Source organism: Phalacrocorax carbo, chromosome 1 (assembly GCF_963921805.1).
Source record: "Phalacrocorax carbo chromosome 1, bPhaCar2.1, whole genome shotgun sequence".
NCBI lineage: Eukaryota > Metazoa > Chordata > Aves > Suliformes > Phalacrocoracidae > Phalacrocorax > Phalacrocorax carbo.
In genome coordinates this window covers 215,404,970-215,547,467 of record NC_087513.1, presented here as the reverse complement: position 1 = coordinate 215,547,467, position 142,498 = coordinate 215,404,970, and the positions used below count along the sequence as shown (strand labels likewise).

The 142,498-nt window shown below is 45.1% G+C and overlaps 2 protein-coding genes across 3 annotated transcripts in view; both read left to right on the top strand.

Annotated features, from left to right (window-relative positions):
* Positions 1–14,810, top strand: part of DGAT2 (diacylglycerol O-acyltransferase 2) — a 23,991-nt gene extending 9,181 nt beyond the window's left edge. Inside the window, exons 3-8 of the mRNA XM_064441538.1 lie at positions 222–329; positions 1,176–1,246; positions 8,276–8,480; positions 11,598–11,772; positions 12,355–12,557; positions 13,379–14,810. Coding sequence (XP_064297608.1) covers positions 222–329; positions 1,176–1,246; positions 8,276–8,480; positions 11,598–11,772; positions 12,355–12,557; positions 13,379–13,533 — 917 coding nt within the window. The 3' untranslated portion in view covers positions 13,534–14,810. The remainder of the gene's footprint in view (positions 1–221; positions 330–1,175; positions 1,247–8,275; positions 8,481–11,597; positions 11,773–12,354; positions 12,558–13,378) is intronic.
* A 15,250-nt stretch (positions 14,811–30,060) lies between these two features.
* UVRAG (UV radiation resistance associated) lies at positions 30,061–131,944 on the top strand. Of its 2 annotated transcripts, XM_064441536.1 has the most exons (15): positions 30,062–30,323; positions 47,768–47,885; positions 49,320–49,354; positions 51,676–51,837; positions 54,487–54,561; positions 61,466–61,551; positions 76,236–76,341; positions 78,379–78,505; positions 79,453–79,537; positions 80,013–80,100; positions 80,688–80,748; positions 82,870–83,035; positions 100,082–100,160; positions 118,926–119,017; positions 131,000–131,944. In XM_064441536.1, the coding sequence occupies exons 1-15, from the start codon at positions 30,243–30,245 to the stop codon at positions 131,700–131,702; spliced, it is 2,064 nt and encodes a 687-aa protein (XP_064297606.1). In that variant the 5' UTR covers positions 30,062–30,242; the 3' UTR covers positions 131,703–131,944. The 2 variants fall into 2 exon arrangements, with proteins under 2 accessions (XP_064297607.1, XP_064297606.1); XM_064441537.1 differs by lacking the exon at positions 118,926–119,017 and having other exon boundaries at positions 30,061–30,323; positions 131,000–131,128.
* Positions 131,945–142,498: the final 10,554 nt, after the last annotated feature.

The window sequence follows — 142,498 nt, the reverse complement described above, 5'->3', positions numbered from 1 at the left end:
AGGTTGAGGTACTTCAAAGCAGGTAGCTTTAGAGGAAGCTGTCTCAGTCCTACATAAGGGGTTTTTAGTTAAATCCGATTTGACCGAGGATTAATGACATCAGATTGAGACTAAGACTTCAGTATAGAAGGGTCAAAAGGCAAGGGGCTCTTAATGCAAGTGTAAATGCAGACCAAAACCTGATGCAACCTTGTTTTCTTCTCTTTCCTGGACCTACCCAGGTGTTGCTTGTACTTTAATCCTCATGTACATACTGTGCACAGATTGCTGGGCGATTGCTGCTCTGTATTTAGCCTGGCTGGTATTTGACTGGAATACACCAAAGAAAGGTAAATATTGCAGAATAGATCCTTGCTGTTTAAGTGTCCCTGCCCTCATATTTGGGCAAAGAAGCACTTCCTTATAACGGGCAACTTCCCTTCTTAGTGGGACTTGGCTGAATCACTGACCAAAGGCATTATTCAGTGAAGCAAATGCCAGCCCTTGGCATTAGCAGTAACTGCAGGTTTCATTGATGCTGACAGCAATATAAAATAACATTCCCTAATATCATGCCGTAGCTGGCTTTTAGCAACCTATTTATAAGGCTTAGTTTCTTTCTGTAGGCCAGAAAGGTCTATGTGAAGATTCAAGATCTTGCTGTCCTCTCCAGCTCTTGCAAGGTTCTCATTCTGGTGTGGCTCCCTTATAGGATCAGTGCTGCTGCAAATAAAGCAGAAAACTTTATTTCAGAGAACACCCTGTAGAAACCAGCTCTGAAAACCCACTACAGCAGGGGCAGCAAGCTTTGATGGCAGCTCCTTTCATAGCCCAATTAGCACAATTGCTTCAAGACCACTGAAATAACCCAGGGTCTTGGCCTTTCCCAAAGGATGAGTCTGAGGTTAACACTGAGGTGTTTCTAACTTGAGTTGTCCATTGCCCAGCTACAATGGATTATCAAGCCAGATCCTACCCTGAACTCGTAATCAGGCCTTAATTATCTTGAAGTACCCTGAAGTCCTGAGCATGGATGGTTTCACCTGATTTTAGTGAAAGATGCAGGTGGCCCATGTAGAGGAATGAAATTGTTGGTTTCTCTACTGAGACAGAAAACTATCTGGAGTCCTCTAGGCTTCTTGGTGGGCACTTGTGTGGAAAGACCTTTGAAAACATGATTTTCCTTTTCTCTTCAGGTGGAAGAAGATCCCAGTGGGTGAGAAACTGGGCTATATGGAGGTACTTCAGGGATTATTTTCCAATTAGAGTAAGTAACAGTTTAACTCTGTGCACTGGGCTTAACAGTTTTAGACTGACTTGTAATGACCCCAGTGGAGATGATGTTCTACCTACACCAATTTATCCATGACACTGAACTGCAAGCCGGACATGGCCATACCGTTGCCATACTACTGCCTGGAGCAGCTGTGGTTATAAAAATCTGAAATGCATCACCAGTGATGGTATCACGATTTGCAGAAGCTGCTGTTCCTGATGGTCTTATCACCAGATGACTTGAGGCAACCTGCTTTGGAGCAGTAAGGCTCCCCGTTCATCTCTCCAACTTCTCTTCTGTGCTGCAGCAGTCCAGTGTCGTGCCTAGCCCTACCTCTGTTTCTTCTTGCAAATCTAGCTCAGTTTTGGTCTGTTTTCCAGTTACATCCTAAGGCAGCAGTGTATTGGGTAATAATTCCCTGCTAGTTCAGGCACAGAGGACGGGGCTGCCAGTCTGCTCTGGGGACTGCAGAATTAGCTGAAGGACTTGGAAGGGAGCAGGGGCCAAATTCAGCTAGGAGGGAACTCGATCCTCTTTGGAAGGACACACAGCTGAAAGGACTATTATGTAAGAGTGTTGGCAAGTTTCATTCAGCCTAAGTAAAAGGGAGGGACCTTGCCGTGGCTTTTGATGAACCACCCTGCCCTACCCTCAGAAGGCAGTAGGGAATCTAATTGCAGTAGGAAGCCAAAGTGGCATAGACTGGATTCCTCCTTTGCAAAGTCACTTGAACTCTCAGGGTGCCCGAACGTGCTGCTGGTGGACACTCCGGCTACATTCTTGCTGCTATTAACAGGTAATTCTTGGCACATGCAGGTACATGGAAGAATGCCCTACAGCTGCACAGGCTGCAAGTGGCTGGTCAAGCCAGGTTTCAGAGCTAATGGGGAGCAGAACATGCTCTGGTATTAGGGTCTCCGGTGTGTTGTCCTCTAAAACCAAGTCCTCAGTACTGCAACAAACCCCACCTTCTCGATATTGCTGAAGGTTAAAATGGGTTAGTTTCTTCTGGGGACTTGATTCAAGAAGGTCACAAGTAATGGCCAGTTCCCCTTCAGCTCTCCTTTGAGGGCATATTTAGCTCCCATCTTCACAAAAACATGCTCCACACCAGCCATGCGGGTCAGATCCAACGTAGATATTAGAAGCTTGTCAGACAGGTGGGTTGTTCAAGTAGGTTTAGAGGCGAGATTGGGTAGATAAACTGAACTCTGCTGCTCTGAGTAAATACTTGCTAGTTCCTGCTAAGTCCATGTGCAAGAACGCCTTATGGCTGTAATTCCTTTTGTCGCTGCGGGTGTAGGGTTGTGCAGGGTTTACAGAGCCCATTGGTAAGTGGTATGCAAAGGGCAGCACATGAGAATTGACACTGGGATAACTCCTGCACCTGCTATGGGGGAAATACCAGTTGGCTGTGTGTCTGTTAAAACCTGCTACAAGAATCGTGGGGCTGTGAAGTGGTAGAGGCAGTTGTCTGCAATTATGGGCATGAATATTACCTCTTATAAGGAGTGGTACCAACCACCAGAACAGCTTGGGCTTGAACTTGCTAAGAGCATGGCAACCCCTTGGACAAACTATTTAGCTAGACTGGTCTAGAGGTGGCCACTTGTTTGCATCCTCTGCCTGCAAAATCCACCTTGACTGGATCCTGAACTGTCTGTGCAATGGCTTAGCAGAGCTTGGTTTGTCTCCCTGGCTTATGGTTTGTTGGGGTGTCATCTCCTGCACCTCATCCTGTGCCATGAGCCCACTGAGCACCGTAAGGGCAGGTCACACCAGTGACAATCTCACCAGCAGCACTTGTAATGCTAAACTCAGCTTTTGCAAGCTGTGCACAGAAGCTATGCAGGCTGCATCCATATCACACAGGTACCACCTGCATTAGGATATTAGCTCAGATTTGACTCCTATTCCAGGAAATAAATAGGAAGCAGTTTTGCAGATTTTTCCCAAAACCCTAGGATACCTCCCCAGGAATGGGGACCCAACTCCCAGAGCACTAAAAACTTGTGAAGGGGGAGGCCTTTTAGTATAACATCCTCAGTGGCTGCAGATCTGAAGGCCAGGGTTTCCTGGCTGGTGTGCTCAGTCTTGAGGATGCAGGCTGGATCTGGCCAGACTGAAAAGCCACCAGTACCTACCTCTGACAAAGCTGTATGCTAGAACTTGTGGCTAAGTCTGCTGCATCCCTCCACAGCTCTGCCTGCCGGCATCAGGCTTCCTTTCTCAGAGCAGCAGCACGAGAGGCAGGCTCTGCTCTGATATTTATGCTGATGAGGCTTGGTCTCCACCTGAGTCAGCAGTGCCTCCCATCCTGAAACACCAGTAGGACTATTGTACCTGTACCTGGAGATACCAGGTCATGTTTTGTAATACCAGGTGGATTTGGGAACCAGCCTGGATCTGGTTCAATTTCTCAGCATGAGCAGAGGTTGCTTGCATTCATATGCAGCTGCTCTGACAGTAATAAGCTATTTTAGGGCACTAGAAGCTTAAGTTTGTCTGCTGCTTAGTGACTGGCCTTGCCAGTAGTGCTTTAAGCTAAGCAGTGCATGAAGCAGCTGAGGAAGCTTCCAGTGAGTTAAATCCTGGTGCTGAACTGCCAAGTAAGGCCTGAGCTTTTGCAGGTGTGAGCATGGTGATGTGTGCCTGGCTGGACTCAACCCTGCTGCTGCAGAGGCAGGCAAGGTCCCAGCAGCCTTCTGAGCACATCCTGCTGATCTGAGGCTGTCCTGAGGAGGTTTAGATGGGATATTAGGAAAATGCCTTCCCTGCCAGAGTGGTCAGGCCCTGGCACAGGCTGCCCAGAGAGGTGGGGGAGTCACTGTCCCTGGGGGGGTTCAACCACCGTGTAGCCGTGGGACTTGGGGCCACGGTTTAGGAGGCCTGGGGGTGTTGTGTCGGGGGTTGGACTTGATGATCCAAGAGGTCTTTTCCAATCTTAATGATTCTGTGATTCTATGTGGGGTGTACCAGAATCTAAGGAAGCCATCACCTGAGCATGTGAGCACAGCTACTGCTTACCTCCATAGGTAATAGCACTCTAGAGAGCAAGGACTGCAGACATTTGGCTCACCCTTGTCAAGCAGCGAACATTTCTGATGTGTGCAGTGAGACCTTCTCAGTCTCCTGCTGTGATGGGAGGGTCAGCAGTGTGCCAGAGCTGGGGCTGTTACAAGACAGTGACCTTTTATTGCAGCATTTGTCTTGCACTCTGTGGCTTGGCTGGCTTCCTGGTAAAGTCTCTCCTTAGCTGCTGTTGTTGTAGATGATTTACAGAATGGAAATGGTGGCTTTTTCCCATGTGTGATGTAGTGTAGTGGTAATACTGAGAGCCTGCAGGGGTCTTCAGGTCCTGGCCTGCATTGCTGGGAAGGTGAGAGAACTTCTTCCACAGTGCTGCTGGGCATGATGTGGCTAATTGCAATTGTTCAGTTGTTTTGCAGGCTTACGTGCTCACTACGGCTGCTTGGCTCTTGCAGGATGAGCTCTAATTTTCTGCTTGCTGCATGCTTCCGTGGTTGCTGTGCTGCTCAGCTTGCAGGTAGGCTGAGCAGCCGCCTAGACCCCTCACTTTCATCCTGCTCTCTGCTGGCTCCTGGTGCTGAGCAGCAGTGTCTCTGCAGTCCCATTTCTCCACACTTGAATGTGCTACTTACTCATCCTGTTACTACAAATAAAATTGGCTATACCGTTCTTTGGACGTATCTGGCACTCAAATATTAACACTAGGTTTTACTGTAATCGCGCTGCTTTACTGCTTCTGTAGGCAGGCTTAGATCTGTTTAAAGAAATGTCTCTTATTACTAGAGCAGATGGATGGACCTTTGCTCCGGCTGAAACAAGTTTGGTCTCAGACAGCAGCTAGGAACAGGCATGTTAGTGCAGTGGGGTGAAGGTCCAGCTTCAGTCCCAGCACTGTAATCATCCAGCTGGGATGAGGCAAGGACATGCTGCCCCTTTCTCATCATGGGAGCACTGAGGCTTCGGGGAGCTGAGGGCTGTGTGGGACTAGAAAAGACCTTGAAGGCAAAAGGAAAAACCTGCTGGAGGTTCAGAAGGTTTGGTTGTTCAGGAGGTTCAGTTGTAAAAGTGTTGTCAAATGACAGCTACAGCAATTCCTTAAACCAAACTGATAAGGCAGCGCAGCACAGTGTTTGCTTGTCAGGGGAAAAGGTGTAAGAAAACACGTAGTGAGTGATCAGCCTCCTAAGGAAAGCTTCAGCCTTGCTTGAGACTAGAAATAAGTGATCACAGCACTTGGAAAAAGTCCTGCTTCTAGATTAAATTTGTAGCAAGGTGACTCTTCTCCCAAGTCCCCAGTGACAGGGTGAGAGGAACTGGCCTCAAGCTGCGTCAGGGGAGGTTTAGGTTGGATGTGAGGGAAAATGCCTTCCCTGCCAGAGGGGTCAGGCCCTGGCACAGGCTGCCCAGAGAGGTGGGGGAGTCCCCGTCCCTGGGGGGGTTCAACCACCGTGTAGCCGTGGGACTTGGGGCCATGGTTTAGGAGGCCTGGGGGTGTTGGGTTGTGGGTTGGACTTGGTGATCCGAGAGGTCTTTTCCAACCTTAATGAATCTATGATTCTATGATTTTAAATTTAGGCAGATGTGAAGGCTCTGCCTTTGGTGTTGGCAGATCAGCCCCCAGGCTGAGTTTATGCATTAGCAGGTCTAAGACCTGCACCGCTTGCAGATAAGTGCACCAACCTGTCTGATGGCTGGTGGTCTTTGGGTGCCCTGGCTTGACTTGGGTGGAGGGAGACATGTTCACCTTCTGTGAGCCCATATGTTGTAGGACAACATGTCAAGGGCAGTGGCAGCCTGCACGGGCAAACTGGGGAAAAGCACATATATGTGAATGGCCAGGCTGACTCTCAGGCCTGTAAATCCCTGTTGTGAGCATTTGATTCTCACTGAGTCTCCAGTGCTGCTCAGATATCCCCCGTCCTGCCTTGCCATGGGTGGGGTGTGCAGGTGAGTTGGTTCCCCGCATACCCCTTGCATTGTTCCTGCGCTACTTGTGCAATGGTGTGGGAGAGCGTGGTGGGTATCACCAACCTCATGCCTCCGTAACAGGAGGTCTTGGTAAGCAAACATAGAGCGATAAGGTGGCGGCTTGGCTGGGGCTCATACAAGGTATGCAAGTAATGGGCTCCACTGGGAACGGGGTGTCCTTGCACATGGTGGAGGGGCTGGAACAGGGTGCTTGCCATGCTTGGCAGCAGCAGAACAGCATGTCTTCTGAATGAGAGCAGATTTGTGGCTCTGCCAAGCTCAGCTCACAAATGCCTTGTGTTCCAGAGTAACAAGGACGGGCTCTTTCAGCTGGCAAACTTTTAAAGCAGCTGTGCTTTGTGCAGGTGAAGGATGAGACTTGGAGCCTGGAGACCACCACCCTGCTCTGACAAGAGCTCTAAGGAGGAGTGTTTGCCACCGGTCCAACCAAGCCAAGTGTGTCTGTAGCCACCAGGCCTTGAGTCTCTCCTACAACTGAGCAAGTGCTGACAGATGGAGGGGTTGCTTACCATGTCACTGCTTATTTAATTTTTTTTTTCCCCCTCCAGTCTTTCCTGGAGAGTGGTTTCCAGTCTTTCCTGGAGACCTACATGACCTCAGAGCTAGAGGAAAGTGTGGAGATGGGTAGTCAACATGCTTAACCTGCTACTGTGTCATGCCTGTATTGCAGCTGCTGTCTGAAATAGCTCAAGAGCTGTCGCCTCATCTAGGGACAGCGGTGGGAACGTGGGGAGGAGGGAATCAAATTTCTGGATGCGCTGCTTCAGTGTGTCGCAATGGCACTTCAGCTCCCAGTAGCGTGATTCAACAAAACGGGCTGGCTTGCTTGCTGCCAAAGAACGCTCCTTGGCCAGGACAGCAGGGTATGTAGTGCTGATGTGACGTCTTGGAAATCTGCATTTTTTCCTATAGGAGCTGATACAGAGTGACCTTTGCAAATACAATTTGAAGGACAGGGTGCAGTTGTTTAGCACCTCATGCTCAAGGTGGAACTTGGGCTTGTAGATCCTGTCCTGGTCTAAGAACCGCTGGGGTGTTGCAGGCAGCAAAAACTGGCACCATTGCAGCCTGAAAAGAATTACATTTGATCCCTGCTTCTGTAGGGGGATGCGGCAGTCCTGTTGTATGCTTACGCAGACCACTGGTGTATTGCCAGGGGAAGATGTTCTGGTGCACAGGATGCTGCTCTTACTCAGAGTATCAAAAAACTCCTTTGGCAGTAGCGGTACCAGAGCGTTGTTTGTGCTGTGCATGGCTAAGACAGCTTTGGAGTGTCCATGCTGTGCAAACAGATAAGTAAATGGACAGGAACATTGCACAACCCCAAACCAATATGATCACTGCCCCTGGAGCATGTCCTGCAGAAATTGGAGCGCTGCTGTGGATGGCTTGAGGTGTTTTGTTGGCCCTTTGGCGTGTAGGACAGAGCAAAACCTTTGAAAAGGAGGGATAGTTTCCAGTGGTAAGCCACCTTTCTGCACATCTTCCCTCTTGGAGGGTGGCCAGCAGGCATATTAAGTGGTTGGGTCTTTTTTTCAAGTATTAAGCAAACTTGCTTCTGTTATGGGACATTGATTTTTATTTTTCTTCCGCCCCTCATACTGGGATGTGAGCCACTAATGTGTTGAGAAAGGGCCTGGAAGGAGGCGTAGCTGTGGCTACAGGGCCATGAAGAACCGGGTTGGTTTGGGCAAGAGGCTTGCAAGAATGCCTTTGGGAGGAGTAGAGAAACAAAGGGCACAGGCTACTGCAACCCACACCTATTCCTGCTTGGATGACACTCTTCTTGTGTACAAGACCAGATTGTCTATTCTGCTTCCTCTGCTTGGGGAACTGAAGTCTAAGTGACTGCTCTTAATCCAGGACAGCCCATACCCTGGCTCATAGGCTGCTCTCCCTGGTGGGAAGAGACAAAAGCTGGGGACTTAGAATTTTTCTCCATTTTTCCCTTATTGCCTGAAAATATCTGTCTTCATGTGAACTCACTCTTTTCTTTCCTAGCTGGTTAAAACCCACAATCTGCTGACCACCAGGAATTACATTTTTGGGTACCATCCACATGGCATCATGGGCTTAGGTGCCTTTTGCAACTTCAGCACAGAAGCCACAGGTGTCAGCCAGAAATTCCCTGGGATCCGACCATACCTTGCTACCCTGGCTGGGAACTTCAGGATGCCCATTTTGAGGGACTACTTAATGTCTGGCGGTAAGTGGAAGAGCACTTTGTTCCTCCTACTCATGCCCTTGCCTCTGAGCTGTCTTCTCCTCTTTCAAGTGAAAAGCTGTGGCAGAAGCTCATGTAACCACTTCTCTCTGGTAGCATCACACAAACATTGCTTTTGTATAGTTGTCTGGGAGGAAGCTGTGAATAAATGTGAGTAACTTGGGCTGTGGGGACTGCTGCTCCTCTGCATTCATCCTTACCTCAAGGATACTCTTGTTCAAAGGCACAGTAAAGATATCTGGCATCTGTAGTTGTGGGTGAGGAAGATGGAGACACGGGAACAAGTTGTCCTTGCTGTCATTAGGAGGTACTGGTAGACAGGGAAGTCACACTAGCTGAAAGCATAGTGTTCATTAGGCTTCAAAATGTGAATACTATGGCTAGCTCTGCCCCTGAGCTCATCACTGCATGAGCTGTCACACATCTAGGTCTTCAGGTGCCCTCTTCACCCAACCACACTTTTAGACACCTGCCAGGAGTGAAGAGCCTGGGGTATTGGATAGTTTCAGCTGTTCAGAAGAGCCCCTTCCCTGAAAAGATGGGTCACAGGGAGTAGGCAGTGATATGACACTAGTAGGTCTGTCCTAACGGATTCCAGTATTTTAACACTGGAGGGCTTGCAGGTTATGGCTGGGCAGAGGAAGCAGTGGCAGCCTCAAAGTGTTCTTGCAAGGTCTGAGTTTCCTTTTCAGAGTAAGGATGCCTGTTGATTAGGTAGATATTACTCCCTCATCTCTAAAGACCACGAACGGAACAGTCCAGTACCCTCTTTGCTGTTCCTGGAACAATTCACCAGTGAATGACTTCAAAGCAAGTATCTTACTATAGTATTTTGGCTGAATTGACTCATGGCTGGAGAGAGAATAGGAGTAGCTGTTCTTGGCTCTGACTTGCTAGGTTTGACTGCTTCCAAGATTACTGCCTTAATTTGGTAAGGAAGGGAGAAGAAAACTAAGTGGATCTGGTGCAGAAAAGGTGTTTGTCCCTGCCTACGAAGGGCATTATCTCAAGCTGGTTTCTATCTTCCTGCACCAGATGGAAGTTACTGTGTGAAGTCCATAATTGCCATAATTTGGGAATTCCACAAAACAGCAGTGCATGAGAAGTTGGGATCTGCTTTCTAGTCTATCATGTCTGTAAACTTAGTTCATGTGCTGCTTAAGCTTCCACACAGCATAAGCATTTCTATACTTAAAAAAAAAACCCAACCCAAACACATTCAATCTGCTCAAGATGACTGGTAGACAAATCTCGTGGCCAGCCAGAGCTGCTTCCCTCCTTTTTGGAAGGAAGGTGGGAGTAGACATTAGCAACATCATTGCGGCAGGGCTGGCTTGCCTATCCCTGAGCATTACAGCTAAATCAGTGGGAAATTCTGCTTCCCTATACTTCGGATTTAAGCAAGACTGTTGGTGTTACCTCTTGGAGAAAGTTAGCTTTCTAAAAGCCGTAATTTGTCTTTGCTTTCCTATACTGTCGCTACAAAGGCTCTAATGTCACTTGGGAAGTGCTGATAGTTCCCTCCGTCCTTTTGTTTTGTGGATGAACCACTTCAGATGGAATCAGAACAAATAGCACTGTACCAATACACGTACTTAGTTGGTTTACAACAAACTGTTGCATATTACAATGTGTTTATAGCCAGCTAGAGATAAGATCTACAGCAGGGATCCTCTAAGGTGTGAGGAGATGGCCAGAAAATCCTAAATGCTGTGTAAATGTGCTAAAGAGCGCAATTCAGCAATTGCCACTTGTTTGCAAGTCTCATCGTGTTTTCTGGAGGAAGGATTTCAGTGCTGAGCAGTGTGAGCAATGGTAATCTCCTGCTAACAAGTATGAAGTGGCTGAACATAAAGCCCTGTTAGCCAGGGCTATCTAGTCAGAGTGAGCCTTAGTGTGGAGAATGGGAGAAGTATGAAGGCTTCTGGCTGTCCTATGGAGCAGTGAGGATAGCCTGAGCCTTTCAAAGGAAATGTGGTCAGAGAGCTGTGCTGAAAGAAATAAATTTTTCATCTTCAAATCCATCTGATCTGCCTCAAGTGGGGTCTGTTCCTCTGGTCTGGAGCTGGGATTAGGTGGTGACCTTGATACAGAGCAAGTCTGAAAGCTTGTGTGTGTATAATCCCACAGACCCGTTCATCATTTAGTTCTTGGTTTAAGTGATGACTACTGTGAGATGTGCTGAATCAGCTTCTAAAATTAAATTGTGTAATATTGCCCTTCCTAGTGCAGTGACCTTAAGTACTCTACACAGCTCAGGCGTGTGTGGATGGGAATGTAAATGATGGCATCTCACATCTCCTTGGCTTATCCTGGCCAAAAATGTGAGGCATGAGCAAGCTCTGACAATAACTGTACAATAAAACCTTTAGTTTCAGGAGTATAGTGTCAAACTTCTTATCATTTTCAGAGCAATAGAGTCGAAATGAAAAGGTCCCTCTTTCCTTGAGCTGAATAGTAAGGTCCCTGGCTTGGGCCCCGATGCTTTAGGGCAGGGATTGCTTTGTAAAGCTGGTGTGCTAGGACTGGTAGTACAGTCCTGTCCCTTTTTTTTTAACTAATCCATAAGAGATCTTCCTCTGGAAGTCTTGCCTATTTATTCTTTTTGTATCACTAAACCATCATCCTAGAGGAAGGCCTATTTCAATACTTAGTTTCGCTGAGGAACTGGTCAAATTCACTCTCATGCATCAAAATAACACAATTGCTTTGCTTCCCCTCAAAGGATAAAGCAGCTCCTCCTGCAACCTTTAACTGGAGGGAGGATGTCTTAAACTATTGCCTTTGGCATCACTAAGAGCAGAAGAAAATCCTTGCTGAAGTTTTTTGTGTTAAGGCACCTTTTTGAGAGCTAGTGTTAGTGCAGTTTGTCTATGACCAAGTTTAGAGCTGTCCAGGTCTATTAACTGCTTTTTTAGTTGAGAAACAAGTTGCCTGATAATATATATACAACCCTCTATGACCACAGGGAAGTTGGACAACTCAACTTGTAATTAAGGCATGAACTTCTTGCCATGACTGTGGTTGGTGTCTGCAGGACCATCCAGGCTATTCTTAATCTTGCAGCCTGACCCTTATGTCTGTCTCTTGGAAATGCAGGTATATGTCCTGTGAACCGTGACAGCATAGACTACATCTTGTCCAAGAATGGCAGTGGCAATGCCATCATCATCGTGGTCGGAGGGGCAGCCGAGTCCCTGAACTGCACCCCAGGGAAAAACTCGGTGACGCTGAAAAACCGAAAAGGATTTGTGAAACTGGCTTTACGGCATGGGTAAGAGGCAACCTCAACACTAGAGCAGTACTGCTAGCATATAAAAGGTGCTTTCATCCCCTGAAGCAGCTGATGGCTTGGATGGATTCTCCTTCCTGTAGTCCTGTTGTGTGGATGTATACCCAGAGCATCAGATACATGAGCCTGTTCTCTGTCCCTGAGCAGAGGACTGGGTAAGAAGTTGCTTAAGGCAGCTGGAGGTTTCCAGGCAAAGGAGAAGCAGGTGCCAGTAACCTGCATGGGGCATCACCTATGCTGCCCCTGTGATCTCAAGCGATCCTGTGTATCTGAAATGGGATGTCCATCAAAAATCAGAGATGAAAGTGGAAGTATATTCAGTGCCTGGCTGTGTTTCACAGGCTCATTGCCAGTACAAGTCTCTTCTTGCATGCCTTAAAAGTGTCTCTACTATATCATGTCAAGTCTGGCTGACTTAGGTCAGTACCTCATGCTGCAAATAAAGCTCCGGCCAGTAAAATCTGCAAATATGCAGCCTGAAAGTGTACACAGCAATGAGTGTGGTGCTGTAGTATTAGTTGCAGATCAGAGGTGTGAGGTCCTAACACCTTTCCTTCTTTCTAGTGCGGACTTGGTTCCTGTCTATTCCTTTGGCGAGAATGAAGTGTATAAGCAGGTGATCTTTGAGGAGGGTTCCTGGGGAAGATGGGTTCAGAAGAAGTTTCAGAAGCACATTGGCTTTGCTCCGTGCATCTTTCATGGCCGTGGTCTCTTCTCCTCCAACACCTGGGGGTTGTTACCTTACCCCAAGCCCATCACTACTGTTGGTAAGGTCTTGGTATAAATATGCTATGTGCTTCTCTAGGTAGTAGCATGCCTGAGTCTGTGCCATACCCCCACTCTAGCTTGGTCTTGGAGTCTTGACTATAAAACTCTTTTCCCTTCTATATAAAACATTCCAGCACAACTGGGAATGAGCTGGAGGCTGCAAGCCTCCCATCATGCTCTACTTCCAGCTAGTTTTGCAAGTAAGCTCTTTTTTTGGGAGAAAAAAAATAATACGCTGTAGCTGCTGCCTTCTCTGGTATTGGATGACTAAAATCAGAAGCAGCCTGTCCCCTATACTCCTAGGACTGGCAGTGTGATGCTGTCTGATAGCTCTCTTAAAGCCAACCCTAAAATTTGCCTTTGAGTCTTCCAACCCAAAGCAGTAAGGCTTTGAGGGAGAGAAAAAAGTGCTGCTTTGCTTTTGTGGTATGTACAGGGGAATACATGAGCAGTGCAGGTTTTAGTCTTGTTTCCTGTTAATTGAGGAAGCATTTATCATTCTGCTGTAAACAGAAGCAAGTGGGACTTGCCAGCCACCTTATGCCAGCAGTGCAGAGCCTCTACTGCACTTGTGTAGCTAAAAATGCTACACTTGCCCTGGGTATTGCCACAAATGTGATGAGGGTCCTGGTAGTGGGGCAATTGTGCTTTGGAGCCTAGCAAAACTGGGAGGAGTTGGGCAAACCTCTGCTCTAATGGTGAGCTGTGCTGTGCCAGGGTGGATGTGCTGAAATACCATAGCTGTGGTCATAGAGGACAAATCTCCAGGCTGTGCAGGAGCATTCAACCTAACATGTGGCTCTTCCCTTCTTTTTGTCAGTTGGGGAGCCCATCACCATCCCCAAAATTGATAATCCATCCCAGAGGGAAGTGGACTTCTACCACAGCATATATGTGGACTCCCTGATTAAACTCTTTGACAAATACAAGAGCAAATTTGGCCTGCCAGAGGCTGAGGTCTTGGAAGTCAACTGAAAGGACTGGCTCAGCAGCACCTCCTTCTCTCAGAATCAACGCATCTTCTCCAGGAGTCCAAGCTGTCATCGTGTACTTGAAAGCATGTGTGGGTGTATGTGTCTTTCAAAGAAAATGTTTAAAGTATTGCTAGACCACTCTGAAAATAATAAAAAAAAAGCCTTTACTTTGGATAAATCCCATAACAAACATCTTTCTCTCCAAAAAATGTCACAACTCCCTGTTGCTGTGAGGATTTGGATGGGGGAAATGGTTGCCTTTGTAATCTGCTATATAATGCTGTTGGATTGCCAGCAATGGATTAAAAGCATTCCTACAGCTACTGTACCCACTAGCACAAGCTATTCTGGGAGTGTCGGATCCTTCTGGTTTTCAGTCAAAAAGCAGCAGGTTGATTTGACTGGGATGGCAGTATTACAGGTGTGTTTTACCAGAGCCATGTTGAGACATGCTTACATAGCACTAGGGTATTCCTGCTTTGGAAAAGCCCCTTCCACAAGCACAAGCAGGCTGCCAAACCCTCTGGTGTGGCACCTACTGTGGATGGTGCAGGAAACCAAAGGGTGTGAGTCTGGTGGACCTTAATCCATACAAGGTGATGGATACTTCGGTGGTTGTAATTTTACTGCTTGTATTTTTGAATGTCTGTTTAGAAGCAGGTCTGTCCCAGGTGCTGCTTGCACAGAGGCATGCAGCTGGAAATACGGGACTTCTTCATAGCCACAAAACTCCAAGGACAAGTTCTAGGAACAGTGGGATGATGCAATCTTGTGGCCCCAGTGTTGCAGACCCTTAGAGCAGCCTGTAGGGGTAAGTGCAGTGGGACTATTCATAGAAGTGTTTTGGATCCCAAAAGCATTTGGGGAAAGCTAGGAGTAACTTCTGCCCAAAGATGGCTTTTAAATATTCTGTCCAGTGAATGTAAAGGAGTAGCCTTTTCATGGGTAGGATCTAAAGTGAGAGACTTAAAAGTGTTTATAAAATGTTTACGTGGATGTTAACACTGCTTGTAGTGAGATTTCTTCAGAGTACAAGTGTTTATGTATAAACGTGAAACTTTGCACTACTTGCATGTCTGACCTGCCTTTTCAACAGTTCAGTTGAGTGTATTTTGAGCTCCAAAATGTGCCTTTCTTCCATGCAAGAGGACAGTACTTCACATTCCTGGAATCTTGCCTCTATGAAATATGACAGATGAACATTTGTCTTTAGACTATTGTATTACAGAGTATCAATTTTTTTGTACAAATTTCTAGAAATAAACTTGGGCAAAAATAGTGGGCTGCTCTGGTCTCTTTGGTGTTGCAGTGGTATGTCGCTGGGTTCATGTTACAGCAATTATTTGTGCGATTGCAGCTGTGCCTTGGCTGTTATGGGGAGGAAACTGGTCTGGCTGTCCAAAAGCAGACCCACGCTAGTCTGTGTTGTCCCTGCATGGGACATCCAGGATAGGCTGAGCAAATCTTTGTGGTTTTAGGGTGGGTTTCTCCCTGTCAGTGTACAAGGAGCTAAAGCAACCTACCTCTATGGACCTCCTTTGCTGAGCAGATACAGAAAGTTCATGCTCCTTTCAGCAACTCTGGGTTTTGTTGCTCCCTAGCACACAGAGCTGGATTGCATCCCTGGTCCTCAGCTGAGGAAATCCTTCCAGCTCCTATCAGAGCCCCCTAGTCTTCCACTACTGGAGGTGCAAAGTGCTCCAGAAATAGCACACGTTGCTGTAAAGTTCACTTGGACTCTTTTTTAGCAACACCTAGGGGGTTAACATGTTGTCTGGGCTGGGGCTGGCCTATGAGCTATGGAAGTGGTCCATCAATGCTGGCTGACTTTCACAGGCTGACACTGCTGCTCTTCAAGGTGAAAGCTAAGCTTATTCTTTGGCCTTGTCAGGCCTGGGCAATGGACTTCGGAAGCCTCCTGCTCCAGAAAATAAACCTGGTGTGTTGTTAACCTCCCCTTCTCCCTCCTAGTAAAACTGGTTTGGTCCTCTACGTTTTCTACCAGCAAACATTGAGGCTGGGTTTCTGGTGACTTTGCTGGAAATGCATGTCAGGGAAAGCCATGAATGCTCTGTTCTAAGCTCTTGGTACAAACTGGAGGAGGTCAGTTCTTGTAGAGCTTTTCCAAGCAATGCATTCAATTATCAAGGTTGGACTAGATGATCCCTGAGGTCCCTTCCAACCTGTGATTCTGTGATATCAAAGCACAGCTGCTGCTTGCAAATCTCCCTGAAGCAGAGGAGCAAGAGATCTGTTCCAATTAAGTATCCATTCCTGGAAAGGGCTGCACTAATGAATGTTCTGTAATTGTTTGTAATGCAAGGCAGGACCAGCTCTGCCTAATAAGCAGTCCTGGTTAGCAGGGGAGGTCCCAGACAACTGGAGGCTTGCTGATGTGATGTCCATCTCCAAGAAGGGCTGGAAGGAGGATCCAGGGAACTACAGGCCTGTCAGCCTGACCTTGGTACAGGGGAAGGTTATGGAACAGATAATATTCAGTGTGTTCACCAAACCTGTGCAGGACAATGAGGGGATCAGGCCCAGCCAGCATGGCTTCATGAAAGGCAGGTCCTGCCTGACCAACCTGAACTCCTTCTAAGACATGGTGACCTACCTGGTGGGCAAGAGAAAAGTTGTGGATGTTGTCTATCTGGAATTTAGCAAAGCCTTTGACACTGTTTCCCACAGCATCCTCCTAGAGAAGATGGTGGCTGACGGCTTGGATGGGTGTACCCTTTGCTGGGTAAAAACTGGCTGGCTGGCTGAGCCCAGAGGGTTGTGGTGAACGGAGCTGAATCCAGCTGGCGGCCTGTCACGAGCAGGGCTCCCCAGGGCTCAGTGTTGGGGATGGTCTTGTTTAATGTCTTTATCAATGATCTGGATGAGGGGATCGGGTGCATCCTCAGTCAGTTTGCAGGTGACACCAAGTTGGGCAGGAGTGTTGATCTGCTGGAGGGCAGGAAGGCTCTGCAGAGGGACCTGGACAGGCTGGATCCATGGGCCGAGGCCAGTTGTGTGAGGTTTAACAAGGCCAAGGGCCGGGTCCTGCCCTTGGGTCACACCAACCCCAGGCATCACCCCAGGCCTGGGGCAGAGGGGCTGGGAAGTGCCCGGCGGAGAAGGCCCTGGGGGTGCTGGCTGACAGCCGGCTGGGCATGAGCCAGCAGTGCCCAGGTGGCCAAGGAGGCCACCAGCCCCCGGGCTTGTGTCAGCACTGGTGTGGCCAGCAGGGGCCGGGCAGGGATGGGGCCCCTGTGCTCGGCCCTGGGGAGGCCCCACCTCGAGTGCTGGGCTCAGGTTTGGGCCCCTCGGGACAAGAAGGGCCTGGAGGGGCTGGAGCGTGTCCAGAGAAGGGCAGCGGGGCTGGGGCAGGGTCTGGAGCACAAGTGTGCTGGGGGGCGGCTGGGGGAGCTGGGGGGGTTTAGCCTGGAGAAGAGGGGGCTGAGGGGAGCCCTTCTCGCTCTCTGCAGCTGCCTGAGAGGGGCTGGAGTGAGGGGGGGGCTGGTCTCTGCTCCCAAGTCACCAGTGACAGGGCGAGAGGGAACGGCCTCAGGCTGCGTCAGGGGAGGTTTAGGTTGGATGTGAGGGAAAATGCCTTCCCTGCCAGAGCGGTCAGGCCCTGGCACAGGCTGCCCAGAGAGGTGGGGGAGTCACCGTCCCTGGGGGGGTTCAACCACCGTGTAGCCGTGGGATTTGGGGCCATGGTTTAGGAGGCCTGGGGGTGTTGGGTTGATGGTTGGACTTGATGATCCTGGAGGTCTTTTCCAACCTTAATGATTCTATGATTCTATGAACTCTTGGCTGTGCTGGAAGCCTCCTTAATTGAGGTCTAACATAAGAATGGCACTGAATATTGTCTTTTCTATCCACTTACCAGCAGCCTATAAAAGTGGAATTTTCCTTTGATCTCACCTTGTGTCCAAAGTACCAGCCCAGGACATGCTAGCCTCATACCTTCCCCTGCACCTAGATTTTCCTACTTATGCCCTTGCCCAAGTAACACAGAGACTTCATGGGAAAGGGCTGCCTTTGACATACACAGCATGAAAAGAGGTTGTGCTGTAAAATAACCTAAATATTAATAGAAGTTAAAGTTCTCATCTCTGACTCAGTGGTGACCACACTACAGGTTGCTGGGGCAGTGTCAGGATGGTATCGCTATATTCTTGCCTTCTTGCTGTCCGGGCATCTTTCTTTGGCCATAACAAGATGTAGGCTCCTGCGCATGATAGACCAGCCCTGATAAAGCTGTTCTTACAGGGTATTTTTTTGAAATTGGCATCTTTGCTTTCCCATGGGCCTGTCTTGTCTTTAGCTCAGCATCCTTCCCTCCCTCTGCTCTTGTTTAGCTTGACCTTAAAGTGCAATTGTACTTCTTTAGTGCTTTAAGACCTCCCTGCCCTCCTCACGTACTTCATTATACCTGCAAGAGTCCTGATAACCCTGTCCCTTTCTCCGCACGGGGCTCTATCTGGTTTCAGTCTTATTGCCCTCTTATACTTGACCCTTCCTGACAGATGCATCTCTCTCTCGCTGGGAGTGGCCTCACAAACATGCCTGTTAAAAAAGGGAAGGAAAGTAGCTGGGGGGTTTTCAACATGGTTTTTGTGCCTGTTAGTGCCTCCTTACAGGCTGGGAGAGAGGACTTTCCTCTGTCACCTCTTCTCCCTCATGCATTTACATAGTTTATGCCCTATTTTAACCCCTTTGCCTCAAATCAGAGCTGTCCCCCTGGCAAACAGAACTGGAGCAAAAAGGTAAATGACTAAATTCTGCAGGAAGCCTGGCAGCTGGGTGCAGGCCACCCTCAGTGATTTATTCCTTCCTGGACTGCCAGTCACAGGGCATCCTGAGCATGTTACATGGGTTTACGTAGCTGCTTTTTTCCCTATCTGCAAAGCAGGGCAGCAATAATTTCTGTAGCGCCATCGTGTCATGAAGTGGGATGTCACCAGCTTGCTTCGAGACCCTCGTTAATTCAAGTAGCATAAGCAGAATAGTGTCATTCGTAGTGCGTACACACTACTTTTTTTGATTCAGTCTAGAACCAGAGGAGGGTCTAATGAAAGAGGTGGAAAAAAGAAAAAGAGAGGACATGCTGCCCTCATGAGGTGCCTGTCAGTAACTCCATGATAAGGAAGAAAAACATTTTGGGGAAATGCCAAGTAGCAATGCCGAGAAACCACTAATCCAGACTGGAATGGCCTTGTATGAGGAGAAGGCACATAGCAGAAATGGATGCATTACCCTCTGGATAAATATTTCGCCAATTTAGCCCAAGCACAGTACCACGTGGAATAACAGATGAATTTCGACATTGCAAATCCTTCTAAGCTTCATGCTGTAAAAACATCCTTGGGGAAAATGTGCTATTTGGCAAAAGCTCAGTTAAATGAGGTTTTTCCCTCTAAAGGAAAATCCAGACTGTCACAAAAATGGGCAATTTCTTGCCTACTTCTGCCAGGGTTTCAAGGGGCCACCTTTTGCAGGTGAAAGGGCAGGAAGAAAAAAGCCAATGCAGACTTTTCTCTACTCCGCTTTGTGGTTATCTTTTCTTCTGGCCTGGGGGGCTTGGGGGTGAGGACGTTTTCACAGGCTATGAAGGGCTATAAGAGAAGCCTGGTGGGAATTTGAACTCCATCCATGGTCTGATCATATACTGGTTCCCTGGTTTCTCCCAGATCTATTCCACCCTTGGTAGCTGATCACACATCAGTTTTTTCCCAAAATAGTCACTGGCTTTGCTCTGCTCTATCTGTTGTGCTTTGATCAAGGTTACACAGTGCGGGATGGCCATCTTGTCATGTTTGACCAAGTCAAATATTAGCCTCTGTGCCAAGATCTCATATTCCCATTGCGTGGCATCCCAAAAACACTCTTATTGTGGATTCCTTAATACAAACATTGCTGTTTAATAACCTTCTCCAAGTCAGGCATCAGAAAGAACTGGACTGACATTTATTTCTGTTCTCCCACACTGAGACTGTGAGTTTTGGGGAAACTTGCTCAGTTCTCCAAACATTAAGTTCCCTGACTAGGGTTTGCCTCAGACACCAATAGGTGCCATCGAGCTGTTGCCCATTTTCTCTACTGTCAGATGAGCTTTTCCACCACAAGGCTGTAATGCCAACCGAGCCTGAAGAGCCATCGACCTCCATCCTGACGACAGGTTTATCCTTGATCAAGTGACCGGGCTGCTGAATGTCTTAAACCATGTCTTGTTCAATAAAGTAACAGGAGGGTTAGGAAGAAGGATATAGCTCTCCTGTACGACTGGTTGGAGGTAGTGGATGGCAGATAGCTTATCCAAACAGGTTGTACAGCAGCAGCAATCATACTACCCATCCATTCTCCCTCCTTGTCACATCAAAGGGCCTGGATGCCCCTTCCAACAAATCCTTTCTAAATGGATGTACAGGTTTCATTGGTGAAGAGTTAGTCAAGACGTTATGACGTACAAATGATACCAAATAAGTCAAAGATTATGAAAGTCTTGATAGTTTGGTATAATGGCACTATATCGTCCTAGAGGTGCTAATAGCCAATGAGAGTACAAGGTTTTGGTAAAAATGCTGTCCTGGGCAAGCTTCACAGCCAGTGGGCTCCCAGCCAATGTGTATATTGATTTTTTTCTCCTTACATATGCTTAGCTTTCATACTCATTAACGGATCATCCTGCACAGGCTTTCCATATGAAGGGCCTTAAAGAGCTCTATAAATATTCCACAGAAGGATTTACTTTGCCCATTGGTGAAATGCCACCGCTTTTGGGTGGAAAGCACAAACATTACACATGAGATTAAGTGAGGAAATCACAATACCACCTCTGCAAGATGAAAATGCAGATGCAGTAAAGGGAGGGACTTCAATTCAAGCAGAATTCAGAGATGAATTTTCTTCAGGGACTTCTGACAATGTGGCAGGGGATATTTCATGACCATGCCTATACAGGACCTTAGGATTTTTGCACCCTGCTTGGAAGATGGCCCCTCCAGCAACTTGCAGACCCAGTGTTATTCAATGATGAACCCCCAGCCTTTGGCAGCGATATACAGTCCACTCAAATCAGAAAGTGTCTTCTGGTTGTTATACATGGGCTTTCAATGTAGCCTCCAGTGAGAGTGTGTGACTGGTGACGACTGCTTTGAGGTAGGTGGGTGTGATGGACCCCATGTGCTAAAAGATCACTGAGCTGCTTTGGTGTGGGTGGACCTGGGTTGCATCAAAAAGGGCATCGCCAGCAGAGAGAAAGAAGTCATCATCCCACTCTACTCAGGCCACACCTGGAGTCCTGTGTACAGTTCTGGTCCCTGCTGTACAAAAAGGATGTGGCCAGGCTGGAAGGGGCCCAGAGAAGGGCCACCAGGATGATCAGAGGACTGGGAAGCTGCCGTACGAGGATAGGCTGGGAGAGCTGGGTTTGTTCAGCCTTGAGAAAAGGAGGCTCAGAGGGGATCTCATCACCATGTACCAGTACTTAAGGGGTAGCTACAAAGAAGATGGAGACTCCCTTTTTACACGGAGTCCCATGGAGAGGACAAGGGGGGATGGACACAAGTTGCCCTTGGGGAGATTCCGATTGGACACCAGAGGGAAATTATTCACAGTGAAGACAGTCACCACTGGAATAATCTCCCCAGGGAAGGGGTTGGCTCGGCCACGTTGGACACCTTCAAGAGTCATCTAGACAGGGTGCTGGGCCATCTTGTCTAGGCTGGGCTCTTCCTAGAAAGGTTGGACTAGATGATCCCTGAGGTCCCTTCCAACCTGGCATTCTGTGACCTGTGCAGAGTCAGTGTCTTGTGAGCAAACAGAAAGCTGTAACTGATTTAATTTCTCTGACATAAAAGATGCTTTAGCGGCTGATCTGAGGTTGTAGAATTACTTTCAGAGCAAAGAAGTTGCTTGTTGTCAGTTCCTTCTCCAAAGCAATCGCTTGTCTTCCTTTGAAGTTAGATACACTGAAACTTTCTATTAAAGAATGATGATCCCAAAGGAAAATAGCATTTGAGCTATTTTTGTGCCAGGCACTTAAGCTATCGGAGGATACTACTTCAGCTCAATATATTATCCTATAAGAGTTTTTCTAATTTCTTTTTCAAGTCCTATAATTTAGAAAATACCCAAGCCACAGAAGACACAGACATATTTCCATCAGTCCAAGAAGCATCATCAACAGCGGACAAAGCATGTGTGTTAGAACAGGGAGTTTCAGAGGTAGCCTACTTTCATCAGCACACCCCTAGGACAGTCCCCAGAATTATCAACACTGCAGTGCATAAGCTAAATCCTGTAACATTTATATCTGGTGTAATCCCAAAGCAGTGAGGACTGATATAACCGCCTTTGACAACCAACTGAAAACTCTGGGAAAAAAACCTTGGAAAATATGATTCCCTATCCCAGACTGATTAATCCTCCTTTTTTTTTTTTTTTTCCTGCTCTGCCGTTTATTTCATGATGTTAAGTGTCTCTATGGTTAAATAAATCTGCTCAGCTGCCTCTCTTCACTTACCAAGCACATTCAGTAATCATGTATATTTGTACAGCATCTTCCACCCTGGAGCATGTTTAATGACCTGGAGTTCTGGTTTTATATCTGATCCAAAATAACATTTTCCCATCTATGCTGTAACAGCAATTCAGAAGGTAAAACAGCAACTTTCCAAGCCTTGATTAAGCAGGATTCAAGCTCTCCCTCACTCGAAGCTCATATATAGTCCCCAGAAAGCCAAAAGCTCCTGTTTTAAATGCAGACGCGTCCCTGAGTAAGCACACTGCAGGCTCATGGCTTGAATCCCAAGGGCCATTTGCAGGAGGCCTTTTAAAACATCCTCATCCCAAACTATCTTGGCCTGATTTTCCCTCGCTTGTGAAACCTGGGAAGATCACAGCATGACTTTGCATGGCAAGTCTCTTTTACCACGCTCAAAGCATAACACATCAAGAAACGGCTCATGTTGTTACCAAACCGAGCAGCTTTTTGTGAGGTTCTTTGAACATTTATTGAACTTGTTAAACTTTTTCTGGTAAAAGCTTTTCTTTATGGCCACAGCGATAAGGTCATAACATCCTTCTGAAGGCAATTTTTACAATCCCCTGCCACTTGGCCCCCCTCCAGCTTTTTTGGACAATAAGCTTTTGTTTAGCTTTTCCAACAAGCTAATTTGAACAACTTCTAAACTAATTGGCATGCCTCTGGCACGAATAAATGCACTGAGATATCTTTTCCAAAGAAACAAATTCAGGTTCATGTACTCACTATAACTGGTGGGTGAGATTCTTCTAGCAAAACTGAGTGCAAAGTTTGCCAGTATCTCAGATCCATGTGTCCGGCATGAAAATAAGGCAAACGACAACAGATTTTAAAGGCAGCAGGAAAAGATATTTGGATTTACTATTAAAAAAAAGCTTTCTAGGATAGTTAAGAAGGTTGGAACAGACTGAATCCAACACAGGTTGGTGAGAAAAGGTTGGAAAAAAGTGTGTCAGGGCTAATTTAGGTACAAGTACCGCTGTGGAATTCATCGCTGAGCTGAGTTGCATCGTGATGTCTTGGACACTTGGTGAACATCATCCCAAGCCAGCATGACTTCATGAGGGTTTTTTTTTTTTTTTCAAAACCTCACCATCAACTTGATCAAAAAGCCACCAAAAATGCTTAAATTTAATCTGTTGGCTTCAGTGGATTTGAGATCAGCCTACCTTGGCCGGATGACTTCAGTCTACCCACACGTTTCTCAAGCTACCCAGAAAAAACAGCAAAACAAACAACACCCTTTCCCCCAAACCACACTGCTTTAGTATATTGAAGGCTTCAAAGAAATAATACACACATGGTTTTAAAGCAATAAGTGTTTCCCAGAAATTAGGTTTGTTTTATGAGCTGTTGCTCCATATTTTGCAATTGTGCTCTGAAGACTCTGACAAGGGAAGAGCCCAGGTGTCAAACGCTAAAGTCCACATAGCAAAACAACACCCAGTGCCTAAAGAAATTACCAGAATTACCAATTACTTCTTGTACAACCAAATCAGCATGGGAATAAAGGCTGAGGTGGGCAACACCTTGTTCTGAGATAGTGCTGCTGTTCTTCATTACTCTGTCTCATTTAAAATATATATCTGAGTCTGAGAAGGAAGTTTTTCCATTAAAATAATAGCTCTTCTAAGCACCAGGATAGTAATAGATATTCTAAACATCATTTGCACTCCAGAGCACCAGGAATCCCCTTCCATGTCCTCCATGGAAATTGTCTCTAATGGTTGTGAGCTGACCTGAAGATGTCTTCTGCTGAGCAGGGATCTCCTCTGTGCACATAACGTGACCAGAACATCTTGATGACATGTCAAGAATACAATGAAGTCTCTCTATCTGTTGCAGGGTTTATCTATATCGGGCCAATCAGGAAACTTATGATAAATTAATGAAAGCAATTGACAAAACCATTTATGCAGCTGACAGCGATGGTGAAGTGCAAAGAGTGGCCAATTTACTTGCAAATTAATAAAGCAAAGCCCCACCTTGGAATTTAATGAGCTATAACTTGAGCACACGTTTTCAGCATTTTTCTGAACATCTTAGCCTGCAACTAGAAATACAGAAACACACTACTCCACCCCAGTGAGGCCACACCTGCAGGGCTGCGGCCAGTTCTGGGCCCCCCAGTTCAAGAAGGGCAGGGAACTGCTGGAGCAAGGCCAGCGCAGAGCTGCCAAGGGGATCAGGGGCTGGAGCATCTCCCTTGGGAGGAAAGGCTGAGAGACCTGGGCTTGTTCAGCCTGGAGGAGAGAAGGCTGAGGGGGGTCTCATCAATGCTTATCAATATCTGAAGGGTGGGTGTCAGGAGGATGGGGCCGGGCTCTTTTCAGCGGTGCCCAACGCCAGGCCAAGGGGCCACGGGCACAAGCTGGAACACGGGAAGCTCCCCCTGAACATGAGGACAAACCCCTTTGCTGTGCGGGTGCCAGAGCAGGGGCACAGGCTGCCCAGAGAGGCTGTGGGGTCCCTTCCCTGGAGACATTCACCCCCCCGCCTGGACGCGGCCCTGTGCCCCTGCTCTGGGTGTGCCTGCTCCAGCAGGGGTGGGACGGGGACATCTCCAGAGGGCCCTTCCAACCCCCACCACTCTGGGATTCTGTGATTCTGTGAAATACTTTGGACATAAAAGGGTCCAGGGTTTAGTGCCTACAGACCTGGTCTCTTACATTAGTCTCTGCTGCTTGAGCTTGATGTCTCCAAAGGCAAAGCTAAAAAAGCTCATTTAACCACACATATGTGGCTTTACATTACATTATTTAAAAGTTTTTCAGTGGCAAAGCCAAGCTTTTTCCTCTTCTTTAAACAGCTCACAAACTTGAAGTATTTTGCTCTGCACTTGGAATCCTCTCATCCATCACTGAAGCATGGTTGCTCATTTGAGTGATTTTGCAATGATCTCATACCCCAATAAAAAGCATATTTGACCCCATCTACGGCAGAAATAGGAATTACCCTTAGTCACAAGGTCATTGCTTCCTTTCCCAAAGCTTCTAGCATGCCAAAACTTGCAATAAAGTCTATTCAATAATCTCCATAATGGCCTGCAGGCAGTATTTCTCAACCACGTGTCATTCGAAAGGACACTAGCCTGTGTGTCTCAGATTCAGCACCACCAAGCAAAAAGAGCACTGATATAGAGGTGCTTCAAGAAATGGCACTTCAGTATTCAAAGGGCATTTCTGACAATTCCTGAGTGGTATTTCATCTAGTTTTCTCCAGAGAGGTTTTGAAAATATGCTTTATTATGCAGGAATGTTTACCCTATTTTGTTAAAATTTCTTTCTCAAATTCTCTTAAAAATAATTTTAATTATTTTCTGGCTTTGCTTTCCACAAAAAAATGTCCAGAAGACTTACCATAAGGTCAGGCGAGGAGCTGCTGGTGTGAGTTTAGACCACATTTGAACAGAAGACATGCTCCGTAATCAGATGACATTTTTGAAAACTCCTTTAATTTCCTGTTTTCCTGTTGGGTTCACCTGAAGAAAACTGAAGATCATAGAATCATAGAATCACGAAAGGGACAGCAATGACAGAATGGTTTGGGTTGGAAGGGACCTTAAAGATCATCTAGTCCAACCCCCTGCCATGTGCAGGGACACCTTCCCCTAGACCAGGTTCCTCAAACCCCCTTCCAACCTGGCCTTGAACACTTCCAGGGATGGGGCATCGACCACCTCTCGGGGCAACCTGGGCCAGTGTCTCACCACCCTCAGCATAAAACCTTTCTTCACAATATCTAATGTAAATCTACGCCCTTTCAGTTTAAAACCATTAGACCTCATCCTGTCACTACAGTTCCTGATAAAGAGTCCTTCGCCTTTCCTACAGCCCCCCTTTAAGCCCTGGGGGGCCGCAATAAGGTCTCCCCGCAGCCTTCTCTTCCCCAGGCTGAACCACCCCAGCTCTCCCAGCCCAGCCTCGCAGCAGAGGGGCTCCAGCCCTCGGAGCATTTCTGTGCCCCCTCTGGCCCCGCTCCAACAGCCCCGTGTCTGTCCCGTGCTGAGGAGCCCCGAGCTGGAGGCGGTGCTGCAGGGGGGTCTCCCAGAGCGGGGCAGGGGGGCAGCACCCCCTCCCTCGCCCTGCTGCCCGCGCTGCTGGGGATGCAGCCCCGGGCACGGGTGGGGGTCTGGGCTGCGAGCGCACGTTGCCGGCTCGTGTCCAGCTTTTCACCCCCAGCACCCCCAGGCCCTTCTCGGCAGGGCTGCCCTCCATCCCCCATCCCCCAGCCTGTGTGGGTACCGGGGTGGCCCCGGCCCAGGGGCAGGACCTTGCGCTTGGCCTTGTTGACCCTCATGAGGTTCACATGGGCCCCCCTCTCCAGCCTGCCCAGGCCTCTGTGGATGGCATCCCATCCCTCGAGAGTATCAGCCACACCACTGCGCTTGGGCAGACGGGCAGGTCACGGAGGTGGGAGCGCTGCGTGCATTCGCGCACTTGCTGCAGCTGCAGGAATTTAATCTTTTATGATAATCAGCTGCAGGAACATCCACTGGGATGTAATAAAGGTCATGCTGTGATCTTCAAATCGATGCAGACAGGCAACACCGGCCTTTTTATGTGGTTAACAAATTCAAATGTCAATTTCCTAGGGCGTCATTAATTACATAGGGTTCTACGTAATGCCACGTATACGGCTGAGAGTGGCAGTGCTGCTCCTGCATCACTGCTCTGAGTGACTGCTCATAATCCAGGGATAAAAGAAGCCACAATCCTCCCCGGCTGCAGCTTGCAAATGCTCTGGTTAAAATAATCCATGAATCCGTATTAATTAACTAATTATTTTAAGCCCAAAAGAGGTGATTGTTCTGTTCGAATTCAGGCACAACCCGGGTATTTAAATGGCTGTCATCGTGTTGAATGGTCACTGTAGTGAACTATGCAAGGGATGGACTTATCCTCTCAAAGCTGATGGAAATCAAACGCAGAACCGAAACCTTATCCCTAGAAACTCCCCAATACTACCATGGGATGGTATCGGGTACAATGAGCATTTTATAATGCCCTTGCAAACAGCTCCTTGTCACGCTATGAGACCAAAAAACAAAGATAAATGTGAAATTTTTAGCATATGAGGTCAAAACCTTAGCTAGCATCAGCCGGAAATCTGCAGAGACTTTTTCAGAACTATATCAGTTCTACTGTTACAAAAATCATTAATAAATCAACATGGGATTTGGGCTCATATTTGCATTTTCCTCTGGGGAAAAATTTTGCTTTTTAGTCCCTGAATTATGGGTTAGAGCTCTTAGTCTACATTAAGCAGCAAATTAAATGCAATCTCCATATACAGGGCATGTGAGCTGCTATGTTAAGTAACTCGTTTGACTTTTCTAAGCATCAGTATTGTAAGAAAGTGCTGAGGTAGTCATCTGCTCCTGTGGAAATGAAGAAAAATAGGAAAATCCTGCTACAGTAGTGTCTTATGGACTTTAAATTCACCAAATCAGCATAAATTAGTCACAGAAAAGTCACGCACCATCTGAGGATTGATTTGTTTTTTAAATTCTTTGATGTTTTGGGCAAACAAGCAGTGGCATCTCCACTCTGTTTCCATTAAGTGATTTATCTCAGGAGAGATTTATCTCAGGAATAACTACTCTTACAACTGTCATCCTCTCTGATTTTATATATAATTCTGAGCTAGAATTAGTTTTGCTCACTGGAGGAAGCATATCTAGAGTTTCAAATTCATCAAGCTTCCCTAAATCTCTAGAGTTTATGATCATTTTTGTCATTCCAAGTACATTTTTCACACCTTCAGCAAAAAAAACCAACCCTAAACTTTATGTTAAAAAGCAAGTTTTGATCCTCCAAGGTGATGATGGAAAGTTCAAAGGGAAGGAGCACGTGCATTGTAATGAACCAGACACCAGGAGGTGAGTCAAGCTGATACAACAGGTCCAAAATTACTATGTTTAAACCTCCTGATCTCCACAATGTGGCTCGGGATTCTAAATCCTTGAAAACAGAGCACTTTACTGTTGAAAATACTGAAATACTAGGGGTTTTTTAATCAGAAGAAAAAAAGGGAGACTGGTTCCCAGAAGACCTTCCAAAAAAAGGTCACTGTGTTGAGATAACTCCTAATCAGAGACAGCAACACTCAGAACTCAAGCACAACTCCAGGCCCGCGATGCCTGAAACGTAAGCTTGAGGTATCGAATTTATTGGGCTCCCACACGTCAAATCACACAGTTTTGTAAAAAAAAAGTCCACACCGACGTGTCACTCTGTGATGACATGGGGAATTACCAAGGGGAAAAGTTTGGCAGGTCCCTTTTCAACTCCTAGGAAGTACTTTGGGGAAAGGCAGGCCATGGCAAGTGGCTGCAAGGGAGTGTGAAGGTGGAAGAAGATGACTTCTGCAAGGATGGCCATTAAACTCGGCTTGGTGGGCTTCCAGTGGGGAAGGTCACCCTGGTGTGGGAGCTGCACAGGGCTGAGGAGAAGAGGACAGGAGGAAAAGAGGAGAGGAGGACAGGACTTTCCGGCACTGCATGCCACGCTCAACCCTTCCAGAGCTGCCCGGCCCGGTGGGAACAGGCATTTCCAGTGCGGCGGCGCACGCCGGGGACAGGCGTTCCCAGTGCCGCTGCCGGGGCGGTGGGACGAGCGTTCCTGGCAGTGTGGGGACGGGTGTTTCGGCACAACCCGTACCGGTCCCTGGCAGTGCGATGGGGATGAGTGTCTCCAGCTCAGCCGCCTATGCCGGGCAGGCACTGCAGGGCACCGTGGGGACGGGTGGCCCCAGTGGGGCGCGGGGACAGGACTGGCGGTCCCAGTGCTGTGTGGTATGTGGGGATGGTGCCGCCCCAGTGGGGATGGACCTTCTGGCCAGGATGGATGTTGGCTGGCTGGGGTGGGATGGAGGTGGGCACTGGAGGGATGGTTGTCTTGGGTCTCGGTGTGTGTTGGCATCAGGCTCAGCCTGATGTGGGGTGGGTTGGCACAATGTGGGGTGAGTTGGGGTGAGGTGGGGTGGCTTGGCGTGATGTGGGAGGGGTGAACATTATTTGGGGTGGGTCAGTGTAGTGTGCTATGGGTTGGCTTGATGTGGGGTGGGTTGGCCTGACGTTGGGTGGGTTGACATGGTGTTGAGTTTGTTGGCATGATGTGGGATGGGTTGGTCTGTTGTGGGGCAGGTTGGGGTGATGTGGGATGGGTTGGTCTGTTGTGGGATGGGTTCTGTTGTGGGGCAGGTAGACGTGCTGTGGGGCATGTTGGGGTATTGTGGGGCAGGTTGGGGTGATTCAAGGCAGGTTGGGGTGCTGTGGGGCAGGTGGATGTGCTGTGGGGCAGGTTAGGGTGCTGTGGGGCATGTTGGGGTGATGCAAGGCAGGTTGGGGTGCTGTGGGGCAGGTGGATGTGCTGTGGGGCAGGTTAGGGTGCTGTGGGGCATGTTGGGGTGATGCAAGGCAGGTTGGGGTGCTGTGGGGCAGGTGGATGTGCTGTGGGGCAGGTTAGGGTGCTGTGGGGCATGTTGGGGTGATGCAAGGCAGGTTGGGGTGCTGTGGGGCAGGTGTATGTGCTGTGGGGCAGGTTGGGGTGGTGCAAGGCAGGTTGGGGTGCTGTGGGGCAGGTTAGGGTGCTGTGGGGCCGGCTGGGGTGCCATGAGGGCCCAGTCGAGGGGCCGCCCCCTCTCGGGGACCCCGGCCCGGCCCCCTCAGGCGCCATCGACCGTTGCCATGGCGACAGCGCCCCTCCACCCCCCCCCCAGCAAAATATTTTCGTCCCACCACGTGATAAAAACATCTCCCCACGCACGTGACGGGGACCAGCGATGTCAATCAAACCCTGTTTCCTCCAATCATCCTCCTCCAGGCGTCGTCCCGCCTTCCGGAAGTCGACCCTCCAATCGACTCCCGGCTCCCGTTCCAAACGGTTTGACAGGGGCGGTGGAGAGGAGCGTTGACTGACGTTCCTTTTAACCAGTAACGTCTCAAGGACGCGGCTGGGGTCTCGCCTCGGTGGGGCGCGGGCCAATGAGGGCGCGGGACGCCCCTTCCCGGCACTGCGGTAATATGGCTCCGTAGCGAGCAGCCCGGGCCGGTGCTGCTGCCGCCATTAACCCCTGGGTGTCCGGCGGTGGCGGCGGCGGGGAGCGGAGCGGCCCGCGGGGCTCATGTCCAGGCCCTGCAGCCGTTGCCCGGCCGTTGCCCTGCCGTGAGGATGAGCTCGGCTGCCGGCCCCGCCGCTTTACCCCCGGGCTCCGCCACCCGGGCCTTGCATGTGGAGCTGCCCTCGCAGCAGGTACGGCCGGTCCCGGGCGGGGGGATGCGCTCTCTGAGGCGTGGGGGGTGCCTTGAGGGGTAGCGAAGTGCTCCCTGAGGTGATGGGGGTGCCCTGAGGTAAAGGGGGGGTGCTCCTGAGGTGAGGGTGCTCTCAGGTAAAGGGGGGGGGGTGCTCCCTGAGGTGTGGAGTGCCCTGAGGTGATGGGGGGGCTCCCGGAGGTGTGGCGTGCTTTGAAGTGAAGGGGGGGCTGCTTCTGAGGTGTGTGGGGGTGCCCTTAGGGGTGGGATAGTGTGAGTTGATGGGGCGCTACCTGAAGCGAAGGGAGGGTGCTTCTGAGGGGTGGGGTGCTCCCTGAAGTGAAGTGGGGTGCCCTGAGGTGTGGGGTGCTCCCTGAGGTGAAGGGAAGGGGTGCTAACTAAGGTGTGGGGGTACCCTAAGGGGTGGGGGCACGCTCCTGAAGTGTGGGGTGCTCTGAAGTGAAGGGAGGGTGCTCCCTAAGGCGAAGGGGGATGCTCCATGAAGTATGGGGTGCTCCCTGAGGTGAAGAGGGGGGTGCTCCTGGGGTGTGCGGTGCTGTGAGGTGAGGAGAGGGGGGATGCTCCCTGAGGTGTGGGGTACCCTGAGTGGTAGTGGGGGAGCTCCCTGAGGTGGGGGGTCCTCTGAAGTGAGGGGGAGTTCTCCCTGAGGTGTGGCATGCCCTGACATGAAGGGGGGGATGCTCCCTAAGGTGAAGGGTGACCTGAGGTGAAGATGGGGGTGCTCTCTGAGGTGGTGGTGGTGTGCTCTGAGGTAAAGGAGGGGTACCCTGAGCAGTGGGGGGGGGGGCTTCCTTGAGGTGAAAGGGGGTGCTCTGAAGTGTGGGGTGATGGTGTGTAGAGGTACCCTCTGAGGTGTAAGGGAGCTTCCCTGAGGTATGGGGATGCCTGAGGCAGAGACCTTGAGCTGATAGAGGGAGGGTCCCCGAGGTAGTGGGGACTGAGCACCCTTCTGTTGGGCCGGTAGGGAGGTGAGGGGGTGAAGTCCCCTCTGCACGGGGACAGGGGTCTGTGCCCCTCTCCTGGCAGTACTGGTGTGTCAGTGGGGGGGGGGTTCCCTCTCCCTGAGCGGCTGCGGCTTTGCCCATAGAGGTGCTGGGTGCAAACTAAAGCTGGGCTTGCAGCATCGATAACACCCAAATAAGCTGGCTTTAAGTTCGGGTACCCGATGAGGCGGGAGCAGCTGGGTGCCCTCTCTTCTCCTGCTGCATCTGGCAACAGGGTGGGGGGGTGAGCATGGATAAAGCATACAGTGTATTCTGAAAAGTGGTGAAATGTTCCCTCCTCATCACATCCTTCCTTCAGCTAACTCTGTTTTTCCTGTTTGCTGGTAGTTGGCTTTCGGTTTACTGGGCAACCAGCCCACTTTTTAATTTTGGAGAGCATTAGGAGCAAGGTTAAGTGAGGGAGTCTAGGCTCTGCATGAGGGTTTAGCAATCCGTATCAAACTAAGTCTGTGCCCTTTCGCCTCTTGCACGCAGTGACTTTTATTGAACGGGAGCTTAAGCAGTAGCAGTGGAGGAGGGAATAATTACTTAGCAAAGCGTGCTTTTCTTTAGAAATGCTGCAAGATGTGAGACTGCACTTGACGTTTTGGTTCATTGCCTCGGTGCAGTCAATGTTATTAAGAAGCAGACACACTGTCTGAGTTACTTGAGCTATGTGTTACCAGGTGTGAAAATGAAGAGTTACTAGAGAAAAATCAACTGAAGATATAACTGCTCCTCGGCTAAACGTGATTTACCAGACATCCACTTAGGGGCGAGGGTGGGGAATGGAGATGGCCCTTGGCCACCGGCACTGTGCAAGTGTTGACCCTAATTTGAGAGCAAGTACTTATTGTAAAATATGGTCTTGTTCTATGTTAATGAACCTAAATGTGAGCACTGCTTTGGATGAACTTCACAGGGAGCAGTGGATCCTTCAGGAGATCAAGCGTGGCCTTCTCCCTGCTGAATTTTTGGATTTATTCTTTCCCAGGCTTGTGCAAGAACCAAGTGAATGCTGCAGGGAGAAGCCTTAGTTATTAGTCACTAGGCTTCATTTGTGAAAGTGAGACCAAAACACAGGCTTTTTTCTAGGAGCAGAAACTTTTGTAGGAGTTTGTAGGAGCAGAAACTGAATCATCAATTACAGGACATTCCAGTCGAGTAAATATTTAGTTTAAGCCATGTAGGATGCCTGTATGGGTGCTGAAGAAATGTTAATTGGAGGAAGTGTAAGGCTGTGACAAAGTCTGAGGTATTGTTTTGCTGTCTGCTCTGCAAATATAAGGACCATGTGCGGAGGTATCTGCATGCTGTGTCAGTGCTTGCAATCAAATCAAGAAGCTCTGAAACTACAGTTGTATATGCTGATAACAAATCATCCTCTTTCATAGTGTTATCTGAGCTTAAAAGTCTGTTACTGAACTGCAAAGTTACCTTACCTTGAGGGGCTATCACTCTGGAGATATTTTTCTGCAGAATCATGGAAAAGTCATTCCAGTCTGTTGTACCACTTCTGTAACACAGAAATCTGTCTGATCCTTTAACACTAGGTAACTGTTTTCTCCCTGCCAGCACAGAAATCAACCTGGTGGTTTGTTTTAGTAGGCAGTTTGCTCTAGAACACCCAGTGCTGTGCTTTTGGACTGTAAGGATGAGAGTAAGACGGTCTGAGTCATGGCTTTAAATCTCTCTAAGGAACAAATTCTCAAATGTGAACTTAAGGTGAGTGCTTTTAGTGACTGAAGTGACTTTTTAATGACCGAAGTGTTGAAGGTGTGATTTGGGTTTAGTCTAGATATAATTGTGCCAGTGAAATTTGCATTGACTAGAAAATAAAACTACTTCCACTGACGCATTTGCAGGAGTGAAGTTGTGTCCAAAACCTTTTGCTAGCATGCCCACACTTGTGTCAGGCTATTCTTTAATTTGTTGGCTGGTGGCGGGATGACCTGGCCCAAGAATGCCATTTGCTGTTGTATTCCACATTTTACGTGGGAGAAATGGAGGATGTAGCTGTAAAGAAATGCAACTGGTTAAGCATAGAATTCCAATTTGTATCCCTAAATAATTGTGCCAGGATGTTGTTTTTCTTTTGCTGGAAGACTGAGTCTAACAGAACCAAAAATGTGTCGTCAAATAATTACCCTTTAAAAGCAGAGATTTGTTAGCATTATCTCTTCCTAGTTGCTCAGTACCAGAAAGCCAGGAGTGTCATGATAACTTACTGATTTCTAAATCCTCAAAACGGACTTTTCAGTCCTGTAATTGTAAGCAGTTCAAAGTAATGGGGGGTGGGGGACCCAAACCTTTCATGTTCTTTTATTCTAGATGGAAGGGACTGGACAAAAAAAAAGCAGTCTTAACATAGAGAGCCAGTCATGCTGCAGTCAAATGATTTGTTGAATATTACTGTGCTAAGTGCTGACCAAACCAGATGTCATGTGTGGTTGTCTAGAGATGGGAAGGTGCATCTTTGTGAGCTCCAGAACCTCCAGCACTTCAAACTTTTCCTTCATGCTGACATTGATAAGCTTTTGCTATTGATTCCAACACTGGAGAGACAGAAGCTTTTAATGAACTGTGAGAGAGTGTTTGAAGACCCGCAAGCTTGAACTTGAACTGCATTTGCTGTTGTACAAGCAGCTCTACCGACATACAGTTTTTAGTGAGTGATTAGGGAATTGTAAAGAAGAAAAAGAACCCATACTTTTTTAAACAAATATTCATTTGTTTAAAGCCAGTCTGTGGTTCAGGCATTCACTCGGATCCGTGTCCATAGACTGAAACATCCCTCTTGTCTGGATGGCTAACCAGGGCATGAATAAACGATAGGTATAATTGGGTTTGGTTTTGGGAGGATCAGAGGAAGATCCTTTGGAAATAATGGCTAGAACCATTTTAGAAAATGACAAAAATATCCCCTAGTACTTTACCATCATAAAAATAGGCGACAAGAAAAAAAGTGAACAAAACCCAATGTGGATTCCAGTGAGGTAGGTGAGTACTCAGTGATATGCGTAACAGCTTAGTGCTTCTGTGACTGGGCTGGTTGTAAAGTGGTATTTCAGCAGCTCGTTCCCAGGTGGTTTGACTGTACATCAACCGCAGAGAAAATGCACACGAGCCAGTTGCCCCTCTGCCACCAGCACTTGCCAGCTGCAAGCTAAAAAATTGGTGTGCTTGTGTTGCTGACTTCCACTGGCCTGACTGATGATCAACTGTAAGAATATCTTCGATGTCTTTCAGTTCATAGACGTATCTTGTCAGGTAGTGAAAGTTTCTGTGCAAAGCAGCAGCATTGAGCTTTCAGCTGCAGATGTCAGAAGCAGGTGTTTAGGGCAGAGCAAACATTTAGTGAAACTTCCCAAGGATACTCTGTAGCCTCCATTTGCTTTCAGACTGGGATTCGTAAAGAACCAGTTGGAATCTGAAGGATTTCTAGGAGCCCAATAGCAAGGCTTAGCAAACACGGCTTCCCTGGCTTCTGTACCAGCTTAACTCTGGGAGCAGTTTAGCTCATAAGTGTGGCACAGAGGTTTGAGATGATAAGGGCAAGGGGCCTGAACTGGTTCTGTGATGAGCCGTGCGAGGCTTCCTTGTGCTCTGAACTTCAGCAACCTGCAGAGCATCATACTTGTTTATATTCAGTACTGATACAGACTTGTCAGACTAGATCCATGTGGGCTTCATGAAATGCATGCTGGCATTTCCAGTAGCCAGGTAAAACTCTCATGTGGCATGGGGAGGTGTTCTCCCATCCTGCCACTGCTCAAAGAATGGGTTATCCCCATCCTAAACCTGTTTGGCAGGGAAGGGTCCTTTGTTCTGAATACTGAAGATGAAAATCTTATTTAGGAATTGAAAAATTTCTTTAAGCCAAACAAAGTTCTGGAGCAGACCCCTAATTGGTAGGAAGAAAATCCCCCCAAATCTACTTCGAACATGAAACCACACTGTAATATTTACCTTCCATGAACTGGGTGACTGTAATAAAGGGACTGAATTTGAAGACTGTGAATGTCCTTTTCAGGTTTATACTCTTATTCCATGATCCTTCCTATAAAGAAATGGGAAGTTGATGTCAAGATCTGAAAATCTCACTGATGACCATAGAAGTGAAGACTATCCATTCTGTAAATTTTTTTTTCTACAAGAAATCGTCCCATTGAGCTACATTTAGATGTTTAGTATATATAATTTCTTTAACAGTCTTTGAGCTTTTGGAATTTTAGTAGTTGCGCTTACATTGTTGTCCTGTTTGAACCCAGGATGCAAAGGAATGGAAGTCATGAGTGAAGTGAACCTTAAAGCAAAAGATTTTAAAATTTTTTTTTTCTTTTGAAAGTGCTTCTGGAAATAACTTCCCAGGGGTAAAAAGGTACTTCTGGATTGCAGTAATAAATAAAACCACGTTTTCAACAGTTGGACATGACAATCCAGTGATCCAGTACCTCGGGTATATGTAGGTGATCCAAGTGAGCAGAGGTAAAGCAAGATGAGAAGAATATGGGTGAATTAGAAAAAGGTTAAATTTTCATAGTTGCTTTCTTTGAAGATGCATGCAACAACTTGAGTAACGTGGCAGAAACGCATGGTTCAGAGTGCACAGGCAAATGCGTTTGAGGGGTCCCGTATGTGGGAGAAATGAAGAAAGCTGCTGTATGGACTCAGGGCTGGACCTGAACTAGTTTTTCAACTAAAACAGTTCAAAAAGAGCATCTTTTCTTTGAAATAGTTTTATATAGGTATTGTTATATATTCCTCCGAGTAATATGAAAACAAAGACTGACACTCTAATACTTCCTCTTTCCTAGTAAAAATGCTGGGGGAAATCAGAACAGTGGATGGAAACTGTCCTATTTGAATATTGCTTTCACTTCTCTGTCACATGCACAGTCTTCAAATGCCGAGTGGGGAGGGAAGTGCTGCTGCAGTGAAACACCACAGTGTGTGTGTTGACCCAGAGAACTTAGAGTTGTATCCGTGTCCAGCTGTGTCAATGTCTAGAGTTTGTCAGAGATAATTCAGAGGAGGTACTACTGTTTTGGTTTTTTTTTTTCTAAGCAACGCAGGTGTATTGCAGACTGGTTCAACTGTCGATAAGTTGTAGAGAGATTTGTCTGTCAGAAAGCTGTAGTCAATCAGTTTTGATGCTCTGCTCGGGAGATATGTGGGGAGGGTTAGGGAATCAGAGAATCATAGACTGGTGGGGGTTGGGAGGGCCCTCTGGAGATCATCCCGTCCCACCCCCTGCTGGAGCAGGCACCCCCAGAGCAGGGGCACAGGGCCGCGTCCAGGCGGGGGGTGAATGTCTCCAGGGAAGGGACCCCACAGCCTCTCTGGGCAGCCTGTGCCCCTGCTCTGGCACCCGCACAGCAAAGGGGTTTGTCCTCATGTTCAGGGGGAACTTCCCGTGTTCCAGCTTGTGCCCGTGGCCCCTTGGCCTGGCGTTGGGCACCTCTGAAAAGAGCCCGGCCCCATCCTCCTGACACCCACCCTTCAGATATTGATAAGCATTGATGAGACCCCCCCTCAGCCTTCTCTTCTCCAGGCTGAACAAGCCAAGGTCTCTCAGCCTTTCCTCACCAGGGAGATGCTCCAGCCCCTGATCCCCTTGGCAGCTCTGCGCTGGCCTTGCTCCAGCAGCTCCCTGCCCTTCTTGAACTGGGGGGCCCAGAACTGGCCGCAGCCCTGCAGACGTGGCCTCACTGGGGCAGAGCAGAGGGGGAGGAGAACCTCCCTCGCCCTGCTGGCCACATGCCTTTCCATGCACCCCAGGACACCGCTGGCCCCCTTGGCCCCAAGGGCCCGGTGCTGGCTCAGGGTCACCTCGCTGCCCCCCAGCACCCCCAGGGCCTTCTCAGCAGAGCCGCTCTCCAGCAGGTCCCCCCCAGCCTGTGCTGGTGCGGGGGGCTGTTCCTCCCCAGGGGCAGGACCTTGCACTGGCTCTTGCTGAATTCCCTGAGGTTCCCCTGGGCCCAGCTCTCCCGCCTGTCCAGGACTCGCTGGATGGCAGCACAGCCTGCTGGTGCATCAGCCGCTCCTCCCAGCTTGGGACCATCAGCAAACTTGCCGAGGTTATGCTCTGTCCCATCATCCAGGTCACTGATGAATGTGTTGACCAGGACTGGACCCAGCACAGACCCCTGGGGAACACCACCAGTGACAGGCCTCCAGCCAGGCTCTGCCCCGTTGATCACAACCCTCTCAGTTCTGTTGTTGAGCCAGTTCTGTGTCCACCTCACTGTCCACTCACCCAACCCACACTGACTTAGCTTGCCTGTGAGGAGGCTATGGGAGACGGTGTCGAATGCCTTACTGAAGTCAAGATAGACAACATCCACTGCTCTCCCTTCATCGACCCAGGCAGTCACGCCATTGTAGAAGGCTGTCAGGTTGGTCAGGCATGATCTTCCCTTGGTGAATCCATGTTGACTGTTTCTGATAACCTTCTTTTATTCTTAATCGAGCAAAGGAAAGGTCTTGGTAGCTGGTAACTAAAGACTCATTCCTTATGAAGAGAGCCTTACTGGTCTGCCCTTGGTTTGTCGTCCATTAACATGATAAACATTAATATGCTTCAGGTTATTAATCAGCACATGCTGTTTGCTTGTGGAGCTTGGTGCATACTTAAAATCAAGTGGTTCTTTAAGGTCAAAAGTGCCTTTGCTTTGATTTTCTTGATGCTTTATTCCATAAGGCTCTGTTTACTTTGTGGGTCTTTCCTTCTGAGCATCATCTTGTTTTCTTTTGCTAAATTGATATTCCCAGGTTATTCTCACAGCTAATATGGACTGATGCTCTCTTGCCCAAGGTGATGTTAAAAGGCTTAAGGGACTTCTCTGAACTGCTACAGTGTGTTATTAATGAGGTGGGACTTGCACCCCGATGTTCTCTTCTACCCCGTGGCGTAGTTCCTGTGTTGTGTCAAAGAAGCAGTTATAGTTTTGGTCTTTCATCTTGCAAGTGAGTAAATATTTAGACAAACTCAGAGGAAAACATCAATAAGGAAAGATGGTATTTCTAGCTGCTGCTGCTTAAAGGTCTTTGTTAAGGATGGAAAGATTGTATATCTAGTTCCTTGTTATTTACATCGTACATAAACATCTGGCAAGAGGAGCTCTGGCCAGTGGTCTGTGCTTCTAAGATTTTGGGGTTTTTTTGGTTTTGTTTTTTTTCACCCCAGTTTAGAGCAATTTTTGTAGGCTGTGCTGACAGTTTTTATTCTCCAGAGTTGTCGTGTTTGCCAGCTCGGTCTGTCACTCTTGATGCTGTAGTGACCATCACCAGACGCAGCTGTTGTAAGAGTACGCAGAAAGAACTTAATTTGCTTGAGTCCCTGCATGGGCTTCTGATTTTGCATTTGAATCCCTCCTGCTAACATCACATTCAAGTAAATTCTGTGTTTTGAGTCCTGTTTTGTCCCACCTAACCAGCTATCCTGTTTGTATCTGAAGACCAAATACCTGTCCCTACCTTCTATTTTGAATAACAGGCTCTTTCAGTCTTTCTGCAGAGATTAACACAAATTTTGGATGTGGAAAGAAGGACGAGGATGCTGAAAATTAGTGAAGAGTGTGAACACTGTGGGCTTGCATTGAATATCAGTTTTGGTCTTGGTTGTCTCATTCGTTCTGAGCTCTAGAAAAGCGATGTAGATTTTTACATGTGAGTATGGTGTACAAAGAGAGGATTTCTTGTGCCTGCTGAGCAGTTACCAGCTGTTCACATTATTGCTCCGAGGTAGAAGCCAAGTTCCAAGTTGCTCCCCAGTGAAAATTCAGTTGTTTAGTGAGGAAGGAGTTTAGTGGGCTAGATGGGAAGAGAGGAGGCAAGGGAGGACGGACCAAAGGATGCAGCTACTTTTTATGAGTAATGCATAACAGTCTTAACTTTTTTCAGTTATTATGTAATTAGCTATCTTAATTATTTTCTGATACTACTGTTGCTGTTTTAATTAGCATTAAAGCATTATTTTGTTAGATGTAATGCTGACTTCACATGTTGCATTCTTTAATTCTGGGTTGAGCTAACAAAGGGCTCTTTTGCATTCAGATAGCTGGGGAGTAATTATACTTCTGCATGGGCCACATCAAATCTAGAAGTGTTCCTCATTCTTCCTCTTTCACTTTCTCCCTGTATGAATTACAGGAGACTCGATGTCTTTTGGACGACATCCTCCATTTGCTGACTGCCCTTGTTGAAACTCTCAGTGCAGTACAGAGGCAGGAGTGGTTGTGGTGGAGTAGGGATGATTAGAAGCCTGTACTGAGCCTTAACGTGTTCAGGTGAAAGCTTGGTACGTGGTTGTCTGAAGTGAAGCTTCCAAAAGCCTTTCAGGTTCCCACTAGCATAAAGGAGAGGAAGGACCTTGATTTAAGGAACTGTAAATGAAAATCCACAATTGCACGTCTGAAAACTTTGAGCCCGTGTCGATGAAAGTAGTTTTGTCTTTTCTTGTGGTCATTTAGTCTGGGTAAATCGCACTGCACAATTCAACGTGTCTCATTCCTTGCATCAGATCTTCGGGGGTGTGAAGGAAGAAAGCGCTGATATGTGTATATTACATCTTCACAGGAAAATAGTTACGTTCCTACTGTGCATCTTTCAGCTGGTGTTGGCCTCAGGTATGATTCATAGCAGGCATCGCTTCTGAACGGCTGCTGCCAGCAAGTAGCTACGTCTTAGAAAGGGAAACGAGTTCCTGAAGTGCTGCTGAACCCCATCTCACTTGACATGAGGAAACGGAGATATGAAGGGGGTGCAATTATAAGGAGATCCACAAGCGATTCATTGAACTAATGACGGCTGTGTAGCTTTGAGGGCCTTGCTGTCCTCAAGCGTGTGCTGAAAAGACACTAAAATAGAATTCCAAAAATTCCTTATGGTGTGTCCTACAAAATTGCATATCAAATGTTTCTGCTTTGCTTCTGAAGTAATTTGAAATCACGTGTGATTCTCGTGACTCTGAGCTGTCAAAAACTGAACCATGGAAAACAGTTTAGTTACAAAATTTAAAAATCTTCCTAGCAAGTGTGCAAATTGGAGTACAAGCATTTTCTTGTCCTTTCTGTAGTTTTAAGTAACAACACATCTGAACAGTATCTAAGCTTCCCACTCTACGTTCCTTTGCTACTGAAGGCTTTGTGTGCTGCCGCAGGCTTGACCCAAACCTTCTGCGGCGTACCTCTTTTTTGTAGTGAGGTGTATCAAATTGGAAAACAAGGCAGCTTGAAAATTTATATAAAATTGAACTAAGGATGAACTCTTGTGTACCACTTGACTTCCAAGAACTCGGTTCACATGATTGCTGCTTAATATCCAAACTGGCATGGGTAGGCAAAAGCTGTGAGTTATGAGGAAGGAGGAAGTTGTACTAACAAGGTGTACAACATTGCTGTGATAATAAATAGTGCTTGTGTTGGCAAAATAAAGCTCATATGTTGATAGATTGGTTTTTCAGAGCTAGACCTTATATGCTTTTTAAGAAAAAAGACCCCAAACCCTGATGTGACTGTGAGCTACAGAGCACACAGAGCCCAGTGTTCTTCTGTGACTTAATTATGACAAGTATTCAGAGACTCAAACAGCTGACCTTGCAAGCTCAGTTTTGTTACGTTTGAAACAACTGGATTTGCTGTAGTAACTTTTGTGTTGCTAACTAACCTTTGCACCCTCCTCTAATGCTGAAATACTTGGAAGAATTTAAGCAAAATCCTTCCAGAGCTACTGTGGGTCATAAAGCAAAGCAAGCTAGGAAACTCATGTGAAAGCCAGGTAAAACCAGAACATGTACCAGCTTGTGAAGAGGTCAGAGCTGAGCCTGAGCTGAAAAGAAATTACGGAACATTCTCCCTCAAAACAATCTGGAGGGCAGCAGTCTGAAAATCAGAGATGGCGTCCAGAGGTGAAGGCTATGTCTTGGTGTTTGTGCTAAATCTCTCTGATAGGAAGAACGCTCTGTTAAAGGCTAAGTTAGGAGAATCTGTGCTGATACTGTGGCCAGTGTGGAGAGTCCTGCACAGTATGTCTGGAAAAAAACTGATTGCTTTTCAGGTAGTCAGGCCTCTCTGAGAACCCTGAGTGGCGATTTGCTTTTGGCAAGTTTGGATTTTTTAAGTCAGTTTTGTAGATTTCTACTTTGTTTGTATGAGTGGGTTTCCCAGCTTTCTTACACTGGTTTTACCCTTGTGTTTGCATTTCAGGCAAAAGTAAGGTTCTTTAGATTTTCTCTTCCCCCTACCCTGCCCCTCCCCACTACTCATTCTTTGTTGAATCAGAAATGCGCTCCTGAACCTGTTTGATCCTTTGCATTTTATGTTGGCTATATGGGATGTCACTGGGAATGTGGAGGTGGTGGATGGGGGTGGTGGGGAAACCTTTTTCCAGTCCAGCCGCAGATTTATAAAAAAATGTCTTCCTGGCCAATTGAATTTAAACTTAATTCTGGAAAATGTATTCAAATTTACTAAGTTCTTTTAAAATTCAGGAATTCTGTTGGAATAGTCTAAACTTGGTCAGGGGCGTGGATGCAATAGGCCCGGTTGTTGTTTTATTAAGGTCTGAGGGAGTTTTCAGCCCTAACCCTCCTTTCACACAGGGGGCTGTATGACAGCTAGCATCTTCGATGGCTATTGCTGGAGGAAACTAAACTGCCTGCCTTGCTTAAGTTTAGATGCTCCCTTGACGCCTTTGCAAATTGATTTAACGTGTCAAAATGCTAGTGTTTCTGCTAGGATTCATGAATAGTTTTGCTGAAAGAGCCGGTGCTGAAGAGGGCGGACCACACAACTGGGAGAGAGGGCGGGAGGAGGCAGACGTGGGACAGAAAGAAGGCAGATGTTCCCCTTTTCCCAACCCTGGGCCATTAGATCATCTCAGCTGCGAATCAAATGATAGGCTCCGTGTGATGAAGAATAGGATTAGTTGTTGGCCGTGTTAACGGCCTGTGCTTCACAATTTGTACTTGGACCCCAAGCTGGTAAGCGTGCTAGATCAGCAGTGTAGGTAGTAAAATGGTGTTAAGCTGTGTTCTCGCTCAGCTTGGATATAGGTACGTTATTATTCTCTTAAAAGAATCTGATGACCCTGGGGAAAAAGATAATAAAAGTGGTTAAGACAGAAGAGGAGTCGGAACTCTCCCTGCTTTTTTTTGCTACCCATTATGTGACCTTGAACAAGTAATTATGAAATGCCACAAATACTTTGGGCTGTTGTAGGTAGTTGCTGTTCTCCTCGTGGTTCAACGAACAGTCCAGACCTTTTGTTAACAACAGTGCACGTCTCTCTCTTGTTTTGACTTACTGCTTTTTCTTCCCTCCCTCCCCACCCCACGTCTCAGCAGTGATTTATATTAATGGTACCAGATTGTTAGACTTATTCACTTGGGTTTTTTGTTGGATTAGCTTTGTCGCTTCAGTTTCCCAGGCCCAGAGGGAAGCAGAGCGTGGTGTGTGGATCAGTTTAAGCCATCAAGAAACTGCAGTGTTAAAAATACCCCCTCTGGTGCTTTCCACTCCTGCCCTGCTTTTGTGGTGGGCCCATCTGTGTAGCTGTAGTGAGCTGAACTGGAGGAACTTATATTTAATTTTAACTTCTTTTTTTTTTTGCCAGTTGTAGCTTGGATAAATTCTCTGACCCTCACAAATGCACAAGGAAACCTTGTGCAGGATAGGAACAAGTGGCTAGATGCAGGAGGTGGTGTTTTAGGCAGAGGCAGTGAAAGGTGATGGGTATCTTACTGTTGAGGGAATTAAATCATGAAGGGTCTGGGCAGTTTAGACCTTTAAACCTCAGAAGACCTGGGAGACTGAAGAGTTCTGGGATCATCTGATGAAAAAGCAAAGGATCAACAAGGATGTTGATCAAAATACCGTATTCTGTAGCAGCCTGACTTGTTTATGGCCTGCAGTAAATCTGGAGAGGTTCCCAGAAAGCCATTGAATGGGAAAGCTAGATACATTAAACAACTGATAATAGTTCTTCAGAATGATGAAAACTGAGTGCTTTTCTTAAATAAGAAAAAAAGACCCCTGACTTTTGAGAGAAGCTGGTAGTTGCTGAGCATGGGTGGTCTCGCTGCACTCTGCAGCACCTCTGTCAAGGGTTCTGGGAAGCCGGTTTTGTGGCTCTGCAGGTATGAGAGGTGAAACCTGATGGTAGGCTCTGCTCTTCTGATCTCCTCTAAAGCTTTCCTGATCAGCCCTTACGTATCTCTGGGATAGCTGCATGTTTATAATGTGTGATATCTTTACCTCCAGCAGTATTTAAGTGGCATAAGCTAGAGCTCAGGATTTCTTCTAAAGGAAAATTAATGGGTCTCTTCTGGTTTGTAGTCACTTCTTTTCAGGGTAGAAGGAAGCACTAACTTCTTTCTTATAGGTCAGCAGAGAGTTGCTGCGTAGCAGTTGCTTTTACTCTGTTGCAACTTACATTGGCAATTAAATCAAACGATAACAAGGCCTTCCGTGTAATTTCACTGCTCTGCTGACTTACTTGGGAAGTGCCAAGGACTAGGACAACTGTAATCGAAATAACTTGTGTGTCACAACCCCATTAGAATGAGCTGTTAAACCCCCTCTGCTAAGCAATGATTCAGATATGCTGTCTTTCAGGCTGCCTGCACTAAATTCAGAGCTGTTGGAAAAGTTAAATACCCTTTTTAGCAGTATCAGTTCGGCTTGTCTGAGCTTACCTAAATCAGTGCTCTGCTGAAAAATAACTTCTTTTGCAGTAGGATATCTTAGGAAGATGCCTGGTGTAGTGTCTGAGATCTTCAGTGCTGTGTTGCTGATAGACTGTCAACTGTTTGAGGAGATGGCGGTGAGAATTATCTATACTCATCTGCATATTTTGCTTATCTTTTATGAAAGCAGATCCTGCGCTATCAGCTTGCAAACACAGCCGGCCTGTTCTAAGTTATGTGACTCATGAGGCTGCCGAAGCACTCATCCTGTTTTTTAGCACTTCTATTTTGATTTTTAAACTGGCCTTTTTGGAGTGGCTGTTCTAGTTGCACGGCATCTCATGGGTGGGGATCCCTCCTCGTGATGAAGATTTCTTGATGCTTTTATAGAGAGAACAAATAGCTTAAACCCACCTCTACAGAGAAATGACTATTCTTTCCCACTTCATCTAAAAGAAAAAAGAAATGAAAGAACTCAGGATTATTTGCAGCTGCTTTATTCAGTGTGAAGTGTAACGGGTCACTTGTCCCACAGGACTTGCTTTTGCAGTTTGAAACGCACCGGTATCTCATGGGGAATCACTTCTCAAACTCCTTGTAGAAGCGCCCCGCTGTACGTAGCTCTGCTCAGATTTTAAGCTGGCGATTTCATTTAAGCGGCCCTGTCTGCCTTTGGCCGCATGTCGCTGCGCGTCCCTCCTTCCCTGCTTGTACAGCCACATGGTGAACCACACTGAGGAACCAATCTGGTGAAATTACCCCAGCCAAAGCGAGAGGTGGCTGGTTTCCATCCAGATCGGTTCCCCGGTGCGATCCCTTGAGCAGCCGCACACGTGTGTGTTTATGGTGGTACGAACGAGGAGGGCGATGCAGCAGTGCAAAAGCCGAACCCCAGCACAGTGGGGTTTTTGTTTTGCGTGTTCTAACATCTCGAGCAAAAATGAGATGAGACACAGAAGGTAATGCTTAAGAGATTTGAAAATTCCTTCAAAATAATACTTATTGTTTGTCACAGAACAGCTGCAAGCTCTTGATGAAGAATTTTAAAGCCTATTTGAATTCTTTTGGATAGGTCTTTGTAGCTGATGATCTCTTGGCTAAAGCTAATTATCTTTGGTCAGGAGAGGTTAATTAGCTCTGAATGCTGCCTCCATAGAGTTCTGCGGAAATCTGAATGATGCATTATGATATCAACGACGATGTAGTGGGTGAACTGGAAGGCTTATTTTCAGGATCCGAGTCCCTCTGTCATCATGACCTCATACTAGAGAATGTGAACAAGAAAAATGTCCATGTAATTGGAAACTTGTTCCTTATCAGCTAGGCTAAATGGGCAAGTAATGGGGCAGGAGGGAGGAGGAGGGTGATGACTAAGCTGGTGATTTAAATAGACATTCATTACCTGTTGCGTGTTGAGTCCTGAACTGTGTTGTGGTCTAATGGCCCCACATCTAATTTCTTCTTCCAACTGGTTTGGGAGAACTGAGACTTCAGACTTGGGATAAATTCCAGACTTTGAAGGGTGCAAAGAAGTCACAAACCGTGGAGATCAGGACTCCGCTCTTGTCCAGAGCTGCAGCTCTAGGTTATGACACTCTACAGCTGTTTCCAAACCTCGTTGCATGTAATGAAAGACGAGAAACTCGTTTGCCTTTGCTTGAGGGCTAATTTATTGTAACATACTACTTAAACCAGTCACACGATTAGTTTGCAATCCTAGAAGGACCTGGAGAAAGTTGCCCTCCTTTTCCCGCACTATGTGGGCTATTCTTGGGTTGAAAGGGATTAAAAAAAAGTCAAAAAATGGAGGGGGAAATGAGCCTGGTAGATGATTGATTGGTATGCTACTGAAGTTAATTAAAGGAGAGGTGTGGCACATTAAAAAAAACCCTTAAATCGTTTTTATAGGGAGTGCAATGTATGTTCAAAGCCATTTCTTAAGGAGTGTTTAAGTTGCTCATAAAAATGGCCAGGAAAGCTACGCAGCTTTAAGGTTAGATTTGAAATAACGTACAAGGTCCATGTAGTTTTGTTTTAAGTGAGGCTTAATCTTTCTGTTGATATTTTTGATACCAATTTCTAACAAAATAAGACCATGTAGTTAAGCATCTTAGAAGGTTATTATTTTATTCTTTTTAGTTTTGCATTGCATGTGTATGCTAGAGATATCTGGGCATCCCATCTCAGGCTCTGTTTTTAGTCTAACTCATGAGCAGATTTTGCAGGAATGATTCCACCGGTGGTTTTGAGTCTGTCACATGAACAGAAATTTAATATTCATATATTTCTGGGAAGGATAACTAATGTATCACTTAAGTGCTGTTAAGTGATACAGAGTGTCATATTGTGATTCCAAAACAGATGATGGCATTTCAACTCTCATTAAAAGCCTTTTAGGACAAGCTGCAAGCATAAAAGCTGTCTTTTGGTTTTGAAAGCATTTTAAATCTGCTTTTGGTCAATGCGAGAGTGTTTCTTTTAAGGTGGATCCAGACTTACAAATTAACAAGCTTTTGGGAAAAAGAGGTATGCTGTAGAATGAAGTCTGTGGTAAAAGGAGGCACTAAACCAGTTGTTTGAGGCTTGTAGGTGGTTTGTGGTGATCCAAAAAGGACAGGCAGCCATTTGTCAACACCCCCATGGCATATGGGTGAGACACTGGTGGGTTGAGAGATTGATTGGGAGAATATGATACTGAAGGATTTGGTGAGAACTTTATATATTTGAAGTGGCAGTTTGCCGAGCGCTAAGTTCATGGTAGTCTGTTTTAGGAACGCAGTTTCAAAGTTAAAATAAGAACCACAGCGAAGCAATGATTTAAGAGTGACTGGACAGTTCTAAAAAATTGCTTTGTATAACTAGTTAAATTTAGCAATAAGCTAGTAATGTTAAATATTTGTCAAAGGGCATGGTATGCTTTGAAGCTGACGATTTTAGCCACAACTATTAAAGCTATTTAGCACTGAGGTGGGAGGGGGATTGATTCAATCTGATGATTTTCATTCAAGATACAGTATGGTAACAAACCAACGTAGTGCTGGAGCTGGATGAAATCACTTAAACTAAAGGTTTTGGTGACATGTTGCAGTGTGTTCAATCCAAGAGAAATGGACTCAGTTATCCAAGCAGAAGGTAGCTGACAGACATCACAAATTTGCCTGTGCCCTTAATTTTCCCTGAAAACCTGGATATGTCTTTCTGATGTATTTTACTTTTATTTAAGGTTGTTACAGCCGTTTCCAGGATCACTGTGAATTTGGGAAGCTTTCTTCAGCCAGTTACTTATGGCTCTGGATTAGGTGGTGGTTTATGTTGGAGCTCTTTGTCCACTAGTGTTTGCTGAAAATAGCTTTGGCTAGGAAGCATTTCCAGTGTGATGATGCAGAGCACCTGGGTGATAATAGTATCATGTATTTACTTGAAACTGTTTGAATAGTTGGGGCGATTTAGACACGTGGAATAAAAATTACATATAGGACACGAGTGAAAATAGCTTGTCTTGTATGTCAGTGTTGCTTAATCTGAGCTTGTAGGTGCTGGTTGTTGCTTGTCCGTTTAGTTTCCTATGGCTTTGCAGAATCCTTATTGTTCACACTAGCTTTCTGCCAAAGAAAATCGAGTGTTTGGTGGGATTTTTTTAACAACAGTGCTTTGGAAATAATTCAAATGCTTTAATTAAAAAAAAAAAAAAGGGTTCAATGTCAATCTAAGAAAGTTTTTTTTTTAACTACTCAGGTTTTTTCTTATTTTTAGCGCCGGCTTCGTCATCTTCGGAACATCGCTGCACGTAACATTATCAATAAGAATGGTTATCGCCTCTTGGATACGTACTTCACTCTTCACTTGTGTGATAACGCCAAGATATACAAAGGTAAACCAGGCTTGCTATCAACTTTTTTGCTAGTCTGTCTTCGAATACTTATGTCATGAATTCTCTGCCCTTTTTTTGCCTTGACACCTTGCTGCTGTTATTTCCACCGCATATACTAACAGTGGAGAAGAGCTCTTCAGTCTCCTGAACTTCATAAAAGCTTTGAGTATTAGCAGGCGAGGAAGCAAACCAGATGACAGATCTGGTAGTCCCTTAAATCAGCCTCTCTTTGTTGTTGCTCTTCTCTCCCTGCACTGATAACTTAAACTTGGGAACTTCCAAGAGCGGAGAAAAACTATTGGAGCCTTAGTTGCTTGGTGTGGGGGAGAGCATTCCGCTCTGTGCACACCGGTTATTTTACAGAGCATAAACCGGCACCTACTACTATCAAAGTTATCCAAAAATAGAACTATCAGCCAATGACAAGAAGCATTGAGGCATCTGTTCTGCTTTTGATAACTGTGTTTGAGAGTTAGATCTCACTTCTCTCTAATGCTTTGCTTTCCACTACGATGTAAAGTTCACTGTGGAGAGATGTTATTAAAAATATATTTTTGTGCTCCTTTTGATAGGATCAACAGAGGAGCTTTGCAAAGGAATTTGTCATTTGCTCCTAATGTTTATTTTCAGCTAGTGTAGTTGAACCTTGATTTTTTTTTTTTCCAGGTCACTGTTTTAGAAGGATAAGAATATGTAGTTTGAGCTTGCTACCTGGCCTTTCTTGCGGTGGTTGGCTGACCCTGTAACTGATCGCTGTTTCTGCAGTGTTTGGTGCACGGGGCTGTTCTGCACTCCATCAAAGCTTTATCCTTGGGCTCCAGTGGACTGAGGGATATTGTACAAAATCTGTATTCCAGCCTCCAGAGCTGTCTACCTAAAGACTTTAAGCTCTTATTTTGGCTGGAAAAGCCACGGTCCGTGTGTCAGCAGTTGCTTATTTCCATTTAAATACAAGGTTCTTGGCATCTTCGTGAGGTAATTTGGCTGTGCGCTTTCTAAGCATCTGGAACAGGTCACCTTTGCTCTTCAGGAAAGCAGTGCAATCAGTTTATCCTTGCTGCACTCCTCCAGAAAGACGTCGTCTGACAAACCAGTCACTTGGCAAATGTCATCCAAATATTGTAAAGCACTGGGGCACGTTCTTTCCCCAGAATCCAAAACCTCAGTAAATATTGAGGATTATCTTGGGTATAAAGATGAAATGTAAAATTTAAATAATGACTTCTAATAATTTAAGTGTGAATGAATACATTTAGTCAAAAGCATGACTGCATTTTAAAGTCTTTCTTGGGAATCTGTTACTGATAAACTAGACCCGCTAGCATTTGTCTTCTGTGAGTGTTACTTATTTTAGCTCTTTGTATTTCAAATACTAAGATTTCTGTCAGTGTTTAAGCTAATCTAAAGGTGTGTTTTTTACTCATTTTTCTTTAGAATTTTATAAGAGTGAGGTGATCAAGAATTCTCTGGTAAGTTATTTTAATTTGGAAAAACTTTCTTTTTAAAACTGTATTGTTGTTACAGTATATTGCTTTCTCTGCTGAACACCATAACTGTTAGATGCGTATTGCCACTCTTCAGTTCCGTTAGAAGCATCAGGTCCTTCTCCTTTTCAGGTTCTTTTCACAAGGGTTGGAATAATGAGTTACTGAATGGTAGAAATGCAAGTTCATTTTAACAGCTGTGGAGCTGTAATCTGTTGGTACTTCTGCAGATAGGACTAAACACTCCGACGGTGAAAACATGTGAAAACTGTTCAGGTTTCAGGTTAAGCTTTACAATATATATATCCATTTGAAATTTGGAGAACACCACATAGGCGAAGCGAGGTTAGCTGGATTTTTACTGGTTTAACTTCTTTCAGTAGCTGAGAATTGTGCGAGTTGCGACTCAGGTTTGTTTACAGTTCATCTCTTTTTTTTTTTTTTTTCCTGTTCTTGCTGGTGTTAGCAACAGAAATAGCTGCTTTTATTTAAATGTCTGCAAATTGCTTATTCAAGGAGCACTTGTGTATTACTTAGGTGTACAGATTCATTAGAAGCTCATGCTGTGCAGCTTAGCAACCTCGGTGCAGGAGCAGAGGCCCTGCTTGCAACACCTCAAATAAAGGGAGAGTCAAACACTGTTGCAGGATATACCCCTGATTTCTTTGAACATCTTTTTGTTGTGTAGGTGAACAGTAAGGAATGTGTCCCTGCATATATCAACGTGTCTGTTCTTTGAAGGACTAATAGCTTTAAGAAACTGAAGCTTGAAAATGTCTTAGTTTCTAAATTTTTCCAGTTCAGATCAGTGAAGGGACCAGAGCTGAACAGCTTATTACAGTTGAGAAGGGGTAGGTCTCTTTGTGGGAGCAGGACGTTGCAAGGGTTGGGTAAGGGAACTTGAAAACCTGCTAAACAGACTTTTTAATGTCTGCATTAACAAGCTAGAACGACACCATTTATAGCACGCTGGGCTGTGAATGCTCCGAGATCACCCTGAATGGAGGAAAAGCTTTGTGTCCACAAGGCTGCTAACATGTCCCAGAGACAGGATTTTGAGTTCTGCCTATTCTAAATTGGGAAATGGAATAGCAAAAAGGGAATCTAAGCAAAGGGACTACGAGGTGGAATGACAAAAATATCAATAAAAGATGTCTTAAGCAAGTTCCGTACATCTTCTATTATGGATATTTTAATGACCTGCTATTCTTGTGCCTGAGTAGCTACCAAATATCCCTTCTCCTTAGGAAAACTTGATTAATGCATTCCTTCTGTAATACTTACTGGGTAACTTTGCCCCTCCCTTCTTTTCAGAGGCACCTCGTTCTGAATTGCCTAATACCAGTTCAGAGATGCTTGGCCTGTTCCGAGCTCTTTCAGCACTAGAAGGAAAGGCATGTTCTTTCGTGGGATGGTGGGTTCCTACCTTTTGTTCTGGAGGCACTACCGTTTCTGTGTGCAGCAGAGGAGGGCGATACGTATAAAAAGCACTTTCCCCTTTCTGTATGATTTCTGGCCTGTGGAAGTCCTGAAGTTGGTATCTGGCCCTTGGCTTTAGTAGTGTTGGACTGACTTGGTTTGGTTGCAGCTGGGGCCAATTAACTACAGTTTCCATAAATCTTTAATTTAAATGTTATCAGAGGTGAGTGCAAGTTCTTGGAGTGCCTCACATTTTGCAAATCTGAGTTCTAGTGGAACAGATGTTTGTAGTTTAGCTTAATATATGCTGCTCCCGTAAAGCTTGAGGCATAAGTCTGATCTCCTGGGGTGAAGAGGAGCTCTTAGTGACAACGTTTGAGGCTTGCCATCACGGTCAGGCAAGGAGGAGAAGAATGTGAACAAACCTGTCAATAAATTATGCAAACTTAATTATTGGGGAATAGATCAGCATTTTAAATTTAACTTTTGCAATGTAAGTTATACCCTAGTTTTCAGAAGCTGAATTATAACTTGGAAAGGAATGTTGCTTCTGCTTTTTAAGTTCCTAATTTGGCTAAACTAAATTAGCAAATCCTGAAGTAAATTCTTCAATGTCTTGTAATGAAAAGAAGCAGAGCCCACTCTGAGTTTCTGAAGTACTTTACAGCATGTAGCTTTTAGCCCAGGAATTCTCTCTAGAAAACAGAATAAGGAAGCAGCAGGGCCTGTTGGCTTCAACTCTGGGTAAACCTTGGAATGCCTGGTGTTCGTGATCTTTAAGGTGTTTTTTTTAATCTTTCACATGGACTTTGACTTTCCAAATTGTCAATTTTAGGACTACTTTCAGCTTGTTTGAATTGTTTTTATCCCTCTTTGAATACCTACAGAATCCAACATGGAGGAGCCTGGACTTTGGAATAATGCCTGACCGTCTTGATACCTCTGTCTCTTGTTTTGTGGTGAGGATCTGGGGCGGCAAGAAGGAGCACTTCCAGCTTTTGATTGAATGGAAGGTCAATCTGGATGGCTTAAAGTACTTGGGCCAGCAGGTAATGTGAAAACAGGGTTTTGGGGTTTTTTTTTCCCTGTCAACTTTTTACTTAGGGAAACAAAACATCTGGACAAGCAGATATTTAGAATGCTGAGAAAGGAAATAAATGCATTTGAAGGGTGTATTTTAAAGTTTGCTTGCAGAGATTCATGTTAGCTTACTTCAGAGCTTTAAATCTTGACTGGCTGAATATTAAGCCACCATTGTTCGCTGAACCTCTCAAATGATACTCCTAGCGCTTGGCGCTTTAAATTGTGATGCCTCGATTGAAGGAATAGCAGTATGATTGTACCGGTAGTTAAATGAACACAGATCATGATGGCATATCTTACCATGAGAATGGATTAGATCTGTAATGACAACCCATCAAAGATCTTCAGTCCAATGAATTTACTGTATCAGATCAGTTTTAATTCTGGTATTTGTCTCTTACCAAGAGCCTTTTGAAAGAGATGAAAAGTGAGGTGTTTTCTGTATTGTGGAGCTTATAGTAAAAGTGGCTGAAAAAGAAACCCATATCACATAAATGATTAAGCACCAAAATTACGGTGCCTTTTGAGTCAAATAGATTGTTCTAATTCCATTGAACACTTTTTAATTGATTAATTGACAGGCTCTATTTAGAATAGATCATAGTTAATTTCTCATTTTAAAACTAATTTTTTTTTTTTTCAATTGGGGTGTTTCAAAGCCGTGGAGGAAAGTTTTATAGGGAGTGACCACTCTAGCTTCACACAGTGCATTGATCCTGGCCAGCACTCCCTGCACTGGTGGGCTGGGAGAGAGTCAGAGGAGCAAAAGTGAGGAAAAAATCATGGGTTGAGGTAAACACAGTTTAATAACTGAAAGAAAAAAAATGGGGGGAAGAGAACAACACACAAGAGATGCAAAGGTAGGTGCTCACCACCTCCCACCAACCGACTGATGCCCAGCTATTCCCTGAGTAACAGCTACCTTGCATAGACTGTCCCCAGTTTTCACTTCTAAGCATGATGTTCTGTGGTACAGAATATCCCTTCAGGCAGCTCAGGCCGGCTGTCCCAGCTGTGCCCTCTCCCGAGCTTGTGCATGGCCCCAGCCAACTCGCTGCGGGGGCACAGTGAGAAACAGGGGAAGCCATGATGCTGTGCAAGCACTGTTCAGCAACAGCTACAGCACTGGTGTGTTACTAACACTGTTTTAGTTGCGTATCTGAATCACAGCACCATATGGACATATAAAGAAAATTAACTCCACTGCAGTCAAACCCAGTACCATGGAATCACAGAATGTCCTGAGTTGGGAGGGACCCACAAGGACCATCAAGTCCAACGCCTGTCCCTGCACAGGACACCCCAAATTCACACCGTGGCTCTGAGGGCCTTGGCCAAGGGCTTCTGGAATATCACCAGGCTGGTGCCGTGATGCCTCCCTGGGGAGCCTGTGCCAGGGCTCCATCACCCTCGGGGGGAAGAACCTTCTCCTAATGCCCAGCCTCACCCTCCCCTGGCACATCTCCCTGCCATTCCCTCGGGCCTGGCGTTGGTCACCAGAGAGCAGAGACCAGCCCTGCCCCTCCTCCTGCCCTCGGGAGGGAGCTGCAGAGCGCCATGAGGCTGCCCTCGGCCTCCTCTGCTCCAGCTGAACAAACCCAGGGACTCCAGCCGCTCCTCGTACGGTTTCCCCTCTAAACCCTTCCCCGGCTCCGTGGCCTCCTCTGGACACTCTCCAGTAGCTTTATACCCTCAATGTCCTGCGGCGCCCAACCCTGCCCACAGCACTCGGGGTGAGGCCGCCCCAGCGCGGGGCAGAGCGGGACAATCCCCCCCCTCGCCCGGCTGAGATGCAGGGCTCGATGCCCCCCAGGGCACGGCTGGCCCTCTGGGCTGCCAGGGCACGCTGGTGGCTCGTGTTCAACGTGCCATTGGCCAGAGCCCCCAGGTCCCTCTGGGGAGCTGCTCCCCAGCCCCTCGTGACCCCGTCTGTCTGTGCAGCCAGGGCTGGTGCGCCCCAGGGGCAAAACCCAGCACTTGCCCAGGTTAACCTCCATAAGTTGGTGATTGCGCAGCTCTGCAGCCTGTCCAGGTCTCTCTGCAGGGTCTTTCTGCACTTGAGAGTGTCGAGTACCCATCATAGTGTAGCTTTCTTTCCATTTGTTTTTACTGGACAGAAGAAATGTCTCCCTAAATAATATGCTCTAGTGCATGGTTTTATTTGAAATTATATTCTTTACATTAATAGCAGGATATTAGCTCTAATACTGAACACTAATTTTGTCTCTACTGTGACCACAAAAGCCTAATGTTGAGTATCATTTTAGGTAATATCATGTGAAAGCTAATTACTCTTGAGACCGATCTCTCTGATTAGTTTCCTGGTCTCTGTTATTTTTGTCAGCTGGAAATGCAACCATTGGAAAGATGCTTTGGCCAGTGTTTCTGATTTCAAGGTAGAATGGCTGAATGTACTCAGTGACTGTTATTAAAGCTGTGAAGCAAATGCATTTTCCTTGGCTAAATTCGGTTTTCTCTTAGGTTTCATGTGTGTCTAGAATTACAGGTGCTGAGAAACTGCATTTGACTATCAAACAGAGCAATTTGCGCTCGTTTGCTGTTGAAAGTCATAGTAAGCTGACCGTAAAACGATTTGTTTTCTTCTGTTCTTACAGATACACGCAAGAAACCCGAATGAGATTATTTTTGGTCTTAATGATGGTTATTACGGAGCTTCGTTTGAACAGAAGGTAAGGGTATCTTGTATTTGTTCTGGCTTGTTAGTACTGGCGACAAGCTGAAATTTAACTTCTAAACTGAAATTTTCACACTTGGATGCTCAGAACATTAAAATGCTTCGTTTTGAGAAGTGCTTTTTTGACATGACAGATAAGAACTGTTATCTTGCCTCTGTTGCACGGACATCTGAGCTGTTCTGGGAGGACATAAAGTGTAGCATTTTAAGCCCAAAAAGGGCCTGGTTACTGACAGCAAGCCTTGACTTTATTCTTTGAGGCAGACACTGTATTCAGATGTGGAACACTGAAAAATGGTGTGGCTGTTAAGACTCATTTTCTTGGCAAATATAAAAGCATGTTAAACTTTGGTTATTGCTCTTAAAACCAGAGTTTGTAGCTTTTAAATGGGAAGTTATTTACTTGCTCTGTGCTGCAATGGTTTTACCCCACAGGGTTCCCCCCTGCATGCCACCCCCCCACCCCCCCCCCCCCAAGGCTCCTCTGTAGCATTTGTGCTCATCCAGACAAATTGTGACTGCAAATTAATTATATGGCAGTGCATATAACTACATCGATGATGAAAAAGTTTAAACTTAGCTATTGTAGATAGCACGGTTGCCAGGTAGAGGTTGTTTTTTAAATCCCAGATGGCTGGTGGCAGTACTGTGGCGTAGATAGGCTGTATAAGGAGTCCCTGGCTGAGAAGATGACTCTTGACACAGAGCTACAGTTTCTGCATTAGCCACAACCAGCAAATCCAGCCTTGTGGGGATTTGATTGGAAGCAATGGCTTTATAGTCAACAGCACGGGTGACCGTTCATATGTGCGGGGAGCGGAGCAAGGGGTAAGGTGGCTGTGTATGCAAAACTCTCTGGCTGTACGCACACCTCCAAACTGCATCTGGCCTTCTGATGGGTATCCTTCAAATTGTAGATGGTTTGGTTCTTGGCTCAGATTCTGCTTCCTGGTGCTGGTAACTCAGTTTTCCTGAAGCAGGACGCAGTTCTAGTGTTCATAATTTCGCTATTAACTATCTGGGCATGAATTCAATGATGGTCATGCTATCCTTTCTCCTGATATTTTGTTGTTGGGACTTGCTTCCTAGCTCATAAGGCTTAAAAGTGCATATTGGGTTTGAATCTGGTATGTGCTCTGTGTAACTCTGTAGTTGCTACAACTGCCTGAGAGGGGCTGTAGTGAGGTGGGGTTGGCCTTTTCTCCCAAGTCACTGGTGATGGGACGAGACGAAACAGCCTCAAGCTGTGTGAGGAGAGGTTTAGATTGGAGCCAGGAAGATAATCAGGGGGCTGGAGCCAGTGCAGAGCTGCCAAGGTGATCAGGGGCTGGAGCATCTCCCTTGTGAGGAGAGGCTGAGACACCTGGGCTTGTTCAGCCTGCAGAAGAGAAGGCTGAGGGGGGTCTCATCAGTGCTTATCAATATCTGAAGGGTGGGTGTCAGGAGGATGGGGCCGGGCTCTTTTCAGTGGTGCCCAACGCCAGGCCAAGGGACCACGGGCACAAGCTGGAACACGGGAAGTTCCCCCTGAACATGAGGAGAAACCCCTTTGCTGTGCGGGTGCCAGAGCAGGGGCACAGGCTGCCCAGGGAGGCTGTGGGGTCCCTTCCCTGGAGACATTCACCCCCCGCCTGGACGCGGCCCTGTGCCCCTGCTCTGGGTGTGCCTGCTGCAGCAGGGGGTGGGACAGGGTGAGCTCCAGAGGGCCCTTCCAACCCCACCAGCCTGGGATTCTGTGATATGAGGGAAAATGCCTTCCCTGCCAGAGCGGTCAGGCCCTGGCACAGGCTGCCCAGAGAGGTGGGGGAGTCACCGTCCCTGGGGGGTTCAACCACCGTGTAGCCGTGGGACCTGGGGCCATGGTTTAGGAGGCCTGGGGGTGTTGGGTTGGGGGTTGGCCTTGATGATCCGAGAGGTCTTTTCCAACCTTAATGATTCTGTGATTCTGAGCTGTAAATACAGTCGTAGCCAATGTAGAGCACAAATCATCTCCTACTTTGACTGTCCCTATAATTTGTTCAGATCTTTCTTGTTGCAAGAGCTAGAAATTTATTTTTTCACCCTCTTCTGTAGCTTCCGATTGCTTTCTTTGTCAGTAGTTTGACCTAAATCTCTTCTTGTAAAGCACATACCTCCTGTATTTAAGTGACTTATCTGCCATCCAAGCCAAACTAGTTGGCACAAGCAGACTCTTCCTGTAACCTTCAGAAGCTGTGTGCACCTAAGGAGTATTTCTGCTCTTAGCTGGACTTCCTTTGTAATTTTCCTGTCAATGCTGGATATTCTAAATATTATACAGCCCCGCTTTTGTTATACTAAATGTTATTTATGAAGTGCCACCTGAAATCTGCTGTAGGAAGAAGGGGATTTTGGTGTCAGGTGTGTGGCTCTGATCCTGTGGAAACGGCAATAAAAAACCCTTTTCTGCATGATTTTGTGGGTATTCTCTAATCTCTTGAGGTGCTCTTCGCTTTGTGGTGGTGGGCCTTCGTAATACTTGAAGGCATCTTAGTCTGAAGCCTCAATTTTTGAGATAATACATGGATGGAATAGCAGTCTTAGTTTCTTTGCACTGGCACATACAAAGCCTCATTTTAAAAATAGATGTGTACAAATAGCATTTTGCAAGTCTAATGAAAACCTTATGCACAAAGACTCCAGTGCATGTTGGAAGTGTCCTCTATTTTGCATGTCTCATAGGGACAAAGTTAAGGTATGGTACTCCTTTTTCTTTTTTTCTTTTCCCCATTGCTCAAAAGAAACCCTTGTTACTTTAATAATCCTTTTGACTGTGAATTAAATTGCCAAAGTAGATTTATGCAGTCTTACGATAAAGTGCATTTTATTAGTGTATTAAATGTCTTTTGTCATTAATTATGACCACTTATGAGCCAAAATAAGAAAATTGTTAGAAGCTGACTAAAACATTCTGGCAATATTTCATGAGCTCAGAGTTTCAAAACACACTGTAGATGCGTTCTGAGTGTTGCTTGATCCACCTGGAACTAAATGCAAATTCCCATTTTCTCTCCTGGGAATTTCTCTGTGGTAAGAGAGGTGGGAGCCTAAAAGCTACTGTGGTAGAACAAACTGAAGCAGGGCAGGAACATTAGGGACTGGCACAACTATTGGGTTTTATTGATGAAAATTGTAGTTTTATTGATTAAAATGCATATGTCCCTGGCAAACGAAACCAGCAAGAGCAACATGCTCAAACAAGAATATTCTGATTGCTAAGTTGTTTAATTTAAAATCAAAGGGCTGGAAGCTTACACCTTCGTTAGGTAATGCACTTCAGCTGCTGTTTTAGAACCTTTAAGCCCACATGCATGTAAGGTAACCTCCAAAATGCAGGTTTGTGCTCAAAAGATCAAGCTTTGTAGGAAGCTGCTGTTATATAAAGGAGCGAAGTGGAAAACCCCAGCAGCAACACAGGTGGAGAAATTCTAGGTGAACCAGACAGCTGTAGTATAGCAATTATTGTCTTAACAGAATAAAAGAACCATATCCCGGGCCTCTTTGTTGCTAATATCCTCACTGACTCTTCACTTTTTTCTGCTGATGTCAAAAAGCCTTTAAATTCTGTATCTTTGATAATATTATTAGGAATTTCCCTTTCTTCCATCTCTTCTGTCCAGCAGCAACTTGTTCACTGCCTATCAGCAACAGCCAAGTGAACGCTTTCTTTGGGTAATGTTCTTAATCAAGCTCCAGGTTTCTTGCTGCAATAGATACTTTGCTCACGGCAAGAAAAAAAGTTGGGAAATAAGGTTTCAAAAGCCTTTGTGCGTGCTGTCTGAGCCCAGAAAGGTATTACTGCTTCGCTGTAGGTGTCTGACAGTGCTCAGGTAGCTCCCCTTCTAGCATTTACAGCTTTACTTCTCAGTGTAAATACAAGAGTGGGCTGCCAGTGTAGTGGCTTTTTTCTTAACTGCGTTTGAATTTCACATAATTGTACCCCAAACTTCTGTTTTTATTCAGGTTCATTATAATTTTATAGTAAGCTATGCAGTAATTTTTCCTAGAAGACTTCAGCAGGATTCTGCTTCTTTCCTTACAACCATGTCCAGTTTATTTTCCTGTTTCCGATCTGTCATGGGACCACTGAAACACTTGTTCCTCTCTTCGTTTCATCCTCTCTAGTAACCATACAGTGAAACTCTGTTTGGATTTGCTTTAACTCGATGAATGTTTGAATAAGATAGATGGGAGCTTCAAAGATATTTTTTTTTTTTTAAGCTGTCAGCCTGGACTTAAAGTATTCCCAGTCCTTCAGCACTTTTCTGAACCTGCTTAGTTTTGTCCGAGATTGTATGCTTGTGTGTAAAACCACTTTTTACCCAGTTTCAACAAAATCAGTCTGGGTGCTAGACTAGCTTTCCCAAAACCAGGTTTCTCTTCTGGTTCCTCAATGCCTTCCTGGCTTTCAGATTTTCTTTCAACCATTTTATGCTTGCTGCTACTAACAGATAAGACTTGCTCTTGCAGTGATATCTTCTCAGGAAGTACGTTAAGGGAAGCAAGTTTATAAGTTTTTATATTCTTCAGGAATACTGAATTGTAGTTACTGTTTCAGCCATCGAGCAGGAAAGACCCTTATTTTTAGAAAGCTGCATATCTCTACAGTATGAGGTCTCCATCAGTGCAAGTGGAATCTTTCCCCACATATAGATACGGGGTCTTTTAGCAGCTACATCCTGGCCGCTTCACACAAGAAAGCCTTTTTGTGTGCTTAAAAATACATATGCCTGTATCTAATAAATGCTGTGGCAGAGCAGTAGACAAACTCCCCTTTCAAAGGGCAAACTTCTTTAATAACTAAGTCTGAAACCCTTCCGTTGAACATTCTGCAAGTTTCCTCAGGGTTGAACAGTTTGCACAGGCCACTTGGTGTCTGACTCTCTGGGAATTTGCTTTCAACATTCTCTAGTACAAGGGGGGGGGAAAAAAGGCTGAAATATGTTGTTGCTCCAAATTCTTTCCATCCTGAAACTAGTTATTCTGGGCCACTCCACTTTTTCTCTGAAAAATTTTGCAGTTTGCTTTCTGTTTTTCAAACAAGATTGACTTCATCCTGGCCCAACAGGATAAACAGCACCCGGGCTTGTGTCAGCACTGGTGTGGCCAGCAGGAGCCGGGCAGGGATGGGGCCCCTGTGCTCGGCCCTGGGGAGGCCCCACCTCGAGTGCTGGGCTCAGGTTTGGGCCCCTCGGGACAAGAAGGGCCTGGAGGGGCTGGAGCGTGTCCAGAGAAGGGCAGCGGGGCTGGGGCAGGGTCTGGAGCACAAGTGTGCTGGGGGGCGGCTGGGGGAGCTGGGGGGGTTTAGCCTGGAGAAGAGGGGGCTGAGGGGAGCCCTTCTCGCTCTCTGCAGCTGCCTGAGAGGGGCTGGAGTGAGGGGGGGGCTGGTCTCTGCTCCCAAGTCACCAGTGACAGGGCGAGAGGGAACGGCCTCAAGCTGCGTCAGGGGAGGTTTAGGTTGGAGATGAGGGAAAATGCCTTCCCTGCCAGAGCGGTCAGGCCCTGGCACAGGCTGCCCAGAGAGGTGGGGGAGTCACTGTCCCTGGGAGGGTTCAACCACTGTGTAGCCGTGGGACTTGGGGCCATGGTTTAGGAGGCCTGGGGGTGTTGGGTTGGGGGTTGGCCTTGATGATCCGAGAGGTCTTTTCCAACCTTAATGATTCTGTGATTCATTTTCATGGTGGAAAATTCTGATGCTGGTAGTTGTGCATTTTCAGTTTTCTGCCATCCTAGTTATTTTAGGCATTGCAATGTGTTTTTTTTTTCAGAGGATACATGTATGGATTTCAGCATGTGGGATCCAACACCTTGACAATGGAAATGAGGGGCTGAGACAGCTGCTGATATGGTGCCTCTATTGCAATATGATGCATAATGTAGTGTATACATCTCACAATTATTTAGGTGGAACCTTATTTTTGGTGGAAAGGAATGTCTGTTGCATGGCCTGTGGCTAACAGTTGTGTCAGTAGATGTTGACCTGTAACTCTGCATTTCAACATCTTCTATATGGAAACAGCCTGTTGAAGCAGGAAAGAGTACGTAGGCAGGGACTGTGGTACTTGGAGTACATCTGTGTCGCTGTTGGGAAAATCAGCTGGTCACGTGTACCGGCTGGGGTTACTTCATACACTAAAACAAATGCCTTGTTTCCTACGATCCATAAACTTTCTGACAGTGCTGCCACGTGATTTGACCTACTTGGTCAGTTAGACCTCGCTTTATCATGTGAAGGAGCAGTTCTGATCTTGTGGCATTTCTAGGAATTTGTGTGACCGTGCTTGATACGGAAGAGCTTGGTATCTGACCTCTGCAGCATGAAGAACTGCTGTTGGTCTCCTACTGTTTTGATGCTTCTTGTGCAGAACGTACACGTTGGTCTCTGAAGAATGGTATATATTTTCTTGTAGCGTCCAGAAACTTGTTCCAATCATTCATAAGTACGATTGCTTTGATCTTTTAAACGTATTACAGCCTGGGTTAAGAATAGAGCTTTATCTCATGGTCTTGTGTGCCTCTGGCCCGTTACTGAACAGGCTCTCAGGTATGAAGGTGAAGACCGTCAGTACAGTGAATTCAATCGTTCAGTATTTCCACGCATAAAATTTGTGCAGTAATGGATTATAAATGTCAAGAAAACACACTCCATGTCTAGAACACAGATAAAGTGATGGGTTATTAACTTCTTTATAGGTAAGTGCTGTTGTAGGCCAGACTTGAACTTGGTGTTACGGCTGCCTTAAATTGTTTCTACCTACTGTATGAAGGCATTTAAAATACACGAAATGCAAGATCATTTCGTCTCCTACCAAAACTGCATGCTTTTAGTAAAGATGGAAAACTTTGATTCTTAAATTAACTTTTTTTTCCTTTGCCTTAAGGATCACTCAGGTACCCTGAAGAATAGTCTTCTCCAGGTGGATCAGAACTGTGTTCGTAACTCTTATGATGTCTTCTCTTTGCTTAGGTAAGGTTTTTGAGAATATTCTGTGTAGCTATTGTAATGTCTTTAGCGTGTGTGGAAGGAACTTTTCCAAATAATTTTAAAAAAACCCCTCTGGACGGGAACGTGCAAAGGAGATATCTAGGTAGTGCCCATTTACTGCTGGTAGCAGGGAGGTGGGCCTTCACATATGCTCCTCGGTGGTCTCTAAGCTTCTGCCACATGGACGCTCAAGTGCTCAGAACTCAAGCTGGCTGTGGAGCTAGCCCGTGGACTTGCCTTGCAGATGTTGAAATTGTGGAGTTTCTCTGTGGGAGAGCTTCTGTGGAAAGCCCCTACTCTGTTCTCCTCAGCGACAATAAAGTTCATTTAAATAAATTAGAAAAATGGGGAAAAAGGCAACTTGCCAAAACTCAATTTGGTGGGATGATGCTGTAGTTGAAACGAAACAGCTGCACACCTGTGAGTGTGTGTGTGAGGGTTGGGGGTGTTTTAATGTTGAACCACTGAATTGAATTTACCTTCTGCATGATTCTCCCTTGTAATCCAGAAAAGAGGCACTGTGTAGTCAGGACCCAGTTACTCCAACACATGCATGGTATAAGAAAGGTATGGTAGCTGCTTTTGGGTGGTTACTTAGGTGTCTCTGGTGGTGAAAAACATGAAATGCTAGTATGAGGGTGAACAAGGCCTTTTTCAGATCTGCTTTAATTATAACAATTCATGACTGTTTGCTGTGGGGAAACACTCTCAGAGCTTTTAAACACTGTCAGAGGGTTGGTTTTGAGGAATTTGTGTTTAAGAGGCACTTTGCAAGACAGGTCAATAACTTCAGTTCTGCAGTCATAGTGATAGAAGTGCTACGAAGGAAACTCTTGGAAAGGAAATGCTTAATATGCTTTCAAAAGTCCTTGGGACAACACATTTGGTTTCATCAGCTGTGAAAGTTGAATCCATTTGGTATGTGAACAGTAGGTGTCACTGTTGCCTGTATGAAGCATTAGGTCTATATTGTATGGTGAAGAAGGGGGTAGGAAAAGTTAAGTCTAGGTTGCTTATTCAGAAGTCTTTATTTTATAAGCTCTCTTAAAATTTAAATGCGCTGTTTCTTGATTCTGTAGAGCATATTTACACTAAAGACTGCTTTCTGAATGTCTCTCTTCTGTACTTCCAGTGTAAAACAACCAGGGGGCGTGTTACGAAGTTCTGGTTATGTTCTGGCACAGTCCATTAGAAGAAAACTCTCGTACTACCTAACATTAAGTCTTTGTTAAGTAGAAAGAAGAAAATGTGTGCCGGCCATCCTGATGGTTTGCCATGTGCCTTTTTTTTTCCACATTTCCTTTGCACTTCTTTGTAGTACGAAGCAGGCTTCAGAAAAAAACACTCACTGTTATACCAGCTGGTCATGAACTTGACTGACTGGAGCCCTGTCTAACCTGAACTGTGGTCCTTCTGAAAGTGTCTGACTGCCTATCATAAGGCTGACAAGAAATGAAGATGTCAGCTTTGATGAAGCTCCCTTTGCTGGATGCTCGCCAGTGCTGTTTGAAACCTGATTACTAGAGCCACGCGCTTGGCTCAGTCTCAGGAAGGTGAGAGTCGAGGCGCTGTCTCTTACAGTCACTAGGCATGCTGTTGGGTGTAGCTACTGTTCAGCCCTGCCTCTGAGCTAAGACATCCTGCTCAGTTCTTGCTTTGTCCTAAAAGGAGCAGCTTTTCCCCAGTCCTCAGCACCAGGCCTGCAGCTGAGGGCAAGAAGGAGGACCTGGGGAACTAGGCCAGTGAGCCTCACCTCCATCCCTGGAAAGGGGATAGAGCAGTTCATCCTGGAGGTCATCTCCAGGCAGGTAGAGGACAAGGAGGTTATGGGAAACAGTCAACATGGATTCGCCAAGGGAAGATCATGCCTGACCAACCTGACAGCCTTCTATGATGGCGTGACTGCCTGGGTCGATGAAGGGAGAGCAGTGGATGTTGTCTATCTTGGCTTCAATAAGGCATTTGACACTGTCTCCCATAGCCTCCTCACAGGCAAGCTAAGGCAGTGTGGGTTGGGTGAGTGGACAGTGAGGTGGACACAGAACTGGCTCAACAACAGAACTCAGAGGGTTGTGATCAACGGGGCAGAGCCTGGCTGGAGGCCTGTCACTGGTGGTGTTCCCCAGGGGTCTGTGCTGGGGCCAGTCCTGGTCAACATATTCATCAGTGACCTGGATGATGGGACAGAGCATAACCTCGGCAAGTTCGCTGATAATCCCAAGCTGGGAGGAGTGGCTGATGCACCAGCAGGCTCTGCTGCCATCCAGCGAGTCCTGGCCAGGCTGGAGAGCTGGGCCCAGGGGAACCTCGGGGAATTCAGCAAGAGCCAGTGCAAGGTCCTGCCCCTGGGGAGGAACAGCCCCCCGCACCAGCACAGGCTGGGGGGGACCTGCTGGAGAGCGGCTCTGCTGAGAGGCCCTGGGGGTGCTGGGGGGCAGCGAGGTGACCCTGAGCCAGCACCGGGCCCTTGGGGACAAGGGGGCCAGCGGTGCCCTGGGGGGCATGGAAAGGCGTGTGGCCAGCAGGGCGAGGGAGGTTCTCCTCCCCCTCTGCTCTGCCCCAGTGAGGCCACACCTGCAGGGCTGCGGCCAGTTCTGGGCCCCCCGGTTCAAGAAGGGCAGGGAGCTGCTGGAGCAAGGCCAGCGCAGAGCTGCCAAGGGGATCAGGGGCTGGAGCATCTCCCTTGTGAGGAAAGGCTGAGAGACCTGGGCTTGTTCAGCCTGGAGAAGAGAAGGCTGAGAGGGGTCTCATCAATGCCTATAAATATCTGAAGGGTGGGTGTCAGGAGGATGGGGCCGGGCTCTTTTCAGTGGTGCCCAACGCCAGGCCAAGGGGCCACAGGCACAAGCTGGAACACGGGAAGCTCCACCTGAACATGAGGACAAACCCCTTTGCTGTGCGGGTGCCAGAGCAGGGGCACAGGCTGCCCAGAGAGGCTGTGGGGTCCCTTCCCTGGAGACATTCACCCCCCGCCTGGACGCGGCCCTGTGCCCCTGCTCTGGGTGTGCCTGCTCCAGCAGGGGGTGGGACGGGATGATCTCCAGAGGGCCCTTCCAACCCCCACCAGTCTGGGATTCTGTGATTCTAAATACCTTCTCAAGGAGTATATATCACATTGTCTAGTTCCAGTAGAAGTTAGAGGTTATAATTTGTGAACGTACCTAGGTGCTGTTTTTACCTTTCCTTCCTAGCTGGGAAAGTTCTGTGGGAACTGAGGCAAAGTCCTTCATGTCATCCTGAATCCTTTCTATTCCCCATCATGTTAATGCTGTTTTTTTTTATTTTTAGAGGTACGCCTTTCTCTACTGCCGCTTACCTTTGGTATCCAGCTCAAAGGCTGGTGATAGCGTTTATTTTTTTTTACAATAATCATCAGTTTCTTTTTGTCAGGTATCCTTTTCCTCCTACTGAGCAGTCTGGTTTGCCATCTCCTCCAGGAGTCTAGGCCTAAGCACCAACCCCATGAACTCTTTCCACAGACAGTTTTTGTGAGAGCGTGTTCCACTTAGAGCCAGAAGAGAGAGATGGGCATAATATGAGTTGTGATTCATTTGACAGGATGTGTGCTTTGGGAGGAAATGAATTGCTGTCTGCCTGCTTCTGTCCATTGGCTATAAAGAGAATAGGGAGGTGTCTACACTGTAAAGGTTTGCATCTGGACACATAAATCCCACATTTTGAAGACTTTCTCATGATACGATATTTGTCTGTAGTAAAAATTCACAAGCGGCACATGTGGTTTCCTAATGTTTTCACGGGGCATGTGAACGTGAAGAACAGCTTGCACTGGCTTTTTTTTAAACTCCTTGAAAAAGGAAGCGAGCCCTGGTGCTGGTGGTATCTGCGTCCCAGTTACTGCAACGGTACTGTGCTGCCAGGTGTGGAAAGTGATTGAGAGAGCAGGTTCTAGCTCAACCCTTCGCTCTTGAAAAACTGCAAAATGAGAACTCCTCTGGTTGATTTGTCCCCTGTCAAAACTGCTTTTTGGGGAAGAAATAAGTTAATTTTTTTTTTTGTTACTTGTCAGCAGAAGTGGATAGCTAAAACTTAAGAAGCTTGTGAATAGGCCTTAATGAAAAGCATGTGCTTGGCTCAAATTATGTTGATTAAAAAAATTAATTAGGAATGCCAGAATGTGTGAAGAATAGAAAAATTTTTGAGTGCTGGATTAAAATAGTGCCTGTCTGCTCAGATGCTTAATTACATGGATTTACAAGTTAATTAAGGAGGAGGAAAAATTTAAAGTACTCAGACAGCTTAGCTTTACACGAGGAAGTTCTCAGCACCTCTGCAGCTCGTGAACCTTCTTGTTTTGGGGCAGGGAGAAGATCCTCAGGCAAACATAGCACGGCTAATAAGTTGTCCATGCCCTGTGGAAATGACGAAGGTTCTTCCAGCTGTTTGTTTTAAAAAGGCTAACTAACAAAAATCAACCACCCCAACTGGAAAGGTAAAATTTTGAGGTGGTTTTTTTTTTTTGGTCCCTTGGCCATATTGTCAGATTTCCTGAAAAGAGGTCACTTAAAGGCTTTCTAAATATTATGTAGCCTGGTAGTAATAGGTTATAACAGTAACACGTTTCACCTTTCACATAACACTCAGGATGGGCCAAATTCATCTGAGGTCATGTTCTGGACATGTCTCCGTAATCAAGCTCTCGGCACGTTTGCAGCACTGATGGGAATAGGTTTATATTTAGTATTTTCTTCGTTTTCTATCCTTTCTTTCTTTAAACTTTGAAAAGTAGACCTTTCAGTATTAAGTGGTGTTGGGAAGATGGGATATGCTGGCAATGACTAAAGATAAGGCTTAAAATCCTGTATGTTAAAATCTTACTTCGGTTCCTAAATACAAAAAGTAATAGTTTGTATTGTACAACAGCTTTTCCTGGTAGTGTGGGACTTTGAGCAACTGGCCTGCTAATAGCTTTTGTGCCTCTAAGTATGTGAGTGCCTGAAATCCTCCCAAATTCTGCCTGGAGACAAAAAGTGCTCTAAGAACTAGTGAAACCTGCTCCTTTTGAAGTTTTCCTTCCTGTATTTTATCTCTCCAGTCAAAACCGCTTTCTTTAGCGTTTAACCATTCCTTCAGCAGACAGGATGGCACGTTTGTGCTGTTTAGCCAGCCAGTTAGTGTAAATTGAAAACGTTTTGGTTGTATTTTTGTTTAACAAAATATAGGGTTTTTTTAACAGCAGCAGCAGCAAAATCTGATATTGGTACAACTTGAGTGCTAGAGACAAGTAAAAGACCATCTCCAGGCAACTGCTGTAATATTGCTAATATCTAATCTGACAGAAGTTGATTTAAGTAATACTTTTAGGTGTTAAAGGGCTTCCTCTGCTACTGCCACATGTGCATGTGATCTAGTGGATTAAATCTTGAAAACTAGAGCAACCCCAGAGACCACACAGGCTGTGCCTTCATTAAAAACAACAGGTTCTCGCAGTTCTGGTGATAAGCAAATAAATCTGGCTGCAGTGCCCTGGACAAGTAAACATGACTTTTCAAACTAAAACATGGGGACGCAATATAAAATCAGCTGTTGTTTAGCTCTACCTATCTTAGAAAAGAAGTTTTTTTAACCAATACGTTGCTCGTGTGTTTAAGTTCTTCCATCTTTATTAGCATTCTCTTCCAACGAACAGAACTTGCAGAAGTTGGTCTCGGAAACTGGCAATAGAGACAAAAGTACGGAGTCAACGTAAGCACTTGTAGCATTGAAAACTTCATTCGTAGCTCAGAGTAGTTTCCCTGAGACTACAGTCAGTGGAATTGCACGTGCCAAATGTAGTAACTGCCTTTGGGCGGCTATTTTTAACACATGGAAATTATGCTAAACTTGAAGCTGTTTTTCATAAGCTCTTTGGGGAATGGTGCAGTGAGCAAGATCTTTGTGGCTTAAACTGCTCTGTGCTAAGGTGTGTCTCAGGGGTCCACTGACCTGTTTACAGCTAAGGAGAAGCACAAGTCAAGTCTTGAACAGCGTCAGAATGTCCTGTCTTGACAGCCAGTAGCTCCCTCAGACTTTGCTATTGTATAGCTGCTGCAAGCAGCAATTCCAAACTTCAGGCTTCCAGATGTTTGGTGGGGTGAAAAAGAGGGAAGGCAGGAAGAAAACATGCTGTCAGCTGCTCTCTGACTTTGGAGGGTTGCACAGCGTCTGATAACAAACCCAGAGGTGAGCCACACAAAGTTGTACTGGCTTTTGAACTTCCCTTAGGTTCCTCTACTTCCACCCTCATCTCCAGGAAAGAAGTGAGCCCAGTGGAGCTGTGCAGTGAGCAGGACTCGGTCTCTAGCCTCTGTGGAAATAGAGTTGGTCCTTGCTACCCCTTTTACTTTGGGTTGCCGGTAGATGCATATTTGGAGACTATCTCTAAAGATTGTTTATTATTTTAAAATATGCACTGAGAGTTAAACCTTTTGTTTCTAGCTTTTTCCTTTGCTGTTCTTTCCTCAGAGAAGTATCCTCACAGCCGTGACCAAAGCCTTTTGAAGCGTTGCAGTTCCCGATGCTCGTGCCGTAGGAACGGTGCCACCTTCTGGGAAGGTGGTGAGTGCGTGGCAGGGGAAGGCTGTCACAAATAGCCTGATGCCCTTGCAGTGCTTTGTTCTAGATTTTCTTGTGAGCATCTTTGCAGTCAGATTGCTGGCTCACGTTGCAGACTTTCAGACTTCAGTGTTGCTGCTGCTGTTGCCGCCGCCCCCTCCTAGCAGATGTGGAAATACAGTGTCTCAAGTGTGGGATGGGTTGTAGGATTTCTCTTAGCCCGACTTGTGCTCTTTAAATCAGTAAGTTCCTCTGCTAAAACTTCCCTTTGCTAGTGATAAGTGTGGTTTTTCTGCGATGGCCGAGCTTGATGTTTGTAAGCGGGAAAGATTTCCACCTGGAAGACTTGGCTCTCCGTACTGTGCAGGCAGCCAAGACAAGGCAGGCATCCCCTTGGCTTTGGACATGAAAACCCAGGTGGCCTAAGGCCAGTGTAAATAAATAGGAACTGTAATCAGACCTCTTGAGTGCCTCTGTATACTTTAATAAGCAGTACTGAAATGGATGAACAGTATAACAAGTGTCATCTCTCTTGGCCTAAAAACCATGTGGGTTGGAATTGCGGGGTGGTGTCTTCCTGGGAAGTAGTGATGGAGAGGGAAACTGGGATCTGAATTTTTTTCGAGAGGTCGCTTAGGGATTTTGGTCTGTGGAATCAGCCTTTGGGACAAATCTGTTCCCAGGCATTTTACTGGTGCGAAGCTATAGAAACCCAGGCTAATCAGTCATCAGAAGATTCAATTTACAAGCCTGAGTTTTGCCAAAATCTGTTGAAGAGCGCAGCATGGGTCATAGCAAGTTGAAACAGTCCATGAAGCATGAGAGGGGTGGGGCTTTTTTTTTTGGTATTTTAACTTAGCTGCAGGGTTAGTAGTCATCTGCTGCTGCTGCTCTTATCTTCAGCTTTCCTAATCTGCCATGTGGAATAAAACACTCCTGCAGTAGCGGATTTTTAGCATGAGCATGATAGGCATGTTGCTAGTTCTTGATTAAATTCGGTTTCAGAGCCCTGTTTAGGACAGAGATTACACAGAGCTGTGCAGAAATTCAAAATAGCTTTATGCTTTATTTGTGACGGCATGTAAAAGACCATATCAGTGAAGCAGTGTTCAGTTAGGTTAGAAGTCATAACCCAGTCCTTCTCCTTTTTCTGGCTTTATTATAGTTGAGAAAAAACAGAGCATGTCACTTCAATAATTTTTTAACAGATACCTGAAAGTGTTTAAGGAGGAGGAGTTTGAACAACAGCACTGGGACTCTATTTTTGTTACAACTTTGTCCTGGCTACGGCCATCAGAATGGTGCAGCTCATGGCTTTATCTTTCAGCCTGAGCAAAGATTTCAGCGAATGCAGTCACGTCTCCAAAATGCTCGGAAATACCCAGCCTCATCAGGGAAAGTCAATACTGCATTTTGACTGAGACAAATACGATGCATTAAAGATCTCACGTCGGGGAAAATGCTCTAATCTCTCTGCTAATTAAAAACAGGGCAGATGTTGAGGTCGAAGCCTGTGGCTGAGAAGCTGCAGAACACTCCTGTGAGCATTGCGACCATCCTTTTGTCTGGTGGGAGATCTTACTTCTCTATTGAGCTGCAGAATTCGGCTTCTCTTGGAAGCAAACTTTGAGTTTGGGGATGGCTTCCAGTACAAAGTGCAGCAGTATGCAGCTTGGAAAAAATGAATCACCTGAATGTTGACTGGTGTTTCTCCTCCTTCCTCCAGTGGGTAAGGCCTGTGCTTAGTTGTCACAAACACCTTATCAGTTGTAGGGACTGTGATAGGAAGGATACAACCAACTTGAGAGCAGCTGTTTCTCTTTTTGGGTGGAGCCTGTAAGCCATTCAACCTGATTTTATGCATCTTCCTTCCTGGTTGTGCAGTGAATTCCAGTCTTAGCCTTGCTCACTGTCTCAGAGCGAGAATTGAATCTTATATCGAGATTTGTTGGCGAGTTACACGTCAGCAAAAGGCTGTTGGATTATACCAGTGTCACTGTCCTGGTAGGAGTCATCTTTACATATTTGTGTCCTTCAGAAATTTGTATTTGCGTATAATTTACCTTTCTGCTGTATACAACATCTTGAACATGATTCTGTCTGTTGCCCTGGCAGCAAGGTTTCTGTAATTGCAAACTGATAAGCACCAGTATAAAGAACAACAAAAAAACCCAACCCCTTTCTCTGTTATTTGCCACAAATACATTTGTTCTTTGAATAAAAAAATCAAGCCGTATATCCATCCCAGTGCTGGAGTGAAAGCTATGAACTGCAAGAAGAAGACAGGGAGAGACCTTACTGTGAGGAGACCTTATTTTGCAGCCTCCCAGTGCTTAAAGGGAGGCTGTAGGAGGGGTGGGGGCGACCTCTTTAGCAAGGCCTGTTGTGACAGGCCAAGGGGGGATGGTTTTAACTAAAGGAGGGGAGATTTAGACTGGGTATAAGGAAGAAATGTTTTACGCTGAGGGTGGTAAGACACTGTCCCAGGTTGCCTCGAGAGGTTGTCGATGCCCCATCCCTGGACGCATTCCAGGTGAGGCTGGACAGGGCTCTGAGCGACCTGATCGAGCTGAAGATGTCCCTGCCCATGGCAGGGGTTTGGGGTAGGTGACCTCTAAAGGTCCCTTCTGACCCAAATCCTTCTGTGATTCTATGACAAGAGACATCTCAGGTTTTGTGACTTCATTTCTGGAAGAAATTGTTTGTTCTTCACGGTAAAGCTCTCCTCTTCGTCTGTGCCCTGTATGTAATGAAGGTGATCCATATACCTGCAACCTCCTTTAAATCCCTCTCGCACCGCAGGCCAGCACCTCCCCTGCTGCCAGTCTGGGGTAGATGTTATTTTTATCTTCTTCATTTGCAAACAGCTCAAAGCATCCAGCGTTGCAGTGTCCACGTGGACTTGATTTTTCAGAAACTTGAGTCTTACATGTGTAAGTCAACGCAAAACTGAAAGAATGATGGAAAGTGTCTGTGCTTCAGCAGCATGGTCTCGCCTGAGTTTCTTACAGCGCTGGCTCTTGTAGAGGTTTAATGCCGCAAGTGAACAAGTCAGCCTCGTATTTTATTCTCTTCTTACTCCCAACTGTCTTCTCTCGCCCCATGTCTGCTTTTGACAAATTGTAGATGTAGGTTTCTGAGGAAATTGGGAAAGGGAGTATATGATTATAAATTAGAAAATTTTTTCTTGTGGGAAAGCAGATGTAGCAAATGATGGTTTAAGGGGCTGTGTAAAAAGTACGTTATAGCTGGCTGGCACTCTCCATAATCTAATTTCTGGGCTGTTACAAAGTATGCTTTCTATTTTTTTTTATTTAATAGGAAAGTCTTGGATTTTTTTTCTTTAATAGTAGGTTTGGGTATTTTACTTCCAGGATCCTTCATGTTACTTACTGCCAGAAGCGTTCTGTTCTATTTTCTAAATCCCTGGTAGTAATTCTCAGTTTAAATTTAGCCTCATTGTAAACTAAGGTTGTTCTGGCAAATAAGACCATAGGCATTTATTTCTCTTGTGAGAAGTAGCTGTAATCTGTGACTGCTGTAATTAATGGATGTATTTACGGCTTAAAATTCCATACATGAAAAATCCAGATGTGTCTGGTAGAAGGAGATATTGGGAGTATATGATAGAACTACACGATCTGTATCAAATGTCTAATAAAGTTGAGGCTCTTTCATTAATGTAAATATAAGCATATGTTAGCTTAATAGGCACAACTGTCACTAGACACCAGCTTTTGTTGTTTTTTTTAAAAAGATTTCAGTCAGGAATGAACTTGTAAAAAAACTGGTAAATCACTAGACTAATTCATGACCAAGAGGGATATCTCAGTTGCAGTGTGTCTTAAAGGAAAGTGCTTCAGCTGAACCATCAAACACTGCCTCAAACTTACTGCAGGCTGAAAGAGAGCAAATGTGTTGTTACAGCATGTTCCCAAGTTGTAAAGTGAAGTTGTGCAGTCTTTGGGGTGTCGGGAAAACCGCTTGATCTTGCAAAGATGACAAGGATGTAACTGCAGAGAAATCCTGTAATGGTGAAGTCGTCCAAAACTTGGCAACTTTTTCCCTCCAAGTCAGTACCCACGTTGAACTGATCGGCAGAACGCTTTGTGTTAGAAGTGTTTCACATCTTACAGCCAAGGTAGAAAGTAGGGGTGTTTTGGGGAGAAGAAGCAGCAATTTAATTTCAGACTTGAAAAGCCTTGAAGAGAGACCCCAAATAGCCCATACTTCATCAACCTGGGAACTAGCAAGTGAAGAGGAGGGATGCCGAATCCCTGCCTGCTGGTTCTTCCTAGATCAATCAGGGATGCAGCTTTTGTTGGTCTTAGCTTACCGTACACAGCTGATGTTTTTGTATCTATCCTGCTGCCTTTTAAACTTCCAAGGGAAGGGAGAGTGTTTTGCTTCCTCTTAGTCTTCCCCCATCTCAGAAAGCAGGTGATACGAGAATGGAAGTAGAACAGCTTCATGGATCTCCACCTCCGAACTATATTAGGGCCATAAGGAATTTTCACGTCTGCTTTGCTTTCTCAGTTCTTTCCCAGGCAGCGGCGTGCAACTCGCCTGATGTTGGACAATTGCACAGCAGCTCTCAGGGCCCCAAGCAAGAGCAGTAAATCTGTCACACTTAACGTTCGTGTTGCTCTGCTGCTGGCTGACAATGGCTTTGAGCTGCTGCAGAGACACCAGCGCAGCCTGCAGACACGGGATGACGACACTGTTGGCTAAGCTACCCCTTTAAAAAGGCATGAGTTTCTGCTGTAACTGGCTTGGCTTTCCTTGACTGCTGAAGGGAATGTGGTAGCAGGCCAGTGTCCTCTTGAAGACCTGAATTAGCTCTCAAAGTACTATGGAAGTGCTCATTTTAATAATTAATAATGAAAAACCCTCTTGAACAGCCTAGGAAGAATCCTGCATTGGCTGATAGCGCATAAGTTATGCCATCAGTTGGCTAATCGTTGTGGATGACTAAATCAAGCTGGATTATGCTCGAAGCACAAACTGTGCTAACTTTAGGCTGTAGCATTGGACTTGCATCCAGACTAGAAATGGAAACAATATGCGGTCAATTAGCATTGAAGTTTCTCTCCATTCATTAGATAAAAATTTTAATCCAGATTTATGGCCTCAACATGCTGCTCTCCATTCATTGGTGCAATCATGATTGCCTCCACCGGAGTCTGTCCCGTGCATGGAGAAACGATGGACAAAACTTCCATGCCAGTGTTCTTATAGCTTAGTTTGTATTCCCGAGGTGGGATGACCAAAGATTTCTGTGTGAGTGCAGCGGGGGCCTTTTTTTGGTGGCTAGAGAAAGATTTCTGTTGATAGTTGCTGCTTTTTGTGACACAAAGTCCTGAAACTTTTCATCTTGGAAGGCTTAACTTTGGATGTGGTCATGATCGTACTGCTACCATTTTAAAGTCCTGGGAACAAGAGTGAACATACTGGGATTGCAAGAAAGCAAACCACCTGGTACTGGTTGGCTCAATGTAAATGGTGCTATTTGGCATCAAGGCAGCTGAGTTTCACTAGGTTTTTATTTTAATATTGCAGGAAATGCCTGGATGATGTTTGGCTTAAAAAGAAAACCATTTCTTATTAAAACCAGACTTTATTGCTGAATTATTCAGTATAGCAGTCTTTATAGGGTAGGAATATACCTTTAGATATAGATTGACCAAATTAAAGGAATACTCTAAGGTTTGTACTGGTTTGAGAAGTCAGGCTGAACAGATGTCTGTTCCTTATACTGGGGCACGGGCAGAAGATCTTGAAGCTGTTAAAATTTGTAGGTCGTCGGCTGGGCATTGCTGTGAGGAGCTCACAGGGCAAGTGACCCTTCTAACAATTTATCAGTTTCATAAATACTTTTTCCAAGAATAAAACACTTTTCAGCAGTCATTTTGTGACCTACATGGCGTGGTGTAAAGACTTGTAGAATTTCTTTCTTAATCCCCTGAATTAAGAATGAATCAAGAACGTTCTTGTGGTATAAAATTAGATAAAAGTGAGAGAAAGGGAAAGGGGAATGTCACTCTCTTATTATTCATTACCTGTAAGTTTTAGGTAAGACTTTCTTATGCCTGGAAAGAAAATGCTCCACCATTTTGGAAAGGTACAGGCTGGAAACTGTTGAAGTTGGAAACATAGACCCTACTGTATGATGAGAAATCTACGTGACATTCAGGATGGTCAGCAAACCTTGGCTTTGACCTCCGTAACCGTATGTTACTTAGCCAACAGGCTTGAGATGTATTTGGGAAGGTGGGAGCTAGAAGTAGTAATTCCCGCTGGGAAATAACTGTTTCCAGGAGGTCTCAGCATTCCATTAGGTGCATGAGACCAAGCCCTTGGGTGACCCAGCACCCAGCGCTGCTGGCCTCAGCAGTCTCTTTTCCCCCCCAGAAGCCTTTAGCAGCCGGCAGAACCACGCTGCTTGATGTGTGATTTTGATGGGGTACAGCTACCCCCAAAAAGCTCCGCTCCTGGGCTGTGTGCGCTATGAGCAATTTGAGGAGCCCTGAAGAAGCCAAAGGAATCACTTAGTGTAATTTCAAACAAAAGCCTATTATAGAGGGCGTCATTCAGGAGAGGTAATAGCGTGAAGGAACTAAAGGTGTCTGACTTAACTCACTTAAACTTGAACACATTTATAACATGTAAATGTCTTAAATCACAATGATCTTGTCTAATATTACTAGCAATGCTCGCTCCCCGTTGTCCATGTATCATCTCCTCCCTGGATTTGCTTGTTGGGCTGGGTGGTTTATGCGCTGTCCTCGCACTGAATAAACTGATCTGTAGTCTGTGCTGTTGAGATGGTGTTGAGAAGGGGTGATGCTTTGTGGTTGCTCATACTTGAAGCATGTAGCCTGGTTATTATCTTGGTCTAGCTGCACACAGACCGTTAAAAACCTTTAGCCAAAACTGTTAAATAATAATGCCTCGGTTGCTTATAAATCTGGAAGAGATTGGTGAATGTGAAAGGAAGAAGCTGAGTAGCCTTTTCTATGTGGTCTAGCGCTTTGGTCCTTGGCGCACAGCAAACTCACAGCCGTGCTTTAGTAAAACTAAGCATCCCTATGAAGAGACAGAGATTTTTAGTTTTGGGGAAATGGAGGTGATCGCTAAAACACGCACTGAAGCAGGCGTGGTCCTTCCATTACATTTCCCTGGCAAAGCACCGATGCCATACAATAGGCTGTCTGACCATGGTTGTGCTCTTCCAACTAGACCTTGGTCGGGTTAGGTAGGTGTTTCCCCAGCAGCAAGGCTGCCTGAAGAGTGTCCTTACAGCAGGAGAAGCCATTAGTAGTGAAACTACAAAGGGGACAAGTAAGCCTGGGTTTGCATGCCTTAAAAGACATAGTCTATGACTGTAGGCCAACTCTGACTTCTTCTAATAAATATGTTAACTCCCACTCCATGTTAATTCTAAGAAAAATGTTAATGCCTCTTTTTGACCTTTTTTTTGCCATTGCTTTCCCCTGCCTGATCTTTTTTTCCCAATAAATGTAGCGAATAATCAGTTTTCCCTCTTCCCCCTGAAGCAAGGGCTAATGGTCAGAACCACATCATCATCATCTTTTACATGCTTCAATTGTGATTGAATTAAGAAAGCCATGTTTTTATTATGGAAGGACCCATAGCACGTTGGGAGATGCTGAAGGGTGGTTTGTGCACTTGGCCTGCGTGTTATCTAAAGGATACTTGCCTTTTTTTTAAAGCTGGCTGATGTTAACAGTGCTCACGGTAACAGTCGTGTGCATCTGTCTTGATGTTAACAGTGTTATAGCGTAATTATTACATGGGAGCCCCGTAATTACCTGCTCTCTCACCTACAGCTTTGTCTCATCGGTATGCATTGAATTTAACAAATAAAGAGGACATTTCATACTTGATCGAATTTGGAGACTTGCTGGTTTGCTTTGGATACTCATTCATAAACCGTGCAAGTTACGATTCCTCTCCTGACGCTTCATTTCAAAAGGGAAGCTGACAATCTGAGTTCGTACCGTCTCCGCTGGTTTTGAGACGGCTGGTGCGGTTGTCGCTAGGACACGTGTGAGGAACCTTTAGCAGAGCTGTAACTTCTCTTCTCCTTACAGGCTTCACAGAGCCCAGTGTGCAATTAAACAGACTCAGGTAACTGTTCAGAAAATAGGAAGGGAGATTGAAGAAAAGCTGAGATGTACATCTACAAGCAATGAACTGGTAAGTTTGATTATTTAAAACCTTATTCTACAGGTTTGCTGAAGCATCTGCCTGATGTCTTGACCATAAGCTTGTTTTTTTAACATTTGAACTTGAAATCTTTGTTTAAACCTGTCACTTCAAATGGGAACTCATCTGAAAAGTGTAATGTAATGGATTTTAGATCTGTGCGCGTTACTTGGACTGATAGATTGCTTATCCTGTTTTTACCTTTATTCTGTGTAATTGCTTTTGTAGTACAAAAGCACAAACATTGTACAGGGCATGAAGGAGGTTTATCAGGAAAAGCAAAGTTTTAATGGTTTAGATAAATCTTGGCAGGAACCTGTGGTGGATGTAGAGCGGGGTGAGTCTCCTGGCTGTATCTTCTTGTACCCTGCTCGCTTTGGGTGAACAGAATTAATGCAAAAGCTGTCATTCAAGTGAGACATCTATTTTAGGCAGGAATTGTATTAGATCGTGCAATAGCTCTTGCCAGCTTGTTTTGCCTGTCCTCTTCCCTCCTCCAAACGACCGTACTGGCACTAGTTTCTACTTTTAGCCTAGAAAGGCTGAGCCGAGTTCGAAGCAATGAGTTGACAGAACGCGAGTGGCTTGTGGTGACTTCATTACATTGGTTCTCACTGGCACGGGTCTGGTGCCTTGTACGGGAACGGGCAAACTTGTGACGTGAAGTCACTTTATTACTTTAAGGTAGATTCTGGGTTGAATTCTGTGCTAATTTCCTTAATAGATATGTGTGAGCAGAAGTATATGAAGAACACTAAAACCAAACCTGACAGTAGTAACAGCGTAGGCGATGCAACTTCTTAGCAACCATGGCCTGTGGTATAAGGAAACTATGACCTATTTTTCTTTGTTTAATAGTGAAACACATGCTGGGCTTCCACCCCCTTAATAAGTGCGTGAACTCTAATTTCATTCCTTAATACTGAGCCGTGTTTCCTGCTGGAGTCTTGAACCACAAGGCTCCGCATACGTGTGTAACTGAAGCAAATATGAAATGGAGGGAAGGCTTCAGCAAGACCTGACTTTTTTTCTTTCAGGCAGCTAGTGTTGAAGGAGCATTATCTCCATTAACTGCTTGAGAAAGTGAAAGCTGGCCGAGTGACACAACGTGTTGGTGCCTGGTAGTGCTTGCATAAGACTTGCTCACCAGTATGCCCCGCTGCCCCTTCAGGGGTATGGATGGACTGGAGGGGTGTAACGTCGCTTTTCCATTTTGCATCTGACTTCAGTTGTTCTTGGCAAATATCTATTAGGCATGGGAGATATTCCTTCCTTAAAACAAAACAAAAACCTATTCGTAATAGAAAATTCTGCTTCACTACACACATGGCAGCACAATTTCTTAGAGGAGAGAGCGCATCAAAGAAAAAGTTTATTTTTAAACACAGGGACAAATTCAGTAGGTGCAGGACAAGTCCTAAAGCTTTTAAAGAAAGGAAGCTTCAAATGTAATTGTGTGTAGTGACATAATCTTCTCCCCGCTATGTGTTCTTTCCTTTTTTTTTTTTTCTCATCACCCTGAAGCTGGGAATTGGATCCAGTAGCGCAGCTCAGACATTTCCAACCTTTTCCCAGCTCCCTGCCTCAATTTAGTATAGGCTCCTCATTGCTCATCCTCCCTCTTGTTGCCAAACCCTTTGCCAGGGAGGGAATGCTCGGCGTGCTGCTAGCGCTCTGCTATTAGTCTCTGTGTATTTGTCCTGCAGAAGCTTCCTCCCACCTCTCCTTCCTCTCTTGATTTCTGCCCTGGGCCAGGTTGCATCACTGAGCGCAGGAGGGGAGACGCATCCCGCAGAAGGAACAAGCACTGGGGGACACAGCTGAGTTTCTCTCCTTCCAAAGCAGCAAAATGATTAGGGTTTTTGGTAACCTATTGCCTGTTGTAATCTATGAGCTCTCCCCCTTAGGGTGAGACTAGTGTCTGCCAGGCTCTTTCTCTTCCCTCCTATCACCCCTTTTATGGAACTGCTTGTGTGCAGAAACACTTGTAATTATTTTTTTCTTTTAAATCTACTTTTCTTCCAATAGAAAAAGGAGAGTGAATGTTTACAGTTGAAGATCCTGGTGCTACGTAATGAACTGGAGAGGCAGAAGAAGGCCCTTGGTCAAGAAGTAGCCTTGTTGCATAAGGAGAAAAATAGTTTGCATGGCAGAGGTAAGTGTAGAATTATTACTGCTTCTATTGCAGATATTCCAAACCCGCTCATCGGAAGCGTAGCAGCTTAGCTTATGATCATGGTGACCAAAATGAAGGCGATGTCTTGGTTTTTGGTCTGGCTCTGATGTTTCTGCTTTTCTTTATCTGAAGTTTGCAGCCAGATATAATCTCTTCACCGTCTGTGAATTCTGGACAGCAGTTTCTGCTATCCTGACTCTAAATAACTTCCTACTGTGACATCTCTCTCAAGAAGTCTTAAAGCTGTGCTTAATTAAGATTTTATGAGAAAATCAGAAGAGCTGCACTGTAATGCAGTAAACAGGGGCTGGATGCAGCCATTATAGTGTCACGAGGGATGTTATTGTACCTGCCATTAGAATCTCATTTTAAGTGTTAAAAGACGAAAACCCCCTCCTAATAGCTTATTACATAAGGGAAAGGTGAAATGCTCGGTGGTCTTGGTATTTTGTTTTACTGGGAAAGTGTCCTATAGTAAAATGCTACATCGCTGTCTCTCTGGAGCTCACCAGAGACTGAGCTACATGGATACTTGATCTTGCTGCAGGATTTCTCTTTTTTTAATACCTAGTTGAGTCTAAAATAACTAGTCACTACTAAAAAGGAGGGTTTCCCCATTTACTTCGTTCTGATTATGCAAATATTGGGATGCCTTAACCGCATTACTCTACTACTGCGGACGTGAGGGGAATAGGTGTTAAGGGAGAATGAGGTTTTGCTGGTTGCATTTGGCTGGTGAATGGTTTGCAGAGCATGAAGACAGGTGCTCCTCCTGCACTGTCGTTCCCCAGTTTGGCAGCGTAACATGGAGAACAGGCATCTAAGATTAAGTGGAGGGTTATTGCCGATATTTGTGTCACTATCTACTTTTAACTTCAGATAACTAAGAAAACTAACTTTTTCCCCTGATTCCTCACGTTGTTTAGAAAATGCATTTGAGACTGAATACCAGAAACTTCAAGAGCATAACGAATCCCTGCATGAATTAAGAAAGGAATGCACTGCTAAGAGGTAAAAGGGCCTATGCTTTTTCTGCAGTTGGAAAGAAAATACAGGCTTGAGAGTAGGCCATTTGAAGTGGGACTCCTGGCACCAAATTCTTCCACATGTTGCCCCAAAACATTTTTTAAGACATCTCTGCTATGATTTATAGATACCTAAAGTGATAATTAACAGTGGCAAGTCTAGAAGAGGAGAAAACAGTTGCTTGGTTGCACGTGTAGACTATGATAGGACTTTTAGGTCTGCTTTAGTGTATCACAGCTTTGTAATACTTAATTGTCGTTGTCAAAATACGCCTGTAATGTGAGGTACAACTGAAAAAGAAAAGTTAGCTTTGTCTTCTGTATTTTTCTGGTGGAATTACCTAGCTTTTTGGGGGAGGGGAGGTGATACGTGGGAAGATGCTGGAGGGGTATGAGGGCTTGATACCTTTTACTTAAAGCTTTTGAAGAAACTAATGGTTTTGGGATCTCTTTCCCCAAAGAGAACTGTTTTTGAAGACAAATGCCCAGCAGACTATTCGATGCAAGCAATTGCTGTCGGAGCTATCCTATATCTACCCTATTGATCTGGTATGTTTTTAATGTTCTAAAAATCTGCTTGATGTGAAATGAACTTCCCATGTATTACACTGTGAGCAAATATCGTGTTTTATTCATGATGAAACTTGCTCTTCATTCATGCTGGTTTTTCCAGCTTTTTCTTGGCTTTGGTCCTTAGATTGCAAACCTCGTGGGGAGAAGACTTATGCCAGCATCTCTCGCATAGTCTCCACTATAAAAGTAGAATAGCTGTAGCTGTAATTCAATGGATACTTTCCATTTTGCTTACAATTACATAAAATAACTCTGACAGTAGGCTAGCTGAACTTTAATGGAGTGCACATGAACAGATGTCAAAATATGGAGCTCCGAAACATTTAATATAACGAATTGATTAAGCTGAAGCTTTTCCGTCTTGAAAAAAATTGCATTTATTTCTGAATTATATGAAATGGGGACTAAAACACTAAGTCAAAGTCACTCCGGGTTTCATTGAATATTTAAGGTGTGTTTTTTTCATTACAAAAATGCTTTGTTGCCATTGGATTTTAGGCAGGTTTGTTTTCTGGATGTTATTGTTCCGTTCTCACTTTCCATTGTTGATTTTAAACTTACAGAACGATCAAAAGGATTACTTTGTTTGTGGAGTCAAGCTTCCTAATTCTGAAGACTTTCAAGGTAGCTGAATATTCTTAATTTAGTTGTTACAGTTGACACTGCTTCTAAATTTCGTAAAATGAAGTAAACTGATAGCAATGGCTTAGGATCCAAGTTTCTGACTGGAAAGGCCTAGACTAGAAGAAAACTTACGCATTGTTTATTCCTACTTCCGAGCTAGTACAAAAGAAGCTACTGTTGATTCTTAGAAAATTACCTCTGTGTTTGAAGACTCAATACTGAAACGGTGGAACAGGTTACCCAGAGAGGCTGTGGTGTCTCCATCTTTGGGGAAGCTCAAAACCCAACTGGACACAGTCCTGGGCAACAGGCTGTAGCTGAGCCTGCTCTGAGCCGGGGTCCAGGACTATGTGATTTCCAGAGGTGCCTTCCAAACTTAGTGATTCTGGAAACTATTTGTCTGACCTAAAAGTCCATCGTGGCTACTTCCAGCCCGTGAATCGTGACGGGGCCATGTGCATGAATCCCTGTTTAATTTGCTGTAGTTGCTGGTGAACTTTACCAAATAGATACCTTGCATAAGTAAGACACTAAAGCTGCCTGACCGTATGGAGTATTTTACAAGTCACCTTCTACTTTAACTGTCTACGGTCATCCTATTGCAGAAGCAAATAGATAATAGGCCTGTCTGTATCACAGTTGTACAGGTAACGGCATGGATTTGTCTACAAATGTTTGACATGGATTGGAACTTCGTTAAAATCCCTTTGATAATTTCTTGCTCCCAGTCCTCGCTCGGTCCTGAAGGCCTGTAGTTTCTCAGGCAAAAACCTCAAACTATTGTCTGACTCTCTAAAGCTGTCCCATAGGTATTAACTTGTGCTAACAACATGTATATTGGGTGCTACAACAATGGAGGTGTCAACTTTAAAGCAAGTTAATTTGTCAGTATGACAACAAGCAGTCTCTTGCTTTTTCCTGATCATGCTAAATGTGGTAATGAACTCAGTTTGGTAATTCTTGAGACATCGGTGGCGTGCATCTTCTGGCCCGTTTTCAGTTGATTGGCAGTAATACCTTACAAAAGACGTACTAATTCATTATCAAGGTCTATAGAAATAATTATATTATGAGGGAAAAGTACAAAGCATTCACTTGGTGAAATGCACAGTTGAATTTGAAAACCAGCTGTCTGACATGTCTTATTTCAGACTCTTAGTACATAATATTTTTTTAAAAAAAATAAAAATCAGGCATCTGAAGGATCAAAAAGGTTTATTCCCTAAAAATCAAGTTTTGCTGCAAACCTCGAACACTTTTTACAAAATCCTTTGTGAGAGGGGCGTAACTTTTGAATCCATATATTGTGTTGTGCTCTAACAGAGCTCAGTGTGATTTCATATTTGTCATTGAACATCATTATAAGCTTAGGAGGTCATCTGAGTTGATTTCACAGGACTCCCTTGTGCCTCAGAAGGGATGGCCGTCACGTTGTTTGTATTGGTATGTTCACTTCAAAGAACAAAAATAGAGAAAAAAGAAAGGAAACGCCCTTACGTGGCTAAAGTATGTAATTTGAATTGCAAGACCTGTGTGTATTCCCCGCAGGTGAAGCTCTAAGGTTGAAACCTTAAACATCAAATTGAAAACAATGCTTTAAAACAATGGGTTAATCCAAGTTCTTCCTGTAACTGGCAGAGAACAGAGTTCGTACCCTGGGGTCGGTGTCTTTCCAACTGATCTCATTAATGCATAAAGTTATGGAGGAATGCAGCTTTTCCCTGACCCCGGTCGTACGTGTCAGCTACACCTAGAGAAATGCAGAAAGTTTAAGAATTGAATATTGTCGTGGGAGTTTTGTTTCACTTTTCCCATGTCTTCTTTACCCTCCCCCGCCCAGCCAAAGGTTGAGAAGGGTTACTTTTAGATTTGAAAGTCTAAAGTTGGAAGGCAAACGAGCCACCACCCGTTTTACATTGCCCTTTAACGAAAGAGGCAAATAGCAAACCGCAAACAATTGTAAAGCAATCTAAATTTGTTTTAGACTTGCATCTATTCTTGAGTTACAACTTCTGATAGCTTCGTTAATTACACCATTCCCTAAGCAATAAGGATGAACTTGTGCTGAGCCTGCAGTGAGATGTGACCGATGAAATAACTGAATCTTCTTGTTATTGACAGCAAAAGATGACGGAAGCATTGCTGTTGCCCTGGGCTACACCGCTCACTTGGTGTCAATGATATCCTACTTCTTACAAGTGCCACTCAGGTATCCCATAATTCACAAGGGCTCCCGGTCTACAATCAAGGATAACATCAATGACAAACTGACGGAGAAAGAGCGAGAGTAAGTATGTTGTAAATACATTAACGTACTTTCCTCTAAACAAGAGATCGACAGCAACAACAAAAAGAAACCTTGAGCAGTTTTGGATAGTCTGGAGTGAGACGGAGTTTGAAGTTATTTGTAACTGTTTTCGGTGGCCGTGGGACAGTTGAGTTTCTCATGTTGGAATTCTGTGATCTAAGATTGTAGTTCAGCTTTGTCATCCAAGGTCTGTTGGCACGCGTGTCCTATTGATTGGGCTTCTAGGAGTGCTAGAAAAACTTCAATAGTGTGTCTTACGGGTAAGTTTTGGCTGCTGGTTGGAAAACTTGCATTTTGTGTTTTGCTACTGGCTATGGGAATAAACTGCAGATGTAGCGAGTGTAGTTTCACTGAGGAGTTACTGCCAGTACTGGAGCAGTGGTTGATAAACACAAGAAAATAAATAGCTTTCTCTAACGCAGAGGATTTTAGTCAATTGAAAAAGAGCACTGTAAACTGTTATCTACTATAAATCAACTTAATATTCAACAAAGAGATTTTCATTTGTTCTGTAATCGTTGTCTTTCCACGTGTAGCTGCACTATTGTTATTGTTATGCTACGAGGAAGCTACCTTGCTGTCCTTAAATTCACCCTCTGAACGCCTCCTCCTGTATTTTGGCACTTTGCCTATTCTCCCACCGTCTTTGCACCTGTGTGCTCTAATATGAAAATTTTGGCAATTATTGGTTAAGCTTCACTTTGTAGCCTGCAACCATGGAACTCGGAGGAGTGCAACACTGACCGGCTGCGGGAGGCCAGCTGCTCCGCTCTGATCCTGTGTGCGCAGGGATGGCCGCGGTCAGGCTTGCGGCATCAGTCGCTTTGGCTTTCCATGTGTGGGCTTTGACAAGGGAGCAAATAGAATTGCTGAGGGGGAATGTACTGTGTCCAGTTCTGGGCCCCCCGGTTCAAGAAGGGCAGGGAACTGCTGGAGCAAGGCCAGCGCAGAGCTGCCAAGGGGATCAGGGGCTGGAGCATCTCCCTTGTGAGGAAAGGCTGAGAGACCTGGGCTTGTTCAGCCTGGAGAAGAGAAGGCTGAGAGGGGTCTCATCAGTGCTTATCAATATCTGAAGGGTGGGTGTCAGGGGGATGGGGCCGGGCTCTTTTCAGTGGTGCCCAACGCCAGGCCAAGGGGCCACGGGCACAAGCTGGAACACGGGAAGTTCCCCCTGAACATGAGGAGAAACCCCTTTGCTGTGCGGGTGCCAGAGCAGGGGCACAGGCTGCCCAGAGAGGCTGTGGGGTCCCTTCCCTGGAGACATTCACCCCCCGCCTGGACGCGGCCCTGTGCCCCTGCTCTGGGGGTGCCTGCTCCAGCAGGGGTGGGACGGCATGATCTCCAGAGGCCCCTTCCAACCCCCCACCTTTCTATGAATCTGTGAAATGAATTTGTGGAAAGTACTGTCTCTGACAGGAAGCCTGTAAAGAAAACCCCTCTTCTTTTTGGAAACATGCAATCAAAGTATTATAATATTTTAACACTAATTCCTGATAGTCTGAATCAAGACGGACGGGTCTCATTGTGCGCAGTTGGCAGTACTGGGATGCTTGGAAGTGTCTGATTTCTCTTTGAAGCTCAGTGACTTTTGGCAGGACAGCAGAGGTAACTTGCCTTAAGACTTAAACTCGCTGAGGTCTTCCTGTTTTGACACAATAAAATAGGACTATATAATTGTCTTGCAAATTAACTTTGATACCATTCTAATAACTTGTCCAAACACTTCCTGGCTAACTCAGTAGACAATTAATCTGGTTTTGCGTCAGTTTAGTTCTCTAAGCATGTGATTATTCTCCTTCCTGGACATCTCCTTCAGAAGGGGAGCAAACTAGAACATTTATATCTGGAAAACAAATTTCTGAGCAGGGCTGCCTGTGTGTGGGTGTATAAAGATTAAACCAATTTCCTGTTGTCTGAGACAGATTGGAAGGTTTAGGCCTTCAGGCTATAGCGTTCCAAACCCTCATGACTTAATACTTTATTTCACAATAGATTTCTGAAAAGGAGAAAGTTTAGCTAAGTATATGAATCCCTGTTGGGCCATTTACCTGTTCTGCAAGATTTTTTCAGGATTAGCTCCTGCCTGAGACGTTCTCTTCCCAGCTATTGGAGAGTCAATCCCACCAACTCTCAAAGGGCTTTGGTTCCTATAGAAAACCTCAAATGTTTTAAGTTGCAGTTTTCTTTCTAAACTGATAGCTCATGTTTCTCACCTGCTCCTAACTGAATTGAACATAGCAGTTAACATGCGTTATTAAAGTTCTTTATTGCAGTCACCTGTCCTTTAGCAGCTTTTCAAACTCCAACATGAACTGCTGAGTAACTACAGTGCGGTTCTCCCTATGCTCAGTCTTTGCTATAATAACATAGCATCATGATTATTGACTAGGTTAAACATTTTACTTGGCTTCATACTTTTTTTGTGGGCTGCAGGGTTGCCCGGAGATCCACATGAAGGGCTTCTAAAAATTGTGCTTTGGGGAATAGCTGATGTTTTCATTCAAGAGCAATTTCATAAGCACACGTGTTTGTTTTTAATGCTATGTTGTATAAATGTGTTACTTCACTTTCGAGTTTCTTTACCAGCTTTTTAAAGCCCTTTATATTAAACTAGTTAAATATTTTGAGAGCTTTCAGAATAAAAGTTACGTTTGGGAAATACTTTTATCAGCTTCAGGTTTGTTTACTTGGATTATCCAGATCATTTAAATCTCAAGGTTCTTGTAGAAGTATTCATTTTTGTCCACTGCATTTCCTGTTTTATTGGAGCTTGAGTGTACAAAAGTGTACTACTAAAAGGCTCTAAGTTTACTCTCATAAATCTACTTTTATGACCTTCTGAACCGCAAAGCTAAGGCAAGAATGTAATTGTCACTAAATATCTCATTAAGGCACTTCTTCAGTGGTCCATTTCAACATCTCTAGAGTGCAACAAATATGTAGGAAGGAAGAGTAGCGTTCCTCAAAAGTTCTGGGGTCTGAAAGGTTTCAAAGCAAATGATGGATATAGAATTCCCAAATTTATGCTCCATAGGACAGCAGCATGTTCCTCTCTCCCATGACAAGCGAACGCTCTTGCTGAATAAAGAACCTAAATTCTTTGGCACTGTTCTTGTGGAACTGAAACCTAGCACTTCATCGCGTTCTCATAAACATAGTTAAGAATGCTGAGATTAAAGTATTTATGATATGTTCTGATGCTGTCTGTCAAGCGCAGCGTTTAATGCTTCTGTTAGTGTGCTCCTGGGTTTTTAAATAAAGAATAGCTTCCAGTTTAGAGCAAAATATGGATTGTGATGTCTGGAGTGAGACGTACTTTGTGAAATTGCCCGCCTTGGTGGTGCTGCTGCTGTCATCCTATTCCTTTACATAGTCTTCAGTTCTCTTTGAGTGCCGACACAGGCCGAACATCTCGCAGAGTAAATGCCTGGATTTTTCTGCGTGGAAGCTGCCCAATCTTTTGAAACCATATCAGTCTCCTTGGTAGTTTTAAAGGGAGTCCGGTAAAGCCCGCTTATGCCATCTGTTTGGGAGTCTTTTGGCACTTCTGTTGAATCAAAGCTTTGCTCAGTTGCTACTTTTTATAACTGAAGCTTCACATGAGGCTTCTACACCTGCTAGTTGAATGCTTAAGAATAGAATCCTCGTTTAATCAAATAGCATTAGACAGCTTGGAAATACGTGTACCTCCCTAAGAAAAATAACGCCCTTTGGAGTTTAATCACCTTTCTGTTACCCTGCGTGTGTCTGGACAAGTGAAATGCACGTTCAGAGAAATGATTTCTGTTGCGTTTTTGCGTTCTCATTCCCCTGTGTAAGGTCTTCAAGACCTTTTACTTCCCTGCTAGCTAACTTGGAAATGAGAATGCTTTCAAGAAACAGTTTTGCTAACCTTGTTTCTCTGTAGTAATAGTAAACAGAAATCAGGTAGCACGTGCAGCCTGTTCTGGCGCATGCTATGCCTTCTTCCCAGCAAAACGTGTTAAGGGAGGATTAGAAAGCTAGCAGTAGTAAGAAGTAACCACCTCAGAGTCATATTTCAGGTTCGGGGAAAAAATGAAGGGGTAGAATACATGATCTAAAAAGGTTTTGTATTTAAAGGGCAAAAAGAACATTGTAGTTTTCAAGCAGAGCTACTGGAGCGCACACAGGCATTTTGGAATTGTCTCTTCTTGAAGAAATGCAATTTTTTTTGTTTTATGTTTAAATGATGAACTTGTTGCCATTTAATGTTTAGAGGTCAAAAATGTATGATTTTAAAAATGAAATTGGAAAAAAAAACCCAAACAAAACCAAACAGGCCTTAGAGTGATGGAGGAAACCTGATTTAGTCTGGTGTATTTTTGCAGGATATTTGGCATTAATTGATCTGAGGTAACAGTAAACTCTGTAAAGGTTGCCTTGGCATTTTATAGTTTATAGGAAGATTTAAGGTCTTTTCCTCTACTCCGCTTGACAAACGGGCACCAACAGGCCAAAGGATACACAGGCAAGCGATTCAGTCTTGGACATCTGCGTTCAAAGACATCCGACATCTTTGCAGTTATGTTTTATGACTTTTATGTGCCTCAGGAACCAAACGGTTGTGTGAGACAGCATAAGGAGAAATGAAACCAAGCGTGCTGCCATGGCTTTCTAAATTATGCTGCTTCTTGTCCTGTTTGAACACATTCTGCTGTCACCAAACATCGGAAATGTCTATTTCCCTCCCGTGTCTTCACAGAAAACAGGATCAAAATTGTATGCTGTGTTTGCAGCTAGAAGTGATGGGTCTGATCCTGAAGTACTTTCCTGGAAGCTATATCTGTGATGTGGAGTTCCACCGCAAAATTGTCTTTTTCTGGACCTCCACTTCATCGTTATTGAGAACTTCAAGCCTGCCAGAAGACTGTAATTTCTAGCCAGTTTTTGTCTTGATGCTTAATTTAGGTAGGGGTTCTAGAAGTAGCTGTTTTGAGCCAGGGTTGTGAAGATCTGCTGGCATGAGACTTGATGTGGAAACAAAGCCTGAGTGTATCCGAGCTCTTAGATCCACAGAGGTGCTGCAGTGCTCGAAACAAGCTGCAGTTCTCTGGGTGCTGAAAACATAAAGGCTGGTTTCATTTCATTGCCATAGCCCGTGTGGGGAAGTGTAAAGGTAGGAATAATAAAAAGCCAGGTTGTCTTTCAGTGGGATGAGGCGGTCTTGTAGCAACTGGAGTGCATACCAAGCATGAAACGCAGCTGCCCTTGTGGGATCTTCAGAATACTCCTGGATTCCTTAAGGGTGTAAAGCCTTGAGTGAGTTTATGCTAATACAGCTCCCGCAGAGCCAAAATTGACGTGCAGGCGCGGGGCCGAAGGGCTGCAGCACTGTGTGTGGTGATGTATCTGCGTGGCTTGGTGAGCGAGTCGTGAATTCAAACCAGCATGTTGGTTTACCCCAGTTTGAGATGCTTTTAATTAGTTTCGGGAGCCAAATTTCAGGGAATTGGAACAGTTAGGAGTAAGGCGGGCCAGATGTACTTTTAATCTGCACATGTTCAAGCAGTTAATTTGGTATGTTGGTGTGGTATTTTTAGACATCCTCATTTGCGCTGATAAAGAGAACTTCCATTACGCGGTGTGTGGTTCACACAGCGTTAAGTCGTGCCGCCTGAGCTACTGACAGCGTAAGTTCTGAGGTAAAAAGTTTCATTTCTCAGGCCTGTGAGTAAAGCAAAGGTTGTGTCAAAGCCAGTTCTGCTGCAAGACTGCTTCCAAATTACCTTTCTCATGTGCTGTCTTTCAGTTCTTTTAAGTGTGATGAGCCCCATTTACAAATAAGTGGAGATGAGTGTTGCTGAGCAGGCTTGTGGGTAATTTTGGAGCATTTGGAAACCACTTGGTTGAATGAGCTTCATCTAAAAGTGGTCCTCACTACTGTGGCCTTGCTCCTCTTTCAAAGAAGGGGAAAATGAGAGTTTCAGCTGTAGTAGGCTTACGAGAGCTGAAGGTGGCTATTGTTGTGCCTAGTAACAGATAAGCTACTGGCAACAAAGCCGCCTGAAACATCATGGCACAAGCAATTGAAGAATAATTCTGAAGAATAATTTCACTGACAATAACGTCTTCCAACTCAATCAAAGTCTTTAATCATATTTGGTACTTCAGCTGAGATAATAAAACGGCAGCAGATTTGGGAAGAAATCTTGGCAAACTTAGATGGAGGGCGATGGTTTGTTGAGAAATCTAATAGCTGTCAAAGCAAAGTTGATTCTTTGTGGTAGATTGAGTGTGTGTTAAGTGTTCAGCTATATTGCTCAAAGAATGCTTTTTGCCATGAACTTATCTTGAACTGTATTTTTACGTTCCACATTCTTGAGGATATTTAGCTAGAATCCAGGGTTATTTTATTCTTGGTCACCAAAATAATGCTTTTGCCTTCATTGGGTCAGCAAACGTTACTGTGCATAGATAAGAATTAGATCAGGTGTTCTTTAATGAGTTTAGATACCGTTAATATTATTTCTGGGAACTGGGAGCTTTTACATGCTCCTGGCCAGTCTGAGAAAGCAGATTTTGTTTACTGCAGTAGATGAGACCGCTGACCCCAGACATCTACAGCTGAGAAATGTTTCTGTGAAGACATACGAGTCTTAATTTACTCCCACTGGAACACTATACTCCTGCCGAGATTATTTTTCAAAACATTACTTCATTTTTCAATAAGCAGGGACTTGACCCGTATAAAGTGTCCTCTAGTTAAAAACGGTCCTTCGGTGGCAGGGAGATTTAAAGTTCTGATAGCGGTTGTCTGCGCTGTCCTCGCAGATAGTCTGTGCGTTGCGATATCCGTCACGGCGCGCAAGTAGCGAGCCTTGAATTCAAGCTGAAATGTGTCACAGAAATGCACAGTCGACGAAAAGCCGTCGGTGTTGCTTGTTCCGTGGATTGCTGGCTGTGGTTTTGAGGTGTTCGAAAGCGTTACTTGCTGAACTCGTAGAATGATACCCTCTTGTATAAATTGGTGACTGTCTTGTCAAGAACTGCCTGACTTTCGTAATCTGAGTCTCTTGCTTTCTTTTCCTGTGTGTTCGGTATGTGCAGCCTGTACATTTTGAAGCTATAGTACGTTCTTCAAGAGCAAGGTCACAGCAGTTACACTTATTAATAGAGAGATGGCAGTGCTTCTGCTTTCGATTAGCTTCTTGTTGAGCTATTCCGATAGGCATTTTTAAAAATACGTTTAATAAAGTTAAACTGCCAATATGTTTTCCTTTCTCAGTGAACTAATTATCTTTGTATTGTGTAAAGCTTGAATGAGGATATGCTTTTTTCTCTTGGCAGTCTGTATTTTTGTCATCAAGTTTGTCTTACAAGTATAGCTTTTTCTCTCATGTAGAAACTAAAAACCATCTCACAACCAAATCTGAATTCACTTGTGAATTGTGATTCTATTCATGTCTTAATCTCATCTTTAACAAAGCAAAGCGCACACTTCTAATCCTTTTTTCTGCCTTTTAATTTGATTTCAGCTTTGCTCACCAGGTGGGGACCTTACTTTTTCATTTAAAACTTCCAGTCGTGCTGATCGTTGGCAGACTAGTTAGCCGTTCCCGGTGGGCTAGTAGTCACCCTGAGGCCAGTTTGTGGCCTCCACTGTCAGATGGTAACTTGATCTAAAAAGGATCCCACGTGCTCTGTGTTGCATCCCTGTAATTGAGAAGTCTGGTGGCGAAGGCAGTTTCATACCGTTGCATTTTAGCTGTGTTGCTTCCAACAACCACTCAGCTGCTTGGGTCTGCTGCATAAAATCCCTGCCAGTCTCTGCTCTGAAGCTGATACAACTGTGGTGTGGCTTATCTGAGAAGGAAACAGGTTTTGAAGCTGGGCAGCCAAAGCTGCTTGTGCTTTGGTCTTCTGATGGAGCGCCAGAAGGTTGGAAGCGCTGGGTGTTTTGGTGCCTGTGGCTTTTTAACAGCCCGCTCTTCCTAACACTTGATCCAAAGTGTCCTGGCGAATAGTGACTTCAAGGGAGCTGGGTGGACAATGGTAGTCCTTCTCAATTAAAAGGCTTTCAAGATTTGCTTTATTCTGGTTGAGAAATTCCCAGCACTTTTAAATAACGCAAGCTTTCTCCTCTGGATACAACATTCCTTTAGAGTGAGCAAACAGGATGTGGTTGGGCTGGAGGGAAAGCACTAGCCCCCCGCCTGCCCCCCCCGCCGCCCCCCAAAAGGGGGTGAGGCTGAAATAACTCAAACTTCAGTAAATATTTAAACCTTGTTCTTGTACACTCCTCATACTTCAGTCGCATCAAGCAAGAACTTGTGACTTTTTCAGGTCATTATCTTATCTGGGTTGGGGTACTTAGTTCTATCCTTGTATAGGGTGTCTTATCCGTGGGCTTAAGCCTGAAATTCATAATTTTCTACACTGCCCTATTTTTTGATAGAGCTGTGTGAGGCACAGTTGTTCCCCAGATCTGATGGATGACTCTCTGCTCTCACACCAGTGACTGTTACAGTCACAGAAATTACATCAGGTGTTTTTTTATCTGTATAATAGTGAATAATTGGGTTTCGGCTGCCTTCTGCCAAGTCTGCTCGACGGTCATCTCCCCGCAGCCACTCTGCTTGCTGCCCTTGAAAATAAGACGTGAAGGAAAAAGCCATGTCAAGTTTTGTCAGAGAACAAGTCGGTGGATGCGGTTGGGCAGGAAGTATCGAAGGTACTGCGGATACGGTGACGTGAAAATACGGTGGTATCGGCTCCATTTAGTTGGTGGACTAAGTTTCTGAGCTTCAGTTAACTACTGGATAATTGAATGGTCTTAAAATATAAATGTCCTTGCTGTTAATTTAGTTTGCAAAGCTACAGATATTAGTGGTCCTTGAACTTTGCATCGCTTTGAAAATTAAGGATGTATAACGCAGTTCCGAACTAGATTTGGAATTTTTACCTGCGTTTGCCAAATGGGATGTAATATGCCGCTTAAATTGCGTCACGCTTCGGCCTGTGGAAAATGGTTAGATGTGATGTGTAAAAATCGTTATTTTACTGACTTCTTCCCTAAAGAGCTTTCTGAAGTAGAGATTAAACTTTGAGACTTTAATATAATTTGGGATATGGCAGAAGTCTGAAGAGAAAAAGAGAATAAAAGATCTAAAACATATGGTGTTATACCAAAGTAGAAGCAGGTGAAAGCAGTTAAAAATGAAGCAATTCCTTAAGCTTTAAAAATAGTTTGTATTAAAGACAGGCAGTTATAGACAATAAAAATTGGCCACCAATATATTGGTACACATGTGATTTTCCTGGATACGGAGGAGTTCATAAATCACAGAACACAACAGTAAATGTATTTGGACTTTAATTCTTAAGAGATACTTGAGGTCTGAAATAAAATGTATGGAATAAAGATTGTTTCAGCTTTTCCTAACGGTTACCATCTGACTGAACGAAGAGTCTTGTGGTGATTTACTGCATGTTCATCAAACACTGAAGTTACGATGTAAAACAGCTAAAGATTAGCTGAGGATATAAAATTAAACGAGGTCTTGATGGCTGATAAGTACTTTGCGAAGGTCAGCTGAAAAAGGTGGGACAGTGAAGAGAAGTTCTTAGTGGTTCAAGTAGAATAATTAAGACACTTTGAGTCGTAAGAAGGGTAGCCCTAATGCTTAAAACACAGAAATTAGGCTAATTCCAAATTTTTAGCTCTGAAACAGATGTCTAGTTTTCTGGAATCGAGAGCTGTGGGCAACACAAGCAATCCTGAAGACCTTTTTTTCTGCAGTCAGTTTTCTGATTTTTAAATACATGACTACTAGTGAGCAGTTTTGGTCGGAGACATGGTAGTAGCAAACTTAGTGCCCATGCTGTCGTACCAAAAGCAGTGGTTTAGTCAGTAAGAGATGGGTTAAACCCTTTCTTTTATTAAGAAATAACTGATAATTTTAAATAAGGAAATAAATCAGCAAACCTGATTGATCTGAACTGTAGGCATCTCACTGTAAACTGAAAACGTGAAAAAGAAGAATCCTTGCAAGAGGCTTTACCATCTTCCCCTGAAATTTCTCAGACTGGCTTTCAGCAGCACTTAAAGCATGGTCTCCTTTGTCATGCCTTGACTCAGAGAAAATAAGGCAGAAATCAACACTGGAAAGTAATTTAGACAGTCTTCATACCCCGAGGAGGGATGAACCTTATTTAGAGGGAAGTGTTAGCTGAGAGATGGGGTGGTTTGAGCTCGCCTTAGAGGCGATACATTAGACTTCTTTGTGCCTGTAGCTTTATGAGTATAAGATGATCTGCTCGTGTCTGGAAGGACAGGTAGTTTCAGTGATGCGGAGCGATGTCTGGTGGTCTCGTGTGGCATGCTGCAGCTTTTGGGTTGGACTGCTTCAGAGATGTAGAGCCTGTAGAAATGTCTTCAGACCCCTGGATGACTGCAGCTGGCAAAGGCAGTCATAGAAACTTCTGGCTGCTCATCCTCTGCTGCCCCCAGACTGCAACTGGTTTCAGTTCAAGATGGATTCTTGAATATGTCTGAACATTGAAATATGCCTAGGGTTAACATTGATATTTCTGTTTAGCTGTTTGCATTTTAATGATTCAGCTGGAGTGGAAATGGTGGCAAACAGCCACCATTAGTTTTCCATGTTGACTGGAAATGCATCTATTGAGGTTTTTTTTTGTTACAGAAAGACTTTTAAACCAGGGTTGACAATTTAGTACTGTGTCTACATTCTTTGTTGCCTTAAAAATGTGATTTACTTCAGGAAGATTGTGCTTTTCATTTCAGATAGAGGTAAAGCTGCATACTTCTTATGCCTAAGATACGTGCTGCTTGACTAGGTAACATGGTAGAAAAAGATCAGGTGAAAGAGTGGCTCCAATGTAACGTCTTTCAACCAACAATAATTCTAACCAACAATACTCTGGGCCGCATGAAAAAGCGTGTGGCCAGCAGGGCGAGGGAGGTTCTCCTCCCCCTCTGCTCTGCCCCAGTGAGGCCACACCTGCAGGGCTGCGGCCAGTTCTGGGCCCCCCAGTTCAAGAAGGGCAGGGAACTGCTGGAGCAAGGCCAGCGCAGAGCTGCCAAGGGGATCAGGGGCTGGAGCATCTCCCTTGGGAGGAAAGGCTGAGAGACCTGGGCTTGTTCAGCCTGGAGAAGAGAAGGCTGAGGGGGGTCTCATCAGTGCCTATAAATATCTGAAGGGTGGGTGTCAGGGGGATGGGGCCGGGCTCTTTTCAGCGGTGCCCAACGCCAGGCCAAGGGGCCACGGGCACAAGCTGGAACACGGGAAGTTCCACCTGAACATGAGGACAAACCCCTTTGCTGTGCGGGTGCCAGAGCAGGGGCACAGGCTGCCCAGAGAGGCTGTGGGGTCCCTTCCCTGGAGACATTCACCCCCCGCCTGGACGCGGCCCTGTGCCCCTGCTCTGGGGGTGCCTGCTCCAGCAGGGGTGGGACGGGGTGAGCTCCAGGGGCCCTTCCAACCCCCACCAGTCTGGGATTCTGTGATGTTCCTAAGAGTCCTGTTGATGGTGCGGTTGGGTACCTGTAAGCCTGATACCCATTGGAGTGGTATTTCTTATGCAAATGTTCAAAATTACTATTTTAAAACTTAACATTTGTGAAATGTTGCAAGATTCTTGAATAACTAAAAATTTAATTCTGTTGTCGATGGTAGGGTGCTGGTTCTGTAGTTTTAGCTTGGAGAAAAGGTAGACTTTCAGCCCTTTCAGTTGTTTTTTTTTTAATTTAAAAGGCTGTCTTGGGATTACTTTTCCTCATCAGAGTTTCTGTGAACAAAGCAGGTAACCTTGCGCCTCGCTTTCTCCTGTTCACGAGTCTTTTGGGAGGGTTTAATGAGGCCGAATACTCGTGAAACTTTCACATAGAGTCTACGGTGTAAAGTAACGCTGATGTTGACACTTTGCTTAGCCACTCCTTTTAGCTGGGAGTTCTTCCTTTTCCACCCCTGTTTGCCTGGGCAGTTTACAAGGAAATGAGAGATTCTTCCCCTTAGGCTTGTACTAATCTGTATTCTGATACTTGAGCGCACACTTTGGTTTGTCGGTCTTGCTTGAGTTTCATACAAATAAATCCATTTGGTTGTGTAGATCAGCAGTACTGATCTAAGCCTCGACCTGCTCATACTTGTTTGCTTGCTTGTTGCCTGTCGGCAAAACCTCCTTATGTGTAAATAAACTGAAACTACGTTGCCCTGTGTACTTCAAAAACCCAACAGTTCTTATAACTGCTTGGTGGTTAGTGGCATTGAGTTGTGTTAAACACGAGACTTCAGTGCTAAGAGTAGTATCTGATTTGATTATTAGGTGCTTTCGAGGGAAGAAGAATGTTTCTTCACTAGCTGCTAATAATGTGCTTCCTTCCATCTTCTGTGACAGATTTTCTTGGGCCAGGTTTAAGCTGAAGAGTTCTTTATCCAGCAGCTGATGTCTGCTTAGGAAGTGTGGCAGTAATTTAATAGGGGATGGGTTGTAATAAAATAGTTGATGTTAACTTGTTGGAATTCATATTGCAGATCGAGAGGAGATGCTTATTCTTGGGAACTCTTCAAGCAGGAGAGAGGAGAGAGTGGTAAGGTGGAGGCAGATGAGTTGCCGCTTCTAATTATTCAGAGATGATTGAAAATGCCTTGTAACCGCTTTTCTTTTATATACTGTCTGCTATGAGAAGTGGCAATCAAAACCTCTTACTCTGAGACTGGGAAAGCTTGGGTCTTGAACATATTGATGTTAGTAGAAGCCTTGTGCATGTGCCTTGTGGCTCAAAGCGTGATATTGTTTTAGTCCACTATGGGAAAAACTGTTCTGTCACTGTGGTATCACAAGTAGAAAAAGACAACCTCTGTCCAAAGCAGCGTGCCGTGAAGTGGGAGAGAAGCTATGTGTCCAAAAATGTAACGCATGGGTATGTTTTGCAGTTGATTGTGGATTTGCCTCCATTCCTGCACGTGGTACGGCTGGGTAATGCTGGTCATCTGACTTGTGTCCCAGGGAGGCCTATAAACCAGAACACGTGACTCAAAGAACTTAATAATAACTTTGCATTTGTGACAGTCCTTCAGGATTAAATAAGCAAAACATAAAGCTTCCAAAACAAACGTAAGCTTTTAAAATCGAGAATACTCTTTGTTATCTTAGATCTTAAAGGCACATATTGACCATCTGTTTAGAATCAGTCTTGTGAGCAGTTTGGATCGCTCTCATGCTGTGTTCTCCACCCCCTGAATTCAGAGTGGGACTTGATTCATTTCAGCATCTTTGGCACAATTGTCGCAGATCCTAAAGCTGCCTTTCCACGTGCCTGCCAGTTTGTTCCCGTTATCGCTATTAGTCCTTGTGCTTTTCCCCAGCACAGGGTCTTATCATTGCTGACACGTCAGATGTCCCTAAATGAAGCAAGAGTAGCCTTGAGCACAGTGGAAACACGAGGTGCAGAAACAACTCCAAGTGGAGTTAACCTGTTGTAAGTTACTAAAAGTTGTGAGTTTTTTCCCTGAATCAAGTCAATGTCCTCTTAACTAAGATCTTAGAATCATGGAATGGTTTGGGTCAGGAGGGACCTTCAGAACTCATCCAGTCCAACCCCCTGCCACGAGCAGGGACATCCCCAACTCGATCAGGTCACTCAGAGCCCGTCCAGCCTCACCTGGGATGTGTCCAGGGATGGGGCATCGACCACCTCTCGGGGCAACCTGGGCCAGTGTCTCACCACCCTCAGCATAAAACATTTCTTCCTTAGATCCAGTCTGAATCTCCCCTCCTTTAGTTTCAAACCATCCCCCCTTGGCCTGTCACAACAGGCCTTGCTAAAGAGGTCGCCCCCACCCTTCCTACAGCCCCCCTTTAAGCCCTGGGAGGCCGCAATAAGGTCTCCCCGCAGCCTTCTCTTCCCCAGGCTGAACAACCCCAGCTCTCCCAGCCCGGCCTCGCAGCAGCGGGGCTCCAGCCCCCGGAGCATTTCTGTGCCCCCTCTGGCCCCGCTCCCACAGCCCCGTGTCTGTCCCGTGCTGAGGAGCCCCGAGCTGGAGGCGGCGCTGCAGGGGGGTCTCCCAGAGCGGGGCAGGGGGGCAGCACCCCCTCCCTCGCCCTGCTGCCCGCGCTGCTGGGGATGCAGCCCCGGGCACGGGTGGGGGTCTGGGCTGCGAGCGCACGTTGCCGGCTCGTGTCCAGCTTTTCACCCCCAGGCCCTTCTCGGCAGGGCTGCCCTCCATCGCCCAGCCTGTGTGGGTACCGGGGTGGCCCTGGCCCAGGGGCAGGACCTTGCACTTGGCCTTGTTGAACCTCATGAGCTTCTCACATCTTCTTTGAGTCGCCATTAAAATTATTATTGCTCTATGCCAGCTGAGCAATGTGCTCTTTATATACAGGAATGGAATATCTGCTCTAAACTCTGGGTGTGTTAGGGCTGTGTTTTAAGAAGTCTACATGCTATTGAAAAGTAATATTCCGTAGTCATAAGATAAATATCAATGTATTTTTACAAGTGCACACTATGAACCTCGCAGAGCCCGTAGCTTGTTGTTCTTCTTTCTGCTAAACATGTCACACTTATTCCTTTGAATTTGTCATCTTAGAGTAAATATCTGTGTTCTGCTTTAAAGGAGCTTAGTGAGTTTTTTTTTTTCCCCCCCAAACATATCAGCAAGAATGGAAACAAGAAAGGGACATGTTGGAGTAGAATGGGTAGGCGGATGCCATTTTGCATTTTATTGAGTGCTTTGTGGTTATAAAAGTACTAAAATAGTAGTTTTCAAATGTATTTTTTGAGCAAGTATAAGTAAAACCTTACGCAGCAGACTTAACTGTTTGCAGCATGCCAAAGTGAGAGATTTAGCTTACAGTCGTGCTTTTCTAAGGAGTGGGCATGAAGAATTTCACATAGGGAGCCAGCAGTTAAAGTTGCATTCAATTATACTCAATGCAGCACTACATAAAATGTTGTGGTTCCTCTTCCTTAAGTTTATTACTTGTGACCAGGCTTAACTGGCAAGCGAGATAACACACAGAAACATAAAAGTTGGTAATATTTTTCTCTTGAGTCATAAATGTGCATATACAAAGACATCCACTGACATTTTTCAAGACATTCATGTAAATGATTATGTTATGAAAGCTGACACGAGGATGTATGTAGTTTGGAGTCTTTCAAGATTAATTAGTGGAAGTTAAAGGACAGAAATGTGAATATTAGCAAAAAAAGCAGGGCCAACGTGATAAACAGAAAAGCGTAATCTTTATCACTTAAAAGAAACTGTGTGTGGGAGATGGTAGCGAGCGCTGTAAACCGGTTTTTATCCTCTTTTCTATACTGCGTGTATTGAAGAGCTCTGTGTCTAATAATAGAATACATGGTTCCCATTACTAGTGACTTCATGAAATAGTATCTTCTAGTGAAACATGGCTTGTCTTCCTAATGGTGCTTTTATTAGCAGACTTGAGTGAGTTTTATACTGTTAATTGTAAAAACTCACCTTTAAATCTGAATCCTGCTCTACTTGCGTAGTGTGACCGTAGATATTGAAATGAATTTCTGCTGATTTGTTTTTTACACGTAAGATAACGTGCCATGGAATTGTTGTAGCACGCGTTCATTTTGAAAGGTTTTATTTCTTGCATGGGGAACTAGTTGGATTTATAGATCTATTAAGCAAGGTGAGCTCGATGTACACTATTCACAGTGATTTTTATATTCCTCAACTTGAAGTGACCTAGTGAGTTTGAAAGTAGCATAAAACTTGAAGCTGACATCTTAATATTTGATCTGCTGTGATCGTGACCTCTTAACCTGTGGCTTTAATGGTGCTATATAATTCTCCTTAAAAGTTGCAAATGTACTCTACTGTGGGGCTGATTGATGATAAAATACACTTTGCGTAATCGCCCCTCTAGAATGTGTGTTGTTTCTAGTAGATAGTGATCTCCCGTATTTGTTATCTTGTATTTGAGAGAGACTTGGGTTTCTGATGTAATGTGGGTTTTGCGCAGATAATGTACTCAGCATCTTGATTAGCAGCTACAGACGGTTCTTGAAAAGCCAAAGGCTCATTTCGTGGTGTCGTTCCCATAAACATAAATTTTTAAGTTGTGCTGAGATTACTGTACTGACCGTACTACCCGTACTAACCTCTGGGGGTGAAGAAGAGTCAAAAGACAATCCGAAGAAATGCAGTGTACAAATATTAAGACTCTTTATGAGAACTGCTTTGCTTAAGCAGGGATTCCTAGAACATACGCATATTATATACTCTTTAACGCAGGCTGTCAAACAGATTCAGTACTTCAGGGACTAAAGCTTTGGTTTTCTAGTCTCACGCAGCAGTTGAGGCAGAAAGAAGCCGTGCTACTTTCCTCTTTGCGACAACTAGGTATTTAAAATTGTGAAGAACACTTTATTTATTAAATAGGAGAAATAAATGTTAGGAATATAATGCTTGCAAAGGCTGTAGTGACCTATGACCCTGTAAGTGACTTGAACCTTCGGCGCGTGTGTGGAGCTTGCCGAAAGGAAAGGAATTACTTGTATTTTCTGTCTTTTTCTGGTATGTTGGTACATGAGCCTGCAAATGTCTCCTGTGCATGAAGAGATTTGCGCTCTTTCTCTCACAAACTAACAAGCAGAATAGAACACTTTTCTTAAAAGATAATTTCTATTTGGAAATGAGCTAACCAGCTCTGAAGGGCTGGATACAAAGGGATAGGGTAGGATCTGGGATTATGCTGCGTGCTGCTTCAAACACGCTTCACTTAGCGATAGGAATGTTGCAGCACTGGGAGAGTCGTAAAGATTCTTTTAAAAACCTAAAATACTTTAGAAAAATGTAATTCATTAGCTAAATTTTGACATCAGTTTTTTAAAGGCTGATTGGCTGGAGTTGGAGAGGGTTCCTAAGGACATCCCATGGAGGGGGTTCCTGGGAGAAGTTAGTAAGGGAGGCTTTTTAAATCTTTACCTTCTCAGAAAAGGGAGCCTGTGGCTTTTTAAAATTTACTTAAATATTTTTTTTCTTTGTTCTTTCCCATCAGATTCCCTTTATATCCAAAAGGAGGGGAGAAGCTTCAATTTGAATACGGAGTGTATCTTCTCAACAAAAATATAGCGCAGGTTGGTACACAGAGGTATTTTTTATGAGTATCTACAATCTGCTTAGTGTCAGCATGGCATGAGTGCGTATCGACTGCCTTGTGACGCTATTCTCCAGTGACCTGGGGAGGCGTTCTTCAAATCGTTTTTGCTTTCCTTGCTGCTTTGTGCTTGAGACTTTCTTCTGGTGCTTGGAGAAGGGCTTGCCAGCTAATAATGAATCTTTTTCTTCTCCATGAAATGCTGTGAGTCTGCACACACGGTTTTGAAAATTGTACATGTGTTCTGGGTTGTTTTTATTCTGTCATACTTATTGCGGCTATATCCACTCCTATACTTATGATAAGAAAACGTTAAGTCTTGCCAATGCATGACTTGATATTTTTTTAAAAAATATCAAGTCCTCTAATCATCCTTACTTCCTTGCTCTTGAGGTATTTTAACAATCATCCTTTACTTTGGCAAGTGCATCAGAGTTGACACATTTACAAACACACATTTAAGATGATACTAAGACCTGCTGCTAACTTATTTGCTATCAAATTCAGAAAATGCTCAAAAAGCTGCTCTGGAAGGGACCTGGGGAGGCCATTTAGATTGTTGCCTAGTCCTAGGGCAGGGTCAGCTGCCCTTACGCCGTCCCTGGGAGGTGTTTGCATCACTTTCCCTGAAGGAAGGCCTGTGATCTGAGTAGTCTCTTCCAGTGACTGGCTCTCCTGGCCATTAAAGTCTTTTCTGACATCTAATCCAAATCCGTCTTGCTTCTGTTTAACCACATAATCACGAACTAGAATAACCTGTTCACTTAATTCTCTTTCTCTTTGCAAACTTTTACGCATTGAAAGGCAGCTTCTCCTTTCTAAAGTGTTATTGCATGGGTCATGTCATAGAATAGAATCATAGAATCATTTAGGTTGGAAAAGACCTTTAAGATCATCGAGTCCACCCATTAACCTAACACTGCCAAGTCCACCACTCAACCATGTCCCTGAGCACCACAGCTACACGGTGGTTGAACCCCCCCAGGGACGGTGACTCCCCCACCTCTCTGGGCAGCCTGTGCCAGGGCCTGACCGCTCTGGCAGGGAAGGCATTTTCCCTCACACCCAACCTAAACCTCCCCTGACGCAGCCTGAGGCCGTTCCCTCTCGCCCTGTCACTGGTGACTTGGGAGCAGAGACCAGCCCCCCCCTCACTCCAGCCCCTCTCAGGCAGCTGCAGAGAGCGAGAAGGGCTCCCCTCAGCCCCCTCTTCTCCAGGCTAAACCCCCCCAGCTCCCCCAGCCACCCCCCAGCACACTTGTGCTCCAGACCCTGCCCCAGCCCCGCTGCCCTTCTCTGGACACGCTCCAGCCCCTCCAGGGCCTTCTTGTCCCGAGGGGCCCAAACCTGAGCCCAGCACTCGAGGTGGGGCCTCCCCAGGGCCGAGCACAGGGGCCCCATCCCTGCCCGGCTCCTGCTGGCCACACCAGTGCTGACACAAGCCCGGGGGCTGGTGGCCTCCTTGGCCACCTGGGCACTGCTGGCTCATGCCCAGCCGGCTGTCAGCCAGCACCCCCAGGGCCTTCTCCGCCGGGCACTTCCCAGCCCCTCTGCCCCAGGCCTGGGGTGATGCCTGGGGTTGGTGTGACCCAAGGGCAGGACCCGGCCCTTGGCCTTGTTAAACTTCATACAATTGATCTTGAATGTCTCCTACAATGTCTCTTTAATTTCTGAGCATTTCTGTTGTGGATTCAGATGGAGAATAGGAGACATCTTTCTTGAAGTGCAGTGCCCAAAGCTGTGCAACTGCTGACTTTAGAAACAGTGAGGTGTATGAGAGAAATGTTTCACAGGTGTCTTCATGTTTTTTCAGTCCATTATCCTGTGATAGATTTGTACACTTAACAGCCTGAAACAGTGAGTTTTGTGATTCAGCGCAACCAGCAGCCCCAGGTCTCTTCTGCACAGCAACAGAATAGCCCATTCTGAATTTGTGCAGGTGATTCATTTAATTCATGTTTTACATGCTGTACTTTGAATGTACTTTAGATGCCCCTTTTTTCTTAATCATGACTCTGATTTGGTGATGTAACTCTAGAAGATGGGGAAAGGTAGACTGAGAACTCAGTCTCAGCTTTGTGCTGTCAGCACGTGAGCCTATTCTCTGTCCAGGTCACCTGGTGAAAATATTGAATGGAACTGGGGTGGAGCCCTGCCTCACTAGCACTTCTGTTTTCAGCAGTGAACCATTGTTTAACTGCACCCAAAGAGTACTTACTTGCTCCATATTCATTCATACTTCATCAATATCCCATTTCCCCAGCACTCTTGCGAGCGTATTACACCATAAAGTGCCAAGAGATTTATTTAAATTCCAACAGAAATACGACATTTCAGTTTCTAACCTGTTTGTAAGGCTTGAAATTAGATTGGTCTGACAGCCTCGTTCTTGAAAAATCTGATCTTTATGCTTATTTTCTAGTTGTTTGGTTTGTTCTTTCCAGTTTTCTCTTCCACCACTTTTCCCCTATTCCCTACCCCAAATTGAAATAAAGCTTCTGGGTCTTTGTTGTTTGTTTTTTAAGCTTGAATTGCATTTACCATTTTCCAGACTTCTGGTATCTTGCCCATGCTTAGTGTATTTTGGAAGATAACCTCCAATGGCTCTGAAATTACTTAAAGGCTAAAATATCTTAAGATGAAGTTAATCAAGTCCTGCTAATCTTGGAAATTCACTTAACCAAGCTGTTAATATAACTTAGACTGTGACTCTTTGTTGCTGGTATTAATAATGGCAGCCAGCTGTTCACACTTGACTTTCATAGGGAAGACTAGTGAGAAAAAGGGATTAAATGCACTTTCCTTCAAATGCTTTGATAGCTTTCTCTCCATTACTATCAAATCAATGCTTTCCTTAATCTCTGCTTATGTAAATACATTAGTTCATTCTGTAGCGTGTGAGTCGCGATGCTGCTTGCTTTGCTTTTCAGCCTTTCATGGTTTTGTTCCTATCTGGAGTTTGCTGTTGAGTTATGTGATGCCAGTTGCTCTGTGCTGCTTTCTTGACTGAAATGCTGAGCTCTTCGTTGAGCCCAAGTTGGTAGCCTCTGCGTTATTTCCTGTGGTCTGGGTTAGCTGGCACTTGTGCCTGTAGTAACTGTCACCGCTTCACTTGTTTTCCTGTTTTTCTCTTTGACTTGTCTCTGAGATGTTACCACTGTGAGACCCGCTGAAATCTCTTTCTGATTTTGTTCTTGCCTTATTTCTTAATGACTATGAGCAATTGAACACATGATCACTCACCCATGTTGCCTTCCAAGTCCTTGCAGTTGGTTTCTGAAATCACCGGCATGTTTTCAAACTCATAAAAGTAAATGAAGGCTTTAAGTATGTATTTGTGTAACAAAAAAAAAAAAGTTTCCAAATTTACGTGAGGTTGCTGGTGCTGGTTCAAGCTTGAGTAGTCAGTGGCCAAACTTTGAAGTGGTTTGTGCAACACCAGTGGTTCACATGTTAACGCTTGAGGTTGGATGCTGTTGAATATAAAAACATAATAAAAGTAAATTGGAATTTTTGGGAGTCTTCTACTACTTATTTAATCAGGAGAGTGTTACTGAAGTCCATATAAACTGTTGTAGTTACCTTTGTTTTGATATTCTTGGTCAAATATTGCAGCTTTCTATAGTTCTGCCAAGGGGAAATTCCATTGTGAAAGCAGAATAGGTAGATAACTGTAGAAATACATCACAACTTCTGTACTCAGGGCCTGGCTTGATCTAGAAACCTGAGATTGTTTGACTCCTCTGTGTGTTCTGTCAGAGGCTGGAACGGTTGACTTGAAGTACCTTTTAGAAGACCTTAAGGCTGCTTTGAGGGAAGCTTCCAGATATGCTTAGTTCATGTGAATGTGTGAAAATAGTGAAGTCTGGATGGAGAGTGAGCAGCTGCCTCCTATCTCTAGACCGTCACGTACGTGGATCGGTTGCTTAATTCCCTCTGGCTGCTTCGGGAAGATCGGAGGTGCCTAGGAGGAAGTGCTGACTCTCCTGGAGCACTGAGAGCAGAGCTTGGGTCCCCATCACCTTACTTGAATCATTCATGCAAGTCTTGATCACTGTGGTGAGAAACAAAGAGCCCAGAAGAACTTGTATCAACTTAAAATAACACTTGATAGGATTTTTATAAAAATCCATGAAACCAGGGAAGCTTATGTTTTTTTCCTTTCACAATTACCTGGAGTTCTGCTGGCAAGGAGAAACATGAGTGGGGAAGAAGTGAGGCTGGGTTGATATTAAGCAAAATTACTGGAATAAAAACTCTTCTAGAGATAAAGTGGTACTGTTTTGTAAAACAGCAGGATAATAACAATGAAAACCACATCTTGCACTCAGGAGAATTCAGCTGGAATTAGAAGCAGCTCAGCGCTAGCTTGGTAAAGCATTTATTTGGAGAAACTTGCTTTGCTGTTACATTCCGAAGTCAAAACAATGTGTGTTAATTCTGAGAGTTCATAATAACTTCCATCTGTACGTAAGCACAAATTGTTTCAATCCCCATATTTTCTATGTGTAAAATTGAATCCCTCACGAAGTTCACAGAGTAGCTTTTTATGTTGGATAATATTAGGTAAGACCATAAATTTCCAGTTAGGATTTCAGCTCTCTGACTCTAATGAACATACAAATGTGTTATTCTTTTTCAAAGGGAAATTAGTGACTAATCTAATAATATCAACAACAAAAAAACCACTGGCATTCCACAGCATTGTCGAAGGCGAAGCACAATATACAGTTGCTAAAAACGGGAGTGAATTGCTCAGTTCTCAAACATTAGGCACTGGGAGGCATTCAGTAGGTAGCTGCCCCCACAAAGCCTGCAGCTGCAAAGGTATGGATGTGCGTGGAGTATCTGAGGGAGGTGAGGCTTTAGAAGAAAAATTAAACTCTTGCATTGGCTTTCACAGTAGAGGAGTTGAGATTACACCGTGACAGCCTCCTGTTGTAGGGGATAAATATTAGGAACGCACTGAAGCGTTGTGAGGGTTTTTGCGGGTAAGCAAACGCATGGCGCGGGCGCGCTGACATCTCGGAGAGTTCTCATCACTCGGAGCATAATGCGTGTGGCGCACAGCTCGGCCAGGGCATAGACATGGGCCTTGCTAAGCCGAGCTCTCACAAGTCTTTGAGCAGTGGTCTTGCTGCTCCAGGTTTTTTTCTCTCAGCTCTTTTTTTCTTTTTAACCTTGGGGTGTGTGTGTGTGTGGGGTGGGGGGGGGGGGGGGGCGGCGGTGTGAGTGCAGAGGCTTTGAGTTTCAAATCTCAGGCCTGTAGAAAGAAAGAAGCTTTATTGCTGCTTACTGGCTGTTTTTGGTATCTCTTTTCTTCGTTCCCGGAGCCTTGATTGCTTGGGCTTGACTCTACCGTAGGCTCTTCATTACATATGAAGAGATGATCTTATTTTAGTGATCATCCTTCTTGAGGTGAGTCCTTAGTGAGCACGCACAGTGTCACTGCTGGAGAATGCCTGGCCCAAAGTCATATACAAGAGGGTATTACATGGTTTCTCTCCTGTATTGGTCATTATTTGTAACCCATGCCTGTATGATGTGTAGCCATTGAAGAGAGGGAGACCATCTTGTTCATGAAACTTCCAATTCCTTTAGGTGTTCAGGAGGTTGTCTCTCGCATGCTACTTGACAGTCGCTATTCCTTGTCCAGTTGCAAGATTGCTTGGAGAGGAAATACTTGCTTTATAGCTGTAGAGGCAGCTTCTTTTGGTCCTGGCCAGGAGGGGATATACCGCAACTATGTTCTTGCACGGGACAATCAATTTTTATGCAACTCTGAGTGTCAAATGATGATTTAGTATTTCGGTCAGCCACCGAGGGGGTGGAAGTTGATTCATCTCTTGATCTTCTGGATTTCTTGTTCTGAGTCCCAGCCCAGCTTCCCTACAGAACCATAAGCCAGAACTACAACCACTGCAAGACCCCTTTGAGTCTTGGCTTCAGGAATGGTGGTGTTCTGTCCTTGCCTAAACTACTGGCTCTTGAAAGGAGACTCACAAAACTGGGTTTCAAATAAATTTAGACTGTTCTACAACTCTTTAATTCCCCAGGGCCAAGCTGAGGAGTGACTGTGTCTAGTCTTACCCCAGTTCATCACTGGTGCTTGACCGGGAGGCTCTGCAGTTGGTGGCAGTCAGAGTGTACCTCCCCAGACATCGCTTTCAGGTTTTGTGAAATCTGTTTGATTTGTTACACTGCCTGAGTTATGGGTTTTTTCTGAGTTCACGATAAATGTGCGCTCACAGCCCCCCAGAGGCAAAGCTTCTCTTCTGATCCAGCCTTGATTTGTTTTGTCAGACAACTGTCGAGTGATGTTAGTCTGATATTCCTGTTCGCATGGGCATGATTTACTCAGCCCTGGCCAAAGAATAGTTCTGCTTTCATCTGACAGTCATTAGCAACAGATGAACTTTGCTATTTGACGTGAAAAAAATCCCTCAATCTTCCGCCAGTCCCCCCGAGGATGTTTGTTTTCACGCCCATGCAGTACAGATCCAAGCAACTTGTGCCTAGCCCTGCTTTCCTGTGTCCAGAGTCGCTGTGTCCACATGGTGGCAGACAACATTTACGTGCTCTAAATAACCTGCTCGAGATGTCGATCGGCCAGTGCCGCTCTCAAGGGAGCGATGCTTTTTTGTTTCACTTGCTTGTGTAATGCACGAGGTAAGTAGCATTCACAGAAGTCTAGAAGAAAAGCAAAATACTTCTTGACGTATTGTAGTTGCAGTCAAACTGATATCTTTCTAATAGCTGCATGGAGTAAAAGTTGAATGCTTATGTGCTAGTGCCATATGTTAAAAAAAACTGAACTGAAATTCAGCTCTTAAACATGAAATGAGGCAAGATGTCCAGTTCCTGGCTCTGTCAGGCTATCTAACATGTGAGAAATTCAACTTTATAATAGAAACTATTAAACTTTTCCATGGGAAGTTGAACGGCAGAAATGTTAGGACTAGAAATTTGTTTTGGCAATAAACACTACCAAGCAGAAGTGTCTTTAAGAGTTCTGTGGGTATCGGTGTAGATGCAGTGGTTATGGCCCTCTGAGCGTAGGATACTGTGACTTGCACACTACATCTTTTATGAGGCCCCTAAACTAAGATCATAAAAAGTACAGTTCAGAAAGAATGCACTGTCTGAATTTGGGGCCAATTTAACTGCACAGGGAAAAGTGTTCTTGAAAGAGCACAGGTTGAAGCCAGAGTCAAGTCCTCATCTTGTAAAGTGCCAAGCATTCATTTTAATGTGAAGAGGAAGGGACTGCACCTGAAAAACCACAAAGTACCTTCTCCAGCTGCGTAGAGCCAAAAGCTTTTAGGGGAGGTTTCATTCCTGAAAGTCTCCTAGGGTAGCAAGGGGCTGATACCTAGCCAGATAATTTAGAATTGGGGAATTTACATATGTTTTTTGCAAACTTGTTGGAAGGCTTTCTTTTTTTCCTTTCCTATCACCCATGCCAAGATAAAATAGGTTGAAATGAGGCTGGATTAGCTGTAACAACAGTCACCCTTTCATTCAGATGAAAGCCTGCCTCTCCTTGCCCGAGGCAATCGATGGCAAAGGCCGATGTTAACTTGCTCTGTGGAGGAGCAGATCTTGGCTCTCGGACCTGTACTGATCGCCGCACCTGCAGCCTGAGCTGTGCTTCTTGCTCTGGTTGCAGAGGACGGAGCAGGTGAGGTGGGGTGAAGGACACGGGTGGAATAGGAGAGGTGGCATCGCCAGCCGCGCCTAGAGTCACTTCTCCAAAAGAAATTTGGGGGACCGCCCCCTGCAAGCATGCTCAGTGTGTTGGGTCACTTGTGTACCCCGTAGCTGTCGTCGTCTCTGTGCGTTAACTCTTCAGCCCACTAAGGTGTGTTTTTTTATTAAAATTAAAATAGAATCAAAATTTAGTAGTCAAAAGGAAAATGGATTCCTGATAAGCTGACATAAACACATGTGATTTGCCAAGTTAAACTGTTTTGTAGTATATACAAGCACTACATTTTGAAATTGGAAGTGATAGGGAAGTGGGAAGCTGGTTATCAAGCCATGGCACAATGTGTTAGTGTAGGAAAAAGATGGTGTGTATAATTTTTCCTAACAAAGTAGGGCGTGTGCTCTGGAGACAAAGCTTGACTTTCAGATACAAAGTGTTATCACTTCTGAAACTCGTGGACCTCACTTGTGAGCCTGTCTCTTCCTTCAGGAGCCTTCTCACTTTCTGCCGTGTCGCCATCTCTAAACTGGAAAAAAAAATCATGCTAAAATGCATAGCGTTTTCTGAAACCTCGCTTGCTTTCATGCATAAAAATTATTCTTCTGTCATTAGCGAGCGACAGGCTGTGACTTCTTTCTCTTGCTGAGCTCCTGTTGTTTCCACTTCTCCACCTACCCGTATCCTTTGTTCTTCTGTCATACAGTTGAACAGGCACGTGTTGCGCTCCGCGAGGCAGGGTTTGTCTCGGACTTCTATGCATGGGATTTGGCACATCGGGACACAAATCCTGGTTTGAAAGTTTTTGGTATGACAGCTGCTTAATCATCCATAAATGCCTTTCAGGTTTATTATATGCTGTGGTTGATTTTCAGAGCAAGTTGTTCCCTATCAAAAGGAAGAAAAGTTTCTGATATGTATTGGCTCATTTACTTTTTGATCAGTCCAGAATGCTTGGAAATCCAGAGCTTTGAAAGAGTTTTGTTTTTTTCAAGAGACTTGAAATACCGAAGGGGATATTGTGTCCCTCTTTGCTGGCCTTGCGCATAATTCATGTGAATATTTCTCAAGCTAGTATTGTGTAAACAGAAAGAAAAACAAGCTCTGGTTCAATTTAGTAAATATAAGTTGCTAGTTGTTTTCAGGAAGGCTGTTGCTGAACAGACCTTGGTTTAGTGCTCCCTGACCTCAGCTTTTAAGTTTGAAATATGTCCCATCATGAGAAATGATTTCCAGTATCAGGCTGTCCTAGTGCTATTTGGTGTTGGCTGAATGGCGGCATTACCGGGCGAGGAAACAAGTCATCCACAGGTTAAACTGTTGATTCTGTGCTCCTTGAATGAGGGGTCTTCACATTCCATTCAAAATCTAGTCTTTTTTACAAGTCAATCTCCTTTGCCCACTTAAAGTAGCTAACAGATGCCTGGGAAGTAGTTCAGCGTAGGTGAAACATGGCTCTGGGAGCTGAGAGTCCCTAAATTCTTCCTACATTTAGGCTCTGTGGCATGGGCTGAATCACTTGCTCGTTGTGTAATGCTTTCTCAAAGCAAGAGTCTTTTCACTTGAAGGAGTAGATAAATGATTTAGGAAAAACTGCCAACAGCACAATTTTACCCATTTGAGAACAAGGGCTTCCCCAACATAGCACGGGGGAACAAATGGGTGGAAGATTCTGTGTTTGCGATACCTGATGGAGCGCGTTGTTCGTGCGCTCTGAAACAATGCTGCAGGTTGCTTTCCTGCGACGTCTTAAGGTACCAGGTAAAGCTAGATTGATGCCAGATGGGGAAACTGCCTGGTTTGGGAGGGGATTAATCAAAATATGAAGGTAATGGATAATTGCAGGAGGAGTGGGGAGGACCATATGCAATTTTCCCCAAATTTACTTGGAAACTTCATTATATTGCTCTGAGCTGTCATTGAGCAATTATCACAGAATCACAGGATCCCAGACTGGTGGGGGTTGGGAGGGCCCTCTGGAGCTCACCCCGTCCCACCCCCTGCTGGAGCAGGCACCCCCAGAGCAGGGGCACAGGGCCGCGTCCAGGCGGGGGGTGAATGTCTCCAGGGAAGGGGAAGGGACCCCACAGCCTCTCTGGGCAGCCTGTGCCCCTGCTCTGGCACCCGCACAGCAAAGGGGTTTTTCCTCATGTTCAGGGGGAACTTCCCGTGTTCCAGCTTGTGCCCGTGGCCCCTTGGCCTGGCGTTGGGCACCACTGAAAAGAGCCCGGCCCCATTCTCCTGACACCCACCCTTCAGATATTGATAAGCACTGATGAGACCCCCCTCAGGCTTTTCTTCTCCAGGCTGAAAAGCCCAGGTCTCTCAGCCTTTCCTCACCAGGGAGATGCTCCAGCCCCTGATCCCCTTGGCAGCTCTGCGCTGGCCTTGCTCCAGCAGTTCCCTGCCCTTCTTGAACTGGGGGGCCCAGAACTGGCCGCAGCCCTGCAGATGTGGCCTCACTGGGGCAGAGCAGAGGGGGAGGAGAACCTCTCTTGATCTGCAATTATAGAATGGTTTGGGTCAGAAGGGACCTTCAGAGCTCATCTAGTCCAACACCCTGCCACGGGCAGGGACATCTTCAACCAGATCAGGTTGCTCAGAGCCCTGTCCAGCCTCACCTGGAATGTGGCCAGGGATGGGGCATCGACCACCTCTCTGGGCAACCTGGGCCAGTGTCTCACCACCCTCAGCATAACAAATGTCTTCCTTATATCTAGTCTGAAGCCTCATTGCTAGCAGAGAGGAGTTCCCAGGCTTGGGTGTGGATGTTCATCTGCCCCCTGAGCTGACGGGATGGCCCCGGTGCAGCTGTGCAGCCTGGCTGATGAGTCTGGGCTCTGTGCTATATCCTCTCTGACTTCCAGGCAGGACAAGGTGGGTGAGTTCACTGTACCTACCTGTGCACTCCTCAAACTGCTGCCCTTTTGGTGTTTGTAGGTAAAAAGCAAGCTCCAGATGTTCTCATGCAACACAAAACTATGCTCGGGGAACTAAATGCATAAAGAAAACATCATGCTTAAGATGTAGGTACAAAAAGTTACTTGTCTTTCTCCTTCTGGCTTTTGCACATCTGACCTTTTGTTCTGTGCCTGATGTAATCATTTTTAATACAAAAGCTCAGGTTGAATGAGGTCATAGGAAGTAAGTGTGCCCATGTCTTATAATCCAATAAGTATCGCTTTGCGATGCCGAGGCGTTTTAAGAAGTTCTGACCCGAACCTGGAAAGGTTACGCTGTGTAGTTTCATCTCATCAAGCTATAATGCAGCAAGACTACAGCCGAATGGTAAACATGGTTTTCGTTATTTGACTGCTTCACTGGGAAAAGGGGGAAGCTTTTCTGAGGCCAGTAATTGCCCTATCTTCTAAATTGCATTTTTTAATGTTCTTTCTGTAAAATGGTCGTGGTATATGAGAGGCACCTTTATGGGCAAGGGGGCCCGTATGTGTTATTTTTATAATGAGCCCACTAACCACCAAATTTTACAGGAATAGTTTACTTATGTAAGCGGCTGTTTCCCCCAGCCTGTCTTTGGCGATGGTTTCCCATATCCTTACTGGGACACCGGGCTCAAACCACGAAGGCTGATGGTTGAGACCCCTCTCTGGAGGGGCGTTGTGTTTACTCTCAGGAAGGGCTTCGCGAATATGAGCGAGAGAGTCCTGGGGGGGCCGCGGCTTTTGGTTCATCTGCGTGTTTCGTTCTATAGTGCGTTGTGCATGTACTCAAACACGTACTCCTATTTCCTTATTTTCTTGTGGTCTATCTCCAATAAACACTATTGCTGTGAAACCAAAATCCAGTATTAAATATTGCCTATTATCACATTTCAGTTTTAAAAGTTAGAGGAAAACTACTTCATAAATGTTTGGCAGAATATTACGAGTTGCTGAGCGTTAGCGTCCAGGCTGCTGCTGCGTTTGAATAATGATCAGACTTTGTATTTTGGTGGATGTGAGGGGAAGAAGCAGTTTAATATGTTTCTAAGGCGAATCAAAGGAGACGGAACGGAATTTGACGTGTTATCAGATGAGAATGTCATTTCCCTGCTCGCTGCTGAATCACTCCCCTACTTAGACTTCGTGCATGAACTTCCCCTGCCTTTCAGATGGAAGAGAATTAAAATTCTCCAGCCTGAGAGGAGAGGAAAGGAGACGGGCTGTTCTTGGGGTAGCGAGAACCAGCGTGTGAGGAAAAATTTACCACGTGAACTTGCTGCAGTTTGAGAACTGCATCGGTCAGAGCCCCGGCGCTAACCTGATGTGTGCAGGGATGTAACCCTAACGGAGAGATCATCATTGCCAAACTGTAGCATTGACTGTCCTGGACCAGTGACTTTGAAGCACCTTGACTGTTAGTTATTGCTGGTGCAGATCAAAGAAAGAGTAGAGTATCTTACTGACAGCAGCCCCTACCTTGTAAATGGCGGGGAGGAAATCAGGCTAGTTTAGACTAAGCAGGTTTTAAAAATAACAGTGCTGTCGTAAGCAGCCTTTGAGGGGACATAAAATGGAATTGTTATCTCCTGTTACTGCTTTGATTGCTGGTTGTGTGCCGTATTTGTCATTGCTAAATCCAAATTGTGATGGGAGTCCTTTAAGATGGCTTTAATGAAGGCTTTTTTTAAGCACTCTGGGTCAGCTTGAGGAACTTTAAAGCTTGTGCCCAGTGGATTAATGAAGGACACGGGTCTTCCAGGCTGTTGATGTAACTTGTTTTTCTTGTTAGTTTAGTACTCTGAAAGAATTGCAAAGTAAACATCTGCTTTTCAGGGTGGACCTCTGAAAAAGCATGGAAATCCCCTTGGGAGAGGGAAGCAGGGCTGGCATATCGATGGACAAGTCAGCGTTTCCATGAAAATAGCTGTGCATTTGTGCACTTCTTCTGGTTTGGATGAGGGCTGTCACTGCTGTGGCAGTCCTCTTTTTGCTCCTTCTGAAAGCAAGATTGAGGGCTTGAAGACTTGTTCTAATCACAGTTCTTGCTGCGCTGCTTTCCCCCCCCCCACCCCGCCCCACTTCCCCAAGAAGCTTTAAAAAAGAAAAAGCTTTGATTATATTTACTTCTAAACTGTGACAGATGTATAAGGATAGTCTTACAAATATGAAAAATGAAAATGGATTTTACATGCTTAGTTTTGAGATGCGCTATCTAAAGACCTAATTGATACCCTAATAAGTTTCATTAACGTTGCAGTGTAAGGGTTTTCCAGCAAACCCATGTAGCCATTCCGAGCTAGAGCAACTACCTAGATTTAATAAAACAAAGGCAACAACATGTTAAAAGTGCAAATAATCTAAAATTTTATAATTTCCCCCAAAAGGTATAAACACACACAACTGTTTATATAGCAGCAGGCATTATTTCACTGATCCCCCAAGGTTGTTTATATAGCAACAGGCATTATAACAACACTTTCTGTTTTCATTATTGCTGTGCTTAGTCATCTGAATCACAGCCAGTGCTCCTTCATACTCGGAAAAGTCATCCAGGTTCTTGTAAAACAATTAACTATGTCATTTTATTAAAACTTGCATTTTATATTTCTGTCCCAGCGTTTGACATCCTCTGAAAACCTTATGTAAATTCTTGGCTTCTAACCAACAGTGCAAACTTGATTGAAAGTACTCTCTTCGGCTTCTATTTTTGTTTGTGGGTTTTCACATTTGTGGAGCAGATGTCCTTTTAAATGCTTGATGCTCTCAAGAAAAAACTCCTCATTTAACTGAAAATAATTCAAAATTGCTCTTGACTGCCTTAGTACATGAGCTTGCGTAGCGTAGGTGTGGGTTGTGTCCACCTCTTGTACGGATACAGACGGTGCTCCGGCAGCAAGGACCCTTTGCCTGCAGCAGAGACTAAGGGAAGTGCAAAAACCCTGGAAGTCTCAGTGCCGGCTCAAGTATTATGCATAGCATGTACTGAAGTGGCTGGTGTTTTCAACTTTATTAACGTCGTCTGAGCTGTAAGAATGCTTCCACATGGCTTAGAACAAGGTGGATATGGCTGGGGAAGCAAGATGGTAAATGATGAACAGATGAGTTCAGAACTGCAGTTGTCCTACTCACCCAAAAAAGGTTATTCCAGTCAAGGTACTCTGTGGTTTCTGGCTGGAAGTAAATATATATGTGCTTGTATACCATTAGTTACTAAATACTGTTACAGGAGTTAGGATGAGGAATGGGCTATTCTTCTTGCATGCAAATGCAGGATATTTTTCTTAAGTGGCAGCCCCTAAGTGGCAAAAGCCCTGATTTTGATCTTGGGTGCAATCTGATACTACCCAGACATAGAAAGACAGCTAGATGGCTTCTATTTAAGCCAACTGATTTAAAAAACTTTAATAGTTTTAGTACTTCTTATCTTACGGACTTTATAGGAGAGTAACTGAACCTTTGCAGGTTTGTATTTTAGTTTAGTTGACGGATGAGGTAACTATGCTGGGTCGTGATTTGATGAATGAACATTTTTATCATGGCGTTCTTCCCTTTAGGAAGGTGGCAAGCTTCTCTGTTGTCTGGCACGATTTTAAGTATTACAGTCTAGTTGACGAAATTAATGACTTGGAAGATGCTCGGCTGGCAGGAGTGGTTGAGAGATGCTCTGGGTGAAGCTGATTCACTGCTGAGGACAGATGACTTCCTTCCAGTGCAAGTTCAACCCTTGCGTAGAAGGAAATGCAGGTAGAAGCTGGAGCAACTGGATATTATTTCTTTTTTTTTTTACTCTTCCTAAAGAGTCTGAACCAATTTTGCCCGGCCTGGTAGGAGTTAACTTTCATTTTTTTTGTCCTGCATCACCTACAGCTAATAGCACGGTTGTGTTTGCTGAAGTAATTTTCTTCATCTTTGTTGGAAATTCAGTGTTTGAACAGTTTGAGAAAGCTAATACAAGTTTTAAGACTATATCTCCCTTTCCCTCGGAGAACCGTTGCTTTAAATGTTGTTTATTTCAACATTTATGGTTTTCTGTGATGTTGGAATACATAAATACCAAGTATAATATAAAATGCTCACTAGTATGATAGGCTGGTCTTCTATAGAGGTAGGGTTGGCCTTAGGATAAATTTAATCTCCTCTTCCTTCAGATTCTTCTGGACAGGTACTTCTGAAATCATCTGAGGATAAGCAAAAAACTCGGGTTTTACAAAAGCAGCCAAGGCAGTTGCCTGCTGACAGCTGACGACGTCTGTCCTCTCTTCAAAGTCTCTTCACAATGCTGAAATGATTAAGTGTATCACACTGGGTTTGTACTGTCGGAGCTTTGGGATACAAGTTTTCTGAGAAAGGAATCAAATTGAATGAAGCTAGGTTTGTTTGCTAAAATCCTGTAGACACGTGAGTAGGGGTTTTTTTTCCCCCAGTTACTTTACTAGCCACTTCTTTACATCTCTAATTCAATAACTTTACACAGAAGCCAAAGCAACAAAGTACAATAAAATGTTGGAACTTTCACTTTTTGAGATGAGTAAAAGGAATAAATCTGTATAATTGAATGAAATTACAAAGTGAGATTCCCCCCCCCCCCCCCCCCCCCTTAAATATCAGTACCCTTTAGTCGTTCTGTCTTGAGCTGTTCATAAAATGTGCTGCATCTCATCAGCTGCTCTTGTTTCTGTGGAGTAAGTGTGGCTGGTAACTGGTACGAGAGCGGACTCAGACTCCTGTCTGAAGCCTCTGATGTCTTTCGGCTTGTTTTTTTTCCAGTTCATAATTTCTACGTGGTTTTGTTTAGTCAAGTAACGTTTCACACAGCACTTGGGAAAACAAAGCTGTATATGGGAGCTAAATATTTATAGGGAAATGGCAATTAATATTTTATTACTCGAACATCATTAATGATGTTCTCACAGTCCCGTGGAGAGTACACGATCATAAACGTGCACACAAATCTTGGACACTTGTTCACTCAAATTAAAACAGGCACATTTTCTTTGGATGGCCGGGTCTGTAATATCCTGAATCTAATCTTTAAATAAAATGCTGCTTTTGCGAACAACACTCGGTTCCTTTGGAAACGTAATGCGGGGCGGGTCAGGATGGGTGATGTGTGATAGCAACAGATGAAATGCGAACGCGGTTTCTTAGGAGAACCGAGACAGCCCACGGTCACCTCTCCCTGCTTTTGGTTTCCTACCCAGATGTCACGTTTCTCTGCTCTCCTGCTTGCCTCTGTTCTCTTTTTGTCTTCCATAATGTTAAGCTCTATTTTTAAGTTCCTTTTAATTCTTGTGGGCAAAGCAGCTGTCCTCTCCCTACATTTTTTTCTCTTTTTAAAATTGACTTTGATGTTAAATCGTACTCGTATGAATCCTGTTGTAACACATGATGGCTATTACTGTTGTTCAGTGTCTTATTTATTGGGTGAGGTGGAGTAACTACTCCTGTATGTGTGGTGTGACCATTAAAAATGATAAACTTAAGGAAAGGTGTGTGAGAAATGCTTTATGGTTTGGGGGGAAAAAAAACAAGTCCTTACTAACGATACAGCGTTGTCAGAGGGTAAGAGCAGGATGAAGAAGAGTTCTGCTCTCTTAAGTAAAAGAGAAACCTCATTTTTCCTCCCTCCATGCTCCCGTTTGCTGTGTCCTGTATGTGTAGCAGGTTCTCTCATTCACTAGAAGTAGAGGGATTTCTGTTTTGGGGTATGCGAGATGACTGCAGAGCACTGCAAAGGAAGAGGTTGTAGCGAGGCGGGGGTCTGTCTCTTCCCCCTAGTAACAAGCGATAGGACGAGAGGAAACGGCCTCAAGCTGCGCCAGGGGAAGTTTAGGTTGGACATTAGGAAAAACTTCTTCACCGAAAGGGTTGTCAGGCCCTGGCACAGGCTGCCCAAGGGGGTGGTTGAGTCTCCATCCCTGGGGGTATTCAAAAGAAGGGTAGATGTGGTGCTTGAGGGTATGGTTTAGTGGTGGACTTGGCAGTGATGGGTTAGCGGTTGGACTCAATGATCTTAAGGGGCTTTTCCAACCTTAACGATTCTATGAATGAGGAGGTAATTTTGGAGCCACACTAAAACCTGGGAAGTAACTCAAAGCTCTGATGCCTCGACTGATTCCTTCCCTGCCACTCCCGTCACTAGAAGGCGATGAGTTTTTCAGCAGCTTTGGGGATTACTTGTAGGTTTGTTTCATAAATACCTCGTTGTCGGCTTGTAGTGATACAGAGGCATAAGGTGCCTTTTAAGCTATTGCAAAGCCAAAATAGAATGCAGTTTATAAAGTGAAATCACATTTTTTTTCCTAGAGGCTTCACAAAATGTACATCCCAACATTACTTACTGTGCCTCTCTGCTATTTGCAACGTGGAAGTGTGTTTTAGCAAAAACAGCGGTTTTGGTCATGTTTTGATACAAGAGCATCTCACATGCGTTCCTCTGATTTTGGCTGTTGGAAATAGAGAGATCCCTTAATCCTTTTCATGCTCTGAAACCTTAGAATTTAAGGATGACTATAAAAAGGGGTATTCTATGAATGTATGATTGTAGTAGGAGGAATGAATGTAATGTTTTTGATATTTTTTTTTCTCTTATTTCTTTTGCCCCAGGCTAGTTCTTTGGTTAACCAAATCCACTGTAATCCCATCAGGAGAATGTGGTGATCGTTTAGTAATTTATATTGTATGGTTGTCTTAATCCAGGTTCTGTCATTGTAGCAGAAAATATGAATCCAAGCCCACCATATGACTTGACTGTGTCCATATGGAAATAATAAACTGTGTAGTAAATGGCCTACTGTTGTACAGTGCAGTACGGAGGATGATTTTCTTCCAAAACAATTTTTCTTTCTAAAACTCAGGCGAGCAGAGCAATCATGCCCAATTTCAAGAGCCTTTCTCTGTGAAAAACTGATTGGCCCATTGTTTGGGAGAAGCGGGAAATCTTCCTGACTCAGAGGATGCTTGCCTATACCTTACCTTCATGACTTAGGGAAACAGGCGTGTCATTCTAAAAAAAACCCCAAATTTAACTTTGATTGGGATTGTTCTGTGTTTCAGCAAGTAGCTCTATCAGTATCAAATTTGTGCAGTTACTGCCTGTGTATATCGGAGGCCAGCTCTGACTTATAGAGGGAATTAACATCCACATATTGCGTTGATACTGCTTCAGTCAACAGTCTTAGAGATATTGGAATATAGGGATTTTTAAAATATATTTTAACCACACAAGGGATAAATTTCCCTGCAAAGTTTCCCTGAAGTTTCGAGATTGAAACTTGAAAGAAAGTCAGTCCTTCCCTTCCATGTGCCATTTTTTCCGGGGTTATTTTTAGTTCATATATATATAATGAATAAGTAGTTTATAACTGTCACTACTGGTAATTATGTCATGTGTACTTCATCTGGGAATCTGAGGGTAAAAGCAAGTTGTGGTTTGCATGGAGTCAGTGTACTGAATCTTTTCATTTGTGTTTGCACCCACATAGGAGTTAATACCTGGGTTAAAAGAAGTCAGTATTTGAAGCCTTTCTCTCAGCTACGTGGCGTTGCATTTGAATACTGGGTTTAATTAACGAGAATAATAGCAGGTTAAATGTTGATGTAAGCTGAGTAAGGAGCACAGATTTAGATCAGTTGTGTGACAGTATGTATTTTTGCTAGTTGAGATGACTGTAATAATCCCCCTACTGATTCCAGCATACGTTGATACGCTCAGGAAGACAGAGGACACCTGCACACAAAGAAATGTGTTTGAAGCGGTGAATATAGAACATTGCAGTTTGGTCTTTTCACTTGACAGCCGTGTTTTCATTAAGCTGTGCGGCTCCTCTCCTGTTAGACTGGAAATGGGAAAAGTACCACGAGGTTTAACAGTCAGACTGACTGATTAGTTGGTTCCTGTTCTTGGGTGGGTTTTGCTAATACGAGGTTATGAGTATTAAATGGAACATTTCCTTAAAGGCAGTAGATCTCTTGCAACTGCCTGATTATCCTATGCTTTCTTTGAAAAACCTAGTAAATTAACTGACCATAATGTTCTGTGCGTGGTAATCTGGGAGTTGGAAAGCTGTGCTAATTTTAGGTTTTTCTGTTCTTGTAGCTTAGATATCAACATGGGCTGAGTACTCCAGACCTAAGGCAAACTCTTCCTAACCTGAAAAACTTCTTGGAGCTTGGGCTAATGATTAGATGGTAAGTATTTCTTCATAATTAAGAAGAGGTGGATGCTAAAAGAAACTTAGCTGTACTAATTCTTCACAAACTAGCAGCTCCTCTTTGTAAGAGTTAAGTATGCTTGAAGAAGACTGCGACTTCCCCAAAATACAGACCATGTTAGATGTCCACAATATTCTACTATCGTCTTCTGTGCTCTTATCCACGTGATGGGCCCATAACACTTCCTGCAGGAGTGGGGGGGTGGGGGAAGACTGAAAAACAAGGTTCTTCACTAACAGGAGGTGAATTAATCGTTCTCTTGTATCCAAGTGTTGGTAGCAGATGTACCTTCTGTATTATGATAGTCCAGGAGGGTAGAAAGGTCTAAGAAGCAGAACAGCTCTTCGCCTGCTCTGTACCTGGCTTCCCACTTGCTTTAAATGTAATTCAGGTGAGCTGGGTGGGAATCTGTGGTTTATAATCAGCACGATTTGTGTTGAGTATAATTGCTGCTAACAAAAATAGCTGTTGCACGTGGAGTGTGGTTGGTAAATGGGAAGCTATGTTAATGAGTAACTGAAGGCTACAGTAACCTTCCAGGGAAACTCATGATGCTTCTGCCCCAATGTGCTCTGGAGGATCTGGACTCACTCTCCACTGTCTGTGTAGAAAATCAAAGCCACCAGGTCTCCATGTTATATGACTAAAGTTGGTGTAGGCTTAGCTTGCAGCAGTTGTTTGAGTGTGAGGCTTGACCAGTTCTCCTTAAACCCACTAAGATAAACTTTAGAAATGTGGAAGGTGATTCACTAGCAAGTGTATTTCTGCAGGTGTTACATGCTTTGTATCTCATTTTTTAATTTATGCTGTTTGAATTGTCTGCATTCATGCAGCCTCTTACCTTAAACTGTTATTTTGTCCTCCATTCTCATCTCCGTTCTTTGGGTGCCTGAATCCCACCCAAATACAGCATCGTGCCATTTAGGATCCCTACTTTAACTATTCACCGCCCCAAAGTTGCACAGGTCTTGTGTGGTCTCTGCGTCGTACCTGGCCCCGGCAGATGCTCTGGATACTCCAAGGTATTAAAAATACCATCCAGTATGAGCTAACCCCACCAGGTTTTGCTGCCAGATGCTCTGGTGATGGATATGGACTCCCTTGCTCCTTCGGTTGATCTGAGAAGTAATTGCTTTTGGCACATAATTATGCTAAATCAAGGTGAAGGAGTGCTTCCAGTCTTCCTAAAGGAAACTAGTTCTTCCTAAAAAGATAATGAACTACAAAACACTAATAAGCCAAACCTTAGTAGTTTCAGACTAGTATGTGGCTTTTAGGGGAGGCTCAAACCCAAGCTTGAGCTAGTTCTTAAATCTCATGTGAAACGACACTAAACATTGTGGCACTGGCCTTTCTTTAACAGTGGAGTTAAAACTTTTTAGTGCTATTCATATTGTATCTGAATTCCTGTCACGTTAAACCAGCAGAAGTAGTGTAACACAGACTAGTCTCTTGCCATGATCTTCGTGACAGGTGTAGAGGCAGCACAGTATAAGGTGAGTTTTTCTGGTGATGGAAATACTTTCTGAAATGAATGCAGAAAAAGCCTTAAGTGATAAATAGTCTTAGGTTGAATAACAGCGGGCAAACTCTGATTTTACTGCTCCAAGAGGGTTCTTTTTGCTGTATTTCAGTAGGATCATAAAATGTTGCTAAGCTCTAAAAGTCTCCTTTCCCCCTCCCTGCAATATGTAGAACATGGGAAGAGCAACACATCAGTTCTAATGACAGTACGTGATCTCCCATCCTTTCATGCAAAAACAAAACCAAGCTTTTTTTATTGCTCCATTGGAAAATTATAAGCGCATGCTTTAACATCAGGCCTTGGGGACAGAAGTTATACTGCCGTGGGTAACAGTGAATGGAAATCCCATGGGACGTCATCCTGCCGCAGCTATTTCCAGCCCTTATTTCTGTGTCGCTCTTTGCCTTTGTTATCTTTCATTCCTGGCACAGAAATGCTGATCCATGTGAACTCTAGTGTCCAAATCACTTGTTTTGGGAGGAGTGTCTTGGCAAAGGAAAACAAATACAGGAGTAGAAAAAGTATCATCTTTGAGCAATACTGTAAGAAGCGTTGCCTGGTGGAACCCCAACTCGGCCAGCAAAACAGTGGATGTAAACAGGCCCTGAGAAAAGGAAGCTCAGTCCCTTGTGCAGTTTTATTCTGTCACTGATTTCAGGCACAGCTGAAAAGATTCTCCCTGTTTTTCTTCATATCCCCTAGCAAGACGCATAAAGAGCAGCTTGCTTCGTCACGCAAACATGACCGTGGGTGTTTGGGGGGTATCCATCACTGCGATGTAAAAATCCCGAGATGACGTGTGGTCCCATCTGAAACTGAAGGGTCAGAACACCTAAACGGTGACTTCTGGAGCACTTGTGTGCACTCCTCGGTAGAGTGGGAGGGGACAGGTCGTGGATGTCTCCTTCAGGCTTGAGTAAGCAGCGGTGGGTGGCTCTGGGACACGTTAAACAGGAATCGTTTCCAGAGCGTAGGTATCTGTTCTTCCCTTCTGGTGTGGGCTGGCGTTGAAGAGCTGATAATGGAAGCTTCAGTTATGCCTTGGAGGTTTTGCCATCATACAGCCAGGGTGGGTTTTTTTACCTATAGGTGATACGCAGTCGTTAGCAAGACAAAACACATTTTTTGGCTGGATAATATTTCAGAACTTGCAGGAATATTAAGCATAGTTCTGCGGGAGTATCACATTCCCTCCTCCCCCCTGCTCCTGAATGTCTATGCCTCATTTCCCTCTCACCTCCAAAACTTGTATGAATAGTTGTTCATTTTTAACTTTTTTTTAAGGCTAATGATTCTAAACAATGCTCCTTAGTACTTCCTAATAATATAAATGGAAATGAGGCTTTACAGGGAGTCTGGCTAAAGGGGAAAACTGGCTAGACTTTCATAATCGGGCATTGCAGCTGAGCACATACGTAGCAGACTACAGATGCCCACTGTCTTGTGGATAATATCTGATTACGTATATTTAAACAAGCATAAAAGCCACCAGCTGTTAAAATGAAGATTTGAAGGAATGTTTTGTTTTCAGGATACTGTAGGTAAGTCATCTGACACCCTCTGCCACAGACCATAGTCAGTAAAATATTTCCAGGTTATCCTTGGTTTGCAGGGTGAGAGCAGGAACAGGTGAGGCGGCGACGGGTTTTTCTTATCTACAGATTCACCGGCGCTGCCCGGTTTCTTTGGTTTTGGTGTTGCTGGTCTTCAGTTTCCCTTCTTAGCACCGTAGTTGGGTTTTGCTGAACTGCAGTTCTGTTGAATCGTAAACATGCTGGTAAAAAACAACGCTTAGACTGTGCTTGATTTCTCTTTGAACAAGACTGGTTTTAACTCCTAGCCCAAGCATGGCCCCCGTTTTTGCTTTTATTTGGACACTTCTGTATTCCTCTGCAGTCTGGAATGGAATTGAATCCCCTAGCTATTCAGGTTAACAGAAATACGTAGTTATTTCAGGATTAACCTCTTTCTCCGATCAGCATCGGCTTAGATTTGAGTACGAAATAGTTTCTTTACCCCTTCAGATTAAACACAAGCAAACAGAGAAGCCCCACGGCTTTTGTAGAAGAGCCCACCTGTTTCATACTTCCCTCAGAGCAATTTTGGCAGTTGGCTTTAAAGTCTCAGCTTCGGGCTTTCACGAACTCCATTGCTCTGCCTGGAGCTCTGGGCCCTGTTGAAGGTCTGTGGAGTGAAGTGCCTTTTGCCTCAAGATTTAATCGCCTTTAATGCTGCTGGATCCCTCCTCTGCCTGGTGAGATTTGTGTTGTTTTGGTTTCTCAGGCATGACACTTCAATGATTAATACATGTTTTCACATCCCAACACGCGTGATTTATTGCAGTAAGCTTGCAGGCCTACAAGCTCTGCTTCCCTCTTCAGATCTCTCCTGGCACCTATATTCTGCTGTGTTTAGTTTTCTTCCCCCTTACCCCTGCTGCAAAATATTATTTGTGCTGTATGTAGACGAAACCAGGACAGATCTGTTGCTTCCCGCAAACGCTGTTATGGAAGCTACAGAACTGCAGTAACTTATTTTTCTGGTATCAGGTCTGGATATTAACTTTTAAGGTGAAAGATGATGGGCCAAAGTTGTTGTTGATTTAGACTATTCCGGTTGTGGTCCCCCACATCTTTTCTGTCTCCTTTAGGGAATAATCCTCTCCGTTTCCAGCTCTTTAGTCCTGGAGTCTCGCTGGCTTCTGGAAAAGCAGCTCGTTTTTAAGATTAGCTTTTGCTGATGCAAGCGGCCCTGTGCACTTTTTCTCTTAAATTCTTTTTCGTCCCAGTAGCAGTTTATTCCAGCTTCTGAGAGACACCAAAGCTTGACTTAGGCATAGTCCGGACATTTTGAACGTCGTTTTATTCCTTTTTGCGTGTTCAGATTTACCTTTCACAGATCAGGCTCCTTAGACCATGGTTGCATTAAATCAAGAGACTCTTTCATTTTCTCTCCTATTCTTCAGCTTAATTTATTGTGTGTAACTTCTGAGGGATAGATAGTATTTGTGGTTACTAATGGCAAGTAAGGAGCACACCGCAAACTTGAGCGCTCCGGTGAGGAGGAGTTTTTTTCCTAGTGGATAGATTAGACAGTAGGCTTATCTAATGCTGGCAGATAGGAGATATTCCTTTAGAAAGTCTCATCTGTAGTCAGGGAGATGTCCTTTTGAGCCTGCATTTAAAGGCTTTACCCAAAAATACTTGCGTGCAAGGCTTAAATTTGTGTTTCAAAGGTGTGCATTGATTCATACACTGCTAGATTCAAGAGGAGGCTAAAATTTAACTTTTGTGTTAAGAAAACTCTGGTAGCTTAATTTATGAAAATTTGTTGGTTTTTTTTTTCGTTTAAACTGTGTTTCAGAATTTCTTAGCTGCCAAAAGACGCCATTTCACCTTAACTTCATACTGGCAGCCTCCCTTTGTAGCCCTGTCACTATTGTGCGTTATTTAACCAGTAATCTCTAAGAAGGTGAGAAACTATTATTGCTTTTTAGCACAGTTGACATGATATTGGCTCGGAGCTGCTCTTGGAGCTTCAAACATTTCAGATGGCTATAAACCAACTTAAACACCTTCATTTAGCGTTCTTACTGCCATGAGGTCATAGTTTGCAACAAAAAAAGATCAAATGGTGTTTAAGTTGTGTTGTTTTTCTTTTTAAAAAAAAGTATTCTCATACCAAAGAGCTGTAGCTGTGGATTTTGGCTTTTGGCCAGACAATCAAGATTTAGTATTTTGACCAGCTGTGATCCAGTAATGTTCCTCAGAGGAAACATTTTGTGGGGAGGAAAAGATACATATTTGAGCCTGTGAATTGTATTCTGTCTCTCATACTGCTTTACAGCTTCCCCGAGTCCCTTGCAGACAGATTAAATAATCACAGGCAAATCGGACTGAAGGAACTTTTTCTTTCTTGATTATCAAAACTGCAAACAGATCACAACCAGAATCTGTTCGTTAAGAAAACAACTTTAGAAACGTTTGTGTCCTCCTTCAATCACTTTATCTCGCCTGCTTACAGCGTGGAGCCTGCATCTTGAGCCGTAGGTTTGTAAGAATGCCCAAATGGACTAATTATTGACTAGTGAAAACTAATATTTTGGGGAGAAAACCAGCTACGTTGTAGTTTTGCTGGCAATAAAACTTACAGCTGAAGTTAGACTATGGTGAACTGGCTTTTGAGGTTTGGATGCATGGAGATTGGCCATGATGTAATTCTCTTATCTATAATGTCCAATAAATCTGAGGTTTCTCTTTTTTCTTTAAGTTAGAAATCCTGGTTCCTGATAGCAATTCAGCGTACGCCTATACGTAACCAGCTCTAGTCTGATCCAACTTGATGACTAAAAGTCATTAAGGCCTGATGACAGTTCATCAAATCGGGTTTTTTGTACTCCACTAGTCAGAGGCCGTTCTTTTTGGACAGGTGGCCACATCTGTTCGCTGTCTCAGAAGACTGAGCAAGTACTGGTGGCTGGAGGCTGAACCAGCTCAACCCTAGTAATTCAGGTCAAGGCTGTACCTAAACGGGCTCTGCTCCTGAAGCCAAACTCTTCACTGGTGACGATACCTTACGGTCTCTAAAGTTTCTGGGTAATTGGATATAGCTTTCTAATGTGACTTGCTTTTTTATATATATTTTATTAATTCCATGAGCTGTGAAGCTGCTAAAGCATCTCCTTCTCTGGACTTTTGCCTTGGTGCAGTGCTATGAACTCTGGTAACAGTGCAGCCTTTTTCCCAAGGAAAATGCAAACGGAATAGAGACCCTCTGTCAGCTGCTTGTTTTCATGAAGATTAAGAGCAACCTAGTATTTCTGAGCTCTGCGCCTCTCTCTAAACATTACTTTTTAAACTAAAAACACAATTTGACTTCTCACTCCCACCTGGAGGGAGGTGATGGAACAGGAAAAGACCCCTTGACTTAACAGCTTAACGGGCTGTACCTAGAGCCATTTTGTTTCTGTTTTACTTGCCTGCAAGACTATGAGCATTGTTCTGCTTAAAAGTATAGAGAGAGCTATTTATCTTCTCATGTTTGCCTTCTAGACACTCGTCACTCAGCCTAAACCAGTTGCCTGGGTTGCCCCTGTGGTCAATAGTGACTGTGTAAGGAGCCTCGGCGACGAAGGCTTAGGTGGCTGATCTCTGAAGTCCTTCCTGCATATTTACTTTTATCTAAATGCCTCAGATAATATTTGATAAGCAGTTAAACGACTCTATTGACTTCATTCCTGCTTTCTCAGATTTGGGCTGTTATCCCCGTATTTATTTCTGATTGAAGCTGAACCCATCCTACTCATCTTTACTGGCAGCAATGGATGGTTCCGGAAACTTGCCCATAGGCATCTCCAGCAGCTTAAAACCTGGTTTTGCAGTCTTAAGTAAAGTCTGTTCCATTGCATGTAGTTTAAGGAACCTGACTGCAAGTGCTTTTTTGTCTAATTCATTAGTTTGAATGCTTGCGTGATAAATGGAGATCATTCCTGCTTTATTGCACTATGGGGCAGCCCTTATGTACTCTATTAACTGGGAAGTTATTTTGTAGAAAAGGGAGATTAGCTTTGTATTGCTGCTACGTTTAGGCTGTTAGATCACTTAATATAAATTATTCTGCCAGTTCAGCTTACTAAGGAAGGGATGATTATTTTTGGCTGCTGAACTGAAGAGGTATTGTTCAGGCATACATAACGTGTTAGCTTGAATAGCCTTGTCATAACAAGCTCTTTAAAAGCTCTCCTGGTCCTGCAAACTAATTAATTTCTCACCCTTTTGCCTGTAAGGCCTAGATTTACAAAGGAATTTAGGCGTGTTTCTTTTTAGGAAGAACTTAAATTTACATGCCCACCAGAACAGTTTGTAAAGCTGCTTTTCTCGAGCTAATTAGTCACCACGGCTTTCATGTTGGTTTATTCAGACACTTAAATTTCTTCTGCTGCTGCTCCTTTCTTCTGCTTCATAGAAAAGCTGCTGTTGTGCCTAAACTGAAGCGAACAGCACTTGTTGAAGGTAATTTGGGGTTTATGGATTAGACAGTCTCATGCTGTACTGGTCTCATGCAGAACTGGTGAGACCATACCTTGAATATTATGTTCAGTTTTGGGCCCCTCAGGACAAGAAGGCCCTGGAGGGGCTGGAGCGTGTCCAGAGAAGGGCAGCGGGGCTGGGGCAGGGTCTGGAGCACAAGTGTGCTGGGGGGCGGCTGGGGGAGCTGGGGGGGTTTAGCCTGGAGAAGAGGGGGCTGAGGGGAGCCCTTCTCGCTCTCTGCAGCTGCCTGAGAGGGGCTGGAGTGAGGGGGGGGCTGGTCTCTGCTCCCAAGTCACCAGTGACAGGGCGAGAGGGAACGGCCTCGAGCTGCGTCAGGGGAGGTTTAGGTTGGATGTGAGGGGAAATGCCTTCCCTGCCAGAGTGGTCAGGCCCTGGCACAGGCTGCCCAGAGAGGTGGGGGAGTCACCATCCCTGGGGGTATTTAAAAGACGTGTAGCCGTGGCCCCTGGGGCCATGGTTTAGGAGGCCTGTGTATGTTGGGTTGGGGTTGGACTTAATCCAACCTTAATGATGCTATGATTCTGTGATACTTGTCTTTGCCCTTTAAAGAGTCTAAGAAAAATTAATTTGAGCAAGTTTAAAGCACAGTCCAGCGCTCCAGATAAGAGTAGTAGGTATTACCCATTCTAGCGGCAAAGAGGCTTTGCCTTGTGTTTGACGTCTCCAAGAATTCCTTGCGTTTTGCACAACAATGTGCCTCTGCAGCTTCAGGAACTAGGACTAAAGCTCGGATTGCTTTCTGCTTGCCTTTCCCTGCACGTCATCCTCCTCAGAGATGGCTCCTGCTCTTGTGAGGTCTTGCATCTTGTGCCGCAAGGTGATATGTTCAACAGGAGGACCTGCTCGAAACATGTCTATAGGCTGGTTTTCAGGCCACTGTTTTTAACTTGCCTGGACCCTCTGCTGACTGCTTACATTTCAGGCAAGAGCTTTTATCGCTACAATACTGTGTAAAGAGTAGATATCCTTGGGATTGTTTTGGGAAACACTCATCTGTACTTAAATCCACAAGGTACAGCTTGAAACTCTTCCTGGATTAGATTTTAATCTCTTAAATGCCTGTCCCAGTGCTGTGAATGGTTGAATAAAATCCAGGGAAATGGCAGAATTTCCTATAAACCCTTCCTGTCATTGTGCCTAGATCAGGAGATAGGAAGCCCTCACTGCTATACTGGCTGTTGTAGACGTGATGCTTTGGCATCAGACTTCTCTCCGCAAAGGATACTCTACAGACCAACCGACGTGACGCATCTGTGCATCTGCCGTCTGTTTTATGTGGGGGAAAAAAAGTTACCCTTTTTTGCCTGTGCATCTTGCATTATTCGAACTGTTCGCACGTGTGGGGCTGTTTCTCTGGAATCTGCAGCCCTTCTGGGTTCCGGTTCAGCAGGAAGACATTCCTGTTTGACTCATCCCTGACATCTTCATAGAAACCAAGAAGAAAGATTTTTATCTTTATTGTTGTAGAGAATGCAAGACTGGAATTAGTTCTGGGAATAGCCTGTTTCTTTTGGAAAGGGATGTCAATAAGTGGCCTTTGAGTTTGGAAAGGAGCTTGTATGAGAATGGCACTCTTATACCTCCGTCATCTTTTTGAATTGCGCACGTGCTCACTATTTTAAATGGTATTAGGCAGCTGATTTGTCCAATAGGTCCAGACTTAGGAACACATTTTCTACAGCTCATTCTTAGAGCTGCAAAAAGCAAGTGTGTTGCCCTTTGGATCTTGAATCCACAATACAGTACAAGGAAAATAAACCAAACTTTAGCAACAGGGGGTTTTGTGTTGGTTGGTTGGCTTGGGGTGTTTTGTTTTTTTTTCTTTCCAACCGAGGCTGAGCACAGAAGCCACCTCTGCTTTTTGCCTGCCTCTTTCTTTTGAGCCTCCTGCATTTAGAGCCACAAGGTGATGGATCAGCACAGCACGTGTGTCCAAACTCTTGTAGCACAAATCTCATGGCTCTCCTGCCTTGAGACTCACCCTTTTTTCCTCAAGACTCGTGGCAGGTTTAGGTTCCCCTTGGCAGCAAGACTAGTCCTAGCCTGTGCTTTGGCCTTGGTTTTGTAAGGAAGCAGGGAGGAGAAAGGCCTTTCCTGCCCAGTTCCACAACACATGGCCACTGCTTGGCTTTGGGACATGCATCTCGCCACATCTCTTTGAGATGTACAAATCCCCACAGTATATGCAATCTCATCCAAGTAGAAGGGAGATAATTCAGCTCTGCAGCATCTCTATAGCTGGAATGGGAAAGGCAGCAAAACCTTAGATATCTTGCCCTGAAAAGCACTATCTACTTAATTGCACGGTGTCTTATAATTTGAACAGTGATCTGCAGTGATCATTTGTCACTTGTCTGTGAGGAATTAGGTCATATAAATGTAGAATGATGCACTTTTGGATCCAGAGAAGTGTCTCAAACGTCATCTGGCTTTGTGAAATTATGCGTATCTTGAAATTTGGGTAAATTCCTAAAACCTACCATTTAATTGTGAAGTTTCTAATAACTCGATGCAGAGCAAAATACCTTGTTTTGCTGTTAAAGCTGAAACCATAGCACTCAATTTCCTGTGCTTTTTCTTCAGGAAGATTCAGCAAACCTAGAGGTAATATGAAAAACTTTCTTATCTGGGATTTAAGATAAACAGAATCCAATCAAATAAATAATACCAAGCATTTGTGTATTTTCTGAATCAAGGCTGAAAGCACGAAGCTGGGGGAAGGCGAGGGGAAAACAGACCATCCCCGACACGTCTGCAGTGTGCGTTGCCCAAGTAAAGTTCGCAAGCGTCCTGCCTCAGATTCTTGTGGTTGTCATCTTACATCATTTTAAAAATAAACAGTTGATTGTGTAGGGGTTGGTTAAATTATTTTGAAGTCCCTGGTCAGTAAGGGGCTCGAGGGCTAGCCTCCAAGAGCACACGTACGGCACTTATTAGCATCCGTGGCACATACCGATTCCTGTTTTGTTGCCTCTGTTAAGAGCGCTCCGAACCTTTGGGAACAAGGCTGCAAATGCTGCGCAGAGTTTGCATTAGAAAGTCTGAAACAGCAGTTTGAAATCCAAGCAGAAAGCTCGTGCTGCTGGCCGCGTGGGTGGCGCTTATCTCTCCTTCACTGTCCACAACTGTAAATTTTGAAAAGCAGTTGTAATTTGAGGGTTTTATGGAAGAGAAGGAAGTCCTACCCGTGGATTAAGGGGCAGCCTGGGAGGAGGTAAGATGGGAGAGGAAATTAAAGAGCGGTAGTCCTCCACGCTGCCTGCCCGTGGGGACACTTATTTTTCACAGAGGGACTTTTTGCAATATAACTTACCCTATTTACAAAGGGGAGCAAGAAGGGGAAAAAATGTGCAAAAGGATCCATGCTAGGGACTACTCATAACTGCTATTCCAAGATTTTTTTTTCCCCCCTGCAAGACAGATCCCAAAATGTATCAGGCCTTGAGCAGAAGTTTCCTTTAAATTGAGTTAATGAAGGAAACTCATACTGACAGCAGTTGAATCTTGGAGTTATATATTCAGCAGATCAGTAAGAGCTGTATTTTTTACGTTTGTTTTAAATTGGAAGGAAAATGAACCGGTTGCTTAAGTGAATGTATAACATAGTATTTGCATATAGGACGGTGATTATATTTGGATAAGGATTAAGCCGATGAAGGAAAATTCACATAACACACCCCAGATGACGTAAAGCGGATGTTACAAATTACAGACCCAGAGACAGTGTAAGTGGCCTGTGGAACTGTATTAAATAGTAAAATCAAACTTGTAAATTAAGCTTGATTAGTTCACGTTCCTCAAGAAACGGAGGTTGACGTTTGTCCAAAAAGTTTTGGAACGATTGGCACAGAAAAGCAGAAGATCTGGCAAAAATAATCCTCTGCAAATAGCAAAGTTAGTGTGTTTTTAGTCCTTTGTGCAGCTGTCAGGGAAGTCCAGTGCTGGAAGAAGTTCCTCTTAGAGGATTCGGCCATTATTACTCACTTTTGAAGAGTTTATGATGGCCCAGTACAGGCCATAAATACATAAATAGAAGGTCAACAGTAATAATTCATAAAATACAGCTTGGTCCTATAAAACAGTGTTAACAGTACGAATTAACATAATGTGGTGGTTTCTTGGGTGATTGACTCTTCAAACCATGGAGCTTTGTAAATGTTCCTACACGATCTTACCGGTTTTCAGTAAAGCTGTCCTCTGGGGTGTCTTCTGTAGTTCATACAGCATTAAACACGTTTGGGGTTTTAGCACTTCAGGATACAAGCAGTTGGCCAAACGGAGCCCGGAGTTGTGATAAAATAATTGCTTCAGCCTTTGGTTAAACATCTGTATTGCTCGTGAGCGTGCCTGACAGCTGTGATTTATCCTTTCCTTCTTTTATAGTGATCGACACCACACATCCAGTGCAATTCCCGTTCCAAAGAGACAGAGCTCTAGCGTCGGCAGATTGGATATTGGCTTTTCCAGTGGGCTTCCTTCTCCGGATAAAGGACTCCGAAAACGAGCCAGCACGGGAAACGAAAGACTACAGTACAAAACTCCACCTCCTAGTTACAACTCTGCTTTAACACAGCCCGTTGCCATCACGGCCCATGTAGGAGAGTTAGGTAAAAAACCTGGATCCATATCTTCCTCCTTGGATACCTCGATGGACTCCTCGAAAGGAAACACCAAGAAAGGCGAGGACTTGTGCAGCAGTTTAAATGGAGAAAACGGGAGCCTAAACAATACCCAAGAGCGGCAGGAGTCTTTCCTAGGACATACTAGTGCAATAAATGGGGCGTTTCTGCCTGGTGAGTGCTCCGGCACTGCAAGCAACGAGCAGCCCTGTGAGTATCGACCCTCGCTCGGCCCCGTCCTTTGCTGCGCTGTGGAGCAAGCGGAGGAGATCATGGGGATGGAAGCAACGGGGTTCAGCACGGGAGATCAGCTAGAAGACTTTAACTCCATCCCGGTGGAGCATGCCGTGGCGGTGGAGTGTGACGAACAAGTCCTAGGGGAGTTTGAGGAGTTCTCTCGAAGGATCTATGCACTGAATGAAAACATGTCCAGCTTCCGCAGACCGCGTAAAAGTTCGGACAAGTGAGCTTGGACGGGGATTTGATAGCAGTCATTGAGGTGAAATCAGTGATCTGGAATAGAGATAAAATTGCACTTATTCTTTATATTAATTATAAAAAAAAAAATAAAAAGCTAAAGCTATTCCTATGGTGTTAGACAAATGGACTTGAGCACGGTAACACAGGATCATGGTATGTTCATGGCCCAGGTAAATTTTGATTCTGCTTCCAGTCCTCTTATGTCTGGTATTTATAATCTGTTGGAAAATTTTTTTTTTTAGGCATTGGAATCCATTTATAAAGGCTTTCCTGGAAACAACTTCCAGTGTAGATCAGGCCCTTCTGTGAATATTTGTTAATTATTATTTAGAGTTAAATTTATTTTAATCTTTTCAGAAGGAAAAAAAAAATTTAATTTAAAAATACGTTTATGGTAAGACCTCTTCACCTTCTCCCATGTACTCCTGTGTTTTCTTGAGCGATGTAGTCAGCGTTACAGAAATACCATGGATTTGTTACGATTGGATGGCTTTCCCTTGGCTGTGCTCTTGTAGCCTTTAAAGTTCTAGTTTGCACTGATGGGTCTTCAGTTGGTGGTGTAAACTTGCCAGAGAGCGAGCACCTGTGCGATATCTGCAGTTTCCTTGCACCTAATTAATCAGAAATGACATTTCCCCCCCCCCCCACCTTTCTTCTCTTCTCACTGTTCCCACCAGTAGAAGCCCTGAGGGCTAAATCCCCTCTGAGGTTTCTTACAGAAGTCTCAGCCTGGCCGTTCCCCGCGTCAGCTGGGCGCAGGCCTCGTCAGCAGAGACCGAACGAGCGCGCTACCTGAGTGGGGTTCGGCTGCCACCCCCCGTGCTGTGAAGCGCTTCACGGGCATCTCCATAAATAAAAAACCCAGACTGAAAACACAGTCAGCACTTTGGAACCGGGTCAATTTGTGGAATCGCTCCACCCCCTGTAGAAAAGAGGCACCTAACGCTATGTGTCTAAATTAATGTCCTTTTAACCACCTGTACTTTAAGGGAAGAGACTTCCAGCGGTTTGCTGGAGGTGTGGTTTGCTGTTAGGTAGGTTACCACTGGCGCGTGTGTTCAGCTGCACTAACGGGAAAGCAATTTGCAGCCTGCTTTGTGATTCCTGGTATTTGTTTTGGTTTGGATTTCATTGCTCTTGCTTTCTATATTGTATACCCAAGAATTTGGGCTCGCGTTGCGAGCTATCAAATATAAAAATATATAGCAGAATAAAAAACACTTCATCATGCCTGGCTTTTTTTTCCCCTCCCTGGTCTATGCTTTCTTTTGAACCAACGACCTAGTCTTTTCCCTACCTTCACCGTAAGGCTAGCCTAAATTAATATTTTAAAATGTGGATATGTGTAACCTCAGCTCTCTGTTGTCAAAACAAGGCGTGTATGTGAGAACCAATATACATAATAGCACTGTTCTAGAATATGCATTTTTCCATTGTATTTAAAATTATACTCGCATTTTTTCTGTTAGCTTTTAAGGGCTGGGCCTGCAATTGAGTTGTTGGATCAAGCCTTTCTGCAGCCATTCGTTATCTTTGGTCTGTCCCTGCACGATGTGCTAGGTGGAAACACTCAGAAGCAGAGACCTCGATCCTATAAGGCGTTGGAACGGGATTCCAGGTGCAAACAGGTGTCCAGGTAGGGCACATTCATGAGTATCTTCACCCCCAAATAACGTCCTCTGTTGCAACTTCAGGAAAGGCTTCCCTAAAGGAAACGCTGCAGCAGCTTAAAGCACTGCCATCGTCTTTGAGAAGAGATAGGTAGGAAATCCCCTCTGTGCTTTGGCATCCTGAGAGCCAGAAATGAACACCTGAAAGCATAGCACTTATTAATGAAGCGGGCGTAAGATACTTTGTCCTGTGGCTATATCTTGCCGTCTTCTGATAGCGGTGATAATTTTAGGTGAAATCGGGTGATGCTGAGTCAGTCGTGTAGGCACGCTCGTGTTCCTCTAGAACGGAAGGGCAGTGGCTCGTGTGCCGTGGTGACTTTTCAAAGCAACCCAAAGAGTAGTTGTGAAGTCGCTTATGTTTTGTAGGCGACCACGGAGCGTCTCAGTGCAATGAAGCGACGTGTGAAATTAGGTTCGTAGAGCATCAGCGGGACTTTGGATTATTTTTTTTTTGCCATTAGTTGCGCATTTTCTCAGGTTGCACCCAACCAAATGAAGTCTAGTTTTTCCCCCCTGATGTTGTGTTGCTGTTCCTGTTTGAGCCCTGTAATTGTTAATGTGTCAAACACGGTGGTTGATTTCTGCGTCTGTCGCACAAAGCTTCTTTGACGGGCTTTTTATGGGTGTATCTTTAGCAGACCTTGAATCGTCCCCACGTTTCTCTTCCAACGTCACCGCTTTCTGTATAGAAAGTGGTGTGAAGGGGGGGCAGCATTGTAGGGCCGATTAAAGCATTGGCAAACTTCTCGTTGTTGTGAGGATAGGGGGTTGTACAGACTGCAGCCCCTTCATGGCTTTGTTTTTCATGATTATTCCCCCTCCCAAATTACTCCGAAAATAGCGTAGTGGGAGAGAAACAAATAGTAGGTTTGAAGGTGAGATGATATATCACAGTGTGCTTTAAACTGTCAAGAGCCTTTCAGTTCCTGCACAGCTGTGACGCTGTTAAATGTCTGCAAATGTCTTCAAGTGGAGAAAACATTTCATTGCAATCTTTTCTCCCCTCACTAGGAATTCCTGAGATTTTTGAGAATATTAGTTTTGGAAGATCGTATCCCACTATATTTTTATAGCGAGCACAACAGCATTGGCTTATCCTTGCTTGACCAGGTATTTAAAATAATCAAAACCAGAATATCCCATAGTAAATGACACATTAAAACTATGTTGGTAATTGCGGGAAAGCTCATCTGTATTTATAAAATAAAACTGATAAGTATCTCTTGACTTGTGTGTCTTCTCTTCATGTCTCCTTCGCGTTTGTTTGCTCTACGAGCCTGACTTGAACCACAATGTCCTCCCCAGTGTCCTCCAGCCCCTCCCCAAACTCTTTGGCTTATTGTTCCTCAAGCCCAAATGCAAATATTTATCAAGAAGGGTTTGCTCGAAGACCTCTGACTGCCCCATTGTCTCCAAGTCCTGCTTCACGCGAGGTGGCACCGCGCCTGTTTTTCACGCACCTTCCAAAACAGCTGGAAAAACACCGTGCGGTGAGGCCTGGGAGACAGCTGGATTTGCAGAACTTCTACGGATGGTGGAAGGGCCGTGTTCCCTCCTCGGGGAGGCATTGCTACTCATCCCGCACCTCCTGTGAGCCCAGCTAATAAGCAACATAGGTCTGCCAAAAAACAACTTGCGTTCCCCTTGCACGGGAGCCTACTGCACGCGCCCCGGGAGGAGGCTGGCCGCGACATGGCGTCGCTGGGGGGAAGCAGCCTGACGTGAAGAGCTACAGCGACGCTCCAGGCGTCATCAGTGCAACAGGTCTGGGGGGTTTGAGGGGATTTTTTTGTTTGTTTTTTCATTTTTTTTATTTTTCTCCCACCCAATCTGTCGGCAGAGAGTAACACGCCGAGATGCCAACTGTGCAGTCGCAGAGGTGAAGTGGGAAGGCGGAGGAGAGAAATTCTACTTTAAGCTGTTCTGCAACATTGAACGGCTTCATTGAGATGTGCGTTAAAGGGAAGGGTAAGCTCTACGTGGAAAAGGTTTGTGTTGAAACGTAGCTGGAGGTGCTGAGGGTGGACCTGGACCTCATTTTGTCACCTTTCAAATGGCAAGAGAGAGTGTTTCTCCTTGGTTTCTGGGTTCTGACCTTTAGGTTGAAGCGTCTGAACGCGCTCTGTCTCCTCTGAATTTACCTGGTTTCGCTGGTGTCTCTGGGCAGCGGGGAGCCCCTCCTGTCTGCAGGCAAAGGTGGTCTTAACCCCAGGTGAAAAAAGGACTCTCATTTTCTAGGAGGAAAAAAGAAAGACCAAAAAAATCTAAGACTTCTTTTAATTGCTAGTTATTTTGGTGTCAGCTTGTTTTGTATATGGCAGAATGCAACATCGCTTTACAATTTTTCATTAAATAGTACGAAAACTTATTTTCCACTAAGTAATTGGTTGTCAGACCTCAGCGCTGCTGCTGCTGCAGTTTGTCCTGTGTGTATCGCATTGGCTAGCTTGACATTTACCTGTTGGACTCTTCAGTCTAACCCTATGACACTGCTTTTAATGGCTTGTTTTGATAAAACCACGCTTGAAATTCTGAATTTCTGACTTCTGGAACAGCCGTATCCATTCTGGTCTGGATCTTTTTGGTTTTAGCAGGGACAAAAAGTCCTTTTTTGTCTTGTACTGACTTGTTAAAAGAAACTAAAGCACTGGCTATCAAAAAAAAATTTAAAAAAATTTTAAAACTTTGAAAAAGATAAAATGCTTTCTGGTAGTTGAGTATTACAAGGGTCTCATTGACACAGGTCCATTAAGCCTTGAATTGGCTGGAGTAACCCCCGTGAACTGGCACGGCTTTCCCCAGCTACAGCGAGTTCTGCTCTCGCACAGGGGAAGCATTCTCCCAAGAACGTTAGCGGGGGAGAATGTGACCTGTGTTCTCTGCCGTGCCGGCGAGCCTCGGGGAGCCCGCCAGCTCTTGCGGGAGCGGCGGGCAGCGGCCCCCGGCCTGGTGCTGAGCGCCTGTACTGATTACCCACGGCAACCGAAACAAGTTCGGGCTGTTTATTTAGGCGAAACTAAACATAGTTTCCTTGGCTGGGCAGAGGTGAGATGGGGAATAAATCTAACACTTGCTGTAATTATTGATTTTTTTTTTTTTTTTTTTATTTTTTTTGTGGCCTTTTGGCAGCAGCGCTCTGGCTCTCTGTCGTGCCTCCACCTGCCAGCAGGGGCACACGGTCTGCGTGCCAGTGCCAGAGGCGGCGTGTAATTGCAGCAGCTCCTGCAAGGTACCTGTCAGAAGGGATTTGTGCTGTTAGCTCCCTTGCAGGCAGCGCCAGCAAAGCCCTTCATCCCCGTTTTGTGAGAGGGATAACGCTCTTCAACGCATATCACTGAAAGCAGCTAATGCCTTTTGCTGATGGCGCTTGAAACGCGAGCCGAGCCCGAGCTGCTCGAGTCAATCTTGCCAGCTGTGTTACACGGCGTGTCTTTCATGTCTCTGTTTAAAAAAACCGTTTGCAGATCAGGTTGCGTGGTCACCTCTCCAGTGTTAAACTGAAATCACGGACAACTCCTAATGGGCAACTCCTGAAGTGCTGCAGCACGTTAATGCTGGTATGAGCAGATCTGTAAACATAGAACAGTCCCAGCTGTCCAAAAACTTTCATTTTAAATGCCTGTATTTTTTGAAATAGCGTAATAAGGTAGTTCAGTCAGTTAAGCTGCGTATGCGCAAAAAGCTGTGGGGCTTGAACGTGCAGTTGGTACAGGTGGAAAACCTGCCAGCACGTTGGCCTGGGTGTGGGGCTGCACCCCACGGATGGGACGGGCAGAAGAAAACCAGCCATCGAGGAGAAGTTTCTCTTTCCATCTTCCTTCTTACAGAAGGTGGCAGATCCAGGGCAGCGTGGTGCGAGGGTTGGGTTGCCCAACACCTACTTAGATTTTAATCCCAGCTCTACCTCTCAGCGACTGTTCTGCTTGCGATTCTCCTTGGGCTTCACCGCTCAGGAAGGCAACATCCCCCTGGCTGGTTGGTTCATTGCTGCCAGTGCCAAGTGCTTCTGTTTTCAGCTGAGACCTGCACATGCTACAAGCGAGGCTCTTTTTGGGCAGAAAACCTCCTTTTCCTTGGAGTGTATCTCCTGATGGTGAACGTGCATGGACTTTTTTGCCCTTGCTCAGTGAAGCTCTGCAGCAGAAATCTGTCTCTTCTTTTCAGCCCTTGCTTTTCTGGTTTTGCTTTCAAGAGACTGGTTTTGGTCGTTGGTCTGAAATTAGAAAGAATCTTGGTGGAGGTTGGGGTTGTCTTCTATGGTTTCTGACCTGGCTAGCCCTGCTCAGAACACGGCTCCTGGGTTTGGAAAGAGTTTTCCAATATTAATCTTCTCCCTGCAAATTTTCACTGATGGTGAAACTTCACTGCAGCCCAATAACATCTTCGATGGTTTAATTGGAGACATGAGTGCGCTGGCAGACAGATAGAGGACCCTTACATGTAGCTGTTCTCTATGGCTTTGGTTGTACGTGCCCTGTGTGCGTCTGAGAGGGGACCGTTCCTCGAGGGGAGCTTGGGCATGTGACAGTCATGGTGCAGATGCTTTGATAACTCCTCAGCTTTGTGGTAATCTTGCAGAGTTCCTCCTTCCTTTCACAGATGTTTAGACGGATGGTGGAAGGAGAGGCAGTGAACCAAGTTCACCTCTGTCTAACTTGGTCCCGACACAGTTTTCCCGTGTCTTGCTGTCTGATCTGAAAGATGATGAGGATTCCTGTTAATAGACCCCTGTGCTCCTGGTCACAGCTTAACACCTGTCTCTCAGAAAGCTGCTATCAAATATGCCTGGTTTTAAAGATCTCTGGGCGGCTACAGCTCTGGGTCTGGAGGAGTCTGAGCTTTTAGCATTTCAATTCCTACTTTTACTCAGCTCCAGAAGTGTGTTGAAGTTCCTCTGAAATGCCGAACGCCAGCCCTTGCAGCAGGCAGAGATGCTCTGCTATATTACAGTATCTCATAGAATGACAGAATCATTAAGGTTGGAAAAGACCTCTCGGAGCATCAAGTCCAACCCCCAACCCAACACCCCCAGGCCTCCTAACCCATGGCCCAAGTCCCACGGCTACACGGTGGTTGAACCCCCCAGGGGCGGTGACGCCCCCACCTCTCTGGGCAGCCTGTGCCAGGGCCTGACCCCTCTGGCAGGGAAGGCATTTTCCCTCACATCCAACCTAAACCTCCCCTGACGCAGCCTGAGGCCGTTCCCTCTCGCCCTGTCACTGGTGACTTGGGAGCAGAGACCAGCCCCCCCCTCACTCCAGCCCCTCTCAGGCAGCTGCAGAGAGCGAGAAGGGCTCCCCTCAGCCCCCTCTTCTCCAGGTTAAACCCCCCCAGCTCCCCCCCAGCACACTTGTGCTCCAGACCCTGCCCCAGCCCTGCTGCCCTTCTCTGGACACGCTCCAGCCCCTCCAGGGCCTTCTTGTCCCGAGGGGCCCAAACCTGAGCCCAGCACTCGAGGTGGGGCCTCCCCAGGGCCGAGCACAGGAGCCCCATCCCTGCCCGGCTCCTGCTGGCCACACCAGTGCTGACACAAGCCCGGGGGCTGGTGGCCTCCTTGGCCACCCGGGCACTGCTGGCTCATGCCCAGCCGGCTGTCAGCCAGCACCCCCAGGGCCTTCTCCGCCGGGCACTTCCCAGCCCCTCTGCCCCAGGCCTGGGGCGCTGCCTGGGGTTGGTGTGACCCAAGGGCAGGACCCAGCACTGGGCCTTGTTAGACCTCACACAACTGGCCTCGGCCCATGGATCCAGCCTGTCCAGGTCCCTCTGCAGAGCCTTCCTGCCCTCCAGCAGATCAACACTCCCACCCAATTTTGCACAGCAAAATTGCACTCCCACCAAACTGCACAGCATCAGTGTCCTGTTTCTTCACTTCAAAACCAAATCACTGTTTGCAGTGCTGGTTTGGTTTTTTCCCACCCCCTCCTACATGCTTGCTACAGACAACATGCCAGCAGTGAATGCAGAGCTGAGCTGCTACGGAGGAGCTACATGTCCGTCCTTAGGACCTGGCTGCGATTGCCTTGGGGTGGGCATCGTGTCGGAGGAGCGTGTGTGGTGAGATAGATTAAATGGAGGAATTTCAGCTGTTGTACTAGAATTAAAAAGCACCTTTCTGGGAGCAGGTAAGGGTAATGCCACACTGGTTGTACGGGCAATCAGGGCAATGCACAGCACAGCCCCTCTCCTGGTGATCAGAAACGCAGAACTGTGGTTCTGGCTACGAGAGATTTGGTTTGAAGAGGAGGAACGTGACTCTTCCTTGGCAGCGAGCTGTCCATCCCCTGTCGCAGGGGGATGCTGCGCATACAGCAGCTGCGTTGGTGCACGTATGGTTGTGTTGCATGTTCCAGCAGGACACCTCCAGTTCCCATGCAAAAAAAGGACAAATGGAACAGGACAGTGGTTTCCTGCAGTACAGGAAACCCATAGGTACAAAGAAGATGGAGACTCCCTTTTTACACGGAGTCCCATGGAGAGGACAAGGGCGATGGACACAAGTTGCCCTTGGGGAGATTCCAATTGGACACCAGAGGGACATTTTTCACAGTGAGGACAGTCACCGTTGGAATAATCTCCCCAGGGAAGGGGTTGGCTCGGCCACGTTGGACACCTTTAAGAGTCGCCTGGACAGGGTGCTGGGCCATCTTGTCTGGGCTGTGCTCTTCCCAGAAAGGTTGGACTAGATGATCCCTGAGGTCCCTTCCAACCTGAGATTCTGGGATTCCTATTTAAAACAATATTGGCAGGCTGAAGGATAGCTGGGAATGTCTGAAAACATTCCCTATTTTCTGTTTCTCAACTCACATTTATAACAACAACAAAAAAGAATGAATTTGTTTGAAAACGAGGTTAATTTACTTCATGTAGCTTCAGATGGTCTTCAAAGGAGAGAGCGCCCTATGGATCCTGCAGGGCTTCTCCACCCATTGATGTCTGTCACTGCTCCTTTTTTTCCCCTGTCATTAGCACTGTTTTATAATAGGTGTTTGCAACCCAACTAATTACAAGCCCCACAGTTGGCAGGGCTCTACCAGCAACTCTTCATAACAGACCTACCTGGATATTTCTCTCCCCAGACGTTTGCCAAACCACGAGCCATCAGCAAGGTTTAAGCATGTTCCCGTCAGCTGAAACCGTAGACTTGGCGCTGGACTGAGAAATGAGCGTCGGGGCTGTGCGGAGCTGGTCCTACGCCTGCAGGGCAACCGCTGAACGAGGAGATCCAGCTGCGCGTGGGTAAGGGGCAGGGGGCACTGAGAGGTTCTGCTTCGTAGATCTTCTGTGCAAGGGGTGCTTAATGTCCATATAACTTCTCACGCTTTTTCACTTCCCACCTGTGTTTGCTAGAAGGGCATGTGCCGATAGGCCGGGCTGAGTTTTTAGACTGGTCTTGCCTAACCAGTTACACTGTATGGGCCAGAGTTTTACCTCTAGTTTTTAGTGTATTATTTGCCACTTAAGCCACAGTATTTCAGAAGAGCGTGGAAATCCTTCCTAGGCCAGAAGATAGTCAGGAAGAGACAAGGACTATTCAGAGTGTTAACTCGAGCAGCTAAAAACTCATCTTAGCAACCACAGCACCTCATCATTTAATTCCCAGTCGAGCTCCAGCACGTTCAACCATGTTCCTGTTGCACCTTTTTATCATCTACCTACTTGAGTTTTAACATCTAGCCTTTGGATTTCACGCTCGTCACCTTTTACTCCTATTACAGATCACCCTTCTAAGGCCCTGAACACTGATACAGAGCAAGTGCGGCTCCACAACCTGCGGCAGCAGCCTTTACCTTTGCCTCCGTGTGTATCTGTAATAACCTTTTCCCCAGCGCTCGCAGGAAATGCTCTCATGCTGGAGTAGGCGGAGGGTCCGGGTTGGCTTGGCTCTGGCTTGTTTTTATAGTGATAACTTTGTCAACAGGGCGTAGTGTGACAACACGAAGCGGTTGTTTGGCTACCCCTTCGTCCACAGAGGAGACTTGCTAAATTGGGGTAGGATTTGGCCTGGGTGAGAAGTCCAAGATGCTGTCAGGTTTGCTGGGAACTGCAGACTGCCGAAGAGGGAAGCTTTAATCCTCCCAGCCCTGACGTTAGCCAGATATCAGGCACTGGAGAACGTGGGCTGATTAGCGTGGGCTTGCTCTGTGCAGCAAAGCTTCCAGCATTAATGAAAAGCGTTGCTGCCTGGAGCGAGTATTCGTCAAGTTGGGGACCAGCACAGTAGAGCAGCATTTTTCATGCTCTTTGGCTGAGCATCTCTGAGCCTCCGCCTCTGCTGTGATTTTCAGCATAAGATGAACAAGTAAAACAGATACCATCGACCCATCCCTACCTGCCAATGCAAAGGAGATCCAAGACTTTCCATCATTTTCATTAAAGTGTTATTAAGCACTGGAACAGGCTGCCCAGGGAAGTGGTTGAGTCACCATCCCTCAAGGTGTTTAAGACATGGCACTTAGGGACATGGTTTATAGGTGGACTTGGCAGCGTTAGATTAATGGTTGGACTTGATGACCTTAAGGGTCTTTTCCAACCTAAACAACTCTATGATCTACCTTCTTCCCCAACATAAACAGTACAAACCGGCGGTGGCTTTAGTCTGACCCACTCTCCCTGACTTCCATTTTGGTACTGGTGTAGTTTGTGAGAGCGGGGGGAGTTGGAGGCTCGGGAATACCAACCGCACAAGCAGTCACTGAAACAGAGGAGGGAAGGGCGAGCACGCAGGCTTCAGGGGGATCCTCAATTACTTGGCTGGGTCAAGTGCTTCCAGCTTGAGCTGTTCCCAGTGGCTGGAAGCCAGAGGGATGGATGGACGAAGGGATGGAGGTGACCGGCTCCTCGTGTGGCTGAACGTTTGCAAGGAGAAGTGCCCTGCAAACCCCATCCCTGACCTCGATAACTGCAATGGGGCCCGTGGCCATGGTCCCCTAGATCACTGTGTGTGCATGCATGTGTAATGGAGAGGAAGCTCAACAGTTCCTCAGAGCAAATAGACATCTAATCTCATTGCCAGCTTCACCACAAACTGGTGAGAGAATTACGGGGGAGAGAGGGGACATCTGGGTTTATGAATAGAGATTTATTTTTAAGACTCCAGTCCCATGAACTTT

Bases quoted from the DNA above. Each gene is read 5' to 3' on its own strand.
- UVRAG (XM_064441536.1), top strand. From the start codon at position 30,243: ATGAGCTCGGCTGCCGGCCCCGCCGCTTTACCCCCGGGCTCCGCCACC. The intron at 76,342-78,378 runs GTAAGTTTGATT...TTCTTCCAATAG, and splicing joins CATCTACAAGCAATGAACTG to AAAAAGGAGAGTGAATGTTT. The intron at 80,101-80,687 runs GTATGTTTTTAA...TTAAACTTACAG, and splicing joins ATATCTACCCTATTGATCTG to AACGATCAAAAGGATTACTT.